Source organism: Psittacula echo (genome assembly GCF_963264785.1).
Source record: "Psittacula echo genome assembly, chromosome: 2".
Taxonomy (NCBI): domain Eukaryota; kingdom Metazoa; phylum Chordata; class Aves; order Psittaciformes; family Psittacidae; genus Psittacula; species Psittacula echo.
The window spans coordinates 16,566,570-16,710,748 of record NC_137737.1 but is presented as its reverse complement, the minus strand read 5'-3'; the positions used below and the strand labels follow the sequence as shown (position 1 = coordinate 16,710,748).

General features: G+C 41.8%; 4 protein-coding genes across 42 annotated transcripts in view; 1 reads left to right on the top strand and 3 right to left on the bottom strand.

Moving 5' to 3' along the window:
* Nucleotides 1-18,171, bottom strand: part of SNX10 (sorting nexin 10) — a 20,976-nt gene extending 2,805 nt beyond the window's left edge. Inside the window, exons 1-5 of the mRNA XM_080610330.1 lie at nt 18,119-18,171; nt 12,072-12,158; nt 9,472-9,572; nt 8,678-8,776; nt 331-546 (exon numbers count right to left, since the gene is read on the bottom strand). Coding sequence (XP_080466456.1) covers nt 331-546; nt 8,678-8,776; nt 9,472-9,572; nt 12,072-12,158; nt 18,119-18,142 — 527 coding nt within the window. The 5' untranslated portion in view covers nt 18,143-18,171. The remainder of the gene's footprint in view (nt 1-330; nt 547-8,677; nt 8,777-9,471; nt 9,573-12,071; nt 12,159-18,118) is intronic.
* Nucleotides 18,172-55,088: 36,917 nt separating this feature from the next.
* CBX3 (chromobox 3) lies at nt 55,089-70,735 on the bottom strand. 12 transcript variants are annotated; one of them, XM_080639383.1, is made up of 6 exons: nt 70,600-70,691; nt 66,740-66,790; nt 62,744-62,886; nt 61,169-61,334; nt 59,710-59,804; nt 55,089-58,178 (listed from the first exon to the last, which is right to left on the bottom strand). In XM_080639383.1, exons 2-6 carry the CDS (start codon nt 66,761-66,763, stop codon nt 58,052-58,054), a joined length of 555 nt encoding a protein of 184 aa, XP_080495509.1. In that variant the 5' UTR covers nt 66,764-66,790; nt 70,600-70,691; the 3' UTR covers nt 55,089-58,051. The 12 variants fall into 12 exon arrangements, with proteins under 12 accessions (XP_080495509.1, XP_080495508.1, XP_080495506.1 ...); XM_080639382.1 differs by lacking the exon at nt 70,600-70,691 and adding an exon at nt 68,411-68,487; XM_080639380.1 differs by lacking the exons at nt 66,740-66,790; nt 70,600-70,691 and adding exons at nt 64,800-66,225; nt 68,411-68,432.
* Nucleotides 68,559-93,646, top strand: HNRNPA2B1 (heterogeneous nuclear ribonucleoprotein A2/B1). 27 transcript variants are annotated; one of them, XM_080639351.1, is made up of 15 exons: nt 68,561-68,819; nt 74,258-74,368; nt 75,313-75,459; nt 76,843-77,049; nt 77,339-77,462; nt 77,576-77,665; nt 78,200-78,262; nt 78,732-78,851; nt 79,118-79,240; nt 80,227-80,309; nt 81,627-81,757; nt 89,583-89,790; nt 90,657-90,791; nt 91,638-91,699; nt 92,913-93,646. In XM_080639351.1, exons 1-10 carry the CDS (start codon nt 68,790-68,792, stop codon nt 80,286-80,288), a joined length of 1,077 nt encoding a protein of 358 aa, XP_080495477.1. In that variant the 5' UTR covers nt 68,561-68,789; the 3' UTR covers nt 80,289-80,309; nt 81,627-81,757; nt 89,583-89,790; nt 90,657-90,791; nt 91,638-91,699; nt 92,913-93,646. The 27 variants fall into 27 exon arrangements, with proteins under 27 accessions (XP_080495480.1, XP_080495481.1, XP_080495479.1 ...); XM_080639347.1 differs by having other exon boundaries at nt 92,634-93,646; XM_080639371.1 differs by having other exon boundaries at nt 92,590-93,646.
* NFE2L3 (NFE2 like bZIP transcription factor 3) lies at nt 84,185-107,838 on the bottom strand. 2 transcript variants are annotated; one of them, XM_080639344.1, is made up of 5 exons: nt 107,601-107,838; nt 107,324-107,428; nt 93,935-94,036; nt 92,907-92,990; nt 84,185-90,518 (listed from the first exon to the last, which is right to left on the bottom strand). In XM_080639344.1, the coding sequence occupies exons 1-5, from the start codon at nt 107,673-107,675 to the stop codon at nt 89,304-89,306; spliced, it is 1,581 nt and encodes a 526-aa protein (XP_080495470.1). In that variant the 5' UTR covers nt 107,676-107,838; the 3' UTR covers nt 84,185-89,303. The 2 variants fall into 2 exon arrangements, with proteins under 2 accessions (XP_080495470.1, XP_080495471.1); XM_080639345.1 differs by lacking the exons at nt 107,324-107,428; nt 107,601-107,838 and adding an exon at nt 106,993-107,262.
* Between the last annotated feature and the right edge of the window lie 36,341 nt (nt 107,839-144,179).

The window sequence follows — 144,179 nt, the reverse complement described above, 5'->3', positions numbered from 1 at the left end:
ACAAAGAGAGACAGGAAATTTGGACTTTTAATTAGCCATTTGGAGTGCAGTTGGATATTTTTTTAGCAAGATAATTTAAACGCGAATAATTCAAGTCTGACTAAATGAAATTCACATAATCAGAATGCAGATAATTGAATTTCTACTGCATTCATTAATTCAGTGTGGAGGTGTGTGTGAAGACTTCTATGATGAGCTGTCACAGCTCAATAAAATCTCAGTCAATTAATTTTTTCATTATCTTAGTATTACATCAACAAAAAAAGTGAAGCATGCGCGTGTGTATGTATGGATATATAATCTCAGAAAGTGAGGAAATGCAGAAATCACCTCTCTGAATCAGAGTCTGTGTCGTTCTTTCCTTTTTTTCCCTCTTCATCCTCTATAGGAAAACGTCTGTTCAAAGAGGCAAACTTATGAATCGCATCAGCAACAGTGTATTTGGTCTGTCCAGAGACACAAGCCTCCATATCTTCTGGGCTTAGCTGAGTCTGTAAGAAGAGGTGAAGCCTACTGTCTGAGAGCAACAGTGCATCTTGTAGGATCCTGGAAAAAAAAGGGGGAAAAAAAAGTTCCAATATTTTTATATTCATGCCCATATACACATGTAAAGCATTCTACCAGAACAAACTGTAAACGATGGCCTGCTTTTAAGTTTTCAGATGAATCCTAAAATCAACACCAGAAGGTAACGAACATGTTAAAATTACGAGGTGTGTGTTACTTTCTTACTACGTTATTTGGAATTTTAGGTGAGTAAAAACACAAAGCTAACAGTTGGTCACATCTGCTATTAGAATAACCTCAAGGACATTTCTTCCATTTAACCATCTGTTATTACCACACAGATCAATTAATGATTTTTAGGCAGTTGGAGGCATATACTCTTACAAAAATTTGGTATCCATTTGGGAACTCTTTTTTTGTTTGTTTTGTTTAAGAGCTAAGCTTTACTAAGAATTATGTCACCAATTTCTTTGGTGGGGGAAAAGAAGCGGGTACAGAGACAGAGAACTTCATATACATGGAGTGTCAGGACTTTGAGATACCTGGAAACAGCAGAGACAACACTAGCCAAAAATCATTTACACTTTTGCCCATACGCATACATTTAAGCTAGACTGAAAATGCTAATACTGAACACTGGTTTAAATTTATTTGCAATTTTCAGGAAATCTAGGCATCATTTCAGCTACTTTTTCAAAAGTCTGTTTTAATCTTTGGTTTAGATGTATTTTAAATTAAGTCCTCACATAAATTTAGCATAAAGTATTTACTTACGTCAAGCGGGAGTAAAAATATAATACATTCCAGTAACACAAAGTTGTAGAGATATTTTTTACAAGGACTGAGAATTGAAGATAATCATAATTATTTTTGGAGGGGGGAGATGGGGAAGAGGAAAGCAACTTTTCTGCAACATTTCTCTGAAGAAAGAATTCTTTAATACACAAATCCTAGAATGATTAACAAGAGACTTCTTAATTTAATATGTACATGTAATCTTACTCATGTAATAGTCATCAGCTCCTATGACCATGCCAAAAAGTGCTCCATGGAAAATTATTAAAGTATATTTAAACAAATCAAAACTTTTATGAGTCAATATTTACTTATTTCTACCCATTTAGATTACAGTCATTACAAAAAAAGTCATTGCTATGCAGTAGGAAACGAGAGGACGTTAATGTAAGAACAAGTAAGAGCAGAAAGAAAGAAAGAAAGATTGCATTCTGTACGTACTCGGACTAAAATGGAAAGTATAACTGAGTAGTTCTTCCTCTCAAATAAGATTAATGGTGCATTTGCACTGTAATGTTTTAAAACACAAATATGTTCTGAAAACTGTTCTCTAAAGTGGCCAACATTATAATAACGTTAGTATCACACAACAGGATTTGTGGCTTCATCTAAGCCTACAAAAATCTGCCAAACCAAAGTAAGTAATAAGACATATCTAGCTGAAAATGGGCGATATTCACGAACATGCATATTTCATTTGCCTAGGTAAACACAGTCTCAACCAAATAACTCAAACTTTGACACCTTCCAATGAGGAAACGTCTGCCACAGCCCTAATGATCTACCAGGTGCATTTGAAGTTTAGTCTCAGAAGGAGCAGATTTCACTGAAGTTCAAAATGAGCACATTCCATACCTAGAGAAAGCCTTTTTAATCTGAATTAAATTCTCATAATCTTACTTTAAAATAAACATAGCAAATAGATACCTGTAAAATCAATGCACACAGTATCAATATACAGAAAAACTTCTTCATAGTCAGCAAAGCCAGCAAATGCTGCGTAAAAATGATTCAAAACCCAGAATTTACAGGGCTACACGCATTCACAGCAACAGCTTCACAAATACAGTTTGAAAAGCCATCATTCAGCGGCCACTAAAAGAGGATTTCAGCCTTGGCTCCTGATAAATGTGCATTCCAAACAAAGACAAACATTGCAACAAAAAGTAAAAAAATATCATTCCACACAGTAAATCCACATTTATCGTTTATGCAACTGCGGGAGTAAATATTCTCCTTCCTCTTTTCTTTCCTCTTAAAAGAAGAGGAAAAGTAAAGCTGGAGTTTACTGTAGGGTAACCAGAGTTACTGTTTTTCCCAGGCTTAAGAGCACAATGAGGGGATGCACATTTCTGCAATTCTAACATTTGCGTGTCTAATACCAAGTGACCCAGCAAAAAGCCAAGACATTAAAATCTGTGGATGGCATTTAGTTTCACAGATTTTCCTCTTGCCATACCTTCAAAAGTTTCCTGCCAACCAGGGCAAACACAAGTAACTAACTGTTCATGAGATTACACTACACTTACAGCTCTGTTGCTGTTTGAAATGTTATTTTATTTTCTTTATAAAATAATGGGTAATCTTTAAAATTGATTTTAGATGGTTTGAGGCATTACACCAGAGAAGTAATGAGCACTAATGTCAATGATATTGGACACAAATTCATTTTAGCTTTATTTCATGTCCAGTACAATTCTGCTAAGCCTTGAACTGCTAAAGCACTGTTATTAACTCGGCAGTAACCTAACACATGGAACAGCAAACAAAAGTGATAAGAGTACAGACTGATCAGGACCTCAAGGCTACTGTCCTTTTTCTGCAGCTATAATTCAATTTCCAATTTTACTTTACATTGGACTCATTATTTCACAGTAATTTTCTTTTCTGCTTCATAGTGCCATCTGGAGGTGAAAGGATTGAAGAGAAACCAAGGCGAAGAAATGGGAAGATGATCATAAAGCCAATCTCTCTCACACACACACACATATATATATGTATGTTCATACGGGGGAAGGGACAAAACACCCAGTGCATTTTGCAAACCATTTAAAACCACCCTGAAAGCAAAAACACAAACCGCTTTCCCCCAGTGGCACCCCTGAAGCATTTCTTTTAATTAAAATTAACGTGCCTTTCCCACCCCCTCTGAACCAACAGGTTAGATTGCTTCTTAATTGCGTTCTTCAAGCAATCAAAATGAGAAATAAATTCTCTGCTATCTGTAAGCATTATGCTTTCCTGTTCAAAATACTCCTTCAAGGGAATAACCACACGCTTGTCACCAGATGGTACTACTAGTATTAAGTGCTGGTGTAGCAGTTGCTCTCTAGGGCTTTTGCTGTCCTGGGAACTCAGTGTGTGAAGGGTTGTACATCTGAAAAAGCAGATTTGGCTCCAAGGACTTGAAGAATCGAAGTCACAAAACACCAGCTAACAAATTAAAAAGGCAGGAGGAGAGGCAGTGTCACAATACTCTGATGTCTCAGCAGAGACTGAGCGCATGCGCAGCTTTGACACAACCAGTAGCACTCCCAGTGCTTCTCCAACAGTTTTATTACAGCCGGTGTCAGTGCAAAGCTGCTGCCACAGCGATGTAAATCAGCTCTCGCTGCCGCTGCGCTAATGGAAGAGTCACGGCTCACGGTGATAATTCCTATAAACTGACTGAGCATATTTAAGAGAACAACAGACTTCCAGCGCACGCCTGGAGTGGGAACCAAAGGCTAAATCCTGCAAGTCTTGATCCCATCAGCAGTCATTACTTGTCAGAGATCTCACTCCTCTCAGCCAGATTGCTCACACGCATAATGCCTACTTACGTGATTAAGGGGGCTGCAGGATAAGGCTCTACATTTGAATTAAAGATAATAAAATCATTTTTTCTTCACAGCCACGTGAAGCCTTGTTTGTAAGCTTTCAGTAAATGCTCGGGATCTCCAGACATTTAAAGAAGAGGGACTGAAAAATGTCACTTCACAACCAGAAGAAATAATGTTATTTTTGAGGAAACGCTGGATACTATATGACTTTCTCCTTCCCCATGTTATGGCAAGGACATTTACAAAAGACAAAACATGTGTTTTGTCTTATTTGGACAAGGGCCAAAATCTGGTTTTCTTCAACATGATTTTATTAGGTATATTATACACTGTTCTGCTGGAGGAGAACAACATATGGCTGAACAGCACAACTTAATCCTAACTAAAGATTTCCTGTATCTACTGTAACCTAATACAATGACAGATGCATGCTTGCATGTGTGTGGAAGGTTAACACTCACGATTTTGTTTTCGACAAATTTACTCTACCCGTTTACATCACATCATGAGAGCACGGGGGAAAAAAGCCAGGAGCGGAGAGGCAGGGAATGACAGCCTATGCTGTGGTGCCCTCTATTGAGCATCTAGCCCCTCAGCCCCAGCAAACAAAGCCCCAGTTTCCTCTTAAAATAAGCCAACTGTGTCTTCTCCTTAATTTTTTATCAAGGAGGAAATATTACTGATAGCAAGCAACTGTGAAGCAACTGTTGGGCATTTGATAATGCATACGTTTAGGAAAAGATTATGCAACATGCACCTGCTGGGCATTACTCACTTTGCTCACCAGATAGGAAATACGAGCAAGGCTCCATTGGAAAGCTGCAGCCACCACTCACTTAAGGAGATCCCACCTGCCCTATGGCCACCGACGCTCCTGCATTAGCCCCAGCAAGCCGGCATCCATCCCCTCTGGAGCCAGTCTCCTGCTTTCCACCTCCCCAAGAGAGCACCCAGCAGAGACACCTCCAGCAGGGTCCTCTGACCCTGCACCAGCTCCTGCCCGTGGGACTGTGGTGGGTAAGGTAAGGAGGTTGAGGAGGAGCCACCCCCAGGGAATGGCTCTGCCTTAGGTAGCCAAGTTTTGGGTGGCTTGCTCACTCCAGCACCAAGCGAGCCCAACACATAGCCACCTGGAGCAGCAACACCATGGATGCCCTTCATCTCCCCTGGGTCTGAGTTACTCAAAACTCCTACTACATCTTGCACCTCATCATAAACTGCATGCTTGAACATTATTGAAGACTAACCCTTTTTCCTAAACCACGCAATTTTTTGCATCCAGCTATATTAAAAATAAAAAAAGTCAGTGATTGAACCAACTTTCATTTAACACAGTTTTTCTAATTAGTTTTCTAATAGGCAAAGCCAAATGAACTTCTGTGAAGGTAATCTAAACACCACAGTTAAACCTGTGCAGCCACAAAGGCTGGAAAGCAAAGAGGATTTTACAGAACTTAATAAGATAGTGTTTTAATTCTGACCTCTAATTTAAGAAGCAGCCTCTCCTGTGAATTTACTGACATCCTCAAAGGATGAGGATACTTACCAGGAAAAACACATAATTTTCCTTATTCTTACAAAGTAATTCATAATTGAAGAGGGGCTAGCTGACTTCCGTTAATGCAAATGGCCTCTTGAAATATTAAATTATGCCCAGACAAGAAGTGAGCTTTACAGCTCTTCATCACTCAGAGATAATAACCTGCGAGACAAGGTCTTACCCTGCATTTGTGCAGTAAAGCCAAGTCAAAATGGGATACCTGTTTCCAGATTTCACCAAAACTCTAGAGCTTTGCTTTAGTTTCCAGCTGTTGGCCCAAATCTCACACTACTGTGCTCAGGTCAGAGACGCTTTACAAAGGCTCCGTCTAAGTATGCACCTTGCCCGGTGCTAACTTGTTCTGGAGTGACACATGAAGGAGGACAAGAGCCATCCACATGTAGGCAATACGGAGGTGCTCCCAGGGCCAGAAGACACATACCAGAGAGCCTCCAGCCACTTGATCCTTAGTCATCAGGTATGTGGCTCCTTTCTGCCTGGACAGACACTGCGGCAACCTGCTCACGCAGCAACGGGCACAGGGCACAAACTGAGACTGTGAAAGATCTAAACTACGTTTCAGAGAGAGCTTGGATCCTGGTAACCTCATAAGGCACTGAGTGCAAAGAGGAGCTCGGTTCCTGCATCACACGTGGCCTTTGCAAAATGTTACCTGCAAAACTCTCCCTCGACAGGTCCACATAAGGTCAAATGCCCCATCCCTGGCAGTGTTCAAGGCCAGGTTGGATGGGGCTTGGAGCAACCTGCTCTAGTGGAAGGTGTCCCTGCCCATGGCAGGGGGTTGGAGCTGGATGAGCTTTAAGGTACCTTCCAACCCAAACCATTCTGTGAATCCCATTTCTTCCCACTGCCATAAAGAAACACCAGCAGGGCTTTGAGCTTCTGCACAGTGACTGCCATCATTGCTGAGGTGCTTTGCAGTTCTGAGTTACATCACTCCATGCAATTACTTTCTGGATCCCTTTTCATCCCCTTTCTAATATACCAGGGAGATTCCCCTGGCATTGCCACACTACAAAACACGCAGCATCCAGACCTGGAGCTTTAGTAAAGTCAAGTGTGTGTGTGTATGTTTATGCATATACTTTTTATATATATAATTACACACACATTTGTTAACTATCCCACAAATTCAATTTCAGAGAAAGAAATCATGAACTTTGCTCCAGACTCATAAAAAGCAGGATAAAAAATCATCATGGCAGCCTAGCTGAGCCAGTGAAAAGATGCCTTCTGCATGCAGCAGCAGCACAGAGGTGCCAGCCAGCAGAGGGCAATGGTACAGCACACAAGGTGCCAAGCCAATCCATCACAACACAATCCCTGAAAATTGCTTCCAACTATTCCCCAAGGCCAAGAGAAAGGTGACACCTTTCTAAACAACATCCAAGTTCAAATACTTAAATCATCACCTTACGACAGCGATGTCTCTTTTCTCACTCCTAGACTAATAGCAGCAAGATAAGACACTCCACATCCTGCCATTTTCTGCTGGCACTACCCATTTAAGCTACAGGTATCCAAAATCGGAGGGTGAGAATGTGTTTTAAGAGTATCTACCTCTCTGGTTTGCCTTTTGAAGCACAGACAGCAGTCGTAAATACTTTTTATGCTGAAATACCCAGTTACCAGATCGGCCTCTTTGCCCTTTTAAAATGAGTGATTTTGGAAGGGCACTACTCCATGGGGCAGCACAGCTGAGCTAGGACTGCTCAGGGACCAAGGCTACCACACCCTTTGCATGACCATTAGTATTATTGCCTCTGGAAGCACAGTCACTCTGTTTCACCATCCTTCTTTCCCGAGCTGCAGAAAAAACCTCTGATGCTTTTTTGCCTTCCCTTCCCTGATTCACATGCTTTCAACCAGTATTTATTGGCTATCCTTTTGGCCACAGATCCTATATAACTGTATACGGAATGTTACTCCTGCAGCAGTTAGTTCTCCTTGTCTTCAGATATTAAGCCTAACAAATATACCTCAGGACCAATGATTTGTTGTCTGTTAGGGAAGCTTATAATTAGAATACACTGACTAGAAAAACAGTGGGTCTAATATTCCTCTACCCACTGACTACAAGGCTTAAAGCCTGTTTAAATGATTTGCTTTTTTCCTTTGCTTGTGCAGTTCCAATTCACAGAGACACTGACACTGAAGGCAGGTGAATAGTCTCTATTTGCAGTGGTTTAGCATGCCCTTGCCCCGAGCAGTGACTAAAGAGCACCTGCAAATGGATGCACAATTCCTGCCCCAGCAGCTGTGAGCAGCCTCCTCTCACACCAACAGTGCCAGGGTACCACAAGAATGGCAGAGGAAGCACAAAATTACACCAGCGGGGTCTCTGCCACTGCAGAAGGTGAAGTGGTTACAGCAGTGGGACTGTGGGATGCAGAACTGAGACTCATACAGCACTCCCTTGTAACACAGGTCAAGCTCTAGCTAAGTCTGATGAATGATTTTATACACATTGCAGCTGTACTGAAAATGATCGCAGCTGCTAGAGCTTGCTTATGTTAGTGGGGTTGGTAAACAAAGTAACTGGCATTATAGGAAATACCTGTGTTAGGAGATCTGGCTACAGAACTCTCACAGGCTCCCAGGGGCTTAGCTCACAAAGACTGATTCTCCACAGACATGAAGAGAAGTCTGTTTCTTTGTATGAGACTATCTAGCTCCTTCTTGAAAGCTAGAAATAGACGCCACAGTGAAAGACCTCCCAACCTTAGTACACAACTGCGGAGTGACTTAAATACAAAACTATTATTTATAGCTACCACAATGGAACACAATAGAAGAACCTCAGCTGAAGTTTCCTCTCAGCCAATAGAGCTGAATTCACGTGTATGAAATAATGACTGTGCAAATAAAATCAATTATGTAGCATGTACAGATGACCACACGGTGGCTCTCAAGTACCAGAGATGAGCTATATTAAACCAGACATTGATGACATCATAGAAATGCCAACATCTCCAGGATAGGCTGTACTTACTTTTCCAGGAATTCCTGCAGACCCTGCCGGCGATGGTCCACGTGATGAGGATTATTCATATTGAAAAAGGGAGTCTTAGATGGCAGGTCAGGTAGCTGTCTTTATAAACAAGAAGCAAATACACAGTTTAAACCAAATCTGAATCAGCGGAGGAAAATGCAATAAGCAAATGCCAACCCTGAGCATGTGCAAATCATGGCTCATGTTCCAGAAGCTCATGAAATCAAATCTGGGAACACAAGACTGAGAAACCGGAGGGCTTCTCACACACTTCAAAGGGAAAAGGAAATGAATCTGATTTTTCTGGTCCGGTTGTTAAGACTGCATGCATATCTGGCTGGGTCTTTTATGGTCCTTGCAGAACCTAAGTGCACCTCGAAAGAGAGGATACACATACAGTTATGCTAGGTTGCTATTTCTGCTACCCGTGCATAGCAAAAGAAAATGCAGATCAAATCTGTTACAAATTGGAGGGGGTCACACCAAATGGAGGCTATCACTAAAAACCACATTCAAATCCAGGTTGGATGGTGCTTTGAGCCTCCTGGTCTGGTGGAAGGTGTCCATGCCCATGGCAGGAGGGTTGGAACTGGGTGATCTTTAAGGTCCCTTCCAACCCAAACCATTCTGGGTTTAAAACAGAGAAAATGCCTTACACACAATACACTTCTGCAGTAAGAAACACTGGACACCTTCTAGCTCCGATTCCTGTAATTCTCAGAATTACGAGGAAACAATCCTCCCCCCTTCTATAACGGACATATTATTCATTAACCATATATCGAGCTGCTTACATAAGCACTGCATTGCTCTGAAGCCTCTGCCGAAGCCAAACAAACTCTCGAAAGCGCCGTCTGACACAGGATGTTTTCCTCGTGAAGCACATACTGTTTGTCTGTTGAGAAATCAAAAACCTTTTTAATTTGTAAATCAGCTTAAGCTAAAGTGCAGGCATGGCATTAAAAACACACACGAGATGCTAATCCCCGAGATACCAAAGGACAGCTTGACATTAATTCAGTTTAGGTTAAAGACTGTGCTTCACCTCGGGCAGGACCGGTGACAGTTTCTACTGCTTCTCAGGGAAAAATATTTCATTGCGTGCTTTCTTTTCAAAAGCAAGAGATCTGGGTTACGGTACAACTTGCAATAACAGGAAATAAGATCTCTATCTATTCTAATTATAATCCTACAAACAGCTAGCTACATAGAGTTCTTCCATTGTGCAATCTACTTAAATCAAATCAAAGAAACCAATGTGACTGCTCTCTGCAAGCAGGAGCATTTGGATTTTTTCCCGCAGATCACTATTAATCCACTAAGGAAAAAAAAGCTAATTCATCAAAAGAGAAACAGTTCATGGAAATTAAATGCTTGTGCCAAATTGTCCTGTGGAACGTACATTTAGATGAAACCCCACCTGCCAGACAGGACTCCATTATAAATCTGCCTGCAGTCCAACCCACCCTCAATCACCTTCCAGGGGCCACAACTCCTAGACAGCCACATGATGCAGACTGTAGAAGGCCCGGAGATGCCAGCTTTCCAGTATAGATGAGTATCTGGGATACTTCATAGTTTAACAACCCACATGTTACAAGAGCTGGGCAGAAGCTCAGCAACCCAGCTGGCCTAAGATCTGAGAGACCCAAGATTTTGAATGCATGGAGAAGCCTGGAGATGGCAGGACTAACCTAGAGACTCGGTCTCTGAAAGCACTTGGCATTGTGCTGGTAGGAAGCTGAGTGGATGCTTTTCAGTCTCAGAGATCCCCAGTGCTGAATCATACAACACTGTGCGAGTTTTGGCTGGGGTAGAGTTAAGTTTCTTCATAGTAGCTAGGATGAGGCTATGGTTTGAATTTGTGCAGGAAACAGTGTTTGGTAACACAGGGATGTTTTAGTTATTGCTGAGCAGTGCTCACATAGGATCGAGGGCTTTTCTGCTTCTCACTCCACTCCACCAGAGAGTAGGCTGGGGGTGCACAAGAAGCTGGGAGGAGACACAGCCAGGATCAAAGGGATATTCCATACCATATGACATCATGCTCAGCAATAAACTATAGGGAAGGTTGGCTGGTGGGCCACTGCCTAAGGACCAGCTGGGCATCGGTCAGTTGGTAGTAAGCAGTTGCTTTCATTTGCATCACTTGTCTCTCTTTTCAGTTTTATTTCTGTGTTATTTTCCTTCTCACATTTTTATTATTATTTTATTTCAATTATTAAACTGTTCTTATCTCAACCCACAAGTTCTGTCACCCTCCTAATTCTCCTCCCTCATCCTGCTGGGGCAGGGGGAGTGGGAAAGCAGCTGTGGTGGTGCTTAGGTGCTGGATGGGGTTAAACCACAACACACTGAGTTTAAATGACACCACTGCAGCTTAGCAGCCCCTGAGAAAGCCATAATATACTTCTAGTAAGAGGCACCAATACCTCTGAAACAGTAACAAGGCACCCATCCCACCAAATCTACAGAATTCCTATTTACCAGAAGTCAAACTGCTTTGGAACCAGTACTAAACCACATCGCAAGACTTAAGAGTTCTGCCACACAGGAGAAAAGTAAGATGGGCATTGAATAAGCCACCACTTGACTGCTTGCTGTCATTATGCTGAATGTTGAACTCTCCCACACAAGAAAGAAATGCTGTTGGTGTTGTGCCAAGCATTAACTATGTAACTCAGTGCTCTCAAATCCCTCACCTGATAGCAGACACACTTCATAATTTTTCTTTTTATTTTTTTTTTTTTACACATTGCATTTAAAATCTCTGGATCTAGATTTAGAAAACGAGGATAACTCCTTCTGCACATCATTCACCAAAGAAGAATAATCAACAAAACAACACAGTACAGAGGATAGATTTAAAACACACAAGAACCATAATTCTAAGTGCATTCCCATTACCAAATGGTGGACTACAAGGATAAACCCAAATGTAGTTACTTGACATATCCAAGCACCTTTAAACTAGCATAACATGAATATCAAGGCACACTGAAAACAACCCTATTGCAGCAACCAAGTAACTTGGCAAAAAGAACTGAGGATAATTTAAAGCACAAATAACCAGATAACTACTTGAAAATAAAGTCTTTCTCCCATGAATACCTGAACAACAAGCTAAGAATAGTCTCTGTTGCAAGGCATTGCGGACTGCACATGTGAACACAATAGTAGGTTCAACTCCCAGCTCTGCCAGACTTGCTGCATGGCCTTTGGCCAACCCACCTTACCTGTTCCACTGTGTCTCAGTTGTTAAAAGGACAATAATATCCTCCAGCCTCCCAGAACTGGTATAAAGAGATTCCATTAATTCCCCAAAGAGAACCCTGGCTTGGGCGGAAGCAGCAATAAGAGCCCAAGGAATCTGTGCTGACATTTTTGTACTTACATGAATGAATATCTCATAGTCTATGTAAGAATGCCATGAGTCTTCTTTGTGCGTCCTGGGGTCTCGCACCAAGACAGTTACAAATTCCTGCAAGTGCATAATAAAAATCAAGCAATTAATTTCTGAAGACAAAGGCAGCCTGAAAGACTCTCGATCCCTCTGCTCTTCCACAAACTGCTGTGCTCAGATTAAAAGCTGAACTGCTGCTTTATTGAATCTTGCAACCCTATAAAAGGAGAAGCAAAAAGCAGTGAATCATCTGAGCTACACCACATGACTGGGAAATTCTTCGCCAAATTTCTGTCTTAAGAGGAATATTTCAGATTAAGTAATACTGTGAACAGTCAGACATGTTTCATGCATGGCAGATGTGGTGGTCTCAGTAGCTACAAACCAAAAACCTTACGTTCAAAGTCACACATGTATGAAAGAACCAGGCAGGTATTTTTAGGATTTTCCCACCCTTGCAATCAGTGTTCACAAAAAATGTGCTACAACCTGCTCATATACCCAATATCACATATAACATTTTATTCGCTCCTTTTCTTTTTTTTTGGCATTTTATCTTTATTTATCAATTATTTATATCCATTGCTTTCAGGGATATGAGGTAACTGCTCAGTATCTCCACGAGGAGCTGAAGAAGTGCCTTTTTCTACACCCCAAATGACTTACTCCAGCCCAGTGGAAAAGGATGTACCACTATTAACTGCCCCAGACACAGATTTCACACAGGGATTCAAGATTTCAAGCTCAGTGTCCCAGATGATGTGTGGAAGGGGATGAATCTTTCCCCTCTGCTGCATATACTTCCTGATACACCAGGAACTTAAGCCATGGAGTAGAACCGAGGATGCAGGACCTGGACACTTCTCTCCCAGTCTACCCATCAACCTGCCCAAGAAAGCAACACAGCTGCACTGCAGATGAGAACTCCTCATTTTGGGAGGTCAATGATATAGAGTATTTGTTGTAGAAGTTGTCATATCTAGTCAATTGCCTTGTAATTCCTACATTTACACAGTAAGTTAGAGGGATCCCAAAGGAGTGAGATAGACCTGTGGGCATTACTGTAATGTAACCAAGCACCACTAATAGGAATTGGAAAAGGCTGAAGAATTAAATGCTTCAGAGACTCCTCAGCTAACGATCATGTGAAAACTTGTACTGTATTAAAAAACGAAACCAAAAAGCCTACTAAATCTGTACGTTTATACTAAGATAGAAAAGGTTTCTTTAAAATACAAAGGTTGAAAGTATGCCTAACTACCTGCTGGTTACTGAGCAAATGAACAGACTGCCATTCTCCAGTTGCATAAACAAGCTATTCACCCACACAGAACTAAGCCAACCACTTAATGACTCAGTTAAAGAAAAGCATATAATTTTAAGCTGTCGATACATTCCTCCCCGAGAGAAAGGCACTGCACAAGATCTTCAGGTACAGGAATCGACTGTGGGAGGAATGACAGTGTCTCTGGTAAATAACATGCTTTTTAGTACATCTTTGTATAAATCAAGAAATCTTGAACTAGAAGGCTCTGAAAACGTGTCTCTCCATGTCCAAACTGCGGATGTCAAATCAACCTTTCCCTCTTCAGCCAAGTCTTCTCCCCCACTGCACACTTCAGTGTGCCACCAGCAGCAACCTTCCATGGACTGACAGGAGAACAACGACAACCTTGAAAGGAAAAGATGTACTTTTTCCTGAGCGGTCACTGAACTCTGTGCATGGCAGAGACGTGTTCACATCCTGGATTAAATAATCTATCGCTCTGATTTCCAGGCAGAACTGCTGCAGGGATGGGGAGCCTGCGGCCTGATGGCTGGATACAGCACCTGGTTTTATATCACTTAGCTCAGCTCCTAGTCGAAGGAGCATTTTCTGCATTACTGCTGGATACCCTCTCGGTGTGTGTCATGAGCACCTCACCAAAGAAAGCCCACCTGAACAGCTCCCATCACCTCTGCTGCTTTTTTCCTTACTGAAAAGTGCTAGAGGCCTGATTCTCCTCTGGAGCTTTTTAACCCCTGCCAACATGGCACAAGAGGAACAAATGAACAGAGCTGTAATCACGTCTACCAGCTAAGGATCATGCCTTTAGTTTTACAAAAGTGCTAGTGGGAACCATGAGGAAGTTATTCCCCCTCCTGAGCAGATCCTGAGCAATATGCTGAACACAGGAGAGGAAGCCATTTGTTGGTTGTTGTTTTTTCTGCTTGCCTCCCTGTCTATCATATTTATCACACATACATAGGCATGACATACTTTCAGACCCACTGTAACATCTTTTAGTATCTGTAGTCTCACATTCTCCCAAGTTTTTGTCTTCCCCAGCCTCCTACTTCCCCATGTCCCACTCTTCACCAGAGCTGCAACTACTTCCAAACATACTTTCTTTTCTTTCCTGCACACTAAATGCATCAGTCCTGCGAGTGGAAGAAGAGGAATTATGCCAGGAAGCTTCAAATGGGGCACTGCTCTCTCCTGCAACTACTGCAGCCCAGAAGTCACATCTGCAGGTAGCCTAATCATAAACCAACTTCAGTCCTCTTCCTTTTATCTACCGCCATACTGACTCCTCATTGCTTTTCCTTTTGTTCAAGTTCCCCAAATCACTTCATTTCCAAGTAACCTCCTATAACCCTCTCCTTTGCACAGAATCAAAATAATCTTAGAAGTAAAATGCTTCTTTCAACCTCTGTTACACCAAAGTATTATGGTTAAAAGTTGCTATTGGATGGTCAGCTACAGGTTACCTTGCAAATCATTCCAGACCAGATGATACACACAAAAAACTCTACATTTTTCATTTCCAGTTAAATGGTCACCAGTTTCAATACTGAGGAAGTCAAGCACCCTTCAGACTCTACTTAGAGAGGAAAAGGTAGCTGCTGTACACACTATGGCAGGCAGGTGTCCCGGCAGCATATCACTGAGCCAAGAGTCAAAGCGACTCGTGGTACAGCAGAGCACCTCAGCAAACTGCATTCCTCATGCACAGCCATCATCAGCTCCAGTTTGAAACACCAGGATTTCAGCAGCAGACTGGGTAGTTCTCTCCCTCCCACCTCCTTTATTTACCAGAGAATACTGACGCTGAGTTCAGAATGAAGCAAGATAAACATTAAGCAATTAAAAAACAAACCCAAAAATGTACAGCCTTTCTCAAGACCTATGGTTACTTCCTCTAATAAATATCTCGAATCCAGGAAGAATTAATCCCAATTCCCGTTACAGTTTCTCTGCTCTGAAACAGTGGCATTGCACACATAGACTATGCCTCTTCTTTTAACCTTTTAAAGCCTTCTCCAGGATATAAGACCCCACTGGGACAACAGTACTGATTTAATCAAAGGAGCCCCAAGTGCCCAGTATAGACGCAGATACACTGCCAGAAAAGGTGTTTATGCCTCCCCATCCCTGTAAAAATAAGCTTGTGAAAGCCAATGTTACATATAAGCTGTTAGGGTCCAAACAGAGCTAGGTGGCAGATTGTTGTTCTATGCTCAGTGCATCCAGTGTTCACTGGTCAGTGACACCAGATTACAGCAGTTTTAGGTCATAAGTGCCTCTCTCCCCATTTTGCCTTAAAAACTAGGATACTCTCAATAGGCATGTCTATCTTCAAGTAATGCTCCACTCACCTAGAGGAGGTGAGACTGACCTCTTCCTCCCACAGTCCACATGAAGACTAACTTAATCTTTTGTCACAAGGCCACATTGCAGTGTAGCTGTACAACTTAGGAAGCAAAGCCCGAAGATAGCCAAGGCTCCAGGGACTTTTTATTTCATCAGCTGCAGTCCTTTCCAAGGTGTCATCTTCCCCCACCCAGTTTTGCATGGTTTTTCCAGAGTTACAGATCTAGCTATTTTGCCACATTATTTATACTTCCCATTTTGGGGATTTGGGGGTTTGGAGGTGGTTTTGTTTTGTTTTTTGAGGGGCACAATACCTGCATGCCTGTCATGCATTCAAGAATGATACATGTTGTATAATGATTAACCAAACAATTCTCTCAAAACCAGAACATACTGCTGACAGTTCAGTGTCCAAGCTTGGTAGTAGAGGCCTATTGTACTGGACACAACACAGGTTCAACATAGATCTACCGGAAAAAGCAGTATCTCCATTTATTCCTTCCTCCTGGAAACTGGAAGATAAGTGTAACATGTTCATAAGCAAAACACTTCCTATCCAAACTTCTAGTGCAATAGCTTTGATATGAATCCCAGCAGCCACGCTGGCCCAAACATGCTCATGAAGAACTTCAAATCTGCCCCAAAAGTAGTAGTAACTTCTACAGAAAGTAGTTGTAACTACTTAACAAGCATGAATCAGCAGAGCAGCTTCTCTGGCTGGATGGGCCTTTTAATACCTGGCTAAACCAGCCAGTTCAGACATGGCACTTGTGACATTTTCATACCCTGTCCTAAAGGCTTGGAGCAGTCCAAGTAGTTGGGTCACACGTAAATGACAAAACAGCCAAAGTGACCCCCAAGCCTGGTTTACACCTAACTCCCTTATGGCTACAGCCCTGTGCAAAGAACACGAGTGCTGACAGCAGAGGAAAAGGGCAGCACTGAGGTCATGCAGAGGGAAGCACTGAAAACTGAAATGTTCCCATTTCGATTTGCCTCAAAAGGAGGACAAGGCTGAGAAACCTGGGCTTGTTTAGCCTGGAGAAGGGACAGCTCTGGGAGACCTTACAGCAACCTTCCAATGACTAAAGGGGGCCTACAAGAAATCTGGAGCGGAACTTTTCACAAGGGCATGTAGGGACAGGACAACGAGGAATGCCTGTAACTGACAGAGGGGAGATACTATGAAAACATTCTTTATTATAATGGTGGTGAGACACTGGCACAGGGTGCCCAGATAAGTTGTGGTTGCCCCATTCCTGGCAGTGTTCAAGGCCAGGTTGGACGGGGCTTGGAGAAACCTGCTCTACTGTAGTGTCCCTGCCCACAGCAGGGGTGTAGGAAATAGGTGATCTTTAAGGTCCCAACTGAAGCCATTCAACCATTCTAAGAATACACCATAAAAGCAGCTGAAGCAAACAGAAGAAGACGACTTTATCTTTCCGCCAGCACCTCCTTCTCCTCTTGGAAATAGAATCATAGAACAGTTAGAGTTGGCACAATGCAAGGGATTGCTCAGAGACAAGAATAAGCCAGAAGCTATACTACATAGAATTTAACCATAAACCCTGTGCTTCTGAGAAGTCTATTTATAACATTTTCCTATTAGGAAAACAGGAAATCTGACATGGAAATTATCTATTCTTAATGGGGGGGGGGGGGGGGGGTGGAATTTACCACAAGGAGGAGGGGTAAAAATAATCTCACACTGGATGATTATTCGCATCAATCATTCCAGCTGCATTTTAATTCAAATCCCTGTGCTCAGGACCATATCAGGTGATAACCCCATGCTCCATGGTGCCACGGTTACACATATGATTAGTCAATAACCCCCAAGGAGTCATTTTCCACAAAGCTTCTGAGAAAAACAGAGCTTCTCATCAGGCTGCCTATTACCAAAAGGATCAACCACAAAGAACATGGGGCTTTTCATGCTGGGAATGTTGGCATCTTCACACATGCTGAGTAGTGAGTCTGCTATGACTGGGACAAAATAATTTGTTGCAACTTTTAATGCTCATTGGGACTGAGCAAAAGCGAATGTGAAAGTGTGATCCTTGTGGTCCATGCATCTGGTAATCAGAGTTCAGACCCAGCTCCAAACATTATGTCCTACAAGACTGATGGAGAGAATAGCAAAATCCAAATTCTTCACCCCTGTCTCAGTACCCGACTCTCTTCAGCAGAGTCACTTACTTGCCTTATCTCTGACCCAGTGAATATTTGATTCTTCCATCAACAGAAGGAGCTGTCACTGCACCACTCCAGAACATTCTGTACCCTTGCAATTAAAGGCGCAAAGAATGCAACCAATCTTTCCTGGTTCATGTGAACCTTAATGAAATTCAATCCACCACCACCAACCTAGAATCCTTTTTATTAAAGCTTAGACGTGACTTACTTGTTTTTCGTGTTTTGGTGTCATCTTCACTGGTTTGTATTAAAATATGTATCTGGAAAAAAGAATTCAACAGACATGAGATTGGCATTCAGTGGTTATTTGGAGGTCATTAGTACTTTTACCAGACATTAGTAAAGAGCAGAAAGTGGCGCACATACCGTGAAAACATGTTTGCATTAATTGCATCTAAGAGTTCCTTCATTAAAAATACCCCATTTTAGAAGCACTGGGTTAGTCCCCTTCTGAGACTATCTGTCATACACGAAAACCCAGTGATGCCTGTCCGTCTCTGGGAGGTCAGTGCTGCTTCTCATTGCTCTGAGAGCTGCCCTGGGGCTCAGCTTGCACCAGCCTCCCAAGAGCTCTGCACAGCCAGCATCCCCAGTGCACAGACACAGCCCAGGCAGCGCCGCCTGTGCCTTGTTCCCAGGCACAGATCTGTGTGACTGTGGTCCAAGGTCCAGAGACACTGGAACATCTGAGTCAGCAGAATCAAGAGCCCCTCTCAACCGTTTCTCTGAAACGGAGATAAGTAGAGAGACAAACTGTTTGGATCCTGCAGGCTAGCTAAAAGTCAGGCTACATTTCATGGTGTATGTGGTTTTCAAACCTCAGCGTAGGGAAGTGCATAGTCAGGACAAATAAAAAAATCCCATTAACTTATGTTTTAAGTCTCCTCTTTCACTGGAAATCCCAATAAGCTTTTAACTACCTCTGCAGTCCTGCAAACCAGCCAGTTTGCTCTGGACAGGTACTCACATAGGAGGAGCAGGACAGCTTTATTCACTTGCTAGCTCACATACACACTGCCTGCCTAAAAACAACTGCCATGCGAAAGATCTGCAGTTTGCCTTTCCCCTTTACTTCTCCCACATGCCATCCAGCCACTGCCAGCTAACACCTACCTGAGCTATAAACACACCCCATTGCCTCCTCAGCTGTTAAAAGTTAGCCTCCTCCTCCTAAACCGAGAGCACCCACACAGGATCCCTCCTTCACCCCAGGAGCACAACTCCCTACACTGGTGCCATGGTAAGCATGGAGGCCACGCGAGCAAGAGACACTGAGCAAAATCCTCCCAGCCATCGGCCCAGGCAGGTGCCTTGCACTGGAAAACGTGAATCTGCAGCTTTCTTAGGCTGCTGCCAGATGGCTGCAAACCGTTCACATGTGACCAGGCAAGACTCACAGCTATGTTTTTGGAGGTGGTTTGCTAAGGCTTAGCAATACACAGCTTGGAGCCTCTCTTGTTCTTACACAACCATGTATCTAGGTCAAACCCAGCCGAGGACTCCTGGACACCCAACCCCTGCCCAATGCCTCTTACAAATGCCTAGCTTTCAAATTACAACTTCCCCTATTTTAATAAAGCAGAGCACAAAGATAAGCACACGTATATCAATTGGACCAGGAAATTATTTTGGAACAAACACATCTTTGTCAGATTTCTCTAGGAGCAGTTATATAAAAATAGGATGCTCTATCTCCAAATAGAAACGTCCATACACAGCACTGCACATCCTAACGAGTGCCATCAGTACGGTTCCCATCTTCATAAAGCCACCATTTCATTTCTGTAACTGGGATGGCACTGATAAAAGCACACATGAATAGCAAAAAACCCACACTCCTATTAAATTGTCTTTTTTAGTTTACTCACTGCATTTATGCATAACTGGGGTGCAGTTGTAAACTGATACAGTTTTGGTTTGGGGTTTCCTTTTCTGCTGTAGTTGAATGTGTTGTGATGGTGGTTTTTTAAACGGCAATTCAGTGTATTTTTTCCAGTTATATACCTTTATTAGATTGTGCAGGCTCGTTCTCTCCTGCCTCTTAGCTGATTTAAGTAAGAAATTATGCAAGCCCAAAATACTTCATTCCTGACACTGTCAGTGAATGACAGGGCTGAAATAACACATTTCATCTTGTCGTCTGTTTTTCTAATGAACAAACTATATGCTAGTGCAGGTCAGAAAGAACAGTTTAAGCTCCAAACAGCCACCACAATTTTAAATATTTAATGACTAACATGAATATTTCAGCACCAACAACCTTCCCAAAATAACTGAAATACATCATTTTTTCATCAAATAATTTGAAAGGAAATAAAAAGGAAACACAAGCCCACCAAAGCTGCCTTTTCCATGGATTCCAGCAAGTTCAAGATTGTTCCAGTCATGCTGCAGTCACTCGAAAACATACTGAATGCGGTATTCTGTCTGGTAGCAAGGCATGCATTTTGGGACTTTGAACACATGTAGAAACCAGAAAAGCAGAACAGTTCAACTGTCTGCTTAAGAAGATGCCTGTTTATCTTTAGAAAAGCCCTACCCAAAACACCGGTGATGGAGAGAAGCTGCCTTCCGAAGAGAAACAGAAGGCTGCTTTTTACTGGTAAGAAAAATAAACCACTAACAGAAATGAACCAGTGCTGGAAAACAGAATCAAAACAGGCAGTGGTAGATCTGTAGCTTTGATAAAACACTTTCTGCTGTGACTGAGGGAAAACCTCGTTGCTCTGAGTAAGTTTTTGTTCTGCTTCTGATCTATTATCAGCCTGAAGATGACTTTTATTATTATTAGTTGCATATACTTAATATAACACCAGCTGCAGTATAGATTTTTGATGGTTCTTAATTGCATAATGAAGAAAACTGCCAGGGAACAGCTCCACAACTGCCAACAATCACCACCCAAATGCAAAAAGATTACATAGGATGACTTGCCATGCCTCCTGTAGCCTAAGAACTAAAAAATCGGGGGGGGGGAAGCCAAATACAAGTACTGCAGGTTTTATAATAGATGAACTGCAGTGTTCTTTGTAAGGATAACAGATAAATACTACTATTATATTTTATTTCATATTTTAGATTTTATTTTGTATTTTAAAATCCAAATTAAAACAGATCATTTAATATTACTAGGGGAATACCCCTTTATCATGTAAATGGATTGCTCTTAATAGAGGAAGTAACTTCACCCCTACCTTCTCAAACTGGAAGATGAAAACTGAAGCAATACCTCAAACAAATCCATGACAACTTACCATAGGAACAGCACAAACAATGAGAGTCACTTCATTAGTAGCTGTGTTTAGTTGCACTGAAATTTCATTGTTTCACTGATTGCTGGGCAGTGGCCTGTGAAATGTTCTTGTCTGCTCTGGGACTGCTCACTGATTCCATGTGGCCAGTGTTTTCCCTCAAGCAATAAATGTCGATCTCAGGCTCACGAATTATCCATCCACCTACCTTTGGTTATTTCTAAACATATAACTAAAGGACCACCCTCAAGTTTTAATGTGGAAGAGTGACGTATTTTTAGACTGTGGTGATGATTGAAAGTCCTATCCAGTCACAAAGCCCTCAGCTGCACTTTCAAGGTTGTTCCCATCATCAGTATCAAATGAAGCTTTCATTCAGAGCTTTGATGTGACCAAGACAGAGAGAGATCACAACTAAATCTCTAAATACTTAAAGAGCTTTCCTGAATTTTACATTTTGCTTACCTTGGCACTTGTAAAAGAAGAATTTTAACCTACAGCCTGCAGAAAACTATACATAGGTAGCATACATTTATACATATAAAATGAACCATTCTGTGACGCCAAACTGACCACATCATAACGTCACCCGGCACATACAGGAATTGGGTACACTGCCATCACAGAAGTACTGCTCTTGTTGATGAGGAAAAAAAAAAAAAGTCCTATTCAAATGCTGTTTCCCAAGCAGGGACTTCCAGTCAATCCAGAGTAACTCAGCCTCAGTGTAAGAGGATGCCTTGTACTTCATCTGGTCCAGTTTAATACCTGGGGTCAACCCAAGTGTGCTTATCCAAGGAGTAATGAAATGAGTTCCTTTCTGTCCCTCACTGTCCATGAACAGGATGGTGAGGACTAACTCTAGGCTGCACAGGTCACAGAGCATCCTCCCTTCTTTCATCTACCCAGCTGGTTATCTGCCTTGCCTTCGCTCAGCAAATCGCCATCAGGGTCTGCTCATCAGAAGCGGAAAGAATATGAAAGACATCAGCATTTTCATCTAAACTCAGCACAGCATTCATGTGTCTGCAGACGGCTGAGTGAAGGCCACACAATAAAGTACCCCTTGAGCAAATCCATTTCACTTTCCAGGCTGAAGGTACTGGTTTCATCAGTGTTACATTACGGTAGCACCAGAATCACTTTGCTGCCGAGCAGGAAACAAGCACGCTGTCTAAATTGCTTTTAAGAGCTTTCCAAACCTCGGACAGATTTCACACACCTTTCGTCCAACCGGAAGGCTCCTTAGAAACACACTGCCAAAAATCATGCTCTTGTGGCTGCACTTGACATTCTGACTTCCAGCCACTGCTGCCAAGATGTTCAGTTAACTACTCTTTCCTTACAGGATTTCACTGCATTTGGTTGCCAAATGCTTGTTTATGGCCACCAGGTATCAGACAGCTCCTTTTTAAACACTACATTACAATTTTTCCTCACTCAACCATTCATTCCCTGGCACTGCAATCTTCCTGCCCATTGAGACCTGGTTTATCAAAGAATGTATTGGGTTTATTTAAAAAAAACGAAACAAAAAAAAAAACAAAAAAAAAAACAAAAAACAAAATCAAAGAAATTTTCATTCATTTCAGAGGAGCCTCAGAATCAAAGAGTTAATCAAACACACAAATTCCCTCCTGCCCTACTAAATAAATACATTACATGGATTACAGTGTCAGGTGTGCGTCACAAATTTCCAATTACAGTGCTATGATACCATGTTCTGAATTTCCTCAAGTTAATACCGTACTGTTGGACAGCAGTATGACTCACACACCAAGCCTGTCTGAAACCTCCAAAAGCCTAAAGATGAACAAGGAAGAAGTACTAAGAAATCTGTTCACAGTAGGAGAGAGCATTAGATGTTTCTTCACTTTCCTCTTTTCCCTTTTTTCTTTTCAGTCTCAAATTGCAGACATATGCTCAACCAAAAGTATTTCTGCAGTTTCAGTGCACGTTGGTTCTAACGCAAGAAAACGTTGGTTTTCTTGCCTTAGGAAATACCAACAGTATTTTCTATACAAACAGTGGTAGTTTGGGCTTTTGGGCAATGCCTAGAGAATGGTAACTGTGGGTCAAAACACTGAAGGAACAGTAAATGGCAATTATTTATTACTCGGGCCTGATGCTTGCCATAGCTTCTGCAGATAACCTGGGGACCACTCAAAACTCTCCTGCAGCTCTGGCTCCTGTGTTCTCCAGGCAGCCAGTCAAGCTGGTCTGCCACGTGAGCCTGCCTGTGCTACTCTTCCCAAATATTAAGGTGAACAATAAATAGCTTAAACTACACAAAATTATTTTGTAGCGTAAATAAATGCAGGTTTTGTTGCTAGGGCATTTTCAGAAGGCCAACAAAGACATGAGGCAGTCTTTAAAGGGAAGTACTGGTGAACTCCAAGGTAAAGTCCCCGTAAGCCTGCTTGCTCCAGAGAACTCGAGCTAGGAGAAACTGATTTCAGAAGCAGCAGCAACCCTGGCAATCTTGCAAATTTGATCATCTTTCAACTACAGCCATACTCAACATGTGAAATACTGGATAGGCACTAGAGTTTTTACTGATACTTAACACAAATAGGGCATACCATTGGCAGTAAAATTACCTTTGAAAACGAAGGGAAAGTAGCAAGTAATTTCCAGGCTAAAACCACTTGCTTACATAATACCTGAGTACTTTCCAAACCAAAGCTCTGCTCTGTTACAGAAGCGACAAGTGAAGATGTACATGTTGTGCACATACAAACCATAAACAGATCTTGCTGGATACACCAATGAGAACCAGCAAAATAAAATCACACAGATAACCCACCCTGAGATATTTTTACATGATGCCAGTTACACAGTATCTCAGACAGCTTTTAGTTTTACAAACTGGATTACAAACCAAACAGCAGAGATTTGTAAATAGAGACTAAAGTATCAGCATTTCAGAACGCTGACTAAAATCCCAAGACAAATCTTAAATGCTGCTTCTGAAAGAGGGCTTATGTTCAAAGAAGGTATGTTTTATGTTCTTAAAAAAAAAAAAAATCACGTTTCTTACAGGAGTTAAATATTTCATTGCATTCTATCTCTCTGTAATAACTGACTTTTACTTATCACAGGAAAAGAAGGGCTGATGGAAGCTCTACCTTTGCTGCTGAGTAAGCAGTGCAGAAGTCAAGAGATGTTGTGCAATCTTACTGCAACATTTCTTTCTCGGTCTCTCAAGTGCAGAGGCTGTCGTCACCTGACCCTTTCGTGACTCACCCCCTGCAGCATCTTGAATCTCTTGTGCTGGAAATTTCTCCTGTTTTGCTCATTTCAAACTCTTTTAACTTACGATATGATTTTTCTCTGCTGCTTCCATTGCTGTTACTTAGCACTACGCATTTTAGCTTGATTTTCTTCTTGCTGCAGATTTCCTTTATTCTACCAAAACAGCTACTTTTTGACATGCCACCTGGTCCCAGCATCCACACAGGAAGCGTGGGTGCTTGGCCTTGTCCCCAGAGCGGAAAGTCAAGCAAAAGCGATCGTCTTGGTCATAACCACAGAATTAGAAGCCCCAGTCTCATGAGGTGCATCTGGGGAGATGGCTGGGAAGGACCAAGCACAGATAGAGCCAAAAATAAAATTAATAGTTAACATCCTGAGACTGATCGATCTTAAGCAGTCTCTATAATGCAGCTCAAAACAGTGGGGAAGAACAGGAAATACTGCCATCAATAGAGCATGCTAACCAAGCATTTTGATCAACTGTTCAAACAGTTGTGTTTCTTGGGTCTTTTAAGCTGATCAGGCTCATAACGGATCATTACAAGAGCCTAGCTGGATTAGACGTCCAGTGTCTCACACATGGCAATTCACTCTTCAGTCTCTTTGAGGAATGTATCAGATGCCCCATCATTACTGTAAAACTTCACCTGTGTTGCATCTGTATAGCTGCATCCATACATTGCACTAGTTTATGAGCTGGATCTATCAGCAGTTAAATTAACCATTCAAGAATGTATTAACAGTGTACTCCAACAGGCAGCTTGCTTGTTCAACAGGCCTTGCTCTCTTTCTAAACTGGCTTGTGCCATTGGATGAAAACAGTATTTCTGAAGTAAATAGTGTTACTCATTGCTCAAGCAGACAGTTCTGAGGCACAAACAACATTTAGAATCACAGAATAGTTAGGGTTGGAAAGGACCTTAAGATCATCAAGTTCCAACCCCCCTGCCATGGGCAGGGACACCTCACACTAAACCATGTCACCCAAGGCCCTGTCCAACCTGGCCTTGAACACCGCCAAGGATGGAGCATTCACAACCTCCCTGGGCAACCCATTCCAGTGCCTCACCACCCTAACAGTAAAGAATTTCTTCCTTATATCCAATCTAAAATTCCCCTGTTTAAGTTTGAACCCGTTACCCCTTGTCCTGTCACTACAGTCCCTGATGAAGAGTCCATCCCCAGCATCCTTGTAGGCCCCCTTCAGATACTGGAAGGCTGCTATTTGGCCAGAGGAACTTTTCGTAAGACTGACCAATAAGAAAGCCAGGCTGAAAAATCAGTTATTTATTATCCATCAGTTATTTATTATCCATATCTTTGGATTCTCATTTCTTTTATGCCTACTAAATGTTAAGGTGTGATTTTGGTTACTTTCACCCCAATTACAGACCCCACTGCTACACCATGACTTCACGAGACTGGCATCAGCCCTTGGCCAACTCTAAGCACAGGAGGCAAATTTCCGGTACATAAAGCTCTTTTCAGAAAAGCAGCACTTGGGTTTGACTGCTCTACCATCACAGCCAAGTCACAGGAGTCCCTTGGCCAGCCTGGAACCAACACTGACTCAAAGTCATGCTGCAAGGGCAGCAAAGGCAGAAAATTTCATGTCTGCAGGACAAATATGGCCCACAGCTTGCTTTGACAGTACCTAAACCCACATGGTAATTTTCCAACAATTAATTTAAGTAGACCACTAAGTGGTCTGAAGGGCTTTTTCTGCCTTTGGCAAGAGAAAAACTTCCCACTCACAGAGCAGGTGCTGCCTAAATGAGCAGAATGCACAGATTTAAATTAATTTTAAACCTGGTCAGTTCAGACTGTATTATAAGCCTACGTGAAAACAATGGTCTGATATGAAACTGGTTTGTGTTGTTTAAGTAAAGCTTATTCCAGGTTCACTTAAATGTATTTACTTCACACCAAAAAAAATTAGTACAATCCAATCTTAGAACAACTGTCACTTTACATAATCACACCTTTAGCTATACCAGTTGAAATCTACACATTATGTAGGGCATATTCAAATCCTACACGCAAATCCGCAGCAAATGTCTATTACACTGCTGATGGGACCTGCCAACCACCAAGAGATCTTCTCCAGCTCTACCATTTTGCAGAATCACAATGATGCTGTGAGGACAACAGCTTCTCAGTCCAGAGCTAACAGGCATCTCAGACCAAAACCACAAGCAAGGTAACTCAACAAAGTGAATAGCCTGGATGAGGTGGGAGCTGAAGGCACCACTTACCGCACATCCTTCACAGCTGGAAGCCTATAGAGGAAAGCCTCACTGCAGGTACCCAGGCTAACTGGTCACTGCCAGTAACTTTTCTGCAGTACTGATGCAACTGGGTCACTAAGGCCAGTGGAAATGGAAATAACCGTTACTGACGACATACTGTTCTTTATAGGCAAGTTTCAAATCCTGCAGCACTTTATATACAGGCAAGTGCTTTACCTACCTTGAAAACACCCTGTAAGGATAATGACCCTTGATAACGTCTGTTTTACTGATCTAGCAGAAAAACAGGAAGGAGAATGGTTGTCATCTAGCCTAAAAACAACACAACTTCTGCAACTCTAAGAGCCAGCTATTAACTGGCTGCTGAAAACCAGAATTTCATCTGTACTAAAGAGAGAACAAGGCTATTAAAAGAATGAAAGTTACCCAGTTTAGCTGCTTATGGGCAAAAGACAGCAATCCTTAGAGCTTATCTTTGCTAGAAATCCAGTGAACAGGTAATCATATACACCAAAGCCAATTATCATTTTCCACACTGCCAACAGACTTGTATTTCAGGCAAGTCAGTTACCACCCAAGGTCAGATTGATAGAAGCTTTAGTCATCCTCAGGTGGTCAAAATAATTCTGCAGTGCTCAGAAACACACTAGTGCTTGTTGCTGTCACAGTCTAAGAGCATAGGCAAGACAGTGCTGAAAGCAGAGATGGGGTCTTCTATGAGAGACTAGAAATACACTTGAAAGTATCTCAGGGGCTGTGTGCCTCAAAGCCATATTTTTTCAAGCAGATGCATTACTCTAAGCAAAGATATTCAATGCGCAAAACTTGCCGTGGACAAGAGTTCTGTGGTTCTGGGGAGCCTGGGGAATATGGAAGAATCACTTTTGAAAGAAAATCATTGCTTATGCACATAAGCTGCAGTAAAGCATATTAATATTTTTCAAATCTTATATTTTAATTCATAGCAAAGAGGAAGGCAAAATTTGTCTGTGGACTGAAGCCTAAAGACTACCTTTATGTTTTATTAAAGATAGTCCACAGTACTCCAAAAATACTCTTTATAGTTATCCTGCATGAGTTACAAGGTTTGGTGCATGTACTGAAGGCTACTTTTCCTGAGAAAGTCAAGATACTTTGTTTGCAAGCTGGCCTGAACTATTAACACCTATTTACCAGGGTTTGCATTAAACCCCTGTGATTCAGCTGTGAAAAGCTCACCAGAAAGACCTCAGCTGGGAGAGGATCCTGCATCCCCCTACTCTAAGATTCAGCCTTGGAGTACACCCCAGTGTAGACACCCTTTTCCTGGCCACCAGGTCAAACAGATCCTCCTTCCAAATGTACCTATGATGAGAGAAATAGCAGACTTTTTATAACAGCAAGTAGTGATAGGACAATGGGTTATGGCTTTAAACTGACAGAGAGTAGATTTAGATTAGATACCGGGAACAAGTTCTTTACTGTGAGGGTGATGAGACACTGGCACAGGTTGCCCAGGAAAGCTGTGGCTGCCCCATCCCTGGCAGTGTTCAAGGCCAGCTTGGACGGGGCTTTGAGGAACCTCCCTCAAAGTGAAGCATCCTTTCCTGTGGCAGTGGGCTGGAACTAGATGATCTTTAAGGTCCCTTCCAAGCCAAACCATTCTATGATTCTATCCAACAACCAATTTTCATTATGACCTGACAGACGTAGTTAACACTGTAATTTATAACACTGTAGTTGTATATTCTTGGGGGGCAGACCAACTGATGTTACAGCCATTAAACACCAGTGTCATTATTTCACATGTCTGAAGTCATGTGAGGGTATCTTTGAGCTACGTTTCTCCATGCCATGGGAGACAAGGCTATTACATTTAGCTGCTCTCAAAGCAAGCATGACTGCAATGACACTACATGCCAATGCAACTATTTATACATGCACATGCCTGGCACACCATAGGCTCTGGCATTATCAGAATGCTCTCCAGCACCCGAGACTCACAGCTATTTCCCTTTTCTCCCTGTAACCAACACTCCCCTTACTGCCTCACCTTTTTCTGCCTTATCAGTAGAAATTCATTTCTCCTGGGAAGAGGCATGCTGCTCTTGGGAAAACAAAGCCTTCCCCTCTGGGAAGACAGCTGAAGATCTCATTAAAACCAGCACCAAAGTTATGACTAATTTGAAACCACACATCACCATTATGCAATTAAAATTATGAGGCCATTAGGAGGCACAAAGTTATAACTCAGTGACTATTGCTCTACACAGAAACAAGGTAGGTGAGCAGTTAAGGCTTCCCTGAGGGAAAGTAGGGGCAGGAACTTGAACCTGAAGGATGTGTTGCAGCACACACACAGAGGTCACAGTATATGACTAATTGTAAAGTCCATAGTAAAAGAGATGTCTTGCTACAGGAATAAAACATCCATTTTGCTTTGAAGAGTACTTTACCTATGAGTGAGTATATCCTCCTAGACAAGTCTGGTAAAGAAAGGGAGAGGAAGAAGTAATTTTCTTAAGCCACAAATCCTTTAAATGCCAGGAACCAAGAACTCCTTCATACCACAAAAAGCAGGCATGTAAAGTAAACTGCGTTCTCTTTTTATGCACAAGAGCTACCAAAGAGAAACTCCGTAGTAACAAAATCATTGTTGGTTTATTTGTTCTCAAACAAATGGAACTCATCAGTATGTATCCTACTGAACTTTGCTGGAGCAAAGAGAAACTCCTCCATTCAAGCCAATCAAGTCCTTCCCTCCTTTTGGAGCAGGCTCACAGGGCAATGCAGAGTTGTAAAGGCTTTTGCAAGGTTCAAGTCTATTAAAGAATTTGTCTGCCACACTGGGAGACATTTTGAGATAACTTGTGTCCAGATGTCAGTGAGATAATGTGCAATGCTGGTGTATGGACACCCTTGAGCAATACCTGCACAGCACCAGCCCCAACACAGACCCTGTTTTACTTCAGGCTATCACAAAACAAGAGAAAACAAGCAAAAAGGTAGGTTGCATCTTCCTTATGTGACTGTCCCATAACTACTGAAGGAGTGAGTGCAGTGAGGAGCAAATATAGGGCCAACAGAGAAGCTGGCAGACAGCACGAGCTACTGATTCCTTTAGCACATGTTCTGCGGAGAACATGCACAGCAAAGTCTGAAAGGAAACTGGTTTCTGGGACCAGAAGCCCTGAAGGCATTTAAGAATTGTGTGAAGACATATCGTTAATTAAACCTCACAAAGAGAAATACTATTTTGAAGTTCTCCAAGTTGAAAGAGGATCACTGGAGGAACATGGTGGGAAATGCAAGACCATCTGTGACTACATGACTGGATTATGTTCTGTTAAATCTCCCAATTATCCCTTTGCTCTGCAGAAATCTGGACAAGCAGGATCCAAATAGCTAAACGTAAGTGTTCAGTGTCTTTGTGGATGCTCACAAGGTGTTCTACTTAATCTTCAGCTGCTGCCCAGGAACAGGGTGCAATCAATTGTAGGTCATGTGTCAGGATGCCAGACTCATATAGATGTCTTGAATCCTCTCAGACAGTCCCCCTTGAAAGAAACTGGTCACCCATATCTGGGCAACTGACTCATGCTGAAGCTGATGGATATGGCCCGGGTAGCACCTTGGCACCACAGGCAGTATGGTGGGATCACTCAGGAGACCCTTCTCCATCTGCAGCGTCTCCACCATGAGCGTGGGTCTTTTTATTTTTGCTCCCCTGTTCTTCAGTGCCTATATACACACAAAACGTGAACATTTCTTTAACCGTATTAATTAATCAAAGGTTTTTTTGTTCGATTGATTTTGTTGGGGTTTCCCCCCGGCCAAGGTGGGGAAAAAGAATGCTTATAAATGGTGTTTCTAGTCTTAAGTACTGCGCACAGATTTAGCAAGGAATGCAACAAAGATCCAGAGCCAAATACTACGCACCATACTTGTGCATGTAGTTCTCTGCAGTCATGTAGCAGGATTTGTTTCTCTATCCCAAAAGCTACCCTGCCAAGAAGTCAGGAAATTCCTGTAGGACACATAGCCATGCTTTCCTCTTAGTGCTTTTAGTATGAGAGGAAGAAAAAAGTTGCTGACTTTTTTTTCTGAGATAATAAAAAGATGTAAAATGTTTAAAAAGAAGAAAGAAAAATCACAATAGCCTAAATTAACCAGATCTCTTTTACTTCTCTGCTTACAGAAGCCAAAAGTTTATGCATGCTATGTAGCACATGCACGGAAGTAAGATCCACATGATACATTGCAGAGATATGATACATCAAATTTGTCACCTGCCCTATCTTACCTACCTAATCCCAGGAAGTAAGGAACACCTCCAGAACATCTGCTGAGCAAATGTTCACAACCTTTTTACTTTGAGATTCATTGTAGTGGTTTGTGTGTGTTTTGTGGGGTTCTTTTTTGTTTTGTTCCAGTTGTTTGTAGTTTTTGTTATTGTTTTGGTTTGTTTGTTTTAAATCAGCCTTTCAGAGAAACGTTTCCTTCTTTCACATGGAGAAATAACAAAACCCCATAAAGAGAAGGTTACGGTAGCCCAAAATGATGGCAATTAGGAAAAGCATCAAGCAAAAATTGACTAAAATGGGGTTACAAGACAGACTCAGCCCTCTGTGGTCAGAGAGGCCCAACTTCTGTATTGATACCTTCAACAGCATCTTATACCCCACAGGATCGGAGGACCAGCAGAAGGGAGCACCACAGTGAAGTAAGCGCATCTGGTATCAGGAGGTGCAGACCCACAGGCTAACTGCAGTGTTGCTATAATGGCAGAGGCAACAAGCAGCCAGGGGAAGGAAGCAAGGAAGCAAGCATCAAGGAAAGGTGCTCTAGAGTTGCTCAACTAGGAATAGGATGCAAGAATCTTTAAAATTATGACTGCCACAACCCTTTCTGGGCAGAAAAGAGCTGTTCTGTAAGAGACCCATGTGCAGCAGCAATGTGAGTCCTAAAAATCTCTGGGAATGTAGCCTTCACCCTTGTGATGTTCTGGTCCTCATCTGTTCACCTTGCATCAGTCACATCACCAGTCCTGCCTAGATGGTGACACACCGCCAAGAAGTCACGTCACGTGTTTACCAACTGCTGGCTTGATTTAATGCTACACCTCCTCTTATGCCTGAGAATTACTCAGTTTGACCCAAATCCCCAGTGGTTTTTGCTTTGTATAACACTGTGCTTGGGAGTGGAAATCCCGTCTTGGAGTGTGGAACACAGCAGCTCAGTGGTTATGTCTGACCTGTACACTGTGTCCATGCTAAAAGCATCACAGTAGGGTGGACAAGTGATGATCACAGAACTAGCTTACGCAGGTACACCAGGGCTGTCTAAAGGTGCTGCCTTGAAAATAGCTGTTCTTCAGGAGTTAATGCAGGAAAGCATAGCTGAAAACTACTTGTAAGTGTATTGGAAGGTGAAAAAGAGATGCCTTAAAGAGGAAAGGCAATGTTTACCCAGCTCTGCCTGCAAGGCAGGGAACAAGGGAAAAACAGAAAACAAAGTCTGCTGGGATACAACCCAGGCAGTATTTCATGAAACACAGTAACATGGTGAAATTATGCTACTCCAGCTTTCTGCTGGGTTATCCCCAACTGACCATACCATAAACATTCCTGACTGATTGTACCATTCAGAAAAGCAACCCAACCCCAAAACCAACACATCATTCAATAAATCACTATCTTATTCAAATACAAAAACCTTTGCCGCAGATTCCATCACAAAATAGCTAATTCTAAGAAAGAGTATCTGCAAGCTGCCAACTGCTGTTTTGCAGTGGTACAGAAGCACAAATCCTTAATTCCAGAAGCTCAGCTGATAGCAGTTAACAGCAGCTAAACTATAGAGACATAAATGAAGCAGGAACCACGACACCAATACAAATTATTATGAATTTTCCACTTGTAATAACACTTGGAGGTACTTTATTAAACAACTATTTCTGCCTATGTTCACAAATAGCATCTTGTTTTCTATCTATTTCATAAGTTCACTCGGACCACATACTGCCTTTTGCCTATACTTGCACTGCTCCTACCATGCAGCACAAGTAATGAGGCTTCTAGTGCAACTGTCTTCTAATTACACTATAGCACTGGAGAGATAATGTTGTTAGTACCTTAGTAGTAATATTTCCAGAACATTTTTCTCCTTAAAAAAAAAAATACTTAAGTATCATTATTTTGCAATTAAAATTCTAAATCATAATAACCTACAATAAAGGTAATACTTACAAGCATTTATATTAACACAAGCATTGTGTACCAATGCAAGATCTTTAAACTGAAATGCATTAAAAGGTAATTACTTCTTGGATTCAACATAAAATACAGACAATAAACAAGAGACTTCTGGATTTCAAGTCAAGCATAATAAATAATATCCTAGGCTGAAGTAGGCATAAATACTCTTTCCATCTTCTACACAAAGAAAACATTTTTCTAAAGGAAGTCCAGTTTTGTGGCATGCAGTAAAGCTCTGCCTTGCATTACTTTTAGTTTCAGTTTTCCCTAGCACACATAGGAAGACCGTCCTCTTTGCTTAAGCTATTTCCTGTCACTGTAAGCAGCAGAGTGGGCAATGAAAACTGAAGCTGCTTTTTCCCTTGGGCAACAGGTGATGTTGGCATGTGCCCAGATGGGAGTCTAAATGCACCTGAGTGGGCCAGACCCTGACTCTCAGTGCCTTGGCTCCACACCTCTGCCTGCCTTCGCCTTTTCACCACTGCTAGCAGAATTAAGCAATATTTACCTAAAATTGCCACATCCTCAAAGGAGCTGTGAGAACGCCCAAGCCCATTGTGCTGATCTGGTGGCGACTGTGTGTCTCTATGGGGCTACTCCAGTAAGAGGGGGCAAGACAAGAAGGAAACACAGGCGCTTAAAGGAAAAGCGCAGGCAGCTGCCCAAGTGCCTCCCTCGCTGCCTAACCCCAGTGCACGGCCCAGGGAAAAACCAGCAACTCAGTTCCTGAAGCTTCCTTTGGTTTATCAATCAGCTTCCATTGTGTGCTGTGTTTGCATAGGCTTTCTTCATAGGTACCTAAATATGCTCAAACTGCTTAACTTAAACAGCACACAGAATTTTAAAGCAATAGTAAGGCAGCCTCCTGACTAATGAAAAGGTACAACCAATATGATGTACTTAATACAAAATCATGTCATTATATATGTTATATACAGTAATATGCATTGTAATATAATGTATATACACAATAACAATGTATTTATGTAACAATATAGTGTATATACACAGGATAATGAATACACATACTATGATGTATATTCGTGCTCAGCTTTTGCACATTCATAAAAAGAAGTAGCTAAAGGTGATGGTCTCGCTTTATCAAAACAGAAAATGTTGGTTCAAAACAAGATAAAGAACTATTTAAGCCGAAGTTTATGACTGCATGGTGTTAATGATTACTAAGAGCAGCCATTTACACAGCCGTGAATCACAGCCGAGTCCTCTATGACTAATCAGGGAAATAAACACATTTCAAGAGCCTGGGGGGAACCAGCCCTACCGCAGCCGGCGGCTATTGAGATAGCTCCCTCAGTCTAGACCCGGGCTTTCCAAGCCGCCGCCTAAACCACAGGTTATTGAAAGAGCCCAGCCAGCGCCCCACCGGCACCGGGAGCCCGGGTGACCGGAGGCTCTGCACCCACCCCGCCGCCGTTCTTAGCTGCGGACACACGCGCAGAGCCCAAGCGACCCAGCACCACTGGAGGGTCTGACAATCCCAGCCACTGGCACCCTAACCCCGCCCGCCGCCACTTCCCAACTCACCGCCGCCACCGCCGCCGCGGACAGAGCCAGCGCTACCGCTCTCTCTGCTGCCCATAGGCCGGGAGGAGGTGCGTCACCGCTAGGGGGCGGGGCAAAGGAGCGTGGTCCCGCCCACCCTATCGCTGAGCGCGCCGCGTCCGCGGGGGACTCGGCAGCGGCTGGAGCTGGGAGAGGGGAGGTGATGAGGATGTAGACGGATCGGGATCGGGATCCCGGCCCGGCCCTTCGCGCGGTGTGCCGAGTTGGTTTCCGTGTGACTGTTTAATTTTGTAGTCCTGCGTTTTCCAACTGCTTTCGGGAACCCAGAGGTGCAAAGAGTAGCTTTCCTTCCCCGCAAAAAAGTTATATTTAGGAGCCTTTCAGTTAAGTGGGAAAAGGGGGGAAAAAAAGAGAAGTTACAATTGATGAATCCAATTAATTAATTATTTTTTAAAGGTGAATTAAATCTCTACCAAAAAAAAAAAAAAAGAAAAAAGAAAAAAAATTAATATTTACGAATCCAATTAATTTAGTTTTAAAAGGTGAAGGAAATCTCTCAAATAGAAATTAAGATTGCTAAATCCAATTAATTATTTTTTAAGGTGATTTATATCTCTTTCAAAAAAAAAGAAATTAAGATTGATAAATCAAATTAATTAATATATATATATATTTAGGTGAATGAAAGCTCTCTGAAGGTTTATTTCAGCTTTACTTGATGTCTCAGGAAATCCAAACACCGGTGTTTTTGTTTCCTTGCTAGTTTTGGTGGGGTTTTTTTGTTCAGAAAACTGATGTTGCAAATTCAGTTCTGTTGCCAGCTGTGAATTTGCATAAAGGAAATTCTTGTGCATTTTCGGTGAAGTTCTCGTGCTATTTCTATCCAGCTTTTTTCACACCAGCAGCATTGGTTCCTGACGTGATGTCTGAGAATGCATTTGCATAGAGGTTTGCTGTGACCCCTTCTGGGGGTGCAGCTGTAGTGCTGATATGAATGATGGGGCCGGCTGCTGGCTTTGGCTGCCCTGCTGGTCTGAGAGCACTTGTTTCTCTGTGCTGAGAACTTGCCTCTCAATGCTGTGATAAACTGATTGCACTTCAGGGAGTCATTCAGTCCACGTAAGGTATTTTCTCTGTATTTCAGCCAAAATACAGGGGGAACTTTATTCCCTGACAGCGCTCTCTGAAGATTTCTACTAAAATAAATCATTAATCTGCTATCTTGACATCGATGTGACGTATTTCAGATTAAATCTGCTGCAGTTGCGGTCGTCCCTTTACTCAGACGGGTAGACTTAAATAAAGTCCTGGTTCTGCTGCCACACATTTATAACCCCTCAACTATTTCATGAGACTGGAACAAAGCTCTGCATCCAGAAAACGCTACAGGACTATCCAGATCCTGACTGCTTATGAGAATATTCAGATTAAATGGAAGATTCTTAAATTTGCAAGGTACACTTCTTTGAACTAAAGGACTAGAATTAAAGAACAAACCCACATAGTGCCTTATGGACACAAAATAAAAAGAAACATGTTTTTAAGACTGCCTGTAATTTCCTTTCTGTAGCTAAAGAGGGAAGGAGATCATGCAGCATTAGGCTGCAGTGGGATTCTTAAGCATTACTCTTAGGAAGCATCAATAAATAATGACAGGAGTTGTCAGTGATTGCAGTTTGTCCTGGGTTCAGCAGCAGCAGTCATTTTTTCTCCTTCTTAGCTGGTGCAGTACTGTGTTTTTGACTTTCGGCCTGGGGACAGTGCTGATAACACCAATGTTTTTAGTTACTGCTCAGTAATGTTTACTCTGACCAAGGACTTTGTGAGTCTCATGCTCTGCCAGGGAGGAGGGAAAGCCGGGAGGAAGCAGGGACAGGACGCCTGACCCAAACTAGCCAAAGAGGTATTCCATACCACAGCACGTCATGCCCGGGGATGTAACTGGGAGCTACCCGGAAGGGCTGGGTTCACTGCTGGGTGGGGGCGAGATATCGGTGAGGTGTTGTATTCTCTTCCCTTGTTATTTCCCTTATCATTATTATTATTGGTGGCAGCAGTAGTGATTTGTGTTATACCTTAGTTACTGGACTGTTCTTATCTCAACCCGTGGGAGTTGCATTCTTTCGATTCTCCTCTCCATCCCTCCAGGAGTGGGGGGAAGAAAGGGCGGGGGGGGGTGTGGGTAGACTGCATGGTTCTAATTTACAGCCTGGGCTTAAACCACGACACAGTTTTAAAAGATGCTCAGTGCTTTCATGTTGCAGAAGGTGTAAGGATTAAGAAAAGAGTGAGAAGAAGAAAGGAAGAAAGACTGCAAATATTTCCCCTCACTGTTTTTTGTTCTGTGGTATAAAACAATTGTCTCTCAGCCACGTTTTCACGTCGTATTTGGCAAGTGGTTTCTTTGTAGCTTGATTTCAATAAAGCACAGAAATGACGCATTTGCCAATGTCTTTCTAATAGTTTTTATCCTTTTTTCACATACGTATAACAATAAGGAGCTGAACATATTTAAATACTCCTACCTACAAGCAGGATGTTACCTCAAGCAGCTTGGTTGGATGTTCTGATATCTAAAATTACTTGTCTTTGGTTTGTCCATTTATGAAAGCATGGCTAAGGGAAGAGGTTTGGTTAGAACATGCAAGTTGTCAGTACACTGGGCATTTTACTGCTGTGAATTTAGTGGCTTTGAGCTTTATTTTGCAAGCGCTGTGCTCCCATGTTCAGTATCATCTGCTAAATTTGCAGTCCCAAAGGTGGCTGGCTTGGAAAAACAAAGTCTGCCCAAGCAAAACTGGGTCAGACTGGGGGAGAAAGAGGATTATTTGGATTTACGTGTAATATGAAAAAGACTGTTTATTTTGTTTGAAGCTTTTTTTACCTGTAATTCCAGTTTTCTGTATTATATTAGATCTGAAGACAAACTAAAACGGAAGGCCTCAGTGCTTCTAAATTTAAGAAGAAAATGATCAATTGAGAAGAAAAGGGTTAATAATAAAATCCCTACACCATCTTTTCAACTGAAGCAGAAGCCAAATGCCTTATTAAAAACTTAAAAACACCAAAAAGAGCTATGATCCATTGCAACACACTCAATATTGAAGAAAGTTGTCTGGCCAGACTGCAAGACTTCATATGATGATCTTCAGTAAAAATAAGCAAGGATGAAACTAACAGGAATGTTTTTAAAGGGGCTCCTCCTTTGCATGTTAGATACAAGCAAAGGAATGCAGACTTTCTTTTTTCCCCTCTTTGTTGTTCCTGCCTTTATTTCTAGGTGATTTTTGCTTTGTTTAGTTTTGTTTCTCTAAGTCGGATTTAATAATGTAGTCACTATGTTTATTTGCACGGATCCACCAGGCTGACAAATTAAAATCAGCATCCAGGGCAAAAGCTAGAGTAAACAAAATACATAGCGTTCAAATTTGGCTTGATATTTTTGGCTGTTTCAGGGAAGGTAAGAGTAGTGTAAAGCAGTGGTTGACTGGAGGAGCCTCAGACGCTGGCTTTCTTTCTGCAGTTTCTTACTGTTTGTGTGCTGATTTATTGCGAAATACTGTCCTTCAAGGGGATTCCAGCTGAGTGTTTATTTCCGTATCTTCCAGCTTCCCTTCCTATTTCTGGCCTTTTGTAATGGGACTGAAGGCACAAAGGCCAAGGAGCTGGCTGCCCTATTTTCCCTGCCTCCACTAGGGACTTACTTGTCCCTCAACTCTCTGTAGTCAAAGCAGATACAAACATCTCCTTAAGACAACTCAGGTTATCTAGGGTTTAATTTGTCCTCTGAAAACACCCGTATCTCCAGTGTCCAGAAAGGCAGCAAAAGACAGTTCTGTACTTCAAGTGAGAGGTGTGTAGGTCAGACCCACTGTAAAATGATAGGTTTAGCTGTGAGCTGGCATTTGGTTAGCACAGAAAATGTGCATGTCATATGAAAGGCAGTGTATATGTGAACTACTATCTACTCCTTGCCATTGTCCTGTTGCATTCATAAGAAGAGGTGGAATAAGAAAAGGCTTGTGATATTCTCAGTTCAAATACTCCATTAGTAAATACCTTACCTGTATTTCTCTTCTGTTTTTCCTTTTTGTGAGAAGAAACCGATGATAAATTCGCATGTGCCATTTATTCCACGCCTGTAAAAAGAACCATGGAACCATTAGGCATTCTTTATAGGGAACCCTGCTTTAAGTACATATGTATGTCCAAATGAGCGTCTGTTTCCTTTGGCAGATTACCCCACAGTTCTCACCACATTCCTGAGGCTTCAGGACCTTTCCTCTTCTGCTGACGATATCGTGAGCCTGAGGGGCAGATGGATCTGACCCAATGAGCTGACTTCTGCCATTGACTTCTAGACAGTGTCTGTGCAATGACTTCCTAAGGTAACTTTTTGCTGTCCTTGAGCAGAAGGAAGTCTGAGTATCATTGATGAGAACCAGGGTGGGGACAATAATTAATTTCTTTGAAAGACATCTGGATTTATATGTTTTATCTGAGGTGAGCATGGATAGGAGGGGCTGATCTGGTGGTGAATATTGAGACGCTGCAGCAAGGTGGCTACCAATGGAGTCAGAAGATCAAAAGCCGCAGAGATGTAATTAGGAGAAGCAGGTTTGGAAAGACAAAGGTTTGCAGGGTATGGCATTACTGACAGTGGTCATGTTACCGGGGAAGGGACTCTGTTTCCTAACAGCTGGAGAGCATGTGCTTGCTCTAATTACACGCTGAACAAACACTTCCCATCTGTACTTTGACAGCAAAAGGTTATGGCTCACGCCCGTGCCTATGATGTGACAGCTGAACACGATACACTGCATCAGCTGAGTTTCACTGGCTGCTGTTGGTTCCTGTAAATGCCATATTGTACAATCTCATTTAGCAGAAAAAAAGAAAGGTTTAAGATAAATGCTATTGCCTTGCTTTCCCAGTGCTCTGAAATTGCGCCTGTGAGTGGCTCCCATCAGGCCAAGGAACAATGGGAGCTTGTTCCCTTTCAGGGCTTCTCCTGCCATTACCCCACCTTGGCCCTGTGGCCTGATTGCATGCAGAGTTTGTGCTGGTATAGGTGCCATTTAGGAGGGGCATCTTTTACCAGAACAAATATGTTGGTACAATTCTTAGTACTAATTAAAGCTATCTTACATTATTATAATTTACTCTCTTTCTTAGCACAGGCATAAGCTTATCTATACACCTTCCCAATGCCAATTTAATGAACTCTTTGACAAGGCTTTACTATTTCAGACACACCCGCATAGTTAGAATGGTACTACTGTCATGTCATGGTACAACTCCTTTATGCAGGCAACCTTTATATAGCATTTAAAAAGTCAATGGCTGTCACTTTTAATTATATCAATACCTTATCGCTGCAAATAGATTTTAGAAGTACGGGTGGATGGAATCTGGATGGCCTGTTAAACAGAGGAGACAGGCAAGAAAACCATCTGCTGTTCAGCATCCCCTCTTGACATTAGTTCTTTCAGCAGTGAGTGAAGTGAATCAGGTACCTGCTGCTGTCTGGAACACTGGGCAGGCTTTGCCCTCCCCGTTGCCCATGTATTCTGTCACTTTTAAATGAGTGTATATATTACCTTAAAGGCATTACAGTGAAGAAATGCTAGGTTTTTTCAGACCTATTCTAAACTCTACATGGAACAAGCAGTTATGTCTGTGTAATTTTTGAACTGTCAATATAAATTGCATCATATGCACAAGTATATTTGAAACAGCTTCTTGATTGTCTTATAAACATCTGCGAGGCTATTTATGAGACACGTAGGGCGTGATTGTTGCTAGACTATTGTTGCTTCTTTGCAGTTGGCAGCCTGGACTTTGCAAGTCTGCATGTGTGAATTGTGATAATAGCTCAGCACCACAACAGCAGCTTCTGGCTAACTATTACCTCATCATGAAGCCATGCAGTCTATTGTTCCGTTTCCTTGATTTCATCCATTTCCAATGAAGGAGTAGTGCACTTTGGATTGATCTATATAAGGTGGTTACTGTGAAACAATCTGAACTCTGGGATTCAGAGCTCAGAAGCTATGGTAGTTCCTCAAGTAGATGCTTTTATTTTCCATGATGGATGCCTTTCTTTGCTTTTACACAGCTCAATTCTCATGTGTATTAAGCTAAACCACACAAATGCGTACTTACTGCAAAAAAGTATTCACTCAAGGAGCTGTTGCAGATCAGATACTCAGCAGTAGCTGTTCTGAGCTCTTTCCTGTGTAAAGTCCTATATCATTACCTTTTCTGCCCTTAGTGACTTCATGTGAGGTTTATTCATTATATTACGTGGCAAAAAAAAGCTGACACCAAGGATGATCTGAAGCTTGTTACTTAATTAGACATGTTTTCAGGCATTTAAGTGACTCTTTGGTTTCCCCTTGTGGCTTGATTCCCTCCTTCTGACTCCCAAACTCTAAACCATCTGTGGTTTTGTTTTAATTACCTTGTAATCACTAGTGTTGGATACTCATGTAACTTCTACAAGGGGAAGAGTGATAAGAATTTCTTAGTTGATTTTTCATAAAACTCATTGATCTGACATTAGGATTTCTTGGTATACCAATATTCCTAGGCAGGTTTGTAAGATCTCCTGTCTTAGCTCAGTCTGCGACATGGGACTCTACCATGTGCTTGCTGTGACTTCAAATAAGTATTTCCATGTGGTACTGTGCAGCACTCACTTCATTAGCAGTTAAGCAAGAAACAAAAAACCTTTTTGCAAAAATTCATTTATTTACTCAGGTTTTGTTTTACTAAAAGAAAATAAAATTAAATAATAAAGCTTCTTGTGCATTGTGCATCAAGAGCATGACAGCTGGGCTTGCTGGTGCAGTTATCCTGGTTATACTCTGATTACAGATACGTTGTGTAGTATCCAGAATTGAGATTTCAAGGGAGAATATAAGCACCTCACCCTTACCTGTAGCTCTCACCTGCCTTTTTAGAGTGTGTTGTCTTTCATATCTGGAAGAGTCCAGGCCTTGATATACTGGACCAGTCTCAGCAACTACAGAATTAATTTCTCACTAAGTAGAGGAAAGAGGCATGCAAATTTTGGGTGAGAGCCTGATGAGTTGTCTTAATAATAAGATATGACTGGGTCGTACCAAATAACAAAAAAAAGAATACAAGAAACCAAATAGATTAAGTTGGTTCCTTTTTTGTGCTTATTCAAAACAGATGCAAGCAGTGAGCAGTCCGTAGCAGCTAAAATTGAGCAGCTTCAGATGGCAAGTTATAAGTAAATAAGAAAGAGCAGGCGGCCTTCAATTGTTTGGGCTTTGTAGAATCACAAAATCATAGAATTGGTTGGGTTGGAAGAGACCTTAAAGCTTATCCAGTTCCAAACCTATGCCGGGCAAGGACACCTTCCAATACACCAGGTCGCTCAAAGCCCTGCCCAACCTGGCTTTGAACACTGACAAGGAAGTTCTCAACTAACAGAGAATATTTCTTAAGTTTGTAACTCTGTCTTTGAAATTACTCCAGTTTTGGTGGCTTTATGTACATACATTGTCCTCTACCAGTTCACACCCTAGTATTGCCTTAAATTTCAGGTTCTCCTTTGCAAAGCACTGCCTATCAAATCAAATCAAACTGCCTCTTTTTCAAAATACACCATCTCTTCTTTTGAGAGAAGATAATATTCATCATGAAAAGGAGTGAGGGACTAGGAATCAAGCCTGTGACGGCATCACTGTTGTAGGTTTCTTACAGCTGTGTAAAGAAAAGCGAAACGCTCCATGTCTGTTCATTCCATGTAACATGCCCAGCACACACTATAAATCATTCTATCTGTATGGGTAAATAATCTCATTTATTTGCATTGCTTTTCTTCAGCTGCTCTGCTGCATCCTCAGCCTTGCATCAGCAGGTCAGCTCTGTGAGTCTAGTCCAGCATTTACTGACGTTGTTGTTAACAGAACAGGAACATTTCAGTAGGTGCTGCTTCAACGGCTATTTTAGTACAACTTTCTTGGAAAGACAGTGATTTTTCAATGCATAATCTTTCAATCGGTATGAAATATTTGCATCCTGCAGAGGCAACATTTCCAACTGGTAAGAAAGTTTTCCAAATCTATGTTTACTAGCATTTGCTGCGGTTCTGTTGCTGTTGCACATATGCACAGCAAGTATACTGTGCACATTGCTATGCACATCTGCAATCATCCACATCTGCTCCCTACTGCTACTCCACAGGTGTCCAGGATGAAGTTAAACAGCTTCTGACTCCTGCCCAAACGTTCAGTAGAACCATTTGGAAGCCAAGGAAACAAGTATTAAGTTGTGTGACTAGCAGCCATGAAATCACAGGCATGACTGTTCCAAAATCAGCTTGAGAAGCTGCTCCTTTTCGTCAGAACTATTGGCAGGTTAAGAGAGTCCTTTACAATATCTTTGGTAAGGGATTTTAATATTCTAATTAATGTTGTCTTACATATGTGAGAGACTGATCTGAAATCAGACTCCACTGTCCATTGTCTCAAAGATTGGTCTGAGAAGCTGACATGGAAATCCACCTATCTTTTGTCTCAGAGATGGGTGGGAGGAGTTGAGATAAGACTCCAATATCCATTGCCTGGGAGAAGGTTGTGAGGAGCTGAACTGGGACTCCACCATCCATTGCCTGAGGGATGAATGACAAAGAGCTGATAAGACTCTGCCATAGGATAAGGAAGAGATCAAAGTCTCTTTGTTCAAACCTTGAACCATATTTAAGCTGTTAATATTGAAGACTTACATTACTACATTTATTCCGCAGGACCTCTTCCCTCTGAATTAATACAACATCCGCCTAACAGAGCCAGGCACTAATCTTCGTGCCAGCAGCTCTGACTGCTGATCTACTGGCAGCAAATAGGTTAGTCACTAGAAAGCAATGAGCACAATTAGATTCCTGAAAGAGATGTCAATACCTGGAACCATTTCAAGGGAAGCTGCCATTCACCTCTGAAATTCTTTGTCCACTGCTTGCCATTCTGTTCTTGGGACTAGCTTACCTAGAGCATCACAGGGAGTCAGCTTTACATAAAAAGCTGCTTTCACAATCCCTCTTCTCCAATGCTGTCCATTTTATGTCACAGTGGCCAGGCTGGTGGCATCTCCCAACTCTTCCAAGTCATCCACCAAGATGAAGGCAAGTACACCTGAAGAACTATACAGTATTAGTGTTTTTCAGAAAGATGGTGCACGGTGCTTTGGAAATAGCACCTAGAATTTTAGCAGGAAATTCTTCATGGATCCCCAACATGGAAAAATGGAACATTGTTAGTTTGACCCTAATCAGTTGTATTATGGTAGGTTGTAAACTGCATCCTGTGGGGCAGTCAAAAGGCATAATCATTGCAGCACAGAACATCAGCTGTGAATTCTCTGCAGTTCTGTGGGTAAACCCAAACATCACCCCACAGGCATCAGTGCCTTTCTGGAAGGGGAGGAACATAATGCAGCAATATGCTGTTAAAACATGAGAGCCTGGAGTCTCTTTAGCCACAAAACTCTTGGAAGAGCCAACAGGAGGATGGCATGAGGATGGCTGACTTCCTGCAAGGCCAAGACGCTGCTCACACCATGCACAACCAGGCATGCTGCTCAGGGATCTCCTGTGGCTCCCCGTGGTTTTCTCCTCAGCCACCAGTGTGGGTACAGCCACTCCACCTGCTGCGGGCCGACAAGGCTGGGTGCAGGCAGCTACATGACTCCCAGACTGGAGTGCCATCTACTGAATCTCTGCCACCATTGCCTATGGCAATTTGGTTAGGGTTTTGTAGATTTAGCCACAGCATTTGAAATACAAGCAGCTAGCTACATATGAGATAATTTAATTGTGTGTTATATATAGCAACATGGCAAAACACTTAAAGTTACCAACTGTATCTTCAACCACCCCTGAAGGAGTAAAACCAGCAGTAAATCAACTACTCATTCAGAAGAAGATAGTTTCAACTAGTTTTTTTCTAAGTTGAAGGGATAGCATATAGTTGAAGGGATAGCATACATCACATAGCAGTGATGTGCAGAACACTGGCAGGCATGGCACCTGTGGGCCTGCGGCCATGAGGAGAAACATCAGCCAGATGCATTTCTTAGAAATCAACCATTCTGTGACTTCTCAAAGTCAAGAAACATTCACCAATAGCATCCAAAACTTTAGACTAATCAGCTATAACATATGGAATAAAACAGAATAATCAGGAATACTGCACAATAAAAGCCTCCTTCAACAATTGCAGAATGTCTGTGACAATGAGGTGAGATGCTGTTTCTCCCCAAATCTCTGATTTTACTGCCTAAAAAGGATTATTTATGGCTTAGTACTAGACTTGGAGTATTAAGTTTAAAGCTTCAACATAGAAAGTGATTGTTTTTCTTGCACTGCTGAAAAAATTCTCTTTTCTGGTTTCACAGGTATGTGTCTGTTTATGTCAATAAACCAAATAAATGGAAACTGAAAACCCAAACTGCAACTCTACTCATATAAGCCAAAACAGATTACTTCATAAAAGTACTATTTCTTAGTTATGCAAAGAGGTTTCCTTTATGTAACTGTGATTTCACCAATAGACACTTTTCTGAAATATGAGGACTTGAAGCTTACCTACAGGATTTTTGGTTTCAGGTCAATTGTATGAAATGATGGCAAACAATCCACTGAATACATCATCCCAAATTACAGTGCAGTGACCCGTGGGGTCTGGTAGAATCATCAGTCCTCACTTAGTTCATTATAACATGCCCTTCGCTGTGGAAATGTAAAACTGACATGCAACTCAATGTGATCCTCAGGCACAGACAACATGGACAGGGAAAGTCCTATTTAGCTAATGAGAGCTCCTTCTGTGATAAGGTCACCAGCTTACTGAGTGAAGGGATGATGGTGGATATAGTTTTTCCAGGTTTCAGTGAGGCATTTGCTGCTGTCCCTCATGATGTCCTGCTGGACACATTGTTCAGCTATGAAATGAACAGATACAAGGTGCACTGAGTGAAGAACTGGCTGAATGGCAGGGCTCAGAAGGTTGTAGCAAGCGGAATTACATCTGTCTGGCAACTGGTCACTGGTGGTCTTACTTGGGGATCAATTCTAGTGCCAGTTCTGTTCAATCTTCTTATCAATGATCTGGATGCAGGAGTTGAATGCATCATTGCTGAGTTTGCTGAAGATGCTAAACTGAGAGGTGCTGTTGACTCTCTTGAGGGACAAGAGGTCATGTGGAGGAATCTAGGTAGACTGGAGCATTGGGCAGTAAGCAATGGCATGAAACTGAACAAGAGCAGTTCCTGAATCCTGCACTCAGGATGGAGGAGTGCCAGCCACAAGTGTAAATTGGGAGCGGGGTGGCTGGAGAGCAGCCATGCAGAAAGGGGTCTGGAGGTGCTGGTTGGCTGCAGGCTCAGTGCAAGTCAGCAATGTGCCCTGGCAGCCAAGAGGGCAAACCGCATCCTGGGGTGCATCACACACAGCATGACCTGCCAGTCGGAAGAGGTGATTGTCCTGCTGTAAGCAGCACTGGTGCAGGCTCACCTTGAGCACTGGGTGCATTTCTAGACCCCACCATCTAAGAAGAACAGGAAGGTCCTTGAATGCATCCAGGAGGGCAACAAAGCTGGTGAGAGGGCTGGAAGGCATGTCCTGTGAGGAGCGGCTGAGGACACCAGGTTTGTCTAGTTCAGAGAGAAGGAGGCTGAGGGCTGACCTCATTGCTCTCCACAGCTCTTCCCAAGGAGGGGAAATGGAGAGAGAGGTGCTGATCTCTTCTCGCTGGTATCCATTGGTAGGACACACAGGAACGGTTCAGAGCTGCACCCAGCGAGGTTTAGAGTAGACAGCAGGAAGCATTTCTTTACCCAGAAGGTGGCTAAAAACTGGAACAGGCTTCCCAGAGAGGTCACCGGTGCCCTGTGCCCATCAGTGTTTCAGAGGCATTTGGACAACACCCTCAATAACATCCTTTAACTTTTGGCCAGCCCCGAAGAGGTCGAGCAGTTGCACTTGGTGATTGTTGCAGGTCTCTTCCAAGTTCCAATCTTTTTCTCCCTACTTCCTTCTTTCCCTAACAGTACATGCTGAGGAAATACCAGAGGACATTTCTTCCCAGCCCTGCACTAGTGGAAGGGATTGAACAGGTGGCATGTCCCATCATAGGCGTTGGCTCTGTCACTTTGTGGAAAGGAGGCCTGTGCCTTCTGATGGGGGTGAGAGAGATTTCGATTGTCCCTGGATCATTTGAGCACCTGAAGAGATTTGCAAAAACCAACTGGTTTTGTGAACTGGTTTTTGAAACTCTTCTATGCTCATCCAGTTTAGTTGGGTTTCCAGAGGGTAGCAAAAGACCACATCTCTGACCTCAGTGAGGCTCCAAGATTGAGCCCTCAGCCTGAAGCAGGGTGTGCTCCTGAAGCCAGCGATTGCAAATCTTCTTTAAGTGGGCAATAGCTGCTCTTTTCCTTCTGATTTCCCCCCACTCCCAACCCCACCCTTCCCCCAAATGCTGGTTTTTAAAAATGCCTGAGTTGTTTCTTTTGGAGAAACAGAATCAAACACAAGAGCCTGAGAACAGCAGCGCTCCATCGGGAGTCCCTCTGGCCCAATACTCTCTCTGCAGTGGCACCCCATGCAAGTCTGAAGGAGAGTATATGAGGAGCGCAGGTCTACTTCTGTCAGGGTCCAGAGGGTGCTCATAGGCATCAGTGCCCGGGACCGGCCTGCCTTGGGGCCTGCACTGCAGATAGCCCCTCAGACCTAGGTCACAGCTTTTCATGCAGAACTATATGCATAACATGTCATAACTCCTCTGTTCTGTTCTGTTCTATCCCATCCCATTCCATCCCATTCCATCCCATCCCATCCCAACGCATCCCATCCCATCCCATCCCATCCCATCCCATCCCATCCCATCCCATCCTATCCCATCCCATTCCGTTTCATCCCATCACACTCCATTCCATTCCGGCACAAATCAGACACAAATCAGGTTACAGGAGGAAACAGTATTTTCTTTATTTATAAATAGAGTTCTTTTATCTTAGTTTTGGTTACCTTAGACTTTAGTTTACCATAGATTTTAGCTTTGCTTAGACTTTAGATTACCTTAGAATTTAGGTTACCTTAGACTTTCAGTTACCTTAGGCTTTAGCTTAGCTTAAAATTCAGCTTAGCTTAGAACTTCATTTACCATAGGCTTTAGCATAGCTTAGACTTTAGCTTAGCTTGGACTTGAGGTTACCTTAGACTTTAGGTTACCTTAGACTTTAGCTTAGCTAAGACTTTAGCTTAGCTAAGACTTTAGCTTAGCTTAGACTTTAGGTTACCTTAGATTTTAGCTTAGCTTAAGCTTTAGCTTAGCTTAGATTTGCAGTTACCATAGACTTGAGCTTACCTTAGACTTTAGCTTAGCTTAGACTTCAGGTTACCTTAGACTCTAGCTTAGCTTAGATTTGCAGTTACCATAGACTTGAGCATAGCTTAGACTTTAGCTTAGTTAGATTTTAGGTTACCTTAGACTTTAGCTTAGCTTCGACTTTGGGTTACCTTAGACTTTAGCTTAGGCCTTTGCTCAGCTTAGACTTTCGGTTACCTTGGACTTTAGCTTAGCTTAGACTTCAGCTTAGCTTTGACTTTAGCTTAGCTTTGACGTTAGTTTATCTTCGTCTTTAGCTTTGCTGAGACTTCAGGTTACCTTACACTTTCGGTTACCTTAGACTTTAGCTTTGATTAGACATTAGCTTACCTTAGACTTTAGGTTACCTTAGACTTTAGGTTACCTTACACTTTTGGTTACCATAGACTTTAGGTTGCCTTAGACTCTAGGTTGCCTTAGACTCTATCTTAGCTTTGACTTTAGCTTAGCTTAGACTTTATCTTAGCTTAGAGTTTAGGTTACCTTTAGACTAGCTTAGCTTGCACTTTAGATTACTTTAGACTTTATCTTAGGTTAGACTTTCTGTTACCTTTGACTTTATGTTACCTTAGACTTTAGTTTAGCTTAGATTTTAGCTTTGCTTAGACTTTAGATTACCTTAAAATTCAGATTACCTTAGACTTTAGGTTACCTTAAAATTCAGATTACCTTAGACTTTAGGTTACCTTAGACTTTATCTTAGCTTAGACTTTAGGTTAACTTAGACTTTATCTTAGCTTTAACTTTCAGTTACGTCAGACTTTGGCTTAGCTTTGACTTTAGGTTGGTCAGATTTTAGTTTTGCTTAGACTTTAGGTTACCTTTGACTTTAGGTTACCTTAGAATTTAGCTTAACTCAGACGTTAGGTTACCTTACACTTTTGGTTACCATAGACTTTAGGTTGCCTTAGACTCTAGGTTGCCTTAGACTCTATCTTAGCTTTGACTTTAGCTCAGCTTAGACTTTATCTTAGCTTAGAGTTTAGGTTATCTTAGGCTCCAGCATAGCTTACACTTTAGGTTACTTTAGACTTTATCTTTGCTTAGACTTTTGGTTACCTTAGACTTTAGTTTAGCTTAGACTTTAGCTTTGCTTAGACTTTAGGTGACCTTGGACTCCAGCTTAGCTTAGACTTCAGGTCACCTTAGACTTTAGCTTACCTTAGATTTTAGGTTACCATAGACTTTAGCTTAGCTTAGACTTTAGCTTTGCTGAAGCTTTAGGTTACCTTAGACTTTAGCTTTGCTGAAGCTTTAGGTTACCTTAGACTTTAGCTTTGCTTAAGCTTTAGGTTACCTTAGACTTTAGCTTTGCTTAAGCTTTAGGTTACCATAGACTTTAGCTTTGCTTCGACTTTAGGTTACCTTAGACTCTAGCTTAATTTAAATTTTGGTTACCTTAGACTTTAGCTTGGCTTAGACTTTAGGTTACCTTAGACTTTAGCTTAGCTTAAGCTTTAGCTTAGCTTAGACTTTAGCTTAGTTTAGATTTTAGGTTACCTTTGACTTTAGCTTAGCTTAAGCTTTAGCTTAGCTTAGACTTTAGCTTAGTTTAGATTTTAGGTTACCTTTGACTTTAGCTTAGCTTAAGCTTTAGATTACCTTAGACTTTAGTTGAGCTTAGAGTTTAGTTTAGCTTAGACTTTACGTTACCTTATGCTTTAGCTTAGCTTAGATTTTAGCTTAACTTAGGCTTTGAGTTTCCTTAGACTTTAGCTTAGCTTAGACTTTACGTTACCTAAAGCTTTAGCTTAGCTTAGACTTTAGCTTAACTTAGAGTTTGGGTTACCTTATACTTTAGCTTAGCTTGGAGTTTACATTACCTTAGGCTTTAGCTTGCACTTTAGCTTTGCTTACACGTTAGCTTAGCTTAGACTTTAGGTTACCTTAGAGTTCAGCTAATTTAGAGTTTAGGTTACCTTAGACTTTAGCATACCTTAGACTTTATCTTAGCTTACACTTCAGGTTACCTTAGAGTTTAATTTAGCTTAGACTTTAGGTTACCTTAGAGTTTAGCTTAGCATAGACTTTGGGTTGCATTATTCTTTAGCTTAGCTTAGGCTTGAACTTAGCTTAGACTTTAGGTTACCTTAGACTTTTGTTTAGCTTAGACTTTGGGCTACCTTAGGCTTTAGCTTAGCTGAGACTTTAACTTAGCTTATAGTTGAGGTTACCTTAGACTTCAGCTTAGCTTAGACTGTAGGTTACATTACACTTTGGATTACCTGAGACTCTAGCTTAGTTTAGAATTTAGCTTAGCTTAAGACTTTAGTTTAGGTCAGACTTTTATTACCTTAGACTTTAGGTTAGCTTAGACTTTTGTTTACTTAGACTTTAGCTTAGACTTTAGGATACCTTAAACTTTATCTTAGATCAGACTTTAGGTTACTTTAGACTTTACCTTAGCTTAGAATTTAGGTTACCTTAGACTTTAGCTTACACCTTAGTTTATCTTAGAGTTTAGCTTAGCGTAGACTGTAGGTTGCCTTACACTTTCGGTTACCTTAGGCTTTAGCTTAGTTTAGAATTCAGCTTAGCTTAGACTTCCATTTACCCCTGACTTTAGCATAGCTTAGACTTTGGCTTAGCTTAGTCTTTCAGTTGCCTTAGACTTTTTGTTACCTTAGACTTTTGTTTAGCTTAGACTTTAGCTTTGCTTAGACTTTAGGTTACGTTAGAATTTAGGTTACCTTTGACTCTAGCTTAGCTTAGACTTTCATTTACCTTAGAGTTTAGGTTACCTTACAGTTTCGATTACCTTAGAGTTTAATTTAGCTTAGACTTAGATTACCTCAGATTAGATTACCCAGGGACACTTGCTAGTCCTGCCTGGGGTCAAAAAAGCCTTCCCCCCCCAGCTGCAGGACACCAGGGGCCACCTTCATGGTGCATGAGCACCAGGCGATAACGCAGAGCACCAGGACCAGAGGAGCCCTGACAAATGGTCCTGCTCAGTGCTCAGAGGAAGGCAAAAAACCCCCGGGGACCGGTGCCAATCTGCCCCGGGGGAAAATTCCTTCCTGACCCCATTGCTGGCGATCGGCTACTCCCTGAGCACGTGAGCAAGACCTGCTCCCGGTCCACGGCCTGGTTATGCCTCTAAGGGGACAAGGGGACACTGGCACTGCCTTTTCTGCCTCCACCTGCAGCCACCGCAGCGGCTTTCAAGAGCAGCAAAGTGCCGCTGGCCTGATCTAGCCTGGGAGCAAGAACCCTTCCAGTGCCTGGCACCGGAGCTCCAAAGCACTGGGGGAGGGCGCCGGACTTATACTGCCCCGGAGCATTGTGATGCTGCGTTGGCGGGTGCTGGCACTGTGACACGGGGGAGACGGGGCCCCCACAGCCCTGCCCACCGCAGCCCTGCCGCTGCTGCCGCTTTGCCCAGCGTGCCTTGGAGAAAGGCCTTTGGGCTGCTGGCCCTGAGGCAGTGCCTGTGCCCAGGAAGCCCAGGGGGAGGGTCCTGCCCATGGCGGGCACACACCGGGCACCGCTGCGGGGTGTCCCTGTAACTGCATCGGTGTGTTCAGACTGCTTCAATAAAGGCTTTTATACCACGCGCAGTCCTTTGAGAGTGGCGATCTCAGAGGTGCAAGAACGGGGTTTTGGTTCCCTCTGCATGAACTTTGCCGACGCGTAGAGAGCAGACACGATTTCCTCACCATTCCTTGTCAATGCACCGCGTGGCGTTTGCTGCTGCGCTGCTGCTGGTGAGGTGAAGAACTTCAGGAATCTCTTCTGCCTTTGTTACACAGGGTGCTTAGATATTTGCTTGTGTTTAGTGACATTCATGTGTCCAGTTTGGGGGTTCACCTGTGGTATTACTACTGGAATGCAGCACTCCCCTGCCTGCTGCCTAATTGCATGTTCTCGATAGCTCAATAAAGTGGTTACAGAAACACATCGCATGCTTGGTAAAGGGAAGCTCTGATGAGTTTTGCTCTGCTGGGCACAGGATTGGTGTCCTTCGGCACAGGCTGGCATGTCCATTCATGTGCCCCAATGTCAGCCCTTTACCCATGGTCCTTTACAGAAAGAGCAGTCTTGTCTTGGTTCAGCAGTAGCAGTCATTTTTTCTCCTTCTTAGTAGCTGTTGCAGCGCTGTGTTTTTACTTTCGGCCTGGGAACAGAGCTGGTAACACTGATGTTTAGTCTAACCAAGGACTTTGTGAGTCTCATGTTCTGCCAGGGAGGAGAGGAAGCCGAGAGGAAGCAGGGACAGGACACCTGACCCAAACTAGCCAAAGAGGTATTTCACAACACAGCGCGTCATGTCCAGGATGTAACAGTTACCCAGAAGGGCTGGATCACTGCAGGGTGGGGGCGAGATATCGGTCGATGGGTGGTGAGGTGTTGTATTCTCTTCCCTTGTTATTTCCTTTATCATTATTATTGGTGGCAGCAGTAGTGATTTGTGTTATACCTTAGTTACTGGACTGTTCTTATCTCAACTCGTGGGAGTTGCATTCTTTCGATTCTCCTCCCTGTCCCTCCAGGAGTGGGGGGAAGAAAAGGTGGGGGGGAAGTAGACTGCATGGTTCTAATTTACAGCCTGGGCTTAAACCACAGCAAGTCTTCACATCCTGGAACACCCCAGGACCTGCTAATCATTCTGTCACTGTCATAGTTGCACATGCGTGCTCCTGTGATACTGCTCTTCCCTATTCTTTTCCCTTCAGGTAGAAACACTGTGAGAAACAATTTCAGAAGTTATGCCTGAAAAGCAATTGTCCTGTATAAAAAATGCTCATGCAGAGCATCAGTTTCCTTCAATATGCCTGTTATGTCTGTAACCAGCTGCCTCTATATATGTCATCACAGCAGCCAGCCGAGTATGAGCCAGCAGTGTTTTAGTCTGGAGAAAAGGAGGCTGAGGGCACACTTCTCACTCTTGACAACTACCTGAAAGGAGGTTGTAGTGAGGTGGGTGTCAGTCTCTTTTCCCAAGAAATAAGCAATAGGATGAGAGGAAATGGCCTCAAGCTGTGCCAGGGGAGGTTTAGACTGGATATTGGGAAAAATTTCTTTACCAAAAGGGTTGTCAAGCATTGGAACAGGCTGTCCAGGGATGAGGTTGAGTATCATCCCTGGAAGGTATTTAAAAGATGTGTAGATGTGGTGCTTATGGAAGTGCTTTAGTGGTAGACTTGGCAGTGCTGGTTAACGGTTGGACCCTTAAGAGTCATTTCCAACCTAAAGGACTCTGATTTATTGTGTCTTTAACAAGCCTTCTCTTTACACAGATCTTCCTAGTGACACCTTGTCACTAGTGATCCTGCTTATAAAAAGTCAGGCAACAAGGCCCAGTGTGCGTTTTGACAAAGATTCTGAAGCAATAATACATAGATTTCAAATGGGAACTCTGTGCAGAGCAGTGCACCTGAATAAGAAAACTATTTTGGGGAAGAAGGAATCAGATGGAGAAGCCAATGATGCCTGTGCTGGTGTAGGAAATCTGCAGGATGTGCGCATTCAGCCAAGGAACAAACCAAACCCTGCCATCAAATACCATATCCAGAAGGGCCATCTTTTCACCAGATTAAAATCATTTTGCAGGCACTGCAATGAATGGAAGTACTTGAGCATTTACTAAAACCATTATCAAGTAAGAAAATACATCACAAAAGGTTATTTTTTTCTCGAACACCATGCCATTAACACCAGCATCTTTAGACGTAAGAATACGAGCTCCCATCTGGCAGGTACCATCTGGAGCCCTGGGAATCATATCCAATTCTCACCACCTTAATAAATCCCATGGCAGTTTACAAGGGGAAAAAAAAGCACTGTTCCTGCTTGCATGGGGCTGAACCAATTGAAAGGCCTAAGTCTCTCTCTGGAACAAGTGCTCCAATTTTGCTTGGTATAATTTGGTGGGGTTTTTTACTGGGGGGAGGTTATTATTTCATTTTATTAAATTATCTATCATTTATTTGCAATGAGAGCCCAGAGTGCTTACATCAGAGTTCCTGAAAGGTTTTTGCAATATGGAAGTTTTCCATTTGAACATCCAAAGGATCTGATGTTACCCAAGCTGATGGCTGCGATTGTCCCACTAGGAAGGAGCAGCAGTGAAGCTCTTTCCAGGTCCTGCTGACATGATGATACTACCAAACACTTTCACACCCTTCTCAAGTGTTGTCACAACTAAAAGCCCAAAGAACAGCAAAACACTATGGGGCAGAAACTGCCTGTGAACAGCACACATCTGAGGCAGATAAACCCCACAACCGTGAGTCAGCACATTTGGTCTGCAAAACAAAGGACAACTTGCTCTAGTGAAGACTAGTTTCACAAATCTACAGCGAAAAATGTGGCTCCAGTTGACCCTGCAATGTCTTGGTGCAGGAACCAGAGCCACATTTCCATCATATTGCACTTCAGCTTGTAAAGTGCAGCAAGTCTGTGCTTGTAAGCTTCTCTTTTTGGGGGAGGCACCTCAGAAACAGATTTGAAGGCATCTGGCTTGGCTGGTAGTCCAAGTTTAGAGGCCTCTGTCAGCAGAGTAGATGTGTCTTACTTAACACAGGCAGTTTAAATTCAAAGCTTGAATAAAAGGTGGCATTTTGATAAGAAGTTCCAAAGAGAAAGCGAAGGACACCAATGGCAAGGAAAATTATGAGGATGTTGGAGAATGCTCTTAGAACAGGAAAGGAGGACATCTTCTACAGTGCAGGAGCCCAATTCAGGCAAGTAACTGAGCTTAATAATTTGCAGTTGAAGGAAAAATGTACTTTCAGTTACGTGTGAAATGATGGCAACGTATGTCAAATCCTAAATGTGTTATGATCTGTTGTGAAGGAACTGTCCAACAGTTTTAAAAAAACTGGACCATAAATCTAGAATTACTACAAAGCACAGAGATGTTTGTGCTGAACTGATAATACTCACTTGCAATACTGATAACCTCTTTTTTTCAGTTACTAAGAATGTAAGTTTTATTCTATTTAACAGCACTTGCTCTTTAATTTGCAATTAATTCAATACTAATGATCAAATTACGAGTTTTATTCTTCCCCTCACAAAGAAGAGCTAGGCTGTGAGAGGATGAATTTTGCATTACCTAGCACTACCTGGTTATGTTTTCTCATAAAAACAGGGTGAGAAGCAGTACTGGAGCAGGCACAACTGGTTTGGGGTTTTTTGGGACAGCAGCATCAACAGAGAGTGATCATGAAATGACAGCTTGAAACCAATTTGTTTTTGTGTAAGAAAGGACCAGAAACCGCTGCACAAGTCACTAACTACAGAAGATACCTCATTTATTTAATCAGTTAATTTTAAATTAATAACATTTGTTAACTTCTTGCATATGTATGCAGCACATTCAGCATAATCTTACAGAACTTGTAACTTTAAAGTGTTGCATTTCATTACTATCAAAATGCAGTTTGACACAAAGTGAAGAAGACAAAAAAGGAAACAAATAACAGTCAGCATTTCTAGCATCATAGTGTAAAAATCTGGAATTGTAATTAATTGTCTAACAAGCTGTAAAATTAAACGTGAATACAGTGCATTTTTACAGAGAGCCAGAGGGAAGAACCTATATAATGTAAAAACTGTATCTTGTTGCAATTCTATATTTTAAGGGTTACAAATCGAGGATCAACCTTTCAAGAAAAACCTCTATGTCTACCACTTACAATAACTGATAATTTAAATCAACCGATTCACCTCTATCACTTCAAATCAGCAACTTCATATAAACTTGATATCCACACTTAAATCAAAAAAGTATAGAAACTGCAAAGGTGATAAAATGCAAACTGAGAATAACAGTTTTAAGACTCCTTAAAAAGCACTTCATAGTGGAAGCAGCAAGCAGGAAAAAAACAAGCTGCTTTGCAATTCTTGTTTAGCCAGTGTATTTCTCAAGCTACTGGGTATAAACCAAGGATTTCAGAATCCTATGTACTAGGTGCATCAATATTCCTATTATAGGCCTGAAAGAACTAAACCTTAACTCTGCAAATGATTTAACACATATATTGGGGTAGTCTAAGGAACAGGCTAAGCTCTGAAATTAGCATTACCTGATACAAGTGAATCCCCACACTAACTGGAATATGAGATTTTTCCTAGAGCCACAAACAGCAACTGAATTCTGCCCAAACCCAGTAATAATAAAAATGATGACAAGACAAAGCAGTTACCACAAAAAAAGGTAACTTAGCATCAGTTTAGCCACTGCAGTGTTCAACTGTAATTGTTTTACAGTGACTTACTTTGATTCACAATGTAAATACTTTTTAAACTATGTGAGGACAGTTATAGTAATGATTTGTTAAACAGTATTGAAAGAACATCAAGCACAGACTAAATTCCTTCATTCACTCCTCAGGAGGGTTTCCAGGAACCCCCATCTTTTACCCTTTTAAGGAAACATAGCTGGGCAAACTTAACTGTCTCACCTAGGACTCTGCAAGTCCAGAGGGCCACAAAGATGATCAGAGGGCTGGAACACCTCTCCTGTGAAGACAGGATGAGAGTTGGGCTTGGAAGATCTTACAGCAGCCTTCCAAGTGCCTAAAAGCAGCCTACAATAAAGCTGGAGAGGCTTTTTACAAGGGCATGTTGGGATAGGACATGGGGAAATGGCTTTAAACTGAAAGAGGGGAGGTTTAGATTGGATATAGGAAGACATTCTTTACTAGGAGGCTGGCGAGACAGTGGCACAGGTTGCCCAGAGCAGCTCTGGCTGCCCCATCCCTGGCAGTGTTCAAGGCCAGGTTGGACAGGGTTTTGAGCAACCTGGTCTAGCGGAAGGTGTCAGGGGGGTTGGAACTGGGTGAGCTTTAAGGTTTTCCAACCCAAACCATTCTGATTCTGTGACGTTGACAATAGCATATTACACTATGTTTTTTTTAGTCAAAACTTTAGATTAAGGGGAATTCTGAAACAAGCTTGGCCATTGACATATGGAGAGGCACAACTCAAGACAAACTATACTACTGCAGTCAAAAAACAAAAAGAAGGTGTTTTAAATGAAAACAAGTGATGAGAGGAATGGCAGCTGGATAAAGAATGGAAAAGGACAACTTTCTTCCCTTCTGAGTTCCCCACCCTTTATTTTTGCCTTCCTGAAGGCATTCTCCAAGCAGCTGATTATAGAACTCATTTTAAAATTCAATCTGAAATAGAAACAAAGCCTTTTGTTTAAAGTATATGACTTAAGTAACTTCATTAAAATATTCCCTTTTAAAGACAGAGCTATGCAAGTATTCTTCAGACTATCGCCTGAAGAATAATTCCATCAAAACCACTGCTAGTTACACTATAGCCTAGTATGAACACTGAAATTAAAGCAAAGGCAATACTGTTAACACGTTAAATATTTCCCAGTATACCTGCACAGGCCACTCAGGCTTATGGACCAACAGCCATAACTAAGCAGTATGTTTGCTATCTGTGACTCAAACACGTACCCAAAGCACATTCACTTCACAAGCCCTTCCTGACTGAAAAAACCCCTATGCCTCAGGCATTATTCACTGAAAAAATACAAAGAACCAAAGCCTGGTATTTGTCTGGTATTGTGACTACAGAGTAGCAACAGGGCAATATTCATGAATCAATGTACCCCCCAAAAAAAAACAATTTACAGTTAAATATATTACAAATTGAGAGCTTAACATATCAAAAGTTCAGAAATATCATACCGCTTCAAAAGAGTCACAGCCTATCAGTATAAAGGAAGAATATAAAACTATTTTATTGACCACTGTTCACCAGTATTTACAATAAAGTAAACAATATACAGTCTGATAACATTCAAATTACTACAAAGTTAGTTTCCACCTGGTCTTCTTGAGACCAGGTGATCCCAAATACTAAAAAGAATGATTCTACAGTTTTAAAGGGCTAGTTTGGGTAAAGGAGATACATGCACATCAATAGTATAGAAGACTACAAAAACATCTGTGAGTTTGTTTAAACATTCATTATGATTCTTTAATAACTATGGAAGTTTATGAATGTTTTATAAAAGCTTTTACCTAATATGGAGGAAGAAGTAGTATCAAATGCTCTCTCGTGATAAATGAAACAAGTTGCAGAATGCTTTTATTTACTTGCTGTTGATGCAAAACGTACTACTTCAAAAAAATATCAAATTCGATTCTTGTTAGAATGTATGTTTCTCACATTGCTAATAAATCAAATTTCCGGGTTTAATATTCATATATATAAAAAAGCAATGCAACTAATTATTGTGCTTCATCTTCTGGGCATGAATGCCAAGTTAGTCGCTCTTCATAAAAAGCGATTACGATCTGAGGACACTTCACGTTAGCTTCTTTGGCCAGCACCAGATCTGCCTCATCAGAGTCTTTCCTGATGTAGAAGAGAGTGGGATTTAAGAAAATGCATAATCGTAAGTCAGTAAATACAGCAGCTTTTGATAGGTCATAAGTTCTGAAAAGAATGTCAGTTTTCAGTATACCTTCAGTATACCAAGAATTTCCATGCTAATGGTAAGGTTTCATAGCTGCATCTTCCTTCCCTTCCCGTATTTTTTTCTGTTTTATAGGAAAACGCTATTCAAAGTGAACCATTTATACAGTTACCAATTGCAGTATATAATGAAACAACAACTTTGATGATTTTTTCTTTTAAAGTATAATCACAACTTCATAGTAAGACTTTTAAAAATCACTAGCATCAGTTTTAAGATGGGGCATTTGCATTCAAATTCTATTTACTCTTTATGCAAGTCACTTCCTGTACTTCACACTGCTTTTCTTGATGCTGTCTTGGGATAATAAACTTTCCAGTCTGACGTGCTTCAGAGTCCATTTTGAAGTGTATGTTGCCTTCACAAGTCAGTTTTGTGCAAACGTATTTATATCTATGTTTGTTGCCTACTATCAACTACGAAAAACTAATAAACTGCAACTGAACTAAATCCTTCTGTTTCATTTTGCCAATTATCACTGCAGAAACCCAAACTGTCATAATCCGTATTTTGCATCACTTCTGAGTTTCACATATAATTTAGGGAGAATGTAAAAAGACAGAAGGGAGACAGAATCTTCCAAAGAACTAATCTTCAGCAGTCTGGGCACATCACATGGCAAGTAATTTCTCTGGAGACCACTCAGTTTGACTCCATTCAGAAAATTCTGCCCTTCTCAAAGGCTGTGGAAAGCTATTGTTGTTCTCATTCCACCACCATATGACATCTAACCCCCAGTAAATGTCAATTCAATCTCTTGTATTCTCAATACTGGAAAAACAGTGCTGACTTTCTTCTACTTGTTTTACAAGGCAGGAAGCCCTTCTGTCAACACTGTAGCTAGTGAAGCTGGTCTTGACCTACCCTCCCAACACCACAAACTCCACCCCATCGCTTTCCCCTATTTCTAGCCCATAACAATAAACCTCTCCTCCATATTGTTTATTCTTCATCTCATCCTCAGCTTCCTCCACTAGCTGCTTCCAGTTCCACATAGTTGCATACAGAACAGCTGGCACTACAGCCAGTTAAACGGTTGGCTATGCAGCACCTGGCTCCTGCTTAGTGGAATGCGTAAAGCTGGATTCCTCCCTGCCATTCACTCAGCAAAACCATTACCAAGATCCAGCTTTTCCATACAAATGCTAGTTTTTCCATATTTTATCAGGATTTACCTTTTAAATTTCAACTTCCATAAAACTGAACCAACAGAAACTAAAGTTATTTTGGATTTTGAAGGAAGAGTGATTAAGTACTAACTGATTATAGGAAGCCTTGTTTTTCTAAGAATACAAGGACAGTAAGCAGACCACCAGTTCCTGTCTTACTCCTGAAATGAAGTTGCCCGATTCGCCTAAGTGCAACTGCCTGCCCTCTCTTATTATGGAGAACTGTGGATCTAAGACTTACCATTTCATGAGGAACATAAGCTCTCCACTGCTATCTGTAGCCCCAATTATCCGCTCAGGATCAAGACCCCTTGCAAATCCTCTTGGTTTATCAACCTATCGAGTAAGTTAGAACATCAGTATTTTGTTCGAGACGAAATTCTACTTGGGCATTAGTGCTAAATACACACATTCATTTACATACATATGTGTGTGTACCAGAAAAAAAAAAATAGCCTTGCATAATTATAAAAGCTGTAATTACATATTATTGTCTGAAGATTACATCTATTTTTTCAATGACCTTCATGCCAAGCCATCCAGATATAGAGTAGTAACGAAGGACTTTAGAGAAATTTATCTAGCATTTATTTCTGAAAACTCAATAGATGAAACAATTGGTCTAAAACCATTATAGTAGATAAAAAACCCAAGCATGGCCTGTAAAAGCAACAAAAGAGGCAAAGCAGAAATGCACTCCTGGAAGAGGGAAAACCACATCATTTTCAACAAAACAACAGGCTTGTGATGGCTTAAGCCAACTGTGAAACTGCACCCTTGGGGAATATCTCTATTTTTCTTGGCTGACTGAGATCACATCAGTGGCAAGAAATATCATGACTATTTCCTGTATTAGTTCCTCTAGGTTCACAATATCCTTTTTGAGACAGTGATCACTGCTGTACCAGGTAAAGCCACGCAACTGACTTTATACAGAAACTAAAATACTCTTTGTATTATTAATAAACTATTCCTTCTGACGCCTTCAAACCTTTTTGACAGCAATCACACATCCAACAGCTGTCTTCAGTAAACTACTGACACTGCCAACCAGTTTTGTTTCAAATTGCTAGTTTACAGAGAAAAACATGAACTATTGAACACATTACTGTATTTGCATTCTTTTGTACTTGTCAGCACTAAATTTGTCATGCTGCTTGTTCATTTAAAGTGTAGGAGAAAGCAAGACCTTTAAGAAAAGGTAGGCTTTCTTCACTTCCCTTTCTACTTCCTCTTATCATGTCTGGTCCTAATCTAAGTAACTGCCTGATCTTCACATTTTGCCATCCTGCCACTCCCCTATTCAAAATCATACGCTAAATATGAAAGCAAAACCAGAACTTAATCTTTGTTCCATTTATGAACCTTTTGCTCTAATAAAAATGACCACTTAATATCATTCATTAATAACTTTTTAACCAGTCTTACTTTCAATTATTCAGGAAGCATCATGGGACAACACAAGAACTTTTAGTGATCATGTCAATCAATCATCTTTTATTCATCTTTTGGACAGTCTCATTAACAACCAAGAATGATTACTCTTTTCAAACCACAGTTCCAGATGTGAGATTTTTACAGTTTTAAACCCATGTTTGGTCTCATTCTCAAAATGATAATGGGATTTTTTGGGGGGTGGTGGTGGGGCAGTAGTGAAGAGACACAGAAAAAAAAAACTTAGCACATGAACATATACTTACAGCATCACGCTTTTTCTTTGATTTACTATCATCAGACTCACTATCTGACAAGGATTTTCTTTTGGCACCATCTGTTTTTTCTTTACCAGCTTTCTGAGAGTTCAGAAAAGCTTCGATTAGCTCTGGACAATCTAAGTTTTCTTCAGGTTCCCATGTGTTGTCAGCACTGAAACATATACACAGTTATGTAAAACTATGGAAAGGAATAAAACTAGCCAAATCGCTCATCACCTTAAGCAAGTTAATTCATTTTTTCTTTATGTAAGGCAAGTTTTTTAAACCTAAGAATGCTTATCTTGCCATCTTTTATAACTTTCACGTACTAAATTTGATGAAAGAAACTAGTATGCTCTGCTACTGTTGACAAATTATGTTCTTAAAACTGGAGACACAGAACAAGCGGGTCTCTTAGCTCCTATAATCCAGTGGGATCATAGGAGTTAAAACAAGCAATACCCACCCACCAAAACTTACCTGTTCATTTAAACTGACTCCTTTCCCTGGTTCCTCTAAAGACTGTCCATGCAAACAAGCTATATGATAAGAGCACTAAGACTTACAGAGAACAGAATGTATACAACACTCACCACAAACAGTGTACGTATGTCTAAGCTTCTATCATGAAAAATACACTAAAAAGCTCTCTCTGAGCACTGAGCTCAGCTGTACTTAGAACTATCTTCCTCCTTCAGTTGACTACAGGAGAGAACAAAGGTTCCATGTCCAGAGATGGACAGTGCAAATATTTCAGTGAGTGTGGATTTTGTTAACTAAAATTTTAAGAAGTGCATGAATGTTCCCTACAACAACTAAGCACCTCTTCAGAAGTCCTCATGCACAAGTACTGCCACAGTGCTACTGCACAAGCAGGATGCTTACAAATTATTTTCAGTTACTAAACTGTATTTTTTAAGTAAGATCCTCAAATACTAAACACATTGTGTTTTGCATTTCTGCTCTTACCACTACACAAATTTCACATGCTAGAAGGCAGGATATTGCAATGTGATCGCTCTGGGAGGTATACAACAATAATACCACTGCATATAACTACTTGTGTTCAAATGATAGGTGCATCACCTTTATTTCACATAGTAAAGCAGCCTGCCAGAAAGTGTCATGGGAGGGATGGAGGAGGCACAGCTATGTGCCTTCTTTAACAATCAATTTTTAAGTTCACTTAAAAAGGCTTTCCTGTGCTTCTGTAAGCCCTGTGAAAGCGACTCAAAATGCCTAATGAATGCAACTATGCCACAGAATTCCTTACGCAAATTCACCTAATTTGAGAGTAGTTTGGAAAAATGAATAATAAACTGCTTCAAATTCATCACTTCAGAACTGACTACAGTCTTAATCCCTGCAAAGATTCCTACTTGGAAGTAACATTCATTCTACTACATATGTAATAACTGTCAGTCTAACTTAGCTGCCCCACTTGAACATGCATTTACGGACATCCTTTGCTTGTTCTTTAAAATGTATCACCATCATCCAATCCCCCCTTCACATAGTTATTTCAAATAAATGGTTAATATTTAGCATTCTATCAGAAAAAAATAACAGGTAATGCCTTACTCTGTAAATCCTTTCCACTTCAAGTAGTATTCCACCTTTCCATTTACAACACGTCTGTCCAGGACTTTTTCCACAACGAATTCCTCAGGCTCTGCCTCTTCAACTTTTTTACCTTTGCCATTCTGTTTCTTTCCCATTTTGTGCTACAAAAGAAATTCAGAATGACATTATTCTTTCTTTTGCTTTACACAGTTACTTCACTGGCCAAATCCAACTTTGCTCACTAAACAGCAAAGAATCATGTACTTATTCACACTAAAGCCAGAAGCTCAGACTCCTTTTACGTTAGTGCATGTGGTCAGGTAACCTGAGCAAGACATGTTAATGTTTTGGGTTTTTTTCAGTTGCTTAATGAGATACCCAACACCGGTTTTATAAAGGTGAAATATTTTTGTCCATACACAGTGCCTCTACTCCCCTTATAAATTTCAGTATAAAAAATTCTCAGTGCTACATGCTCAAAAATTTATAAAGCTTCTAAAAGTTAACTCTATGCCTGTGAAAAGACAGAGGGCAAGAAACAGCATAAGACAGAAGTAGTAGGGGAACTGTGGAAATGCGTAAGACAGGGAAAAAAAAAAAGGAAAAGCTGATGGGAGCAAAGTTTATGATGTATAACTAGAATAAGCAAAATACTCAACAATAACCCATCACTGTTGAACAGGATGCATGCTAGGAGCATTACATTACTGCAGTCCCTTCTCATTCTCAGCCACGCACCTATGCAACTTACATTCAAACAGATGTCACAAAGGTGCAAAAATTTAAGACACCTACACTTAAGTACAGCACTAAACATGTAAATGAAATTTTGCTAACTTAAGCGACTTTATAAGCGTTTTAAGTTTACATTTGATACTTCAAATAATATTCTTAAAGTTCTTAAAATAAATATTACATCCACATCATCCTCAAGGCATTCCCAGTTTAATAAGGCACAATTAAATAGTAATAGAAGGACACATTTAAGAATTTCCTTTTTTGCAATCTTAAAAAGTTTGGATCAAGCCTATCATGTTGTTGTACCACATTGCTGGAGCACTAGCAGACCAAAATGAACTTGCTTGCCATTTTGGACTGCACCTTATAAAGAAATTGTTAAAGTGGCAGCCATAAACTAATGGGAGCAGTATTAAGCTCCTAAAACATATACTTGTGCAGCACCCTAAATCAAAGTGGACAGAACTAATTCCTCACTAATGCACTTCCTATAGAACAGAAAACAGACAAGCAAAAAAATCGCAGAGCACGTCTATTTGCATGATGGCCTTTCTCTAATCCTCTCTAGAGTGAAAGCGAGTTGGTTTGAGAATACTGCGAAGCAATTTTGAAACTCAGGTTTTTACACTTTGTAGGAATTTGTCTCAATGTGGTGAAAGGTGAAAGGTAAAAAAAAAAAAAAGTACATTAGACAAAAACCTGTTCTTTTTATAAACTGAAGATTTAAGGCCAATTCTTTCTTTTCAAAGCCATGTCTTTGTGCCCTTATTTTTCATAACTGATTTCCGCCCCACTCCCCAAAACAGCTTTACTCTGGTTAGCAGAAATTGAAGGTGTAAACAACAAAGAGGAGGAAAAGTTTCAAATTTCTCTTTCAAACAGCAAGTTTCTGTATATGGTTATATCTCATGCAACATTTGTTTTGATCGGAAGCATAGAAGAGAGATTATCTAAAACAGAGCATGTATTTCCAATTAAGATTTTAACTGCCTGCATATCCCAGGTGTATTTTGACCACAGCATTCATGTCTGAAAAGTGTCAACTTAAGCACACTGGCTTTTTTTGCCTCCACAGGAAAAAGAATGTAAGACTGATATTGAAAGAAAATTAAAACATGGAGATGTCCAACGCTTCTATGAAGGTAGCTTCTTTCCAGAAACGGAAGTGTGAAAAAGAGAAACAGGCAGAAATGAGGAAAACACATGAACAAAACAAAAACAAACAAAAAAACAAAAAAAAAAAAAAAAAAAAAGAGAGAGAAATAAGCAGAGAGAAAAATAAAGAAAAACCAAACAAGACAGACTCACTATACCATAGTAATAACATTATAATTACTGGTGATGAGGCAAGCAGGCTACAAGTGGGGAATATCTCCATCTGTGTTCTCCGTTGCACTAAAATTCTTTGATTCAATGGAAGATTGTTTTCTGGTACGCTTTTCGGCTTCACTAATTCTTGTCACTTAAAGATAAATGTTTTGGATTTCTGTATCAAAGCAACATTATTTTTTTTTTTTACTTTCTAAGACTTAAGTATCTAGAGAGTCTTCCACAGAAGAAAATGCATGTCATGGGGATCTGTATTTTTTTCTTGAAGTGCAGTAAGAAGTAACAAAACTGAGAGCATGTTGCTTTTTGTTTTAAATATTTAAGAGATTCAATTAGCTCTTGTGTACATCAGCACTGCTTTCCGAACTCTTGAGCCTTTCCAACCTATTAAAGTAACACTTGATTGCAGAGCCTGCAGAAATACTGAACATTTGTTAAAAACCTGTACATTCTGAGATTATACAAGCCAATGTAAAATCTCGCTGATAATGACTGAAGTGGCCACTAGACCCCTGAAGCTTCCTTCTCTAGAGTCATATGTAAGCTGTAACTTGAGCATTTGACCACTGAATGGATCCTCTAAGGCCCATTTCCCTTCCTGCATTCCAAAGTCACATATGAGGGTTGTAGGTGTGTGGCTAATCACTTTCTTTAAGGGGCATGATTAAAACATTGATGTGACACTGTGGTGAAGGGTTTTAACACAGAGAAAGTTACAAAATAGGAATTACAGTTCCAGAGCTATGCTATCCCTTAATACATTTAGGTTTTGCATGCAAATACATAATGAAGCAGAATTAGTTACAGTTCCCATGGGAACCATAACTGCCTTTCCTGACCTGTGCAGCAAAATTCTTCTGTAAACATCAAAAGATTAAAAATACTGCATTCACAGATTCTTTCCTTTCCCTGAGGCACCCCCTCCCCAGCCTGGCTAACTCTTTCTCTTCCTTGAATTAGGGAAAACTGGGCAACCAATTACTAACAGGAAGTTCAGACACTGACCTTGGTGAAATCTTTTAAAATAGTTTCTTATTGTGCAGTATAAAGGAAGCACTCCATTGCACTTTTAAGCCAGGAGTTAATACAAGTTTTTAATGTATCTCTACTTGGGTCAACCAGTAACCATTTCAGTAAATTTAAGTATAGGCCTTTTGAGAGCACTATGAATCAGTTGTTCTGCTATCCAAATTTTGAATTGTACATGTGTATTTCAGCTTACTTCCCCACCTCAACCTCAGATGCATCTCACACTATACTTTTTCAGTTCTGTCTCTCATAAAACGATATAATTATTAGTTGAATGGCAACCAGCAACCAACTGCCCTTAGAAGTCCGTATTTTAATGTCAAGCAAAGCTTTACAGGACTTGAGATCCATGAATGCATCATTAAAACGGTCCAGGAGGGGTTGACATCTGATAATCTCTGCTCCTATGAAATTCAAAGAAACTGTTATTTGTTAAAAATCATTTCAAAAGGCATCTTAACTACGCCACATCATTTCCCAATAATGTTATTTTTCATCTGTAGAGACTGCCTTTTTCAGGCAATTAATTTTCCCCAAGTACACTGGGAGAAATTAAATGAATACATGATTTGGATATTATTTTTTACATATATGATGAATTACATGGTGTGCTGAAAGGAATCTAAAAAAAAAAAAAAAATAAAAAAAAATCCTTAGTGTTCTCTATTGTAGAGCAGATGAAACAGTGCAGTCCTTTAATATTTTTTCCCAACAAGTCTCTTTAGAAATGGGAGATTTATTAAAGCCAAAGACAATGTCCTTTCTAGTCGCCTTACTTTCTGGATCTGAAATTTTGGTCAGAACAATGCTGGGGAGGGGAGATGTGGATGTATCTTTTAAATGGAGATGCCAAGTTATAAGTCTGAAGAAAAATATGTTGATTAAATCCTTACATACTTTAGGTGTGCATGAACTTACCAATGTAGTTTTATTGGAGGCCATTTTTATTGCAGACTTGCAGAGCTTTTACTAGAAAAATGCATGACAATTAAAAGGAAGTTTACGTTACTCAAAGAAAGGCATCCCAATACAAGCATGGTCCTTGTTCCAACCCCCATGTAATCACTGCATACAACGTTTCTAATAAAGATTGAATCCAGAACAAAAAGTAGGTTACCACTTCATCTGGCATAACCCAGTAATGCACCATTATGCTAGCCAGGATAAACGATATGACAAAGTGGTATATACGGTTAAAAAAAGGGGGTTTTCCCCCAAGGCCTTCTAAGGCACAGAGATGTTTCAAGGGAAAAGGGGGAGGACCATCAGGGATGCCTATTTCCTTAAACCCAATGAAACAGGAGTTAAGATTCTAGCAGTTAATTGAGATATACCTAGGTATATACTAGGTATATTTCTGGTGGGGAGCAGCTACATATCTGTGTTGTAATAATGATTTACCCATTACTCTTACATAGTAGTAAATTCTTACAAACATCAAATATTTATCTTAAGGCAACTATAACGTTGCCTTCTGATTCTCAAGCTTGCAAGAATCAAGGTCCTAGAGCAATGTTAACTCAGCTAAGCTGTACATACTACATATTTAACCTACAGAAATGATGCTGAACAGAATCCATCCCCTTTTCCATGTCATTTCTCATACTGGCCACCTCCTCAGGCATGTACTGTCCCCGCCCCACTGCAAACTATAGAACTGTTAGAATTCCCCATATTCCCGGGCAAGGCAAAAGAAGAGTCCTGCAAGGCCAGGAAACCTCCCGGATTCAGCAATCCTCCCCCAATTCTCCCCTGACACGGGAGGTGGATTTTGGCAGCCCCATAGGCGGTGGGGAACGTGAAGGGAGCGAAGGGCAGAGGCCAGGGCCCCAGTGCAGAGGGGCTTTGCCTTGTCCCCGTTCGAAGGCAGGAAAAAGGGGAAAAAACCCAACAATAACAACACCTCCTCCCCCCCCCCCCCCAAAATGCCACCCCCCATAGAACACAGGCAGCCCTGCGGAGGAGGCGGGCGCACGTGAGGCAGGCGGGGACGCGACGGGCGCGCTAAAAGGGCTGCCCCGGGCGGCGCAGGGCTGATCCGCCGCCATACGGCGAAGGCCGGGAGAACGGGCCCGCCGCGCCCCCGCCACCAGGGCCCCTTTCCACACCGCCTCCCCCACCCCGCCACGTTTCCCCCGGGCCCGGCGCACGCCGCCACCTCCCGGAGCGGGGCCGCCCGACCGCGGGGGCCGCCCCTCGACGGTGGCGGGCTGGCTTTGTCTCCCGAGCGTGTCCGCCACCGCGCGGGTGCCGCTGCCCCCGCCCCCCGGCGCAACCCTCCTTCCCAGCGGTAAAGCCCGCTAGCCCCTGGGCCCTTCCTCCCTTCTCTCCGGTGCGGGCCGGCAACCGCCGGGGACGCGGACCCCCCAGCAGCACTGCTCCGCCCGTTACCCCCCGCCGCCAAGGAAGCGGCAGTGTACTAACGGGGTGGGGAGGGAGGCGGGAGGGCTGTGCCCGCATAGATCCGCGGCGGCCCACAGGCGAGGCCTTGGGGCGCAGAAGGAAGGGGAGCCGAGGATGGGGAAAGAAGAGGGGGATAGGAGGCGGCTGCAGCGAGAGAAAGAGGGAGAGAAAGAGAAGGATACAGACTTCAATGGTGCCCAGCCGTTCACGTCTGCCGTCTCCTCCTCGCTCTCGCCCTGCGCGCACTGAGCAGCGGCGGCAACAGCGACATCTGAGGGGGGTTGAGGCGGGGGGTGGGGGGAGGGAGGAAGGGAGGGAGGGAAGGAGTGAGGGAGGGGGTGGGGAGCGGCGGGGCGGCGGCGCAGCGCAGGGCGGGCGCGGCGGGTGGCGGGGCTGGGCTGGCCGAGCACTGCGCGCCGGCGGCTGACGGGGCAGAGCGCACGACGCCGCCTACGCGCGAGCTGCAACCTCCTACCGTCGTCGCCGCCAGCACAGGAGGGGGGCCAAGACGTCTCTCCAACGGGGGGCTAGCTCAGGACCGCGTCAGGCGTCCAAAAGAAGGAAAATGCCTCGCGGCGACAGAGAAAGCGACTGGGTGAGGCGGCGGGCGGGGGGAACGGGCCCGCGGCGACCGGTAACTGCAGCCGCCATGATGGCCGCCGCCATGAGGGCGCGTTGGGCCTGAGCGGGCGCCGCCCGCAGCAGAGCGAGGCCCTCAGTCAGGGCGGGAGGGTGGCCCCGGCGCGCTCTGGGAGCTGGGAGGGTGGGCAGGGAGTGCTAGGGTGGGTTTGAAGCTCGTTTGAGGCGCAGACGAGGGGGGCGTTTGGAGCTCGGCCATTTCCCACGTTGCGGCGGGGAGGCCTAGTCATTAGCGAGGGGCAGGGAAGTGGGCTCGGAAAGCACTGCGGGGTGGAGGAGAGCTCAGAAAACTCTTCGTTAGTGGGGAAAGGGGTCGGCTGGTGAGGCCTCGCTGCGGGTGCGGAGGATCCGTGCTGGCTTTCCCGGGAGCTGAGGGGGGAGGGGGAGAAGAGGGGGCGGGAAGAAAGGGGTAGCTCCAGCGCCATTTCCCTGGTGCGTGGGGCGGCAGCACTCACCCTTTGTCGCGGTGCGTGCGGGGCCGCCGAAGAGAGAAAAAAGGGAGGGAGAAGGGAGGGAGAAAGGAAGGAAGAACGGAGTGCCGAAGCGGGCGGCGCGCCCGGCGTCGGCGGTGCGGGTAGAGCGGAGCAAGCTACGGCGAAGTCTGGCTGCCGGGCCCCGGCTGTGTGTCGGCGCTGGCGCCGAAATCTGGATAGTTATCACTTCCTCCTGCCCGGGCGGAGGGGGAAGGAGCCAGGCCGGCAGCCACCGGGGGAGATCACGGGGGTGCGCTCCGCTCTGCGCCCGGCTGATTCCTGCCATCACCACAGGTGGCTAAGGGGGGGGGGGGGGGGGGCAATACGAAGCCGTCTTCGGCTAGTTATAACCCCTCGCTTCGAGGTTGGAGCTTTTGGGGCCGTTCGGCAATTTCCGGAAAGAAAAAAAAAAAGCGACACGGTGCCAGTCGCGATCGGGGTCGCTTCGGCACGTATTGCGAGTCTCTTCCGTTGCCGGAAATTGCCGAACGGGCTGGAGAGCCGAGGACTTGGCTGCGTCTGATTCTCCGGAAATTGCCGAGCAGGCTCCGGCAGCTGCTCAGTCATCTTCGGCAAGTTCCGGAAATTGCCGAAGGGAGTCGAGTGAGCTTCCATTGTCGTTTCGGCTTTTTCCGGCGGCTGTCGAAACGGATAAGCTCGACGACGACGGCTCCTTCGGCTCATTTCGGAGACAGCCATTACTAGCAGAGTTGATGAGTTTTTATTACGTGATAAAAAGACGTAGGGGCGTTACACAGAACTGCTGCCCCTCTGGAGATATTTAAGCTCCAGATTCAAGCTTTTTAGTTTTTTATTTTTTTTTTAAACTCAAACCTCGGACGCGAGACCTGGTTGGAGAAGGAGGGCGCTAGCATTACGTGGAGCTTAATTTCAAATTACGTAACAGTTAGGGTAGCCATTACTGACCGGTTGTACGGTACTCTGAAGCAGGAATACGTAAACCATGAAGAATGTGGTACGTAAAAAAGGGATAAATCCAGAGGTTGCTCTTAAGAAGGGTGGCACGCTTGGTTTTGAGTTCGGAGTGATTTTTTTGGGGGGCCTGGGTGTTAAAAGCGGGATAATCCTTGTCAGCACAAGTTGGGCTGCCGGTCGGTGCGCCGCGGGTAGTGGGCTGCATGATTTTCCGCAGAGGTAGCGTTAAGCGGGGAGGAAGATTCTGGAAGCGGAGGTTGGGGCTAGTACGCAGCGGAGAGAGGAGGCGGTAGCCCCTGGGGCGAGTTTTTAAACCGCTTAACGTACCCGTTAGCCGATGTGCCGGTGAGGTGCCGCTGGAGGAGGGGGGCGCAGCTCAATGGAGGTAAGTCAGTGCGCGATCCGGGGGTCGCCTTTGCTCTGCGAGGAGCTGGCCTGCCGGGGTGGCGCTGCTACTAATGGCGGTGGCGAAGGGGAGGGGTAAAATGGCGGCGTCGAGGTTCGCCGGTGCGTCAGGCTGTGAGAATGGCTCCGGTGCCGGGAAAGGTAGGCAGGCAGGGCAGGCAGCTGCGGTCGTGTCGTGTAGCGGGGGCGAAAAGAGCCCTTTTCCTGGTTCTGTGCGTGTTAGATGCACGCTAGAAGCGGCTCGCAGCGCTTGGTTGCCGTTCAGCTCGAGTTTGTTCCGGGTGGCCTTTTGTGTTTGCTTTGGGGTGGGTTGGTTTGTTTGTGGTCGGCTTTTTGTTTGTTTTATCAATTGGGCTTGATCTTTCCAAAAGTTGTTAACTTTGCGCCGCATCTCTATCCCTGGAGGCGGCGGCGGCGGCTGTTGTTGGGCGCCATTTTCCCCTCCTAGCTGCGGGGCCCTGTTCTCCTGGTCTCCGCCACATGGCGGAGCCGGCACGGTCACCACTTCGCTCGTGATAACGATAGGCGGGGGAAGGGAGGGAACCAGGACGCCACATCGCTAAGCCCTGCAGAACGTATTGCTGCTGACGGAGCGCTTAGAGTGGAATCTATACAGAAACGGAGAAAGACGGGACTAATAAACCCAGCTTTACTTTGGCAGGCCTCACCATAGTAATTCAGACATCCCACTCGCTTGTCTTTGTTAACCATTTTTGTTACTTGATTTCTTAACTCTGCAAGAAGTCTGTGGTCAGCTTGGAGTATTTGTGCACACCTTTTTTTTGCTCTGATGGTGATTTTCCAGTAAAGGTTGCATATTTTTCAGCCCTTTCAAGTGTTGCTTTAAGCCTGCGAAGGAAGGCCTGAAATATGCACTAATGAAGACCCTACAGAGTTCATAAAGATTTTTTTCTCGCATTCTGTGCCTGCCACAGTGTACTATGTAAATCTTGAAAGAGACTTTTTTTACAGCTTTTACGTCGTGGGCTTTGGTGAGGGTGGGATTGTAGGGGGTGTGTGGGGGGAATGTTTTTACCAAATAAGGGTTTTCAACAGAATTCTGAAGAGGACTGAAGTTACAATATCTGTTGTGCATTTTACAGCTTCAGCATAAATACCAGATGGTCGGAGCTCTCTGGACCCTAGTGGGAGGTTAATGCTTAGATTAACCAGAGCTTCTTAAAACTGATACATTTAAGATGCATAGTCTCTCCACATCCAGAGGCTGTGTGTGTATCAGTAGAACAACGTGTTTGTAATATTTTCACACAGTGGTTTTAGTTGAAGAACTGGTAGTGTGAATTTGGTTATTGCCGTGTCCTGATGTGTGGTGTCTAGATGTTCTGGGTAGGACATGTACTGCATAATATTTAATCCATGGTAGATTGCTGTTACTAATAATTTGTATGTCTATAAAGTGTGTTGTTATCCTGTTTAATGTTTATTAGTAATGTGTAGTATGTGTTTGTCCTTTTAAAAACAAATGCGGTTGCTTCAGCCAGTAGATACCATTCTTTCCTTGAGTTTCATTTACATGTTTATAACTGTTTTCAAAGGTCAACCTAATGCTTAACTGGACAAATTCTACCTGCCTACTTACTTGCTTGATTGGCAAAATTTTTAAGAATATAAACATGCATTTATTAGACACACAAAAATTATATAGGAAAAAGTGTCTTTTGTAGGCTTACGTAGCAAGTAGTCCCTAATAATTTTCAAGCAGCAGATACAAAATAATTTAAAGGGAGGATTTTTTTTTTTGCAGTATTGTTGGTTAAAATTATTTTTCTGCTAGCCTACTCAAATTATAAATGGTAGTATAACTTGCTGCATGGGACTTTATAGTCCAAGTCTGGCTTGCAACATCCTTTACTCCTTTTAAGAGATGAGGTGAAGGAAACTTGACATAACATGGGTTTGCTGCTTTTAAACTCTCATGTCTAATTTTGCCTGTATGTATGGGGTGGGGAATGACAGTACTAGCTGCTTCTGTGCTGCTTTACTGCATCAAACAGCAGATTTCAAATGTTTTTAGGAGACTTTAAATATCATTCTCAAATACACTATTTACTTTGGGTGGAAAAAAAGTTTTATTTTTCTAACAGTTTACTTCTGTGTCACACTGCAGCATTTCAAGCTAGTAATAGCATGATGTGTTTGAGCAAAACCTTATTCAGTGTTAGGTACAGTAATTGTCTTTGTGTTACATGCATCTAGAACCAGGCCTGCCCTGGACAACTTCAGAAAACATTTCGGTCCATGCACTGATTTGCTTCGTACTTTTTGAAGCATTTGTGCACTGAACTATTCAGTTTATTTTCCAGATCTCATGGTTTGCCATTGGTTATCGTGTTTCCTTTTTACATTTATCTTAATGTTCAGGTCATGTTGTGTTTGTTAGTTACAGCTGACTATGCAGTGCATAGGTTGTTTGAAATACAGCCACCGCCCTAAAGAAGACACGAAACCAAACCCAAGCAGGTTTTCTTGACTTAAAATTAGTTAACAGCATAAAGCTGAAGTAATCATTGCATTTCCATTATCTTGTCCTTAGCAGGATAATTCTTTCAAACAACATTCTGAAATCTTAGATTTTGTGTGAGGGAATGCCTTTTAGTGCACTTTCTTTAATTGCTGCTATTTGACATGTGAAATTGAAAAATGTATGTTGTGTGGAGAACTGCAGTTACAATGCCTCCTTAGTACAAAAAGTTAGTAGTAATAGTATTTTGAATTGGTAGAGGATGGAAGGTTGTACTTCCTGCTTTAATATAACACCACATACAGAGTAGTAAATACAATACCTTAGTATTTGTCTTGGGTTTTTTAATGACATACTTGTCATGACAGCCAAAGTTTCTGCTGAACAAATGCAGGGATAATAATTATGAAAGGTAATAGAGTCTTACTAAAGGCATCATTTATATTACTGGACATATATGCAGATATATATTACATCCCTATTTTAAAGGGAATCCGCTTAGTTTTGGTACTAATGCTGTTGAGGATGTATAGGTTTACCATTAATTCCATTGGTACAAGATCCCAGGTTAATTTTACAGATGCTCCAGCTTTCATTGGTTTTAAGAATTGAGATGTTTGATTTCAGAACACCTTATTTTTAATGCCCTGGGTAAGTAGCATGAATGGTATTCATGTACAACAACTTGAGCCAGAATGTTGGGGGTTTTTATAGATACCATCTGGAATAGAATTGGACAGTATGAATGACTTCGTGTTATCTGTAATGAGAACTTTTGATTTCGTTTTTCTTTCCTTTAAAAAGCATCTCCTAAAGATCTTTGATAGGAATATTCTGGAAGTCTTCAATTATGTCTCCTTGTTCTGATATTTCAAGGGAGAGATGGAAAGAATACGTTACTAAAATCTGTTAAAAGTGGACCCATATTATTGAATAATTGCTTAATTTCTTGGATAATGGTAGAACACTTAAAGAACCATGCCTGGTTTTGAAAAATGGCGTGATGAGGGTTTTTGACACGATGTATCTTAGTGTCTTAATTATGCTGGTGCAGAGGGCGTGTTGATAATTACATTAATGTAATCTTCTTTTCTGTAGAGGGAAAAGGAGCAGTTCCGTAAACTGTTCATTGGCGGCTTAAGCTTTGAAACAACAGAGGAAAGCTTGAGGAGTTACTACGAGCAATGGGGAAAGCTTACAGACTGTGTGGTAAGCAAACTAGTGCATACTAGTGCATAAAGCTGATAGAGAATGTTTAGAAATTGTAAAAGTAGGGATTTTTTTTCCTGGGTAGCTTAATGAAAATATGGAAATGAAATTTCTTAACGTGTACAGTAGATTGATTGTAAAGAATCCAGTCTGTTGAAGCTGTGCTCAGACTTTCCTTTGCGAACTCCAGGGAAATTTCACAATCTGTTTCCTGTTAAATCTCTCAGATTGTCTCTAACCACTGACTTCAGCAGTTTAACATTAACTTGGGTGTCATTGGTTGAAGTGCATTAGGAAGTGCTTACACAGAACTATTACATCTGTGTGATTGGTAACCTTTGGCATAAAGCTGATACTGTAAACAGCCTCAGCAGAGCTGGAAAAGGGTGTCTTTATGTATGATGTTTTCATAGAATCATTTAGGTTGGAAAAAACCCCCTTAAGATCCTTAGTCCAGCTGTTAACCTATCACTGCCAAGTCCACCCTTAAACCATGTCCCAAAGGACCACATCTATTTGTCTTTTAAATACCTCTAGAGACTGTGACTCTTGCAGAAGTTCCTCTACTGTATTTGTTTTGGGGACAGTAAATACATCATAAAGTCTGCAGTCTTCAGAAATCTTAAAGAAATTGTGTTTGGTTTTTTTTGAGAAAACAAATATAAATGAATGTGACTTGATAGAGGAGCATTTCGGAGATACAGGTAGTCACGGAGGACAGTAGTGGTTTGAATTTCAGTGATGCCAAGCAGTGCCATTCATGTACGTTCAGCATGTACGTTCAGCATGTGCTTTGAGCATAGCCTGCTGCTTTATTATAATTGTTTTGAAATCAATTAGAGGAACATTAAGTTAACATAAATTAAGTTTACGTGTTTTCTCTAAATATCGTTAGTCTTTAAGCTTAACATTGAACCCAGGACAAATGTGTTGATTGGTTTTAGGTAATGAGGGATCCTGCAAGCAAAAGATCAAGGGGGTTTGGTTTTGTAACATTCTCCTCCATGGCTGAAGTTGATGCAGCCATGGCTGCAAGACCTCACACAATTGATGGAAGGGTGGTTGAGCCTAAGAGAGCTGTGGCTAGAGAGGTAAGTGTGACTTTGAAAGCAGATAGTTTTCATGCTTTGAAAAAGGAATATCTGTTTCAGTGGGACAGTTACGCTTTGTTCTTGTTTGAAATTGCCTGGGTTTAAATTCTCTAGTTAAAAGACATAGTTGAGGCACCAGTTCTCACATTTTTGGTCTGTTAAATGACACTATTACATAAATGTTTATTATTACAATGAATTACTAAGTTAATCTGGTTGTAGAATTGTGTATGCAAGGGATGCAACTGGGGTCTCAAAGGATTGTTAGTGAAAAAATGTTGAATGCCTGTGGTTATGCAAATTCCAAACTAATTGTTCTCTGAAATGGTTAGTGTTACTAAACCTCAAATTAATAAACTTCCATCAGTCACTTCTGACTCTTCCAATATTTTGGGTATTTCTAAAAGGTATGTAACCCAAAGTAGCTAAAAGTAGAGCATGTATTAGGGAACTTCTTTCTTCAGTGGTGGTGTACAAAATCGCCTTAGGACTATCCCAGTTTTAGCCACAGGCATATTGATTTTTAAAACTTCAGGGTACAAATTAGGTGTGTGCATAGGAGTGCAGTGAACCTGCAAACTTCTCCGCCAGGTTACTGTGGCACAGAGGTACTTGAGAAAGTGTAGATTCTAGATTACTTCTGCTTACCATGTTGTGGGAGCTCTGAGAGTGTCGACCAATTCAGGGTTGGACCCAGGTGTTTAATACATTTAGACTGATGAACTGGAATTGAATAAGCTGTCCAAGAGGTCAAGGGAAGTGGAAATAACAACCACGGGTAGCCAGTGGTTTAGCTTTACTAGTTTTCTTTCTGTTCCCTGCAGAATGCAGGGTTGGTTAGCGTTTGGAAGAGGGCAGTTAAAGCAGTATACATGCGTACTGTTCATACACACAAAGCTATTGCTAAGCTGTAGGAACAAGACAACTAGTGCAGCAGCTTGGATATCATGCTCAAATGGTAAAAGTAGTCTGTGAGTGTGAGGAATTGCTTCATATTTTGAATAAGGGTTAAAATGCACAGCTGTGGGTTCACCGAGGTTGAGGGACCTTTGCTGTGAATACCAGTGAAATGTGGGTTTCACTGCTGTTGGGTGAAGAGTGGAGGAAGCTGACACATCTTTATATGTTTAAAGGCTTTTTACTGATTTTCATGTATTTTACAGCACTTCCCAGTGCTTTTAAGGCTTTGACATAAAGGTGTGGGAGGAAAAACCTCAAAATCTCCCCATGTTACTTCCTTCTCAGAAGGCTTCCCAAGCAGGGTTGCAGGGATACACACTGTAAGGGGCTACCTCAGTGCTGGAGGGGGGAATCTTAGTTTATCAGTATTCCATTCCTGGAATCCTGGCAAAATAGTGATTTATGAAATTGTTTTTCTAACAGGAATCTGGAAAACCTGGTGCTCATGTTACTGTGAAAAAACTGTTCGTTGGTGGTATTAAAGAGGACACTGAAGAGCACCACCTTCGTGACTACTTCGAGGAATACGGAAAAATTGACACTATTGAAATCATTACTGACAGACAGTCTGGTAAAAAGAGAGGGTTTGGATTTGTTACGTTTGATGACCATGATCCGGTTGATAAAATTGTGTGTAAGTAAGCTTCATTTCACTCATTCGATAGTATTAATCCTTGCAGTCATGGCAATGGTTTAAGCTAAACTTTAATTAGTAAGTACTGGCTTCTTTGCTTAAAAAGTGGTATGGGGTTTTGTTTGCCTTTTTTTGGTTTTTTTTTGTGGTGTTTTTTTCCTTTGTTGGTTTGGGGGCTTTTGTTTTTAATTACCTGGAATATGTATGGATTAATTTGGAAATAGCTTAACTTTTGGGAGCCTGATATTCTTGTTTGTTGCTGCATTGGTACTTAAATGCTGATAGTATCTATTTGATGTGCTTACAGTGCAGAAGTATCACACCATCAATGGCCATAATGCAGAAGTAAGGAAAGCTCTCTCTAGACAGGAAATGCAGGAAGTTCAAAATTCTAGGAGTGGGAGAGGAGGTTTGTACAAGTAATGGTTAATGGTTTGTGGTTGTGTTTGTGTTCACTTTTTGTTTGTGGTATTTGTGTTTACTTTCCATGATCTCACTGCTTACAAATCTTAAAACTTACAGGGAACTTCGGTTTTAGTGATGCACGTGGAGGTGGTGGAAACTTTGGTCCAGGGCCTGGCAGCAATTTCAGAGGGGGAGCCGGTAAGACAGGCATGTTTGTAGCACTTTTTTTTTTTTCCTTATTTATACTGTCTTCTCAGTTCTGGGTAATTTTCTAAGCTACTGTGGTTTAGTTTAAATGTAGCTGTAGCAGTTGGAGAAGTTTTGAGAAAAATGACTTAACAGACCTCTTCTGGAGTATGTAGATTGATTACGTGGATATTAAGTAAATTTTATTTTTTTTTCTTCTTTTTTTAAGATTTTATTAGAAGACAAAATTAAACATAGTAATTCCGCATGGAATTCTGAGATTTCATTGCTGCAATTCTATGCAGCACTTGCCTTACCTTTACAGCGGAAGGGCCATGTCCAAAATTAAAACTTAGGTACCTTATGAATGCAAGAGAATGGAAGGTGTAAAGCAGCAATTGGGTGTGTTATTTAACATCCGTTCTTCTAAATTCACGTGTGTGTATGTATGCTTGATAATCTCTGAGGTTTTGTCCTTAAGGTCATAGGGGTTTGAGAATTTAGTTAGTTTGCTACAGTTGAATTTAAATACTTCCCGGGTTTTTTTCCCAACAGATGGATATGGAAGTGGCCGTGGATTTGGTGATGGATATAATGGATATGGTGGAGGACCTGGAGGTTAGTTTACGGTGGTGGTGGTTGTTTTCGTATCGGAAATATTTTTACATAACATTTGTATAAATTGTGTATTAATTGACAAGGCCATTTTGTTGGCTTTCAGTAAGCACACTCAGCTGTTGGCTCATGGTAAGCTTTTATATGGCAAATTGTATGGTTATTTCTTGGACAACTGTACCCTTTTGTTTAGAACAGTAGTGTTTCTTAAATTTCCTGGGAAAAGTCAGGCTTTTAATTAAGCCTTTTAATTGAAGCTTTTAGACAATCTTGACCGGTGGGTTTTGGTTGCAATTCAATTAGGGTAAGATTTGGTATATGCCTTTAAAAATAGTGTTTGTAGGAATTTGTTTATAGAATTCCTACTCTTTCTTCCCCTGTAGATGTCTAAACAAAAATATCCTCTTGATTCTGTATAATTTGGTGCCCTTCTATACTGAAAAGTTTATTTTAAAGGATTATATTGTCATAGGTGGCAACTTTGGTGGCAGTCCTGGTTATGGAGGAGGAAGAGGAGGATACGGTGGAGGAGGACCTGGATATGGCAACCAGGGTGGGGGCTATGGAGGTGGTTATGACAACTATGGAGGAGGTATTGGCTTGAAATGACCTAACATCTCAGTTGTAAATTAGTGCAATTCATTTGAGGTGGGTGGTGGGTGAGTAGGGGGAGTAAATGTTTCAGGAAATTTGTTTTCTGAATAGTATGAAGTTGTGAAAAAGCAGGTCATTGCATATATACTAGTGACATGTGTGATTTTGTTCTTTAATTTAAAATGCTAATGATGAGATAACTTTGAGTGCCATATGTGGTTTAGCTTACTTAGATTTTTCTACACTTCTGTCTTGATAACGCAGGCAATTATGGAAGTGGAAACTATAATGATTTTGGAAACTACAACCAACAACCTTCAAACTATGGTCCAATGAAAAGTGGAAATTTTGGTGGAAGCAGGAACATGGGGGGACCATATGGTGGAGGTATTTTATATGTCCTAACCTGTCCTGGAACCAGAGTGGGTGGGTTTTTTGGTCTTTTTGGGGAGGTTGAAGGGAAGATTCAAGGGGTAACTGTTTTGAAGAGGGTAGAAGGAAGAAATTCTTTACGGTGAGGGTGGTGAGACACTGTAAGAGGTTACCCAGAGAAGTGGGTGCCCCATCCCTGGAGGTATTTAAGGGCAGGTTGACTGGGCATTGAGCAGCCTGATGTAGTGTGGAAGGTGTCTCTGCCCATGGTGGGCAGGGGTTGGAACTAGATGGTCTTTAAGGTCCCTTCCAACCCAAACCATTCTAGGACTCTTAAGATTGGTACGTAGAAATAGGATAACTTCTACAAGAGATGGAGTGCAGTACTTATTGTAGCAAGTTGGCTATGGTTTCTTGACACTGTGACAAGCTTGTCGGGAAAAATTATTATGACTATTTTTTTGAAAGATAAATGACAAGGTAATAGCTTTTTCCAGAATTCAGTGAAATGTTTTGCAGTTTCCAGTCTGTAAAGATTTTAGCAAAGTTTCATGTTCTTTGCTATCAGTTCATAATACTTGTAAGAAGCCTAGTTAATGTCTACTAAACTTTCTGGGATTTTTCCTCCCCCTGCCAGCATCACTTCTTCTGACACCTTCTGCTTTTGGTGTCTAAATGTTATTTAGTATGGCACAAAGCTTGTGAAACAGAAACTGAAACACAAAGCCTATTTTTGCAGGGTGTTAGCATGCAAATAATGTCAGCCCTCACAGTCTCAACACAGTATACTGCACCAAATTACATGTGGTGCTGTTGAATCTTCCAAGAGTTTTTGTGGCAGGTATTGGAGGCTATTTAGAGGAAGACAGCAAAACTTGGAAACTGTTGTTGTATATGCTGTCTCTGGGAAATAAAGTGATGTTAATCTTCGTGCAGAAGCGAAAGCATTCCTAAATGTAAATGATGTAACTGTCCTGTTTCTTGTTTTTCTGCAATTGCAGGAAACTATGGTCCCGGGGGCAGTGGAGGAAGTGGTGGATATGGAGGGAGGAGCCGTTACTGAATTTCTGCAAGCATGCCATGGGTAAGTATGTTTCTAAGTGTTAAAATTGCAGTGATTCTTGAGAGTAGCTACAGGAGTTAAAAGCTTTTTAGGATCATATTATCTTTCCTTTAAAAAATGGTTAGATGAATAATTTCATAACCTATTTTTTTACTCTTTACTTCTGTTGAAACAGGCTTCACTGTATAAATAGGAGAGGATGAGAGCCCAGAGGTAACAGAACAGCTTCAGGTTATCGAAATAACATTGTTAAGGAAACACTTATCTCAGTCATGCATAAATATGCAGTGGTATGACAGAAGACACCAGAGCAGATGCAGAGAGCCATTTTGTGAATGGATTTGGATTATTTAATAACATTACCTTACTGTGGAGGAAGGATTGTAAAAATGCCTTTGAGACAGTTTCTTAGCTTTTTAATTGTTGTTTCTTTCTAGTGGTCTTTGTAAGTGTAGAAGCATTCCTTTGATAATGTTAAATTTGTAAGTTTCAGGTGACATGTGAAACCTTTTTTAAGATTTTTCTCAAAGTTTTGAAAAGCTATTAGCCAGGATCATGGTGTAATAAGACATAACGTTTTCCTTTTAAAATTTAAGTGCGTGTGTAGAGTTAAGAAGCTGTTGTACATTTATGATTTAATAAAATAATTCTAAAGGAAATATTGTGTAATTTTAGATTTTTTTTTTAAATATTGTAAAATAAGGCAAGGAGTGGGTAGTATAAGGTCCCACAATATAAAGCTATTGTTGTACATGTAAAATTAAATGTTGGTCAGAAAAAAAGTATGTTGTCTGTAAATGATCAGGTTTAAAGTATCTAGATAACTTAAGGGATATCTCTGCAAGGAGAAACACCTTTTTAGATCTTTTAGATGCTGCTTCTTCAATGGCAAGGAAAGGAAATATCCCCAGCGAGGTACTCTTCCAGGGACACAGGTCTAGTACAAGAGAACTCTTGAAAACGTCACTAAGTTCAGCCAGTCTTAAAAAGCTGTGCTGTATTTCTGCAAAGTTTTAAACTACAGTAGTTTATAAGGATGCCAACGAAGGCTGAGGGTGTAGAGCAAAATAGTTCTAAGCTTCAGTTAAACTTCTTTAGGTAAGATCTTATTTACTTTTCCTTTCTTAATGTTCCCAAATTGAGAAACTAATATTGTATTACAGTATGTTCTTTCAGTATAGTGATTATTGTTACATAGTTTAACATAGCAATGAATTGAGTTAACAATTACCAATTGAAAAGAAATTTGTGAATCCTGTTTTCTTGTATTAAATTTTTTACAAACAAATTTTTGTTAATTTCAGCTACTTAACATATTTTTTTCCTACTGGAATCTAGCTATGATATGAACCCTGGACAAGCATAGACTGCTGCCACTGTACACTGCTACAGTTGAACAAATGAGACCTGCAAGTGTCCATTAGTAAAGCTTTGCAAGGGTTCCATCCCTGGTGTTGATAGTTAAAATGGTAGGTCACAAGTTAATTAAATCGTACAACTTTATTTTTGCATCCTGCAACGTTTTATTTTTTCTTGGGAGTCTATGCATTATGGTGCTTGCCAGGTAATACAGTGATGGTAGTTCTGCTGTTGAAAATTAACTGTGTTGTTATGTCTCTTTGTCTACTGAAATCTATTTTGTATAACACGTTTCATCCTGAAGGTTCCCAAGTAACTGTAGACTGTTTACGTGTAAGGAAAAAAATTGCACCACAGAATACATCTGCCTCTGTGAAGGAATGTGTCGTCCATTCTTTTAACAACTGCATAAGCAGTTCTTTAGGAGGGGAAGTGAAAACTTCAAATGAAACCGCAGGTGGTATTTCATAAGTGTATAATTGTGTAAATTCGGAATTGGCTAGAATGTTGAGGTTTCCACCATTTTTTATAGTTCTTGCAGCTAATAAACCTTAGTGCCAAATTCAGTCAGCCTTAATCTCACTGCATTGAGTGTCTGCACCTCAAATTAATGAAAATTCACCAATAACAAGTTACTCGGAGTAAGGGTGGCATACTCGACTATGTTTGGGTTTTACATAAAAGTCAACAAAACCCACCCCAAAAGGCAACCAAAAAAATGCCATAATTTCCAAGTTCCATTGCCTTTAAAAGGCTTTCTACTGAGGAACGTGGACAAAGCTAATAAAAAAAGTCCTGTTCCTTTGTGTTAGACACACCAGTGAACTGCTTATACTTTTAAAAAACAAAAGGCTGAAGTTTCCCTACTGGTAATTTGGTTTAGACATATGTGATAAACATCTTCAGATACACTTTTTTTTTCTTTGGCAGGAAGGTGCCATGCTGCAGGTAACTAATGAAGAAGTGGTCAACCACAGAAACGCTTCAAGAAATAAGAAATTCTGTACCATCAGAAAATAGTTGTTTTTGCTGCCTTCATTAAAAATCTAGAGGTTAAATGAGTACTGATAAAAGATCACAATTAGTACAGCTCCCTGTAATGGCTGGGTTTTTTAAATTACAGTCATAATGTCTTGTAAACCTTTCAAATAAAATTCAGATTTGGTAGGAGAAACAAATCACTAATGTTAAAACAGCAAACGTTCTGTGAGTAGAAAGTTTAACAACATACTTTTATAACTTTCATAGCTTTAAAATAAAGTATTTTTTATACCAAAATAGTTCTAGTGTAATGCTTAATAATACCTAGTGTTTGTCTAACATTAAATAATGTTTATGTGCAGCCTTTAGACCCTTCCATGATTTGTAACATTCCATTTTGAGATGGATTTAAAACAAAATCAGCTTGGCAAGTGTATTCACAGAACTTGTATCTCTGACCATAGCCATCTGTTCTCTGTTGAGAGAAACAGTGCTACAAATTAAAAACACTGATCTTTTTGCTCATGGACACAACTGCTTTAAAATAGCGTTTTGGCTGTGTTTTATATCACTTTCTAAAAGTACTTTCTTCTTTCATGTTAATGGAACTAACAAGACAGTTTGTCAAAATATGATAGGACAATGATAGCCTTATCCTTTTCACCTGTAAAGAGCTTTTAGTATCAGAAGGTTGAATGGAATGTAGAGTTCCTGCTGTACAAAAACTGTATTACTGAGAGCTGCATCTTGGGGGGGGGGGGGGTCACGAATGAAAAATTACTCTTCTCAACCTCCCCCCCCCCAAAAAAAAAAAACCAACAAAAAAAGACATCCCCCCAAAAAACACTCACCAAACCAAACTCCCAAGTGTGAGCTTGGGAAAGCTTCAGTTGGGAATGTATTTGAGGGAAGGCATCTTCAGTCTGTACTATTTTAACCTGTTAACATACATGGTTTATTGTAAACCTGAAATCTATGTGGTTAACTTCAGCAGAATCATAACATCTTTAACCTTATTTTATAGAATTCAAAATACCTTTTAAGGATTCACATGTGGTTTTTTTCTGTTCCTTAAATTGCACTTTGTGAAATATTTGCATAGGTAACCAGTGGGCTGCAGCGGAAGCAGGAAGTGAAGGTGCACAAAATCTGCTTTACTTTTCTTCTTTCCAACAGAACGAGTTGACCACATAATAAGGAACTTGCGTTCTTTCGTGTAATTTAGATTTAGCTGATGGAAGTTTTTCTTTACAGTTGCCAGGTCCACCTTCATACAGCGTTAAAAAATAAAAAATAATGGTTCAAAGGGGAATAATGTTTTTTTCTTTCTGTTTGTGATATTAAACTCTTTCAGTAGTTTTGCAGCAAGGTGTAGAATTTACTTTTAAGTATGTTCCTTTTTCTATAATGAGGATGGGTGTTTTAATTGTGACCTTACTGGTGACAGGGGAAGGAAGCATATAGGGGACGGCAGTATGTGAAAACTCGGTTACTGGGTATCTCAAGTTTTGAAAGCTTATACTGTTGCACTTTCATGACATTTCTTTCGTGGTATGTTCTTAAGTATGTGACAAACACAGTGTTTGCTGATTAGTTCACTGAGAGAAGTCGCCATTTTGAGTCAGCCTGATAGAGAAAGCTAGCAACTTAATAAAAACAACTGTGTGTGGTCAATTACTGGTCTTTAAATTTAAAATAAATAGGCTTTTGTCACCCATATTGAGTTAATTTTCAAAGTAAGGGTAACACTGCTGGTCAATATGCTTACTAAGAACTAAAGATCAGGTTGGTACTGGGCCCAGCTTACCTCTGGCAAATACTTTCTGCAGTAAACTGAGGGAAGGATGTGAAAAAACGTAACTTGTTGGTAACCTGCATGAGGAAAGAAAAAATCCCAAAAGCTAAAGCGTGTGACTTGGAATTTATAAAGTGATGGTATACGGAGGTCTGTACTACGGTTCTGGCTACTTTGACTTCGTGTTCTCTGTTACTTACAAGGAAAGTTAAATTTTATTCAGGTCTGTTTGCTTCAGGTGCTGAAGAGTGTTTAGGGAACTAGCAAAATTTCGTCAAAGAATCGACCATTGTGAAATTAGCAGAAACTGAACTTTGTCACATGTGGGGAAGAAGATTTCATACTTTTTTTTTTTTTATTTATAATAAATGTGCACATTATCTGAGAAATGCTATCAAATACGACTGGGAAAGAAAAAACAGATACAAATTTTGAAGGAGCTGTCAGTTGAGTTTTGGCAGCTTTGAGCACATTTGTGAAAGGGATGATTTGCTTAGGACATGATGGAACAGGACATTCCTTGTACCTTCGTCGTTTCAGTTCGTTTTCAAGTGATAGTGGTGGAGGTGACATCCCATAGAGGTGCTGTTACTTTTTTTTCCTCCTGAAGATGCTAGGTTCTCGTTTATACTGGCAGGAATGCCTGAGAGTGTAACATGGAAGGGTTTTCTTGAGTAATGTTGATGAAGTACTGTCCTTTTTAACAGTACTGTCTTCGCTTGGGAGCACAAGTTTGTGTTGTCAAGAGTAAATGGCAGTTAACCAAGAATGGTTTGTCAGCAGTAAAAGTAAACTGTTTAAGTGGCTGTGTGACTTGTCTGAGGGGAGTATGTTACGAACATACTAGGTTTCGGGACCATGTAGTTTACAAACAGTGGGCCGGTGCTGCTGCATTGCATGAGCAAGGTGTCTGGACAAATCCTAGAAAACTAGTGTTCCCCCTAAGTTCTCACCAATCCATCTCTTCTCGCTATCCCCCAGCTTCCTCTTGTTCTGATCTTTTCATGGTCCTTTTGGGGGCATTCTTGAATGAAGACTGATGTTTGGTGCATTTGTTGGAGTTACCTAAGATGGCTGCATTTCCATCTCTATTTAGTTTATTTAATAAATATTTTTTCACTAGAATCTGGTGCTGAGTGTCACTTCATTTATAGGCCTCTACCTCACTCCTGTTAGAACCATGCTTTTAACTCCCGTAAGATAAAAATGTAGTTGGTGTATTTTGGGACAAATACTGAACTCTGAAAACAGGCAAACTAATCTTGAAGTTGTTTTGCCCTTCAAAGTTTGTTACTGCAGTTACGAAAGCTAGATTGTAAGCCTTGAGCAGGACAGTGTGAGCTTGTAAAATGTGGTTTTCTGTAAAAAGCCAAGTCTGTTGAATAAAACCAAAATGCAAAGCTGAGGCTGCACTTCAGTGCAGTGCTGTTAGTGGTCATTCAAAGTATGTGGCATGTTCTAACGTTATGGCATGTCTCTTCCATGAGGGCTTACTGGTGATATGCCTGAATGTGAGTGTTCTGCCTGATGTGTTGTTACAAGTGGTGCTTGGGGTATTGGATTCTAATAAAGGGTGGTTGATCTGTGTTCAGTTTTGATGAATGCTTCTGTAAAAAGGTATGGATCTAAGCAGCTAGCAGCTGATGCTGCTCTGTTGTGATGTGTGTTGCAGTACTGGGGAAGGTAATCCATGTGTTGTGATTCTCCCACTACCCATGTTGTTTGTACTTAGTCTGACTTTTTTCTAACCTTTGGGGATAAGGTCTTTTCGTTATTCCACAACCAACCAGTTCACCTCTTGTGTTATGTACTATTTAAGAGTTTTACCATGGGAACAATACTACAGTGAGAACACCGACATTGGTATTTCCAGGTTTTGTTGCTGTATTAACAGCTAAATCTACAATCCCCTGCTTTGCAGTTTTATAGTGGTATAACAAGTTCTGTAAAAAAAGGTTTTCATTGTTCCTGCTTCAGAGCGATGGGTATTTTTTTCATGTTAGTATCTAGTAAAGTAGGATATGGTCCTAACAGCTTTTTCACTAGACACTGGTTCCAGGGTGTGATACCACATCCTGTCTTATACAACATGGTTCCTGGTTTGGACATGGGATTTTGGTTTCTTGAAGGTTACGATCTTGACACTGAATTAGTGCAGATAAACTTCAGTGGGGGGGATTCCATCTCTTAAAACCATTTCAGTTTTAAGTTTTTTTTAACAGTGCTGGCTTGAATAGCTCTCTTGACTCCCGTGCAGTGTCTCCTTTTTGTATACAGGTTGAAAATACAGCATAAAGCCATTGTATGAAGTATATTAAAAAGGAGCCTTTTGTAGTGGAAGGAAAGCCAGAAATTATCAACAGGTTTTAGGTGAAACAATGGCAGTTGTTGATTGAAAAAGCATGACCTTGTTCTGAATTCTGCTTACAGTTTTGTGTCCAGGGAGGTAGCCAAAGGTTTGAGAAAATGTGATGGTGCATCTAGGCCTACAGCTCAGTGCCTGTGTCATCAGTGCTGTTGCAACTCTCAGTCTGCAAAATTAGCTCACCTGAGACATATTGTAGGGGTATAGTGGCTAGTTGAGTTCTCAGAAGTTGAGATTCATGCATAAACTTTTTAAATTGAGTGGTTCAACAGTGATGAGAGTGGAATGAGCTGAGGGCAGTTCATGGTACCTGCACATCGCCCATGGAAAGTAATGGGATGGGGTTGAGGCAATGGGATTCATGTCTTTATATGAGTCATCTGGAGCATGCTGGTTGCTTGTTAGGATTGTGGTTTGAAGGAGTTGCAGTGTGCTTCCTTGTTTTCAGCATGTGCCAATGTTCAACCGTTTAACTGTTACCGAGTTGGGTGTAGGCTTTTCTTTTTAATCCCTTCCCGTATAGGACTCTAGAAACTTGTGTATTGCAAGGTCCTAAACCAGAACATACTTGGGCATCTGGTTCTGTTAGTTATGGGCCCAACCTGTTATCTGTCAGATTTTGTGCACATGGGTCATGAACTAGACTTAAAGACCTTAAACATAGTTTTACCCTCTGGATCTAGAAAAAAGTTCACAATTCATCATACAGATCTGCTACCTGTTACATGTTTTGGTTGATGTTCATCTACTAGTGGTGTGATAAATTCCTTGTCGATACCAGCTAGGATAGATAAGCTTCACACCAATGCTTTAACCAGTAACAAAATTTCAGGGTCTCACTAATGAAAGTTTCTGCTGTGAATTTACCCTATCAGTTTGTGGTGGTGGCAAACCTGATAAATAAAAGAACAGATACATTTGTCTAAAGAAATATTTTAATATAAAATGCAGAGCAAAATGTACAAAGTGGCTGATTCATTATCGATGATCAATAGTGCATTTTGCGCTGGAGGCAGTGCTCCCTTTTTAGAAAGTACCACTTGATGCTACTGGTTACTGTAAACAAACAACATGATTGATATGCTAATGGCATAGTTTATTTCTTTAAAAGGTATAATTTGGCATTTAAGCTTGTGTGTATGCGTAGGTTTTCTGTGTTTGGTGCAGTGTTTTGTTGTACTTGACCATGAAGTTGCTATGTTGTCATCATAGCATGACCAATGAGGGTTTTTCTAGTATACCAGGTTTATGGGTTTTGTTTATAAGAAGATACAAAAAGTATTTGTTGCTATCCAGTTGTTAGTAATTAAAAAATCTTACTAATATACCTCAACATTCCTTCTTTATCATTCATTACTTGCCTTTTAGGCCATATTTGTAGACCCTTTTCAGGTTGTAAAATAGAAAAGGGTAAGCTGTTGAATAATTGTGAGTGAATAAAATGCCTTTTTCATAGTGCAAATAAGTATTAAACCCAAAAGCTCTTCTGTTCATTCAAAGTCACTACTGGAGTGTAACCTCATCACAAGTACAGAAAAATAGTTGTTTGGTTCAATTTAATTTACTTTAAAGATTCAGGGGGAAACTAAAAAATATATATATATATATATATATATATAAAAATCTAAAAAATCCATTACATTAAAGATACTTAAAAAATACCAGTTTTAAAAAGCTAAAAATAAAAACTTCAGTATTTCTCCTAGAGGGAGGTATTCAAATAGGGGTAGGAAAGTACGTGAGTAAATATATCATGGACTAGGAAACAGAACAGGAACTCATTCACCATCACTCATTTTCACTGAAGAAGGTAGACATTGTTTCAGTTGCAGAGGCTGAAGGTAAGGCAATAGTGAATCAGATAATTTTCAGAATCTTTGCATATTGACCTTGTGAGTTGTAAAATTAATTGGTACATTGTGTTTGCCTGGAGCTATGGTGGTGAAAGTAGTGAGGAAAAACACAACAGCCTCCTGGGCCTCTTTCCTCAAAGGAAAACTAGGAAAGCAGAACCGTTCTGAACAAGTGCAAAGCACAGAGTATCTCTTAGGAATACATAAGTTCACAGTGAATTTTAAGATGAACTTGAGCTACAGTTTTTCTTTCAGTGCTAACAAAGAATAATAAAGTAAGGTCACTTTGAACTATTAACTAAGAAGAATCAAGTACACTACCCTAAATCATGTTTTTCTTCCATGTGTAACTTTGAACTAAAGCTGGGTTTTTTCCCCCACTGATGTTCTGCCCAGAAACTATATTCCTAGTTTTATATAGGTCTGTATAACTACATTTACACTGATGGCCTAGCTCCTTCAATTTAATTCAAACTAAACAGATTTCCTCATATAGACGCATCAGCTGGTAGACATTCTAACAGGTCACTGTTGCCAGACCCTTGAGCGTTGTCTTGCTCCTTAAATGTAGTTTTTTCTGTTTGTACTGCTGTAGTCACTGACTTGCAGCCGTCACACTAATATCCTTATCACTCTTTCAGGAAAAATAAAACCTGTCATCTTTAGCCATCTTTTTGTTTCTGCTCTTTTTCATTATCGTGTTTCTGCTCAGATTTAACCAGTTGTTTGGGTATTACAAAAACACTGCCATCACTACTGCAATGAATGACATATTGGCATGGGTTAAAAGGTCTACCCTGGTCATCCTTCAATTTACTGAAGATGTCACGGTACAAGTTGTTTAACTTCTGCTTCATCTGGCTGATTGATCTGCTACACTGAGAGTGCTCCTTTTTAAGGCTCTCCTTTTGTGTTTGAAGATTACACACATCTTCTTCCAGGTGAAGAATTGCATTCATTTTGCGTTTACGACAATTTTGGGCAGCGACCTTGTTCTTTCCTCTCCGTCTGATGTCACGAAGAAGTGATACCTGAGTATCTGTCAGATGGTTCTTTGTGATCATGGCGTTGAAAGTGTCTACAGGCATGCTCACAATTTCATCAACTGAAAATGGTAGTCTCAGAGCTTTTGCACGATACTCATCACTGGTAAGTTTTGTATCAGTAGAATTATAGCACCTATCCTTTACTTCATTGGGTTTCTTCATCCACATCTGTTGATGATGCACTGGAGCGGGTGCTGCTTGACTTGGCAGCTGATTATAAGTGTAGTTATGAAGAAACTGCTGAAGTGTGGTTTCTCTAGAACACTCTGCATCAGCTGGATATTCCACATGGCCATAATTAGCATGTTCTTGGCAATGGCCTCCAACAGTCCCTAACCCAAGCAAGGAAGCAGATTTCACACCATTACTGTACTCAACAGCACCTTCACTGCTGACTGAGTAAGAGACGGTGCTGTGACTTGGATTCAAATACAGTCCCAAATCTGAGCCAGGTTCTTCAAGTTGCTGAGAAACTTCTATAGTATTAAAGCCATTCTCCAAAGCCAAAGACATGAGTTTAATTTCATCAAAATTGCCATCATGGGCCATTAGGTTTCTAATGTCAGCAGCTGAAAGCAACGCTGTCAAATTTGACCCATGAAGTGACTCTGGATTTGTGATATTATAACTTGACTGAGAAAAAGACTCTTGCCTTTGTAAATGTCTTGTTTCTGAACTTGTTTGAGTGGAGTAGTCTGTTCTTAGTAGCATGGCATCGTGAGGATTGAAACAGTGGTGAAGTGTCTGGGTCAAATTTATATTGTGGTGTGAGGATGATGGGTCTCGACCTCTGTTAGAAGTAGCAACTTGTATATCTTCCAGTAAACTCACCTAAAAGATGATGGAGGGGAAAACCACAATCTTTTATAAAATGAATGCCTCTACACCCTGCACCTACAGTCTTGAACAACTTGGTTTTTAATATTCCACTATTTGACTCTCTTAAAGTAAAAATTTTTTATGTTAAAGTCTTCTTTTAGCTATCCTGAATACTGCTTCCCATTTCTACAAAGTGTAACCTGTGTTAGCATGTGACAGCTGGAAGGGTGCAGAAGAAAACTGGCTGAAGGGATGGGAGAACTCATGAAGGACAGTGTGGGACTGGTGAGTGTTGAGAAGTAGAAATGGGACTGCTGCTAAGTGTTCATCAAACTACAGCCTATGCGCTGTATCAGGTCTGGGCTAAGAAAAAGTCCTGGGAGGAGCAGTCCTGACCCTTTCCTGGTAGTGGTATTGATGATCATCATATTCCAGGGTGAGCTGGTTCAAGGTGCTAAACTGTTAGAAGATGAACCCTGTAAAGAAGATAAATAGCTCACCTGTGGGACTTGACTTAGCCAGTGAGAATAATGGTGTAAGAAAAGAGAGGGGTAGGGCAGGAATGTTAAGATCATGTTGTCACAGTGTCACTGCTTTTCTTTCACAGTTCATAAAGCTTTTGAGGCTGTGAGCTGCCACATTTGACTTAGCCCCTTCTTAACTGAGGCATACTGTGTCTACATTTCAAGTCAACTCCTTTACTAAGCAATTTGGAGGAAATGTGTGTGTGTTGTCCCCAGATCACACCTTATGTAGGTGTCTTTTGACTTTACATTACTACTCAATTTTTCTTTACAAAAATAAAGCTTCTGTATGTTCTCTCAGACCTGAGGTCCAGATGATAAATGAGTGCTGCAGTAGCATTAAGACCTACCTTCTGTGGGCCTGGGTTATGGTTGCTGAGTCCTAGAAGTACAAAGCCACTACCCAAGATTATGTCAGGGCACTTGCTGACAAGCAGAGTAGTCATAAAATAGACAGATGATACAAAAACCCTAAAGAATGTAAATACATCAAGTAGGAAGTGTATGATAGGATTCCTCCATAGCTGAGCATCCCTACTGTGGTGCAGGAAAGGACTTTTCTGACTGCTATTCATTGAACAGACAAAGTGAAAAGCACTTTCCACAGGGAAGGAATGATGTACCATGAAGACCAGAACATCTCAAGTTCTCTGTTTACTGGGAGCTCAGGTAACAGAAGAAAGTCTTGTCTTATTCCTCCGAGGGAGTTACCTTGTACTAGGCCACCAGTAGTCTGTGAGATTGAGCTGGTATTTTCAATTAAGCCCTTGAAAGTAAATGAATATTCTTAGCAAGCTTAACTATAGAAAAAATATCCCACACTGCAAAGACTTGCTACCTGGAAGAAACAAGCAATCCCTTGCCAACGGATAGGTTGTCACAAGATGGCGGTGCATTAATAGTCTTAAGATAAAATATACAACCAAAATTTACAGCTACACAAAGGCTACAGCCAAATTCCTTTCAAATTATGAAAACAGATAAAACTAAACTGATATACTTCTGAAACTTGTTAGTGTGCAATCCAGTACCAAAGCTGAACAGAGGAGGAGGCTAATTTATGGGCTAGGAGGCACTATCCAACCTAGAGGTTCCCCCAAACAAGGTGTTCTAAAGGTAAGCACGAACTTAACATGGAATACACTAATGACACTGTAAGGCTCCTACAATGGGAAGCATATGTAAGGTGCCCTTGGAGTACTGCGAGAAAGGCATGTAGGGAGTGGCTTTATGGTTAATGGTTGCAGCTATGAGCTGTGGGAGAGGAGGGAGACTCCAATTAAGATAACAACTGGGTTTTGTGAAAATGGGAACCCAGGGTGCAAACAATAGTATCAGAAGCCCAGACGGTAAAGAAAACAAAATGGGTTTACTCCTAATGCTGACTGACCTGATCTGCAGCGAAGATGGATCTGTTCTTGAGAGTAGAATCCTTGTAAGCACGCGACCCAATATTTATGACAATTGTAATCTTTCACCACAAATGTTTAATAGCTGCTAGTGCTTAATAACTCAGTGTTGCTCTACTGAGTTGCTGTATCAATATGAATTGGGATTAGGTTTCAGAAGAGGAATTATTAGTTCTACTAATTATGCTGTCCAGCGGCTCCATCCAACTTTGAGCACCATGTCACAGCAAAGGCAGGACCTTGCAGTTTTCATATCCCAAACAAGTTACTGAGGAAAATTTTTCAAGCAGAGCCAATGACAGCTGCTGCAAAGGGTGTCTTTAATGTCTTCAGGTAAGTTTAATTATGTTGATTTGCTGATACATTCCCTGGGGTGGGAGATTACTGGATAAAAGAGAGTAAGTCATTATCCAGTAATCACTAACTGTATTCCAATCTATTAGCAATACATGTGCTTTCTCATTTACCTCTAGCATGTTTTCCATCTGCGATGACAGAAGCTGTAAATAGCTGTCTAAGGAGAGAAGGGAATCTACATGGTTGTGGTTGCTCTGTGAGAGAAGAAACAAACACTTCATGAAGCACAGTTATTTTACATAAAAGGAGATAAAAATCCAAGTCTGTGAGGAAATAGAACACAGCTCTGTAAAACACTGCTGCTGGCCCCTGCCATCAAGTCTTTGTCCTGATGGGAGATACATAATGTTGCTAGAGCAAGCAGAATAACTCCATGGCAGGGGCACCCGTACTCTGCCCCACAACAGCAGAACTGGGCTTCCCTCCTCTTCAAGGCTGCACTTACCCACCACTGTGGAAAAATCAAGTGTTTTTTCAAAGCCTATCTGCCCGGGCAGCGGTGAACAGAGGGGCTGGCAAGAAACCTGGATCCAATGTTCTCAGCTCTTACAATGTCTCAAGAAGACTGAATGGTCTTTTCATTGCAGCTCTCAGAGAGAACAAAACCCAAAGTGCAGATGTTTCTGTTTAACATTATTATTTCTCTGCCTTGTAATTACAATACACGTTAAGATCTGAACAATCCATTTTCCCAAATGTAATTCTACATCTGAGCATCAATCTGTACATGAATGGTGAAAACAGTATAATTTAGCATCCACATCTCTAGTGTTTGTAGGCCCCCAAAAAAATCCTTGCCCACAAATGTACCATCTTCATGATGGAGAAAATAAAACCAAATTGACAAATGGTTTGTTGCAAGTGATTTTTGTAAAATGTAGAACGTTTCAACTACATAAACTGCACTGGGGAGGAGGGAAGGGTAGTTTTTGAAAAGCTGTACAGGGGCATCATACAGAAAGTGTTGTCTGAAGTCATTGCTCCTTTCCTACCCTTGCAAGGGACACTCCAAACGAAAAGAGGAACTCCTTTCAAAACCATGCACTCTGTTTCACTACTCTATCTCAGTAACAAGACATAAATCCTCCCTCACTTCCTCCTCACACTTTTCCCTTCTTCCATTTTTTTCATCATTTACTTGATTTATGTCTTCTTCGTCCTTTTGCAGTTGCAGCTGACCATCTCCTTGGTGTGGACAGCAGTCATCCAAAGCTTCCTGGCATGCTTTCAGGTCAACATCCTGAAGACACAAATAAAACACAGTTCTATGAAGCAGGATGCTGTCAAAATTAATCTTTAAAATTCACTATTTGCACAGCTACAGCATTTCAAATGAAATACACACGGCACCATTCATGTGGAAGAACTGACTCTGTGCAGATTCTGGGGGCAAAACGAGACAAACGGCAGTTCAGGAGCATAGTCACTGCCTTTCTTTCAGTGCCGAGGCACTGAACCCATCTGCGGTATAAATGGACATTCATAAACACTGGAAACAAATTCTTCTCAAACAGACACATGATGATGTGATTTCATTGAAAGTTTGGGCTGTCGGTGTCTTTTGGATGTCATTAAAAATGTATCCAAGCCAATGTAGCCAAGGGTCTCACATTTGCAATCATGACCATTCACTGTAGTGTGTACCAAAGGGAATGTATCATCTCTGCTGAATGGGCTTAACAATGCTGCACTGTATGGCTTTGAAGATCAGTCTATCTACTACTACCATTTCTTCTTCCAGCAGATGATGTTAAAATATGCTCATGCCTGCTCACACCGATTGCTACTGCAGTAAGTTATCCACTCTTTAAAAAAACCTGTTTCCCCCACTGCCAGGGCAGTTTCTGAAGGAGCATGGCCCTGTGACCAGCTTTTCACAACAGTGGTGGTACAAGTTCAGTGCATGTAAGATTGTTCACAGCACCCATTTCTACGTATGGGATCATTTCAGTGAAACACTCTATATGGAAATCAGGTAACAATCACAGACTTTCCCCTTAATTTCTCAGTTTGGGCTTTCAGCAAAAATGCCCTGGATGATGCTGTTAAAGATTTACTCTTGACATTACACTTCCCAACACCTTGTTACTCTTTCCCAGTGATGAAAAGCAGCTGAAAAATACTGCTCAGCAGCAAAATGCTTCTTCCCATGCCCATGCATCATTTGGGATTGACTGCTAGGCTACTTCTAAGGAAAGAATAGGAGGGGTACCTCCCACAGAATCAGACATATCATGGTTTTGAATAAGATATTTCTTTAAAGATAGCTTAATTTTGCAGTCTGAATACACATCTGATGACAAAAGGGATTACGTATATATACTGCTTACTCAGTACTGTGCTGCCACTTTTAGTGTTTCTGTCTTGTTGCTTAGTTTGCATTAACGGTAGCAGAAGAAACAGTAGTTGACTTATAGTAATACCACTGCAGGCCCAAGAGCTAGATCAGGACCACATGTGGTTGGTCTCTGTACAGAGAAAAAAATTGACTTTTGCTGATTGTAGAAGACTTAATATCACCAAACCCGTTTATTTCAGCAGCTTTTCCACTACTACCACTGGAGGGTGTGGAAGTTCACACCTCCCACAGCAGGCTGTTTCCAGGTAAACTGCAACCTTACCTGAAAACAACCTTCAATTTGTGTTTGGAAGGATCTCTGTGCAAGCACAAGGCAGAGCATTTACACTAAAGCTCCCTCAAAAATATAGTAAAAAAATAAAAGGTATCTCAAATTCTAGTCTTGCTTCTGCCATTTACCAGTTTCAGTTGGATGACAGAATGTGATCTGAGGCTATGTCTGATTTACCAATTTATTCACCAGCCTCGTAGGCTAAAGAGATGAGCTCTAACTGTGTAGCATTTGCCCCCTCCCTAAGGTACAACTTATCACAGGTCAACTATCAGCTTCAGTTTATCAGTCTTCGGAATATGAAAAATAGTAATCTGTATTAACTCTGCTCCTTAAGGTGGTCCAAGAATCAATGTGGAGGTGAGAGGAAGTATGATTCTGTGGGTGGCCTGGTGTACACTTCATTGGAAGGATGCTGGCAGGTTTCCAGAGTTTCTTACTACATTAAAAATAGAGCCTTCAGTTTCCAATTAAGTACAATGATCTCAGCATTAATTGAATGCACACACATCAAATTATCCCTCAGCATATCTCCTTTTGCTTCCCACACCCACATATTATTTGTTGTCCATAAATGAACATGTAGGGAGCAGAACCTCTAATGATATTCAAGTATGAATAGATCTACCATGATGCATTGAATGGGTGAACAAGACCCCTCTCTAGGAGCAGCAGAAAGCATAAGCAAGCTGTTTTCAGCTATTGATCAGTGTGCAGTTAGCAAACAGGGCTACAGTCACATAGCCACATGTGTACAGAAATATCTGAACTAGCTCTGGAGTAACAGAAACGTCTTGCCGCAGCAGAACAGAGCAGACAGGGTGGTTTGCCTGGGTGTACAGACAGCATCAAGGAGCAGGAGGTACCTGCCCCAGGAAAGCTTTTCACTGCTCTCAGACTCTGAGTTATCTCTACAAATACCCCAGTGATGACTACCATTATTTGCAGAAGGACAAGTTTGTGCTGATTTGTGTTTGTGTATCCTGCTCACATGCTGTGTTCTAATCCTCTGTATCACATTCTCCTTATTTTAGTTGTCAAGCTTTAAATTGCTCCATTACTGTCATTAACCTTTGAGACGCTTCTCTGCAAACTTGTGTCCCTTTCTCCTCTACTAACTGCACTTCTCTGTAGAACTGGCCCTTTCCTTGCTGCTACCTGAAAAGATGCAGCACACACCTGGTGATCTTTGCCATAGATTGACTAATTAAGCACCATTTCCAGGAAATTGTCCCACACCAGCAGAAGTTAGGCAAAAGAAATGCAACTTCTTGTAATATAACCAGTAGTTTCACTTTACTACTTTGTAGGATTAAATACAATTAATAATTAATTATAATAGTGCAGACCTGTTACCATATAGCTCTAAGGCTACTGATGTTGCTGTTTGCCTGTTTACTTAAAACATGTGATGATAATTAATCTTACCAATTGATACCTACTTAATTTCAGCTAAAAAGCAAAATGTTTCTTGCTGCTTCTCTATATTCATAATGAGCCCTAGAATATCCTGAAAACACAGGAACAGAAGAATACTTCATTGTTTGAAATGCAGCCAGGGTTTAGGAAGCATGGAGAGTGGAATGGCAGATGGAAACACCAAATAGCAAAGTAACTTTTATGTTATATATGGCTAGGAAAAAAAAAAATCACACTAAACTATGCTAACTAAGCAATGCAATTGAATAAATCAAATGATACATAACTGTGACTCCAAATGTGGCACATGCCAAATGCCTATGACACATCTACTCTAAATCTTAGTAATACCATCTGGGCTGCAACCAAATGCACGCTGTTATAGGCACTCCACTTGTTGCAGTGAGTTGTTAGCATCTCTCTAACCACATGCATTTCGGAAATGAAAGTGCTAGGGCTTTACATAGCATGGCTCACCTACGTCAGCTATCAGAAAACGCACACACTCTGCGCACTCTACATGTTCAGCATAAACACAGAATTAACACCAACTTACTCCCCAAATGGAGGCAGAGATAGCTATAAGTTGAAGGCACAGACACAAATAGTTTTGCTGCTAATTTCAATGAAGACATCAGTTTTCATGCTGAAGACAGCTTAACATCCCCTTCAAAATGAACTTTTAGAACCGCTTCTAAAACATAAAACAAACAGTTTTACACTCCATCCATTTAGTCCTGTACGGCTGTTTTGCACCAGAAACTGATTTCATCCTAAAGGATACAACATCTCTCACACTGAATATGATGAAATTTATTAGATTTAGTCAGTCACTCTCTCAGATTAAGTACAGTTTAAAAAAAGCCTCTGCTGTCCCAAGATGCTTTCTATTGTGGTCAGTGAACTACATGACATTGGAGTTCTGTAAGAGACTCTCTTCTTTCATTCTCTCTCTCTTCACCTTTACCCAGGCTAGATTGGTACTATATCCTCATTGGTATGACACAGTCACCACTGAATAAACATAAAAATATGAAGGGACCCCGTTTTCTGATAAACCTTTGTCCACACATTAATTCCAGATATCTTCCTTTTGAGCCCTCCAGGGCAAACTTACTTTCTCAGTTATCCAGCTCCCAACTTTCTCAAGCTATCATCTTCACTGCAACTCAAAATGCCTGCCAACTCACACCTCTGAATAGGGAGCGCTGTTAAAATCCACAGTCTGTTACTTTGGCTTCTTTGGGATTTGAGTATCTTCACCTTCCCTCTGCCGCTGTGTGTAATTCCTCTTCTATTTTTCACTTTTACCACACTCTAATTGTTTCTTCTTTATGCCTGATACCACTCATCTCCTCTCACATACAATTCCCACGCACACCCTACACCAGGAACACCTTCCCCCCTTCTCCAGGGAGCAGGAAAATGCAGGTGGAGGTCAGCCACACATCACCGATTCCCTCTACACCCTTCCTGGCCACTTGTTTGACTTTGCTTTTTCAAACCCCTGTGCCTCCTGCAGCACACCATAACAAAAACTGAAATCAGTCTTTCAGGACAAAAAATACCTCAAATGTCTGAGGCTCCTCTCTTACCCCACCTCTCTCTGAAACACCACGTGGTCCTTCTCACACCTTCTTCTTTAACCTAGCTGAATTCTGGCTAGTGGGCAAGAGCCAGCCACGAGCAGGGACCCGAACCAGTTACCTATTTGCAGGTGTCCCTCCACAGCAATATTGCCACGTCCTTTACTCAATGAGTTCAAAAGAAAAAAGAAAGAATAACTTGAAGTATGTTCTGTAAGCTAAGCACACAGCTTCAGTGGGACTGCTCTCACACGGACTAGAGAAAAGCCTTCAGGAAAAAGCCTACCTGGTTTTTACATACCTTCGCTTTACCAAACTTCTGACACTCACAAAGAATCTGTAACTCAAACTATTCTCACTCTGTGTAAGTACTTCAAAAGGTACCAAAAGTCCAGGATTCACCCTCTCTAGTGCTTTGATACTGTGAAACCCTAACAGTGTTCAAAGAACTGTACATGTACGAGGTTTTACATAACCTGACCCAAACTGCTTTTCTAAACACGAACACAGACTACGGTGCGAACAATACAAATTATCCAGTGTTCTTCACTGTTCACATCCAGCATCTTCTTCCTTAACTTCTGTAATTCACAAACATCCCTGATGTTATGCTGTTAATTATTAATTAGAGCAGGTGTTCTTTAATCGAGCACAGGAATTCAGCTCTTTGAAGGGCTTCAAAATCTTTTGTAATGTCTATAATGCATCCAGATATAACAAACCTACTTGGGCCTTCCTTCTCTGTCCCACACCAGATTTTGGGAAGTGAGAACTGTAAGATTCAGGCCACAGGTAAAAAAACTGAAGAGCTACATAGTTAATTCCTGCTAATTTAAATAATTCCCCATATATATTCCACAAAAGATAAAGAATCCACCCAACTTTTATACTCCCTTTCTTCAGAAGTCTATGTATATATGCACACACATATATGAGTGCACAGAAATAGCGATATCCAGACAGAAAGAGAAAAGAAAACCCCTAAATCAAGTAGGGCAGCTCAGAACTCTGGCAAGATCTTTTGCTAAGACATTGCTGTCCTGCAAACTTGAGACTCCCTCTGTATCTGTGAGTACTATTGCCTTATACACAGGACTGATGCAACATCTTGAGGCCTCCCATTTCCCCACACAGTTTCTTTGGTGCTTTGGAAAATGTGTCGTGTTCATTGTGCATGTGGACTTCCGGCCAAACATAACAGATTTTAAAAGTGTTGGGACAGGGTTATGGGGAGAAGCCTAAGTAAAATGCAGTTGACAGAGTTTGGACTACATCCCAGGTTCTGCGCCGGTGGGATGGATTCTCTTTTCCCTGCCAATATAAGACCTATATCCAGTGTCAGCTGCATGTTTGGGGTTTTTTTTTTCAGTTTAGGTTTTGGTTGTTTTGGAGGGTTTTCTTACTTTTTCTGTGCTTAAAACTCCAAAATTTACACAATCACACAGTGTCTTGGTCTGGGGCAGTCTGCAAATGGTAGGACCTCAATCAGCTTTCTTTACTACAGAAATGATTCCATTTCCTTGCATGAACTGATGCATGTTTTCCCAGCTATTCAAAGCAAAAGTTTTTTGCCTTTTTTCCCTCTAAAGATATAACTCATGGTACCCAGGCAGGTACCAGGAACCTGAGTCTCAATCTTACACATCCGTGAGAATCAAACCTACAAGCTTTGATTCTGTAGCTGCCCCAGACCAGAACAGCACAAAGGCACTAAACTAATACACTCAGCCATAGGAGCACATCTTCTATCAATCATCTGCTACAACCTTCTGTAGGTAATGCAGGACAGTGAAATACAGATAAGATTCATAATAAAAACCTCTTAACACGTGATCTCTCCTGTGGTATGAACACTTCTTGTCCCTGGTCCTGTGTCATGGTTTAAGCCCAGCTGGCAACAAGAACCATGTAGCAGCTTGCTTACTCTCACCCATTCCTCCCCCCACTCCCAGAGGGATGGGGAGGAGAATGGAAAGAATGTAACTCCCACGGGTTGAGATAAGAACACTCCAGTAACTAAGGTATAACACAAACCATTACTGCTACCACCAATAATAATAATGATAAGGGAAATAACAAGGGAAGAGAATACAACCGCTCACCACCCACAGACCGATACCCAGCCAGACCCAAGCAGTGATCTAGCCCTTCCGGGTAACTGCCGCCAGTTTATATAGTGGGCATGACGTGCTGTGGTATGGAATACCTCTTTAGCTAGTTTGGGTCAGGTGTCCTGTCCCTGCTTCCTCCCGGCTTCCCCTCCTCCCTGGCAAAGCATAAGACTCAGAAAAGTCCTTGGTCAGAGTAAACATTACTGAGCACCAACTAAAACCATCGGTGTTATCAGCGCTGTTCCCAGGCTGAAAGTCAAAACCACAGCATTGCAGCAGCTACTAAGAAGAAAAATCAAATCCCCTTGAGGTACACATCGAAATTCCCCATCTTCCCACATTACCCACCAAGTATATCCAGGTCCCTGAGCAAAAGCAATCCCATGAGTGGGTTTGCCTTTAGCTGAAGCAGGAATAACCCAGACTGTCTTCCCCAGCAAATTCTTTATGTGCATCACAGGAACTTTCTCCCCTTCTACAGGACGTAAAAGTTCTGACTGGGCTGGGCCAGCCCTGTTGGCAGATCCTCTGGTGTTGACCAACCAGTGGCCTTTGGTAAGTGCGTATCCCAATGCTTGAAAGTTCCCCCACCCATTGCTCTCAGTGTAGTTTTTAACAGCCCATTGTACCGTTCGATTTTCCCAGAGGCTGGTGCATGGTAGGGGATGTGATATACCCACTCAATGCCATGCTCTTTGGCCCAAGTGTCTATAAGGTTATTCCGGAAATGAGTCCCATTGTCTGACTCAGTTCTCTCTGGGGTGCCATGTCGCCACAAAATCTGTTCCTCAAGGCCCAGGATAGTGTTTCGGGCAGTAGCGTGGGGCACAGCGTATGTTTCCAGCCATCCGGTGGTTGCTTCCACCATGGTAAGCACATGGCGCTTGCCTTGGCGGGTTGGTGGGAGTGTGATATAATCAATCTGCCAGGACTCCCCATATTTGTACTTCAGCCATCGTCCTCCATACCAAAGAGGCTTTAACCGCTTGGCTTGTTTAATTGCAGCACATGTTTCACACTCATGAATAACCTGGGCAATAGTGTCCATTGTTAAGTCCACCCCTTGATCACGAGCCCATCTGTATGTTGCATTTCTGCCCTGATGGCCTGACGTGTCATGGGCCCACTGGGTTAGAAATAATTCACCCTTATGTTGCCAAACTATGTCCATCTGAGCCACTTCAATCTCAGCGGCTTTATCCACTTGTTGGTTGTTTTGGCGTTCTTCAGTGGCCTGACTCTTGGGTACATTAGAATCTGCATGGCGTACCTTTACCACAAGGTTCTGCACCTGGGCAGCGATATCTTGCCACAGTGCAGCAAGATGGGTTTGACCATCTTGAGGGTAAAACACAGATGGGTTTAACTCTGTGTTGCCAGTTACTCTGCTTCCATTGCTGCAACCACCCCCACAGGGCGTTTGCCACCATCCATGAGTCAGCATAAAGTACTGGCCACTTTTCTCATTCAGCAATGTCCAGGGCCAGCTGGATGGCTTTCACCTCCCCAAACAGACTCGATTCACCCTCTCCTTCAGCAGTTTCTGTAACTCGTTGTAGGGGACTCCATGCAGCTGCTTTCCATCTCTGACACTTCCAAAGCACTGGAGGGACTCACTGGACTAGATACTTGCCCATATTATCCCACCCACCCTGCCACTCATGGCTGTCCAGCCTCAGGGAAAATCTCTTGGTGGTCCTCCTATATTGTTGTCTAACCCTAGACAAGACCCGAGCTAGACCCTCTTAGCTTCCATGATTGGACAATATCAAGTGTTCTCAGGGTGGTCATGCCGTAGGCAAAACATAGAGAGCATATGCAGCAACTTTTAAGGGCATTGAAAAGGTATTCAGGATCTTTAACTCTTCCAGAATCTAGTCCCACTCTAAATAGTCTGGTGGGGGAACAGGGGGTGTGAGGGAATATCTCCTTCATAGGTTGACCACCCGAGGAGGAAAGAAAAAAGATGTGTAACTGCTAAACACTTCTATTATATACCTCCCAAAGTATAGAGGTGGTGACCACACCGGGAACGCAAGCCAGATCAGTTTCATGATCAATGAGTCTATTGTATTACAAGTCATTACCATAAAGTACAGTGAAACAAGAAACTTAGCCCAGGCCCCTCAGCCGATAAACACTAACACAGTAAATACTGGCTGTAAGTAAGGTATGACATGCTGAAACTCCAAGATCAAGAGCAACAACTTTGATAGCCAATAAATCAGCATTGTGACGAGTGACTATTAATCTGGAACAATGAATGCTTATCACAAATACGATTAGACACACTCCGGTCAGATCCGTCATTATCTCAACCCTTCGTGCCCCACACTGAGCGCCACAAAGATCTGTTGTGGTTTAAGCCCAGCCAGCAACCCAGAACCACGCAGCCGCTCTCTCACTCTCTCCCCTTCCTCCTCCCACTCCCAGAGGGATGGGGAGGAGAATGGAAAGAATGTAACTCCCACGGGTTGAGATAAGAACAGTTTAATAACTAAGGTATGACACAAATCACTACTGCTACCACCAATAATAATAATGATAAGGGAAATAACAAGGGAAGAGAATACAACACCTCACCAACTGCCAACTGATACCCAGCCTGACCCGCAGTGATCTAGCCCTTCCAGGTAACTGCCCCCAGTTTATATACTGGGCATGACGTGCTGTGATATGGAATACCTCTTTGGCTAGTTTGGGTCAGGTGTCCTGTCTCTACTTTCTTCTGACTTCCCTTCCTCCCTGGCAGAGCATGAGAAAGTCCTTGGTCAGAGTAAACATTACTGAGCAACAACTAAAAACATCGGTGTTATCAGCCTGAAAGTCTGTTCCAGGTGTTCCCAGGCTGAAAGTCAAAACCACAGCACAGCACCAGCTACTAAGAAGGAGAAAAATGACTGCTACTGCTGAACCCAGGACAGTTACTCCTGAACCCTGTTACACACATCCATCCAATAAAATGGGTAACAAGACTCTGAGATCTTATGATTGTTTTCTTCATTAAAATGTGTATTTCAGAAGAAATATATTTTGCTATTGTTATTTGTAAGGCAACAAAATATTGTGGCATTTACTTTCCATCAGCAAATTTACATTTGATTACAGAAAGAGATTGAATGAAATAGCTTGCTGAGAATATATTGTACATCTGCTGTTGGTAATCATAGTTACTGTATGTACTGTATATATATACTGTATGTACTGTATATATATAATACTCTATGTATTAGGATCTTGGCCATGGGGCAAGGTGACCTTCTTTAACAATAAGGAATTCATAAGTGAAAACCAGGTCCTGGTCCTGTTTGAAAGATCAAAGGAGAACATCCAGGATTGCTTGTACTGGGGATAAGTTATTTGACAGCTTGGCAAAATGACCATTAAATTAACCAACTCGGCAGTGAAACTAACTGTCAAAGTGTCCCAAAGTGAACTGCCTTCATTACAACATTAAAAATCATACCTATGGGTCAAAAAGACCCTGGCCCAGGTGAAGACCCCTCCCCTGAGCACGCATAGTGGTTAGAAGGAATGACACTGCAAATAGTGTATGTAGATTGCAAGCAATCGTTGTATCTGTACCACCTTCTAACTTTTGTGTACAAATGGAACAAGAAAACTGGCGTTGATGTGCTTGATTTGTGAAACAGTCCAGCAAGCACCCAGGCCTGAATAAACACATCTCTGGTGAGCATGTGGAATTGGTTTACTGCATGCTGAGACAAGGAGGCACAAAAGCACAAAATGTAATCAGTTCTAAGTAATGTTAAGTTTGATGGCTTTGTAATGGAAAATAACTGAGGTGCTTGAAGGTAGTTGACATAGTTTTAGGTCCTTAGGACCTTAGTACAAAAAGTGTAAGAAAAACAAAATAGAAAAACAGGACCTGGGGATGGGGAGTATCCAGGACTAGCAGATGTCCAGAATGGGAGCAGTTAAACTAACTGATATGTAGAAGGACATGATGATTGCTATGTCTGTGATGTTAATTAAGCTGGTGCTTGACAGCGTTCCAGAAGTTATGAAGATTGTTGGAAGAAGTAAACGACCCTCAAAGACCACCATCACATTTGTATGTGTATGCATGCCGGAAACTTTCTGCAAAATGATATAATTCATGTGTAGCCTCATGAATGTGTATGTGTGCCCAGTGGCTATATAAGGACAGCTTGTGTAGCAATACGGTGATACATGTTAGGAGCTTTCCCTCTTGTCTCTCGGGGCCACAAAAAGAATACCTGCTTGTCAACTTGAAACTTTGTTGGCAAGTTTGTTCCTGGAGTTTTCTCCGAATCAATGCCAAGCACGAATCTGCTTTTTGAACAACAGGAACACAGTGAATATAAAAGGTTAGGGCTGATCCCTGTCTGCCAAGCAGCAATCAGAAAGTAGGAACCCACTTGTTCGCTTTACTCATCATCAAAGACAAAGTGCTCAGGCTGTCCTAACACTGCAGCACATCTCATCTTAGTGCAAAACAGAGAAATAGGCCAGGCAACCCCGTACAGCTGAGCACGCTCCAACAGCGTGCTTCAGCCCCTGAATTAATTCTTTTTCATGTGCAGTTGTCTCCCAGAGTGGTTTTAAATACCAGCACCCTAAGGACGAGGATCAACAGCTCACATTGCGTTGCCAGTGATGTTCTCAGCAGGGACTGGAGCCCAGTGAATAAAATTAATCCGGGGTGGCTGAACCCAGCTGCTAATTTTTCAGAACACCACACAATACCGAGCACAACAAAACAATCACTTTCATCTGTTTACACAAACTCCTCGGCCTGATCTAGCGTGGATAAGAGAAACGCTAAAAATAGCTCAGGTCTATTTTTGCAAAAGGCAAAATGAAGGTTATAAATCAGTTAATACACTTTGAAATCCATTACACTGCTACAATAACATTTTGACAGCACAAGTAGGCTTATTCAAACCTACAGACATCACCTTTAAAACAAAGATCAACTTTTCCCTCCGTGTTTCATGTTATGGACCTGTCTTCAGGTCCAAAAGAAGCTTGGTGGAAGGGACATGGTGGTTTTCACATTTACATTTTAGGTCAAGAACTGAACACTGTCTTATCTTGCTCCAATCATCCTTCCACTTAAGTAAAATGTGCTTAAGAGAGAGGCCCAGACCTACTCTAGCAAAGAAATTAATCATCATCTCTCCACAGAAAGGAGTGATCTCTTACAGTTAGGGTGTTGCAACTCGTTTTGCAACTACTTCACAAAAATAACCAAGCTAACATAGGAGGAAATAGGAGAAAAAGAGGAAAAAAAAGAAAACTGACTATGTGAGACAAATACAACAATTATCAGTTGGTGCTGATTCATTAACTCATAATAAGAACCAGCTATTCATAATGGCTCAAAACCAGCTTGAAAACTGTTGGTAGTTCAACTTGGTATTTCAAAATGTACTGAACATCAAAGCCACAAAACCACCATCTACCATACCTCCTGTATCCGCACAGCGTATCACAACTCTCAGACCATAAACCACTCGAGGAAAAACGAAACTCTATGCCCACTAGCGACTTAACTCAGAGGAGCAGCCCCTGCAGCTGAGTGGCTTGGCTAATCTCCGAGTTACAGGCGTACACAGCTCTTCCGCAGGATGGGGGTCCGGGCGGCTGCACACAGGCAGTAAGGACCGCATGTTGCATGACCGAAATAGGGAAGTCAGCCCTCACTGCTGGGCACTTGTTGCCTGGGTCTGTTGTTCAAGATACCGCGCTGAGAACAGAGACAGAAACAACGAGGCTGGAGACTAGCCCTGGCACAGTAAGACTTCTAAGAGGTAAGAAATGCTCCTGACAAGTGTAGTTACCTGAATACAACATACACATGCCCTTCCCAACGTGAGGGGTGCCGTTCGGCTCCTCGTCACGATGCACTGTTGAGAAGCTGCATTTCTGCCGCCGCATGACATTCTCGAGCTACCTGTGTGCCCGCATGAAGTAAACTGAACGACTCCGAAGGAAACACCAAGCAGAAGCGCCAGTGCTGGCCCTGCGGTCCGGCAGCCCTGCCTTGAGGAGCTGGGGCAATGCCTGTGCCCAGGCCAGGGCAGCTCCGAAGGACTGACCCCGCTTCGGTGCTTGCAGAGCCGCCACCAGCCGCTCTCCTCACAGAAGGCCGCACGGCAGTACTGTGCAACCTGCCGCTGGGTTGGCTTTGCCCTCCGCTGCCTGTGACCCCCTCCCGGGACGGGCGCCCACCGCGGGAGCGGGCAGCGCTCGGGTCAGCCCCGCACGCTTCTGGCTGTGTCCCTCCTCTCTTGTTTGTGGCGGTGGGTCTCAGAAAAGCGTCCCCGCAGCTTGCCACCCATCTTCACTGACCGCCCCGGGGACGCGCACGCACCCCGCTCTGCCGGGCTGGCGGGGAAGACCCAGCGTCCGCCGCTGCCGGTATCCGCACCCCCGGGGCCGCCCCGCCGCTGCTTCCCTTACCTGCGCCATGGGCCAGCCGACTCCGCCTAAGGCCGCCGCCGCTCCATCCTCCAGCCTCGGCGGGGCTGGGGGCGGCTCCCCCGGGCGGGGCTGGCACCCGCTGGGGCAGGTCCGGCTGCCAGCGCAGCGCGGGCAGGCGCCGGGCGGCAGTGAGCGGCGATGGCCCGGCGGCAGCACCGCCCATCGCCGATGAGGGTGCGGGTGGGGGGGCACGACACTGACCGGGCACTAACCCGTCTCGCTGCCACCGCACCGGCCCTTCACCCAGGGGGAGGCGGCGGGACGGGGAGGCGGGAGGGAGACGCGGACACCCGGCGCACCCGCGCCCCACCTGTGTCCTGGGGAGCTTCTTGAGTGTCCGAGGCGAGAAGTAGCCTTCAGCGGCTGCAGCGAGCTGAAGATACAGGTCGAGTAGGAAAGTACGGGAGCGGGGAGGCTGGGGAGGGAACAGAGTAGTGTGAAAATGCAAGGACGTTTTTCTCTACCTGCCTCTGGTAGGGAACTTTCTTCCCCCTCCCGGTTCTTAGAATCATGAAATAAAATAAAATAAAATAAAATAAAATAAAATAAAATAAAATAAAATAAATACCGGTACAGTTTTTACTTACAATCAACCTGGTGTCTAAATATCTATTCAATGCCTTTGCTTTTGCACCTATGAAGCTGCATTTTCCACAACACATCTACTTAGCACTACCTGAACTTGCTCTCTCATGCTAGAGAGAGCATCTTTTCTGGCAGGTTTTTTTCTCTCTGCCCTCTGAAAAAGCCTTTTATCACCTCTCATCACTTCTGCTTATCTGGGTGTTTCAGACTTGTTTTGGCATTTACAAGGGATAAGGCTGTTTGGGCAGACCCTGAAAGTGTCATCTCTTGGATGATAACTCTGTGTGCAATGAGTGCAGTTTCTCATTTCTCTGTTATCATGTATGACATTTCCCTTATGTGTCTAGTGTGATACTATGCAATGAATGTGTTACTATACTCCTAGCGTTTTCCTGCACTTTGTTTCTTGAATTCCAATAAAATAATATTTTTCTGTCAAAAATCCAAATGAATGGTAAATAGTCTTCCATTGCCAGCTCTTTTTACCATGCTGGGGTAAGATCTCTGGCTTTTTAAGTGGAAGTAGAACTGAAAGCAATAATTTTGATTTTGCTGTTGCAGAAATAAGTTAACAGTGTCTTAAGCTAACTACATTTACACATTATGATTCAAGGCACAAATGCCATGACAACATCCAGCACAAGTCCTTACATTCTGCAATATTCTTTGGTGTCAATCCTTTTCCAGTTTATTTTTTGTTGTTATTGCAGCACAATCAGAATCTTTGCACATAACTTTAAGCTTATAGTTCAAGTCTTCTAATGATAACAAAATATATGACAGTTGAATATGGCCCATAGAGTTTCTTGCAAGCGATGGAGAAGGAGCGTATATTTTGAATGCTGTGGGAGAAGACCTTTGGGGATGTTTGGACACATCTCAGGACTAGAAATCAGTGTTATGTTACCTTTAACTCTGCAGTGATGATGCCCAGTGCATCTCCTGTGCTACCTGAAGCACAGCTGTTATATTACAGCAGAGGGGATTCTCCTTCCTGGCCAAGGGCTGGGCTTGCAGCTTCACACATTCGACTCCTCTTCTTGGTCACTGTAGGCCACTACAACAACGTACATTAAACAGGCCCATTTAATCCCTTAGTTTTTAACTTTAACAAGATGGAAGCTCTGTGCTGTTGCATTTGCTTTTGGCTGATAGGTTTTCATCTGAACTGAGTTCGTGGTCCTTAAAGACCCTTTGCAGTGCACATGGGTTGCTAGAGAGGGACTGAAACCTCTCTCAGGCTTGCTCAGCTACCTTAAATTAGAGATAATCTTCCCTCAGAAGAGATTTTATGGTGTTAGATTTAGGGATGCTGTTCGGGTCTGGATCCCAGTATTCAGGTTTTCAAAATCCTCCCCTAAAGCTATGAGGGATAAGGGTGTGCTCAGTTAGCAGTGTCCAGCAGAAAAGGAGTTGGTGTCAGGGAGCTTGTGTGCCCTCTCCCAGCCAGTGCTGTGGCTGATTTGCATGTCAGACACTGTCTGCCTGCAGTCAGCCCCTCATCCTGATCTGCAAAGTCAGTATTGTTGCAGATTATCTTAAGTTTTACTGAATCTTTCTATATTTTGTGTTTGTGAAACAGTTAGCTATAGGAATATCTTGATTTAAGATGTTAACCTTTATGTTAGTGTTATATTAGCGTTTATTAATCAATGATGTATATGGGTTGCTGTGCTGCTGGAAATCTGACACTGTGTTGCTTGAAGTCCCTATTCGCTGGATCATGCTAGCTTTAGTCCTTACTCTCTAGACCACAATCAGAGCACCTAGGGTCTATTGTATATAGGATGAGGCATTTGACAAGCTGGCAAGATAGATACCTAGCCAGCCAACTTGGCAACAAAACTTACTTTTAAGGTGTCCTGAAGTGAACTGTCTTCATTATAATATTAAAAAACACACCCATAAGGCAAGAAGACCCTTGCCCAGGTGAAGACCCTTCCTCAATGCTCAAGTGTAGTAACAGAAGAGAATGACACAGCATATATTATAATGATATGCAAATTACTAACCAGTCATTGTGACTGGGAGTGTACTAACTTGTAATTTTTGTGTATAAATGCAACGATGAACTTGGCATGGAGTCTGCTTGATTAGTGGAAATACCACCTAACACCCAGTGCTGCAACGAAGAAGTGCTTGCTTATCTGCTTTGTGTAGATGCTTTGTTCCCCGGGCTAACAGTATTGTTACTGGGCATATTTACTAATAAATCAATGCAAAGACCACTACATGGATGATATTGTAGTGTGAATGCTTCTTTTAGCATGAACCCCTTAAACAAGAGGTCTCCACAAACCTCTTAAGTTCAGGACAACAGCAAACATGACAGTTTATACCAGTTTGCCCAGCTCTGGCAGCTCATTGATTGGGGAAAGAGACAACTGACTTCCCTAGGTCTGACTAAGAGCTTGATCTGAGTCTGTGGAAAAAAGTTACGATGTAAAAATGAAGGTCTCCTCCTTTCTTACCTCAATTTGCAATGCAGTAACTTCTCAGAGTTCCTCACAAGTAACTCAATTGGAAAGATGACTTGGTCCCTATGGCATATGGTCCCCCCCCTTCTCCACCCAAGGAAAAACTGGGCATGCAGCCTGGGTCAGCACCACAGTGTTTTTACCAGACTCCTGGTCTGAATTCCTAGGCAACAAAGAGTGCATATCAGTGTACTGAGCGGCAGGTGAGCTTAGTTTACTTCTCAGGTGGTTTCAGCTCCTGAATGCATCCATAGTCATTTTGCCAGAGAAGTCTCTCAATAGTGTCAAGTACTCTGCTAGTCTTACATTCAGTGAATCTAGTGAATAGCTGTTTGGTTTTTTCTTATTGCTGAATTCTGACAACAATTTGTTTTGTTTAATAGCACATCAGCAAAATTTCTTGCATGTGACACTTCATGCATCATTTCTGATTATTTCCATTTATAAAACTACTTCTTGTGAAACATAATTTTAATCAAGGTAAGCAGAGAAGCATTAACATCAGGTTTAATAAATATGTTACTCAGTTACTTGGTATTGATTCTGCCATGTTAGATGGGTGCACTGCTCCTCAGCATGCCTTTGTGCTTCATGCCAGTATTAAAAAGAAGGGACAAGCTCTTTAGCACCAGGGAGTTTATGGTGGAGGCCAAGTGATGGAGTAGAAATCCTTGCAGTAGCTGATGCAAGGGTTAAGTTTGGACCCTTATTTGGAGCAGGCAGGTATTGTCAGTCACAAACAGGTGGATGTCAAGAATTTGACACTTAGTTTTAGACTAATCATTTTCCTCTGTTACTGCCTGTCTGATTTCTCACCATCCCATTAGTTTGTCACCCTGACTGTGACCAAGTAGTAACATTTTTATTACTTTCCTAACAGATGCCCCTGTTCTAATTTTACGTTCGTACTTCTTGCAGCGTAAGACATCCTACAACTGGTACTGGTTTCGAACACTCTCTTGCGAATCCTTCTATGCATAAGGGGCTTCGGTTATCAGTCCTAGCAGTGCTAGCTATAAAACAAATAAATAAAAAGAAAAAAATCTCCTTTGTTAATTTTGGTCAAATTTTTGCTGTGTGCTTTGAAAAAACCAAATTCATTAAAGGTGTTTGTGGGGGCAGAAAGGAGAAAAGAGAATGAGTCTGCAGTGGCCAGACCTGGCATATTCTGAATCAAATGACATGAGCTGAGCACACATCTGGGAGCCATTTTTCTGCACATCACACTTTTATCACATGGCTCAAAACAGCTCTCCTTTATGTCAGACACAGATACTCTACCAATGAAATCACAGCATAAATACCTGGATGGATCATGTATCTTAGTAAGCTCTTACTACAAATCCTTTGGCAGGACTCTGAAATAGCTGCATTAGTGCTGCCGAGGCCAGAATTTATAGAGCTGGACACAGATCATATGAGAGCAGCTCATTAAATCCTCCTAAGAAGGTCTGTACTGCTTACACGCTTTCATGTTTTGTCTCCCAGAACATCCCCTTACAAAGGATATATACAGATATATATATACTCAGTGAGGGGAAGTCAATTATGTCTCAACACAGAAAGATCTTGTGTTCAAGATATTGAGAAGTTAAAAAGCTTTGTCCCCTGGCTATTGAGCCACACATTCACAGATTCAACTAGCTAAGTGTGCAACAAGAAGTGATGTGAAGCTGCAATTTGCTTCCTTTTTTGCAGCCTGTGTCCTGCATTCATCCTGAAAACTTAACCAAGCTGCCAAGTCTCCTCCAAACCCTTGCCCAAACTGCCCACCTCTTGCTTGCACAGCAGGCTCCCACAGAAAAGTGATGGTCCTGGGTTTTCTCTTTTAACCCATACCCTTGCCCACCTACCTCATGGATTTCTTTCCACCACCTGGAGAAAAGAAAACAAATGTCAACTCCTTTAAAACCAGAAAGGTCTCACTCTCTCCTTGACACACAGTTCAAAACATAGCAGACCCCCAAAGTCCATCATTGCCTTCCGTAAGGTGTGCCTGGATAGGATTCAGCTCCCTCTCCATCCTCCACAAGAAGGTCATTTGCTCTCTCCCAGTAGCCTTAGCTCAGGAAAATCCACCACTTGCTCTTCTGTGGGCACCTTTTCATTACAGCAGTAGATCTCAGTACAAGGACAGCTGGTAGTGACCCTGCACAGACGGGTGTTAGGCACCTACATGGTTTTTCAAAGTCTGTGCCTTAATGCTTTCTTCCCTCTTCAGACAGTAGCTTGGGGACCAGCTGAGGCCATAGCTCAGCAGGAGCTCCTCCTACCAGCAGTCACAACGGCATATGCCAGAAGGCACACACATACAGAGGCACACTCAGAGCACAGGGCTAGGGGGAATAACAGTTGTGACCTTAGAAACACTTGCCTTCTTCCTGGAGAGGGTGATAAATGAAAAGTGATTGATCCTTCCATATATATGAAGAAAGAACCCAACACCCAAAGCCAAAAGACAACAGCAAAAAGCCCAGCAGGAACACCAGCTGAGAGCCAACGAAAAGGAGATTAGAAAAAAGACCCAGCAGGAAGTTCTCTGAACAGTGTCAAGCAGAGCAAAATATATTGAAATGCAGAAAATAAAATAGTTTGATAGAGGTGGCAGGAAGGTTGGTTTTATTTGGGAATCAGGAAGAGGAAGGGAAGAGGACAAAAGCCTTTGCTTACTACAGCCGATTAGCACTTATCGGTAGGAAGGACTAAATTACCATTTGCTTTTTAGTTGAAGCTGTCACTTCCACTGTAGCGGCATCTGTGGGATCCAAGGCGACAAAATGTGATGTGATAAGAGGTCCTGACTTTTCGGAGGCAGTCAATACCTTGATAATCCTGATAGCCTGAAGCACTGTGCTACTGTTGGCCACTAACTAACAAAGCACAGGAAAACAGGAAAGACAGAATACTTGCTTCTTCCAAGATGTGTTTGCTGTACATCTAAAACCTAGGAAGAAACAAATCTGTCTTATATGTGGTTTCTTTTTCCTTATTGACACAGTGGTATGCCAGGAACAATTTGTCACTGAGACTGTAGTAACTGAGGATGGAAAGGCAAGGTAGTGCAAGGTGAAAGGGGAGAATGCATTGTATTTTGCAGTTGCAGCATTCAGGAAGATAGCATCCAGCCAGCAATAGAGTTCACAGCTAAATGTCAAATATGTTTTGAGTCAGGTGGATCTGCTGGAACACAAAGAGTTCAGAGAAGTAGCTCTGAAACTTACCTTGGTCTTAAATGATTTAGCAATTTCAGGAGTTTAACTTAGGCCAGAGATTTCAACTGGAATGCATGAGTTTCTCTTCAGTGGATGCCTATGCCAGGTCAAAAGATTGATTCTCAGGCATTTAAAAGTCCACACCTGTCAGAAAATATTTTGTTACACCTGGAAAAAAAGATTTTAGTTCAGAGGTTTCCTACTCAGGCTGCATTGATGTTATTGCAGTTGCCTGAGCAATTTCTGAAACTCACTTCAGTGCCTATTCATGCTTATGATTTTTCATAACTGTATCTTTAAAACATTTTAAAGGTTCCTAGATGTGTTTCTGTCTCTTTTTCCTTTTTGATGTCTTAAATCTGTATGATTCATGGATCTCGTGCTAAATTGCTATGGTCCAACAATGATCTGTACCCAACCTATCTGTCTTTGGGATTATTCCAGAGAAAGGGTGGAAAAGGTAGAAAATGTCGTATCTAGATTAGTACAACAGCTGCCACCTTTGCAATGGCTGGATCTTCACCTTGATTAGACCAAACATATAGTGAAGATGCATGTGTATCATACTGCCTTTTCTCTTGGAAGCTGGTTGTATACAGAAGCATTACTAATGCTGTGTTTACCTCAACACCATGCGGGTAACATCTCTTTTCTTCTGTTTTGTGGGTGTCATCAGTGTCTGTTCTTCTCCCATGGCATCCTTTATGGTTGGGATGAGTTACACAAAATAATTCACCATTGCCAGATTGAAAACCTTTTGCAAAACATCCTCTGCACCAGTTCCTCCAAACGCTGAGCATGTTGGAAGGCACCAACCAATAAAAAGCTAAAATCCATTATATCTGCTAGGGTCCTGCAGCTTGTATTTGTTTTAAAATCCTAAATATGGTTGCTGCTGCTAAAATGCCAACAAGGATGATAACAGTAACAAAACCAATAATATTCTAAGAGCCTATAAAGCACAAAGGGTCTGCTAGTGACAGTGGCTGCTACCTGCATTTATGTGCAAATGCTCTGTTGGCTGAATCCCTCTCTTCTGTCTTGGTGTGTATTGAACCCACAGAATTAATGGAGTAGGAGTTATTCCTGATTACAAAATTAATTTTTAATCCCGTAATTAAATCAGCACCATGACGATCTTAAGCACATCTAAAAATCCTTCTCCTTCTCTAAAGACTTTAAAGAAATGTTAATGAAAACTTGACACCATTTTGAACACAGACCTTTTTTTTTGTCACCTTTAGGGGGTGTTTTTAAATGTCTGAACAGCACAGCTCTTCACAGGAAGCAGTGAAAAAAGAAACTGTCCCTCATGGGTCCGTGGAGTAGAGACGCCTGCTGTGTAACCCACTGAGATGCTGCTGGCTCTACAGCATCACCAATGTTCATGGCCTAAAGGAGCTGACAGAGCAGGAGATGTGAATTGCTGCCAGTTCATGTCCCTCACATCACTTTGTTCAGGACTGAATGAGATCTGTCAGTCTTTTTCAGTAATAGGGTCTCATGCCAAGATAAGGACCTGATCTCACTTCTCGCCTCCCAGTGTCAAATGCAGACCCGTTTGATGAAAGAGTTCATTTAATAATGGCTCTTTCTTCTCTGCTATGTTTGCTTCTTGAGTCATTCAGATGATACCAGTAGGTTCTTGACTCCATTTTAAATAATACATATGTTCTTTTAAACACATGTATTACGTTTAAAATACATCTCCTCTTAGATGAGGAGAAAGGAGTGAGATGCTATCTCCTTAAATCACAGTCCTGGGTAATTACAGCAAAGTTAAGCACTGAAGGCCAAAAATCACAGACTATTCAACTGATGTAGCTAAAAAACAATATTCCTTAAGACTCAGAGTGTTACAGTGTCATCTTCATAATAAAAAAGTATTCTTTTTCTGGCAGGACAGCATCCAGCTAGGTTAATGACACTTTTTATTCCGTTGTCCCTGATGCAGTGCGTGGATTTCTGCCCCACAAGAGCCCAGTTACTCCCTGCATTTTGGTGTGTGTACATTGGCTTTCTGCCCCTAAACTTTGATGGGAAAGCATCACAAAACTAACCAGTAAAAACATTGCTGCCTTACTCAAGGTGAAATGCCTGACTCAGGAAGAAGGGAGTTGTGGTTACTGCCTGTCTGCAACTTACTTTAAGTTTCTGCAACCTGAAATATAGGATGAATTTCTAGATGGAATGAAAACAATCAGTAATTCCACAATATCGCATCTGCATTGTGCTGCAGTGCAGGACCAAATGTACACTCTACTTCTTCAGCGTTGTGCTGCTCCAGATATGTGAAGCAGATGGCAAAGTGGAGGGAATCATGCAGAATATGTATGTTATAACAGCCCTCTTCTATTTGGGCACAAGTGTGACTTCTTACTGCCCTGCACACTTCCGTCCACCAGCATCTCCTTCAGGTGATCCATGAGTAAACCAGCTACTCTATATTGGAAAGCAGACTGGTGGCTGAAGTCCTGTGAAGGGAAACTATGCATCTGGAATCAATTTTTTTTCCTATTTCCTAACCTGCTTCATGTGGCTTTAATGCATCTCAATATCTGGGCTATTGCCTTCAACATAGTACTGGCCAAAGCTGCATTTGCTGACCTGGCCTCTAACAGATTGTTTTCTCAGCAGTCAACAACCAGCTGTCTGTTCAAAGAAGAAATTTCTCCCACTCTGTTTGTGTATTAACCTTTTGGTTACCATATTCTTTATTTTCCAAATGTTTGTTTCTGAACATCATGAACACCACGTAAACACTGAAGAAATTGGGGGATTTTGAAGAGGAAAAGGAGGAACCATAGCTATGGAATGGGAAAGAGTAAGCATGACAGGGAAACAGTCCTGAAACATCATGTAGCTAAGGAGGTGTATTTGGTCTGTATTTGTCACTGACATAGCTGGCTGTTGTTTATCTTTCATATTCATCATGACATAATCTTTCATGACATCATTCACTAGAGTGATACAGAGCTGTTGGCTGAAGCACACATTCACAGTCATGTTTACCAGAAATACTGGGATTACACGCATAGCCAACTATTTCTGAAATAGTCCAAGTGGCTCTTCAGTGCTTCAACAAGTTATTTTCTTTCCACAAGGTCTTTGTCTTCCATGACAGCTCTTTTTACCATCTCATGCAATGTATTGCTTTCTACAACTCTAAAATATTTGAAGACATTGTTTGTGACATGAACCAAAATTCAGACTTCCTAGGTGAATGGTGAAAAGAAAAATCTTAGGTTTAGTTGTAACAGATGATACCAACCACCATATTTGTGGTACTCTGCTACCAGCACCACAGGGCTTAACTTTATTGTTGGTAGACAGCTCTGTCTTCTCTTATTCATTCTGGGTGCCCAGTATTTCTAAAACCCCTTAGTTCTAGAAGAACATTCAATGACACCAAACATACTACAGGCTATGGTGCATATTCTCTGAACCCCTAACAGGAAAGGAAGCCACATGCCATTGTGCCTTGTCTAGCTGCAGTAACCAAATGGGGACCAAAACACTCCAGTGGGCATCAAGTTCATTATTTGCATTGCTTTTTTCTTTAGACTTTTCAATCTGCTCCACAGCAACCCCTTTCTTTAGCAACTGCATACTTCTGGGTTTGCCTGGACTACAAAGACCTGTAACTCCTTGACACTTTTTCCAGTATTATTCTCATTTTCTTGGCAAACCTGTAAAAGGAAATTAGGAAAAGGCTATGAAGAAATCAGAGTTGCGCTGTGACTCAGTGGAAGCAAGATGCCTGGTTCCAGTAATCTGTTCTGACAAACTAGAATTTATTTTAATAATGAGATTATTCAAGATGGATAATGAGGTTATTTCAGGAAGACCTGCCACTTGTTTAGAACCCAGGCAATCGAGAAAATCCAACGTACTGTTGCCAAGTCCAAACCCAACCTTTAATTTTATGCCTCAGTTTTTATATTTGGAATTAACTGATGCGCATTTTCGCAAGAATGATTACATTCAGATAATAGCTATTAGCATGGAGATTTCTAGCTAAGGCCCAACTCTGAGGTCAGACATCAAATGTGTGTTTTCCATGCAGGATGACTAAGCATCTAAATTGATTGCATTGGCCATTACCTGTAATTTTGTGTCTGCAACTCAAACTAAGGAGCTTTCCATCCTCATTTCAAAATTTGGTTCACACCACTCATTTATTAGAACCTTCTTTTTTGAGTACTCAGCTGCACACAATGACACAACAACCTAAGGCTAGACAAGCATGACCCGTTGAGGACACCAGAATAGTACATCAAAGAAAGCGACCTGTAGATGACTGGTCAATAAATCTGCTTGACAATTTAATTGGTATAATTGATAAAATCCATATAACTACCAGGGAGGAAATTAAATTACTTTATACAAATCAGATTGAGATTTAGATTAAAATTTTCTGGATCAATTCGGTTTCTGCAAATTACATTACGGAAGACCCCCTGGTTTAGAACACATTTATTAAGCTTTCTCATAAAAAGTGTATTAATTCATGTAGAATGGCGTAGCCCAGTATCCCTATACACACTGCGTGTATATGTCCCATGTGGGCTTCAGATCTCCACATCTGTATGCAAAAAAATGCCACAATAACCACAAGTAGTATTGCTGGTTTATTCTGACGTGATCAGATAGCACCTTGGGAGACACAAGAGGTTGTAGCAGAGTATTATACTCTGACACAAGGCATGTTAAAGCACTGTCCACCTGTATTACTCATGGAAGACTTACTGTATTAATGGTGAGTTTTAGGACTTTACCCAGTCCTGAACTAAAGATGACTGGAACTGCTGAAGGGAGGTCTGTGGGTTGTGTTATACAGGTAGAGAGACTAAATAATTATATCAGCTTTTCCAGCTGTAAAACCCATGAAAAGAAGTGAATTTCTTTTGCTCTTTAAGCCTGATGAAGAGCAAAAGAAGAGCTTATTCTTGCTGGTATGTAATAGGAGAGTGGAAGGATTTTTGCTGATCCTGTTTTTCTGTGATGATGTGTCTGGACCTTCTCAGGTCTGGAAGGAGAGACACAACTGCTTCTGACAAGTCTCAGAAATCAGTAGCATTTCTGAAATGAGAGAGTTTAATGGAAGAAAATCAGTAATCCTGGCATGCAGCCTTGGAAGTGCTTGAACACACATCTGTAGGAAAGCAGAGACTCAGAGGAAACCTGAGCTCTTAAATGAGAGGGGTAGACAAAGCACAGCCTGCTTACAGGAGATGGTACTGCAGTTCCTGAGAGGGGAAGATGCTTTTCGTGGGAACACAACACTATCTACCAACTGTCAAGGAAAGGAAGGGTCAGAGGCCTGCTGTTTGTGTTTACATGACCGCATACCAGCTGTACAGTAATACTGTAATAAAAGCTGTTTGGGAAATCATTGTTATGCTGGTGCTGTTTATCAGCTTGCTTCCAATATTGCATTACAGAAATTACATATTTCATATAATCCAGTCTGTCTCTTACTTAACCATCCCACTCTATATATAAATCTTTAAAATGGACAGGTATATAAATCACATGCATTTTTCATTTACTGTTTATTCTGAGCCAGGCAGTTCTTACTTAAATTGCCATATGAATAAATCTAATAATCCTTATTCACTTACATCATCTCAAACTTTAAATCTAGTTCTGACTGAGGTCATAAGTGAAATCAGTATTAAGGGCAAAACTAGCAGCTGTAACAACTATAATAGCCCACCAAATTATGTTAACGGGCTGAAACAACATTAAAAATGAGAAAGAATTGAATTACATTATTAAAGCATGCTATGCTGAATCAGGCAAACATTTAGCCTAACCAGAGATCCTGAATGTGCATGTGCTGAGTTCATCATCACACCAGTCCATATGCCCTGGACAAATGAGGAGCGAAGACACTTCCCCAAATGTGTCTATTTGTAAACTGCATTTGTATATGGTATTATACAGATTATTTATTTTATGCAATAGGTAAATTTTAAGCAACTGTTCTCACAGCTAGAGCCAGAAATACACTTCTTGGTCTGGAACGGGCAGATTTGCTGTCTTTTATCAGGTGTGATTCTGATTCTTTTAATCAGAATACAGGAGATCTCATGGAAAAGCCATCAAAATTATTCCTCCCTCTTCCTGAAAAAAGCAAATTCCATTTTGCTGTTAAAGAAAATGATAGAAGGACTGATTCAAGCACTCCATCTGTCTAAGAAACAACGTAGAATTCATGTGAAAATTCACACACAAAAGGAAGGGAAAGATTTCTTTGGTGGTACAAGAAACAGTGATATGGCACAGAGGAGGGTCTGAAGACCTTCATCATTACTTCCAAGAGGTAGTGGATTTCAGAGGTTTTGCTCATAACAATTGCCTGAGTGTCACAGCTCTTGCCTCTATAAGAAGCTTCCTATGGCAGGGTCTGCAAGAAAGTGTTCCTCTGGAGCTCAGACAGAAGAAAGGTCTACTTCACATTCTCACAGCTGTTTTTAATAATAAGTGGACTTTCAGCTATTGTTATTTAGTGTTTGGATAGCTGCAGCCTACAAACAGGAATTACATCATTCATTACATCTACTTATTTCCATCACTGACGGAAAGACCATAAGGAGCAGGACAGGATCCTTCCTCTGCTGAGCCCTTCCAGCTTCTGGCATTGCACAGCACAGGGTCTTCCCTTGCCAGAGGCTGCATCTGGGCCATCATGTTTATCAGATGTCCCTGGGTCTATTTCCTATGAATTCATCAAACTCCCATTTGAACCCATTTGCACTTTAGATGTCCACAATGTCCCCAGATGATGCCTGGGGCAATCTGCTGCCTGATAATTTTATTAATTGTCTCTTATATCATATGATCTGTGTTATGAGAAACGGTAAAATACCCACATTCTTTGTTTGCTTTTGTCGTGATGGCCATACTCCTACAGAACTTTCTCAGTCCAAACCTTCAAGTAAATGGATCCACGCTTCTGCCTGTTTCCACACTTTCTGGCTGTTTCTGCAGTAGTATAATGATGCTGTTTCCCAGTTGATTTCCAAGACACTGTAACATCTTATTTACCATTTTGTTCGGGAACAAAAGCCTGCCATCACACAGGCTCTGCTATACTGGGCTCTATACAAATGTAATAAATAACATATATGACAGACTGTGCCCCATGGTGGTCCTTGTATAGGCTTATAAGGAATAAGAGACTTTGAGAGAAACAACCCAGAAGGTTGCAAACTGCCATCAGGTGGCTGCAGAAATAAGTATCTTGGGATACACGCAAACCTAAAGTATTTGGCAGTAGACGTGACCACTTTCTATGTGCCTTTACTGGTCAGGTTACACTCCACTGGTAATGGATGTGGTGACTACGAAGAAGAGAGTGGGAGGATTTTTACATGACTGAGTTGCAGTTTCAGTGTAGCCAAGGTACACAGGACAAGCTGAGGACAGCAGAGGGAAAGAGAATCAGGCTTTTCTCTAACTTAATGCAAGAGAGTCCCTGATCTTAACTTCTAATGGACTGCACACACGTCCCCCTCAAAATGCATCACCCTGTGAGCATCTTGTTTGAATTTGTTAGATGCTCAGTGTTTCCTGAGCAATGGCTAAGCAGCACACTGGGCTATAGCATTGTTTACAAGCCAAGTGCAAGGTCCTACACCTGGGTTGGAGCAATCCCAGGCACAGCTACAGGTTGGGCAGAGAAGAGATTCAGAGCAGCCCTGCAGAGAAGGACTTGGGGGTGTTGGTCGATGAGAAAATGAACATGAGCTGGCTTCAGTGTGCGCTCGCAGCCCAGAAAGCCAACTGTATCCTGGGCTGCATCAAGAGCAGCGTGACCAGCAGGTCGAAGGAGGTGATCCTGCCCCTCTGCTCTCGTGAGACCTCACTTGGAGTATTGTGTGCAGTTCTGGTGTCCTCAACATAAGAAGGACATGGAACTGTTGGAACAAGTCCAGAGGAGGGCCACGAGGATGATCAGGGGACTGGAGCACCTCCCGTATGGAGACAGGCTGAGAAAGTTGGGGCTGTTCAGCCTGGAGAAGAGAAGGCTGCGTGGAGACCTCATAGCAGCCTTCCAGTATCTGAGGGGGGCCTACAAGGATGCTGGGGAGGGACTATTCATCAGGGACTGTAGTGACAGGACAAGGGGTAACGGGTTCAAACTTAAACAGGGGAAGTTTAGATTGGATATAAGGAAGAAATTCTTTACTGAGAAGGTGGTGAGGCACTGGGATGGGTTGCCCGGGGAGGTTGTGAATGCTCCATCCCTGGTGGTGTTCAAGGCCAGGTTGGACAGGGCCTTGGGTGACATGGTTTAGTGTGAGGTGTCCCTGCCCATGGCAGCGGGGTTGGAACTAGATGATCTTAAGGTCCTTTCCTTTTCATATTCTATGATTCTATGATTTGCCATGTTGCTGGTTTGGGAATATTTGTGTGAGGGCTACATTTCTCAGCAGTCTGTTTGGCATTCATGAGCCAGAGAAGCAGGAGGAGTGCTGGTGGGATAGTTAGGAGGGCCCCAGGCTTAGCATTGCCCAGGACAAGGAGGGAAGAAGCAAAGCCCCAGCTCCCCAGCCTCTCTTGGCACCAGCCATATCAGCTTTGCTGGAGCTGAGGCCAGGCCTGAGCATCCTCTAGCCAGCCTTTACTTCGGTAGATTTCCTCAATTCTGTGCAGTTCCTTAGGACAAACCCAGCTCAGTTTGCCTTTATGCATCCTTTCGTCATAGTAATGGCTTTTCCAGAAACAGGCTAACTGGTTCTTGACCTAAACAAGAACTGCTGCAAATGGTTGCTGTTATTTTTCCTCCCTGTAATTCAGAAAATTCAGCAAGCAAACATTCACACACACATAAACAAGGCCAGGATAATGCACTGGCATTTTGCCAGATGCAATTACTTTTTATTCTTTGCAAAACAAAATAGTACAATAAAATTTCATAGTCATTGTGCAGTGATGACCAGGGCGCCATGGGGGCTGAGAGCGCCGTGGGGTATGGGATCCTGAGCGCTCCGCTGGGGCGGCAGGGGAGGACCCTGCAGGCAGAACCTGCCCCACCACCCCAGCCAGGGAGCAGCACAGCTCGGGACAGCCCCAGCCCTGGGCATAGGCACCCCCTGGGGACAGCAGGGAGACCCCAGGACAGGGATCAGCACTGGCCCAGCACTGCGGGGAGCTCGGGCAATGCAGCAGAACCCAGAGTTCAAACCATAGACGACACCTCAGTGCTGCCCACTGCAGGATGTGATACCCGGCACTGTATCTTGTAAAATAGTTAATTTTGAGTAATATCGCCCTTTCTGCTGCTGCCCAATACCATATTTTTACTGGGAGACAGGTCATCTGACATCTTTCAGCAACCGTGACTGAAGTTACAATTATCAGAGCATGGAGTGGTGAGATCTGGTATCTAGCACAACATCTTCCAGCAAGTAGGAAATAGTAACTTTTCGATTAGGAAAAGCAAGATATTTGGTAAGCTTCTACCTTAATTCAGCATTAAATACTTGCCATGAGTTTGTTTATTTCAGCCATAACTGTATTTTCTTACATTTTAAATACATTTTTACAGATTAGAGATGAAGGACCTGCAAACACTTCCTGCTAAATCCCTGTGAAGAGCACCAGGTCCTCCTAAATTTTAAACGTACCTGATGAGCAGGACCACATCTGTGTGTTCCAACAAGATAAAGCGAACATCTGCTGTTCTCTATCAGATGGGACATAGCTGGCTTCACAAGCAATTCATGGCAACCTCAAAGAAAATCATATTAGGCCTTTGTGCTTTCATTATCTCTCATATGACTTTAATATTTTCTGTGACTTTGCATATGCAAACAACTGTCAAAAATAAATTAGACATGTTTGAGCTGCTGCTTTTCACTGCAGGAGATCTCTGAGCAATTAATCAACAGAGGTCTTCATGATCCTCCTACGTCACCTGCCTATTCTTTCAGTATGTTCAATACTTACGCATCCAAAGATGCTACTCTGGGGATGTCAGATCCTGTTTGCAGCTTTAAAACATTGAACCTATTCTGAGCTGGTCCTGCCCCTTCAGAATGTGTGCTGGTTTTGGCTGGGATAGAGTTAATTTTTCCCACGGTAGCTAGTGTGGGGCTGGGGGTTGACCTCTCCTTTTCTTCTAGCTGCCAGAGGGAAAATAATAACTTAGAGACTGCTGGGAGTTGCAGTCCTAGATTGCGCCAGCTTTTACAGAAGAATCTGGCAAAGATCCCTGCTGGATGCAGTTTATACAGAGCTTTCTCTACATATGGAGCCTTTGAGGAAGTCTGAAGTGCTAACTCCTGTCCCAGAATGCTGAGAAGTCTCCTCTCTCCTTCTCCCACAGGCAGCAAAACCTAGATGCAAGCATCCCTTTTGCACCATGCCCCAGGAGTGATGTCCTCTCTCTTCTATTTCTTACTCACTTAACCCATAATCCTAGAACCAGGATCCACTCTGATTAGGGATCTTGCCTTTCCCCCCCTGCTCCAAGCAGCCATGGGGATTTCAGGTCTAAAGTTTCTTGACAGAGCTGTGTCATGCACTGTTATCCACTTGGCACCCTGAGCCTGAAAGCGTCTCCATAGTTGATGTTTTGTCAGGGAACTGTAAGGACTGCCTTTTTTTCCATTTTAGTAACAGCAGGGTGCTTTCATTTAATGATCTGCTTGGTTAAAACAACCAGTCTGAGCAGCCATGAATTTCAGACCTTTTTCCACTTAAAATGTTTCATCTCCTATCTCTTGGAGAGCACCTTCATGACCATCACGCAGGCAGAAAGAAACTACAGGATTATGGGAGACCCAGACGCTGTCACCTGGTGGTAGGGGCGCTCAGCAGAGAGGAAGGATTAATCCATGACCACCGTGGGAGCTGTGCCGGTTGTGCTGCCTGGAGGCACAGCTTCACCCAGAGAAGCTGGGTGAACAAACCACCCATCCCAGCCCATAGCCTGCTACACTTCTGGCTATAAAAGATGGGTAATTGAAACTCTTCGGCCAAGAAGGGAAATCTTTGGTTATTTAGGCTGTGTTCTAAAGAGGGTTGAAAGCTCCTGCTCTCACTCAGCCTTGTCCCTACATGTCCATGTACATGGATGAGCTGGGTCAGATTTGGAAGCTTTTGGCTGCCTGTAAGCATGCAAGCTGGGGCTCCAGCCCACACTGTCCAGGCATCTCTGGCACTGCTGGAGGAGGACACAGGCAAGTCAGGAATCCCCAGAGCTCAGCTGCATGATTTTTTGGGGCCAAGTTTTGGCCTCTGCTGCCTACCCCTTGCTTAAGCCATCTCTGGGATCTGGATGTTGAGGCTTAGATAAGGACCCCAAATGGAAGACATCTAAAGTCAGAAGGGATTTGGAAAATCTCAGCCCTATTAAGGCTGTGCCCTGAGTACGAGCACAGCCCAGGAGCATGCAAGGAGGGGGTTTGGAGTGGTGAGGATCTCTATCCCTGCCCAGGCAAGTTACATGCAACATCCCTGGCTCACCTGTATTTTCTGTCTTTGGAACTTGTAAAGGGGCGAATGGGTCAAATTCATCGTTGAGATGACACATAAAAATGATTTAATGCATTGTATTTCAACTCAAACCGATATACATCTGTTCTTGAAGGTACGAGGGATCTGGGGCATTTTTCAAGTTTCTTCTAGCACAGGAATTCACACTCAGCACAAAGAGGGAAATGATGCACTGCGCTGTATAACATCTATGTCTTAGTGTCAGTGATTAACTTTCTGTAAGCTCTGACATGCTTCTGCATTAATAGGAACAAACGAAATCATAGAACAGTTAAGCACAATTACTTAAGGCACCATGTGGTACAATTTCAAAATCAAATGTCTGTTACTCCATTTTTATTTACAAATACATACAGAAACTCCTGTCGAGGTAATGCCTTAATAGTCTGCCAGTAAAAAAAAAACCCAGCTTTGGTGGACAGGTTTACAGGGCAAGATCTATGACTGTAATTTCTGAGCTTTTTTCTTGCATTAAAGAGGATGCACTGGATTTGAGTTTCTCTCAAATAAAACACTGGAAAATCCCCTCTGGAAGAAGTTGCTAATATTTTTGAATTGGCACACTGGATCATGCTCTGTACCTTTGAAACAGTGTCTAGCTGTACCTGCCAATCTTCCCTGTCAGGAGATAAGGAACACTGTTCTGTGCTATACGAACTGCCAACAAAAAAGGGAAAATTAACAGTTGATGTGCCTTGATTCTGTCAGACTAAAAACTGCCTCCCTTCTGCATCCTGCCTGCTCCTGCACTCAAATGCTTAACATACTTTTGGGAGCTGTATAAATAAATAATGCTCTTATTTGATGGTAGTGTTCCAGAAAGAGTCATTTGTAAAGAGGAGTGGCTTCGTGAAGATAAGTCATAATCTCCTGTTCCACGATTGCTGTCATGGGTATAATCTATAGTACAAACTACTTGAGACAGGGATTAGCTTTGGAATTTAGGTTACTACAGTGTCTAGACCAAAACATTAGGTCTTATTTCAAATTTTACAACAATCACTATTCCTGAGCTGTCTGACTGCTGCAGTTCTTGATCAGCACTGGTAGATAGAAGTGTAATACAAATCTATACAATCCATTACAAAATTACTGGCTACAAAATTAGCCAGTATTATTTATTGGTGAGTTATTGTTGTTCAGAGAAACGGCACTATTCTAAGTATCAGCAGAAGCTAAATAAAGGAATTTACATTATTTTTACTGAAAAGGAGGTGAAGCAGGAGAGCTGGAAAAGGTGAATTTTGGAAGGGCAGGGATGAATGTAATTAGAGCACATCAAAAATTAAACAAACTACCACACCCAGCATGAAAGTTAGCACCAGTGTTTTGTAAACACAAGTGGGCTCCAATCATCACATATTCTTCAAATGGAAGAGCTAATGGACTTCTTTCACTGTGTGTAGGTCTTTTCTTACCTGAAACTGTGCAGTGTTCAGAATTAGAAGACTTTTTCAGCATAAATTAAATCATCAGAGCCCATATGCATTTGACAACAGTCTGAACTTGATACACACAAGGGTTTGCATCACAGGTACCGTAGACCAATTCCTTTTCTCTCTTGTTCCTCTGTTCATCATGTACTTCACCCCATCCTTGGTTCACTTTCTTTTACATGTTGGATTCAAGTAAATCCCTGTCTTTTCAAAGCTGCCTTGTTCTTTGCCTCCCTACATTTCTGCACACAAGGAAAAGTCTTTCTGCTAGTGCCAGGTGTCCTAACTGTCTCCAGTCCACTCCACTGTCCTCTGGCATAATTTCGGACAGGTCTATTCAGGAAATTTCTTGGGTCTTTAGCACTGTAGTAGGTTTGTTTCTTGTCTTTTTGATCTTTTTTTGTCAAAAAGGTTCCGTATGTATGTGTAAATACATATTTATATTTAAAGCTGCTTGTTCATCACTTGCTGAAATGATGTATTCATGAAGAAAAGATTATCTTTTGCCAGCACATACTTTGTATTGGTGCAAATTACATTTGCAAACCCCTTTTCATAGGCATGATGCATAGCCCTCATCTAATTCTCTCCTAATGCTTTCTTTGTTTTTCCATCTCTCCTTGAGTCCTATGTACTCTTAAGCAACATTTTGCACTTGGATCAGCCACCCCTTAATTAAGATAATTCCTTCTTTGCTTTCAAAACTCACTTCTTTCCACTTAGACTTCGCTCAGCGTGCCCTCCGGCTCTATCTGCAACCCACCTCTTCACTTGATCTTTTTGTTCTCATCCTCTGTATTTGGACTAAATTATCTTCTTCTTGGGGCAGGGATCTTGCTTTCTACGCCTTATGAAGGGATGTTTTCATGTCCGGGAGTGCAGAACTGGGAGAACACAAGCCAAGAAGAAAATGTTTCCAAAATCTATTCTGAAATTTCATCTCTAATTTTGCTCTTGGATAGGCAAAATGAAACCACCATTTAAAATTTACCAATGTAATCTCCAGAAGCAAAAACCCCCTTGAGCTCAGCAATTAGAAAATGGAAGATAGCTTTCCATAAAAGTGCTATGATTTGCAAAGATCTAGATACAGGAATGAATAGCTAATTCACACATATTATCATTTAAGAGCCAGATCTACTGAACACACCCCTGGCTTGAAAGAAATCTAAGAATAGGAGGCACGTCAATTACTGTAACCTTAAATTATGCATACCTTTCAAAATCTTCTATCAGTGTCTTAGCTTTTTTTCTTCATAGGTGGCTTCTGCACATCTTCCACAAAGCAAAATAAAATATTGGTTTCTTCCAATAAATGTTGTGCCTGAGGGGCTGCTATTTGTTACTAGAAATTAATTAATTTAAGGGATCAGCCATTGTCATGCACACCTAAAATGGGTTTTTGGTCCATCAGCTCTTGCATCTTGCTTCAGAAGGGATCAGCATGTAGGGGAAAATGCTCTGCTTCTCTTCCCCAGAAGGGAATCAATTATTCAAAAAACATTAATGTAGAAGGCACCAGAGAAAAACTTTTTCCTTCAGTAACCTAAAGAAAACCTCTCACATCTGATTGCATCAGAAAGATGCAGATTCAGGATGATCTTGGTTTTCTGTTGAGAACCCTAAAATAACTGCATCTGTTAGCTGCAAAGGTAATCACTATACAAACATATGCGTATGCAGTGAGAGAAAAAAAGAATATATCACCATCTTTTCATGGCTTATACAGTAAAAGGTGGGGGTAGCTCACTTGCATGATAAAGGAGGCAGAGCCTTAAGGCATAGATTTTGAGGAGAATGATTATTCTTGAAGTTAAGCAGGTATATAGATTATCCTTAATGCAAGGCCTGATGCACACAGCTGCATTTGAGGGAAATTGGAGCTGCTGACCCTTGTTTACGTGGAGAAGTACTATTTCTTTAACTTTCCTAGTACCGTGGCAAGGCCGCCCCTCATGGGATTCAGCTCAGTGAGTGCAGAGGTTCTCATGGCTGAAATCTTTGTCCTGGAAAAACAGTATCATAATGTTAAATTTTAAAGCCTGACTGCACAGATCACAGGTTGAAAACCTCTTTCCAGAGCTTCTCAAAGTGTTCTGTCACTCCTGGAGGAGGCTCATCGTTGATATTTCCTTTGCTAATGCTGTAAATCCTTTCTTTTCACCTGCAGCCTTATGACCTGAATTGAACATGAAACCGGTCAAGCTCAAATATGCTTTTAAGCTTAGTAACTAAGGTAGGTAAAAGTGCAAGAATAAGATTGTCCCCATCAGGCCTAGCTTTTGGCTCTATAGCTTCACCACCAAATACTTCCCTATAAATGGGTGAGGTTCAAGACTTCTCTGTCCTGCTCCACCATGGGTCAGAGCCACTGTTCCACCACACCCTGCCAGGAATAAGGCTATGCCACATACTATGTTTTTGTTAACCCACCATTATTCATGGGTACTGACAACATATCATCTGCCAGCATATCCATATTCCTTAAAATGATCGTGACAGAAACATGGCAGAAAGGAAAGACATAAGTCTCCAAATCCCATTTTTTTTGTCTGGAAATTCTGTTGTTGCTGCTTTCTGCAGGAATTTACATCACTTTTTGGGGAGCAGATAAGAGTCTGATTGCAACTATTTTACTTGCATATTCTAATCAAGTAAATGAAAGTGCTTAACATCTCTTTTTGGAACATTTGTGCATGTGATTCTCCATGTGCAGGTACAATAGCAGAAAGTATCAGATTCATGGTCCCAAATACAAACCCCGCTTTGCAAAAAAAACCACACTCCAGAAGAGGGAACCAAATCTCATGGTAACTGATTGACTCAGAGTCTGTTATAACACTGCTGCCAGATAAGGCTATCTATTAAATATTAGTCTAGCAATGTTTTTTTTGGAATACGATCTTCATAATGCAGGACTTGAATGATAAATTTGTCTTCTGGAGTCTCTGAACAGATGGATTTTATGTGCCAATACTGAACCAGTGACATCTGAACGCATCCTGAGGCACCCAGTTCTCCTGGCAGGCTCTGAAGAACTGCAATCAGTAAGTCTGATGTTTCTTTTTGAGGTGTACATCTTGAAAAATATTTTAATGCCATAATCAGTCATTAAGAAATACAGAGCTGCAATTGGCCACCCAATCTATGCGATGCCCTATTTCTTTGTTACGGGAAGATCTCTTACCCGCACATTTTTCAGCACAACCGGATACCCTCAAAACTGTTGAGACAAATGTCCTAAAAAATCCAGTTTGAGACAAGTCTTGAGGTACCAGGTTTTTGCTTTGGAGATCTAATACAGCATTTCAGGAGGCAGATCAAATCTGCTTATATAAGCTAAAACAGCTCCCCTCAACTCTTGCACTCACCTGTGGTTATGTTCTAATTAGAGCTTTGGATAATGAATAATTTATCCAAGATCTTTCATACCTTTTGTTTGTGAATTGTCTACCATGAGCTCACACTTTTCTTGAAAGTATTTCTTATTGGAAATTAAACCTCGAGCCTCATCGGTTTCCACTTTTCACCAGTTTCAACCTTGTCTGTGTCCTGTTTTTCTTTCCCTTTTTTTCTTTTTTTCTCTCTGGATTCTATAGAATATGATCTATATGTACCACTAAACACCACTGTACATGCTACATACCACCTCATTGTATTCAGACTCTGTTCTTGCTATTTTTTGCCCCTAAACATGTGGAGTCATTCAGACCCAGGCAAAACAGATGTCAACCGCTATCAGCTCAGAATGGGAATGCTTCTTTTGTACTCAGTTTGTACACATCAATACGTATGTAGGTGCAAGGAAATAAAAAATAAAAACCCCAAACCCAAACCAATCTGTTGTGGTTTACCTTATTCTTCCACATTTAGCTGCCATGGTACTGTAATGATTTTGCTGTAAAGCTACATTTTTTGCTTTATATTTTTCTTCTTTCATCATATCATTCTTTCTCTCTAGTTCTCGAAATTTTCCTTTGTTTTCAGCACAAATCTACCATTTCTGTAAAGCCACGTATTTGCCTGGTAAGGAAAGAATAGCAGTGACAGCTCAGCAATAGCAGTAGTTCATTTATATTTCTTTCAGATGCAGAAATGTCAGTCTATATATCACTGAACTCTAGTATTGTGACAGTTTGAGGTTCAACAGTTTATAGTTGCCACAGAGAATGGTTTGTCTTGGAAGGAACTTCAAGATCATCCAGTTCCAATCCTCCTGCCATGGACAGGGACACCTTCCACTGGATCAGTTTGCTCCAAGCTCCATCCAACTTGACCTTGAACACTTCCTTCCATTTCTGTACCCAGCCTTTTCCACCTTTCTGAGACCTGTCGAGATACTGTAACCCCCATGAATGTCACATCTTTCACCAATTCACAGAAAGTCCCATCCAACGGCAATGGTGGATATAGGATTTGGATCCAATGATTTTTATCACTTGGCACAGGCTCAAGCTCAACCTGTCCTGATTATACAGGCTTTCAGGTAGGCTGTATGCTTGGAAGCTTTGTTCTTCTCTGCTAACCCGGAATAAATCTCTTAATTGCAGGCTTGGACTCTGCAGAATGCCAGAGATGCCAGCACGATCATATGCATGTGGAGAGGAAATGGGCATGCTGCTCTCCCTAGCAGAAACTAAATATGCCTAGAAAACACGATTTAGGCTTTGGACACTTAACATCTTGGTCTACCATAAACAGAACGCTGGAAATCTCTCCTGTGCCCTTACATTTTCTTAGCATCAGTGTGGCATTGAGAAAAGATTACCCCTTGGGTTTTATGGCTCCTACGGATCCCGCTAGGATCCTGCAAACTCTTGTTACTTCTTCTAGAAATAGCTGGAAAGCTCTACAGAACATGAGAGACCAGAGTGAAACATGATTATGTTTCCTTTTCAAGGAGAGTTGTTTCTTCAAGTAACAGATGATTGAAATCAAGAAACGAAGTTGGAAGGAAACATCATAAAATAATGTTTTAAATACATAACATAAAAACATAAAATAGTTTAAAAAGAGAGGAAAGAGGCAGATTTTAGATGAATTTCAAAGTGTTGTTTACGGTTCAGAGCAGAACAGAGTGGTTTTAGCACCAATGTCATTCCAGGGAGGCTTAGAGAGGCCGTACGTGATGTGTAAGCAGAGGAACGGAGGGAGCTCTGTGCTGCCGCAGGCTCCCCTCTGGACAAACCACCCTTGTTTCTAATACAGGAGAAAACAGCAAATGAATTGCAGGCAAGATACATAATATCGTTAAACTGTAAAAAGGCAAGAGCAAAACAGAAGTGACAAGCTGGGATCCCACAAAATGTTCCACTATCTGATCTGTAGCAGCACTACAAATGCAACACTGAAGTTTCCTGCATCAAGCACTAAGAAGTTTTGGTGTTCCAGCTGGTGAGTTTCTTTACACTGCTTTGCAAGGGAAACTAAAATGTACAAAGCAAAACCCTGAAAAATCTGTCTGTTCACAAAGTAAGTATCTTAAATGCTGATGGCTTTATTGCTGTACAGCAGGTGGGGAAGCCCTAGGAGAGATGACTTGCAAAAAACAGAGTGTTTGTTCCGTTTTCTGTTCCTTTATTACAACCCTCATTGAAAAACTAAATGATTCTCAAAAATATGTTTCTCTGCTTTCTGTATTAGTATTCCATCTAACTTGTGACTTCTCCTACCTCACTTCCAGGTATCTGCCTTGCATACATTAAAAGGCATCTGTGTACTCTTCGCCCCCCCTGCAATCTTGAAAATCAGGACCACTTTAAATAATGTTTTGTGAATTATTTATAAACAAATAGCATTATTTAGTTGCTGGTGTCACTAGAGTGCTTGTAGGTTTAATCAAGCATTAAAATACAGCTACGTGCTTCAGAGCATGTAAATCCACTGGCTTCTTATCTCGGGGTCTAACTCTGGAGACAAAAATAATCCTGAAACACTTGTGTGAAGTATAGGTATGCAAAGCTTTGTTTCCTGTATGGCAGAGGAACCAAAACCATTGAAGCCTCTTACTTCTAGCTTCAATGACTGTGTTGCATACCTAGCTTCACTCCAAGCTGGTTTGTCTAGTTTTCTGGGGGATGTGAGAACTGCCTAAAGGGCACTGGTTTCTTGGCAAAGCCATGAGCTACTTCTTTATGATAAGAAACAAGGTAATACCTAGAACCCAAGTCCACCTATTTTTGTGATTCTAACTTAATGTGCCCTACACTGACCAAAGTCCTACCAGGTAAAAACAGCTTATGGGGGGTCCTAAAGCCAAACACTGGCCCTGTTGGGTTAATCTTTTGTAAGCATAGGATAACTACCCTGGCTTTACCAGAGTTTGCCCTCACAAAATCAGCTGGTTACAGGTTAGCAGAGAAGTGCTAACTGTCCGGGTAAGCCATCTGCTTGAGTAGAAAAGCTGCACTATAAAATGCTGCCAGTGGGAACACCCTGCCTAGGTCTGCTGCAATGCCTCCTGTGTGGGGCAGGAAGACCTCAAACACTACTTCTCCATTTCATTCCTGAAATCCAGTCACCCCCAAGCTTTGACTGCTCCAGCATACAAGCTGCAATGGGATGTTCAATCACTGCAATACAAATGTGTGTCACCTCAATGCAGTCACTGTCCTCTAGGCTGACACCCCAACCTTGAGAGGAGCATAGCAGACTCACTTGAAATGATGGGGTTTCCAGGAAAGTCTGGATATTTGGGCACAACCTGTGCTGCACCAGAGGTTTTCAGGGATGCACCCACTTGCTCTGCAACTGGAGCACAGGAGCAGGAAATGAGACGGGTGCGTGCGCTCTAGAGGGCACACACCTGCAGATAGCTTGCCCATCTCGGAACACTGAAAACAGAGTGTGACATCTGCAGTCCATTTTTATAGTCATTGACACTTCCCTTCTCACCAGACATCCCTGTGGGTGGTGGGGGGAGCCCCATAGCACCATGAGGTGAGAAACACAACCCTTGGCCAACCCTCCCCTTCAGCATGGCCATTGCTGATGTGGGGCCACCGAGGCCAAGAGGGTCCCTTGGAGGCAGATGCTGTGAGTGATGGAGTGAGGACAGCAGCTGTAGTCATGATTTCTCTCAGTTTGGCAGAGCTGAGTACTGCAGGTGGCTGGTCAACTTACACAGTGCCTTGTATTCACAGTCTCTGGCATGTCTTGCTTCTTGGTGTAAGGATGCTGTGCATGATGTGCCAGATCCCTGCTGTGGAAATGACAATGTTGCTTGAATCTTGTGAACCCTTCAAAAGCCATCACCTCAGCCTCTTCCTGGTCCCTCCCTGGCTGAAGAAGATGTGAGCAGGAGGTGAAGGCAAGGAAAAGAGCAAAGTGTGACCAGACTAGGGCATCGGCTGTGTAACTCAAATTTGACAGCAATAACTAGCCTGGCTAGTGGATAGGAGCATCCATCAGGAAGATACAGTGTCTAAATCTATTTTAAGTCTAAAATCCACCTTGGCAACAGACAGCTCCAGTTTGATGTTCAACTCTACCAATACCCAGTTTCACTTTTGGGCTGTAAGCTGTTTGGGATGGGCTTAAGCCAGTCAGTCAGTCCTCAGTCAGTGTGGACACTAATGTCAAAAGGCTAGTCTTCATTTAATTGATGGATTTAACTGTCTACCAGATGAATGAGGGCAGAAATATAGCTTAAACGTACTGTTTCACCTGCTCTCTCCACTGAACATTTCAGGAACCTCCACCCTTGGTACTCGATTTAGGCACCTGAGGGAGGCAGCTCCATAGATTTAGTCTGCTGTGCTGGATCAGGCACATTCACAGCACTGTAACCCGGTGATGATTCTCTAGCACTAATAAATGAACAATAATCTGGCATTGCTTTAAAGTGTGCAGCAGTGATAAACATTTGTTTTGTTATAGACAGCATTTAAGACAGCAGCGCTATTCATGTCGGAGTATAATTAAGTGGTCTGTGAAGATGTAGTCATAAACATAGGATGATTCCCACATTGCTTTAGGCTGGCAGGCTTTTAAAAGTCTCTTGGGCCAAATTCTTTACTTCTTTGCACCTTGTATCATCAATTCTGCCAGAGGAAAAATCAATCTGATCAGAGCAGTCAGAATGGAATCTGAACTTTTCCAATGGAAAAGATTACTTAGTACGGTGAGAAGTGATGAGGAGGCTTCACTGCACCGCCTTTAGTCCTTCCCCAACTTACTTCTTTATCAGTTTACATCTTTCCTTACTGTTTGTTCAAGAATTACTTGTTAATGGGCTTATTAACCACTGAGCCACCCTCTATATGTCTTAGTTATAAGTGGGTATTTGTGGCAGACTGGCAAAAAGGAAAAGTTTTTAGACACCCCTGAAAACAACAGCATGTCTCTGAATTTGATTATTACTCTTCTTATTATGAGTGCATTCTGCATTCTCACCCTGTCATTATTTTCCCAGTTCAGATATTTGGAAAGTAATACAGACCATTATTGAAAACAGTGGTTTGAAAAACTGTAATAAATTAACTAGTAACAAATAGCATACCTTTCGTCTGTGTATTACTTGTTTAAAGCCAATATGAAGGTGAACTTGGTGCAAACAGCTATTTTTTTAGGGATTCGAAGATTTCTGCACCAGTGAGCTGGGGTTGTCAATCCAGGTTTTACTGTAGTTGGTAGGAGCCAGCAGCCTCTTTCATAGACATAAAGATGGAGCGGACCCTAATCACTGGGATTTTTACTGCCTACTTCACTGCTATGAGAAGATATCTGTTTACCATGACATAGCAAATTACTTCAGCACAAGCTTAACTGAAAGCATGTGAGTATTCCCAATTAAATTAGTAGGTCTTTAGCATGTTATGGAGCACCTACTAGGAATGTAAAACATTGTTCCCAAAACTGAGCATTTTCTTTGCAGAATCTAAGCTTTAATCAATGTTTAATTATAGAGACTTATATTTCAGACAGTTTATAGATAAAATACCACTATATGGATGACTGTTTCACAACAGACATTTAAGTGAGTGCGCAGAGGGAACACATCATACTGCATAAGGCAACCCACGTTTGTAATTAAAAACATGTTTTGTGGAGCTTGTACTTAAATGAAACATAAGAGAAAATTGCTCCAGGAAACTAAAATATGCAAGGACGCATAGCAAGCGTTTGTGGTGGCCTCAGTTGTATGAAACGTAATAAAGCTATATAATGCATCCATATGGTTTAAATAAATGTAAGAATGTGTTCTGAGTTAACGAAACATGCTTAGCAGAGAGCCATTCCTTCTTCTGCCGTGAACCTGGGAGGTAGTGTCACCTCACGCTCCAGCCAAGTGAGCAAGGCCCCTCTTCTGAGGACATGTCTCAGTGTTTCCAGATGTGGAGCTGTGCAGTCAAGGCTACTGTGGTTTATTTCCTATTCTGGTCACTGACTTGCTCTGAGGGAGCGTGCATGGACAAACTCTTCCTGAGCACCAAGTCATGTGGAAGCCTAAATCTGGGTCTGCATGTGGCACAGTGGTTTGCACCCAAAATCAGCAGGGTCACTGGGGAAACTAATACAGGGAGGCTCTGTTCCCTGGATGTACGGAGAGTACATAGGTGGTGTCAGACCTGAGGTTCTACAAAGTTGAGCCCAAGCCTGAGCACTGCCATGAACGTAGTAGGGACCCAACCTTTCCAACAGAAAGTTAGCACATGAACAGGCTGAATGCACGTGGAAATTTCAGCTTGAGTTCCAGTCTGTTTATATGAAATCATTTTTCATATGTAAGAGAAATAGATCAGACTGGTTTGAGCTGCTGGCCACGCAAGCTCCCTGTTCCAGCTGTGTGAAAGGGGCCCCCAGACACTGCGGAGGATTCCTTTGGCATAGGGCACCATTCCCCATAGAGCTCTCATGCTTTAGCAAAGCGAGGTCAGGAGAAGGGGAGAGGGAGGGATTGGGCATGACTCAAAACAACTGTTACTGCTACAGTTGGACAGTGCAAGATTACCACGGCAATGAGGATTTGTGAAAAAATCCCCAGATTTGTAGTTGCAGCTGGTCCTGGAAGCAAGTCATGAGCTGCATCCACACTGTTTGGGCAGCTGAGGGATGGATCCAGGCAGACTGCTGGGGTTTTAAACCTCCACAGTGGTACCCGCTGGGTGACTGCTGCAATCACAGCTGGAGCCACGGTAGAGACTTTGGTAAGTTCTGCATTATCCTTGTCTTTTTAAGAACAAAAGCAATTAACACAAAGCAGCAGCCCCTTACATTCTGCTTTCTAATAAACACATAATAATCTCCCATATACCAGAGCAGTACTAGAGCTAATAAAAATTTAAATGTTTATAAACATATAAAAACCCCGGCAAGTTATTGACCTCAGCTTTTCGAGATCTTTTAAATGTGTCAAAAGCATCATACTACGTAGCTCATGAACAATCTTAACCACCTCTGACTCAACCCTGCCTCAGGGTGGAAAACTGCTCGATGCAAGGCAGGAAGGAGGCATTTTGAAATTCATTGCCAATTTCCTACCAAGGAGACCTTCAGGTGAATCAGATAAGGGCCTGACTGTACCCCTTAAAACCAGACCCTCCATGTGCATTCAATTGTTTTGTGTGAATGTAGTGATTAAGAACTGAATCAAACTCCTCTCCCAAGCAACTTACTTTACCATTTTGGGGTCTAAGAGGGGTGGTCAGAGAAATGTCTGTGGGTTGTGGAGAAGGATGAAAGCAGTGTAACATTTTCTGTTCATGTATTATTTGTTTCTGCTCCATAAACTACTGCTTGATAGTATCTTCAACCTGTTCTCCTGATGGATGAGATAGGATCACCCAAGCAGGGAGCAGAGGCAGTATTATAGGATCTTTGTAATTATGGGCAAAATCAGCTTAGTAGGAATTGCGTGTGCAACACACACACATGCACATACACACAGCAAAGAGGACTGAGCATTCTTAATTGATTAAGAAGCAAAGACTCAAGTTACTACCCTCATGAACAAAAAAATGTCAACTATGTTTGGGTAATTAATATATCTGGTGAAACTGCAAACTAAGTGCAGCTGTTGTGCAAGCACAATAAGCAGAAAATTTGTGTTTAATTGCTCACTCAGCTATATTGGTACTGAAAAACAAATGCTGTTCACTGTGCTGATGTGAAATGGAAACTTCTACAGTAAATTCAATTTCATCAACAAGATTTTTCTGAGGAACCTTCACCTATCAAATTCCAGCTTAGCATTTTTTGTCTGTCTTTTCTTTTGAAGAAAATGGGGGGTTTGAATACATAAACATAAAACAGGATTGGATTTAGGACATTACAGTAGGCCCTGACACATTTAGTTGCCTTAGGGGAAGTCAGAATTGCTTAAAACATGAACTCCTGCACCAAGCAGAGTGTTTAGCAGCCACAGCCAGAGGAATGCGCTGTATTAACATTAAGCGATATTTATTTCTGAAACAGTTTATGCTTTAAAGGACAGTTTCTGATAGACATTGCTCTTGATGCATGAAGATTAGAGAAAACACATGGTTTTTCTCTTTTTTTTTCACATAGCAGTATGATATATGAGCAAGTAAATAAAGACATTTCTACAGGAATAGAAAACGTATCTCAGCTCAGAACCACACAAAATCTTGTGAGCGGATTTTTTTCCTAATAAAAACTACATGATGAATGTATGGAATTCAGAGAATGTATTTATGTTGGAAGCTCTTGAGGTCTTGTTCTTGTGTTTCTCTGGAAAGCCTACAGCATACTTCTCTTTTGGTGTTACAGGATAGGACAGGTAGTGGGAAGCATTTATGAAACCAGAGGTGAGAGGACCTTGAGGCGCTGAAGACTGCAATTTATTACCACCTGTGGAGTTCCACAGATAAAGTGGATCCTCCTCTACACCTCTACATGGACAAACCAAACACATAGCACCAGGGAAAGAGTTCAGAGAAAGCAATTTCGGGGGAGGGAGGCAGAATTTTATATCCATCACACTCCAGAGGATAAAAAAAAAAAGAGACATAAAACTCCTGCAATTTTATTACTAGAGGTTTTATCGGCTGCCCTCTAGTGAGACCATTCAGTGACACACTCCTTAACCCTGGTGTAGCAGTTCGCTGTGCAGGAGTCAAGATGCTGTGTTTAACCTCTTTATCTTGGTCTATAGTATTCAAATCGTTGTTCCTGAGCAGTAGTGATTCAGCACTGGAAACATGTGGAGGCAGGAAAGAGAAGGTGCGAGGGAGAAATATCCTGGGAATTTATCAGCATTGTCATGATGGCAGCTAAAGGGTGAATTTCTCATTAAAAAAAGGGCCAACAGCATGTTGTAGGTTTTCACGGTTATTTTACATCCTAAATATCAAGGATGGAGGATTCCTAGTTGTTATTCATGAAAGATCATCTTACCCAAGTGTTTTAAAGTCTGGTTTAGCTAGCTAAATGGGATAAGCATTATAGGTCACCATTTCTTACAGTCTGTCTTGAACATAAATATGTTCTTTCTTCACTTCAGATACCTCAAGCCCCTATGAAACTGCCATATTCCCAGAGCCCTTGCAGTCACATCTTCCAGCACACTTTGACTTTTCTAGGTAATCCTTACCTAGCAAAACCTGTGTTTAACGTGTAGTTCAGGAGTCCCTTTGCTCGAACCTGGAGCTGGTTAGACCTATGCCAGTAAAGGAGGTCTGTAAACTCAGAGAGCAGAGCATTACTGCTTCCATGCCTGGACATGCTGCTAGTGTGTTTGGTTTAGCTCATGTTTGATTTTGGAAACAGAGAATTTTATCAGGTTGGGACACATGAAAGAGGCTTGATAACTCTGGGAACTTAGACAAAGGCTCTTTCTTTTGAGCTGCTTTCTGTTTCTATGAGACACATTTTCATTCAAGAACATAATTTTCCAGCACCCCCCCCCGTGCAGAACCCACACCCGTAAAGGATGCACATCCTGTTAATTTATTTCTTTCCAGTACTAACCTTTTCCCCCTCACAGCTCCTTGCTCAAGCAGTATTCACACAGAAGGGTTTGAGTGTCTGTGACAGTTGTGTGTGAAGTGCACATACTACAAAAAGGGTCTGCATCAGCACAGACATGTTCTAAGTTAGTGTTGGAAGAATGGATCAAAACTGTATGATCAGAAAGCTGGACAAAGTCATTTCCTCATCATATTTGACAATGGATGCACAGTAAGAAAATACTATTTTATAGCATTTTTTACTTTGTTTGCAATAATCACAGTTTGGCACATCCCCTCTACCACAGCAGGCAAAACACAATTAAATGGTGTCAGTTGTAAGGGAAAAATAATGATTTTTTTCTTCCATAAATCACAAACCCCAAGTCTTTGCAGTCTTGTAATCCAAGCTCTTGCTTACATCGCTTTATCTTATGAAGGTGATAAAGAAAACATAACATGCTCTACTTTATTATAAATTCTAATTTTATAGGCATAAAAAATGCAGACTTGCAAAGCTTGTGTTCATGCTCATGTGTCCACATACTTAAGTGGCAGCAGATGTTCAATGATCAATAAAACTCAATTTATGTACATTATTCTGAAACATCCTTGATCATACATACAGGCTGGGAATGTCCAGTCACTCTGAGTAGGAATGGTAACAATAGACTACAAAGTTACAAAACTGAATGCTATTCTGGGAAGTTTTATTTCAACTGTAGAAGAAAAACATTTACTGTTTTTCATTGAGGCTGCTGTGACAGAACCCACAATTTAGAACCTAAACTGTAGATTTATGGCAACAAGTGGCTAAAATTAACTTCAGCATTGTTAGGCATGGTTGACTGAAAAGGATCTTGTTTATTATGGTAAACTAAATGTCCCCAGAGGTTATAGGTTTTATAACAAGGGGCCCCTGAATTGTGGTGTTTGCATTAATAATGATAAACAAATACACATTTATTGGGGGGCAATCACTGATTTACACAAGGATCATAGGAAAGCAGGTGATCATAGAAAGATCACAGAAGATCATAGAAAGAGAGGTGTGCTTGATTTCAGGACTGGCTCTCCAAGCTCACTATACAGAAGCAAAAAGTGGGAGTCTAAGATGCCGCATATCAGCTCAAATCCACCTCAACAAAGTATGACTGGAAGAACAAACTTCTGAAACCAGGTGTCTGTCGGATGCCATAGAAGATGGCTTAACAAAATTTTAAAAGTGGAGCAAGAAGGACCACTTTTCTGCACTTCACAAGCTAAATAAGAAAAGATGAAACCCTCAAGCAGAAGCAGCAACATAGGAAAAGTGACATATTGTCTTGTATTTTCCTGTCCTTCCACCGTGTTTTGTCCACAGAAATAGCACACCCAGCAGAGTTAGACACCGGCAAAATGAGTCCAGCCCATTTCCCCATAGCTGTAGAGCTACCTCACTGCTGTGACTACAACTTTTGTCTTTCCTGACCTCTGCACTTTGCTCCCTGCCTTAGCTATGAAAGGGGCATTTGATCAGTCAGGGGTTTTAACTGTGTATACACAGTTGCCAGACTCCTGTTCCTTCAGCATGCAAAGCTATGAGGTTGTTGCTGCCCATCCCCTTCCAGCACGGACATTATACAACCCCGTTCCACTGCGTCAGTGAAGAATTTGCATTCAGGAGAAACAGGTTAGGCCGGCCACTTCCCAACTGTGAGCTCCTATAAGAACAACCGTGTATAGTTACAACCCCTAGGTAATTTTTCAAAATTACTTCTTTCTGTAAGTTTCAAATAGTTTTTACAAATATAATCTCAAATTATTCCCTCTTTTGCTGCAACCCTTCCCTTTCATTGGCAGCTGCAGTTTAAATGAAAATAAAAAATCCAGCCTGCAGAATTAGCCTGTCTTTGAATCTTTGCAACTGCCTTACATGGTGGAGAAACTAGCCCGGTAATTATTTTGCTTTGCTACTTAAAGCTGTTTTTCTAGGTACAACAGGGCTTTTGTTATTCTTGATTAAGACTAAATCTACGAGAGCATAGCCATGAAATTTTCAGCTGTAAATTTTCTTAGTGTAAGTCTCCTTTGAAACACGAGGAATTGTGGAGCTCAGAGATGCTTTTGTTCTCACCGTGATGTTTATTTTCGTCGTACAGCCTTCTGAAAGGGTGTATGTTGTAATTTTTTGGTTAAATCATTCATGTACAGGCAATGTCCATGGGCAGTTCTACACAATACCTGTCAACAAATTCATTACTGATTGTGAAAAGAATTTTCTGCCAACACATTTTTTTTCTGGCTTATCCAGTTACAGCCCCTCTTTCATTCCAAAAGTGTTCTTGATTCAGAATTCATTAACTCGGTGGGCACCTTGCTACTAACTACACTAGGCTTGGAATTGGGTCCTTACCACTTCTGCGCACTGAGACAGTACTGTTAGAAGTTTTTTTAATCATATAGCGATGTACTGTTCAGATATTTGTACTTAACCCACCTGCCACAGATTCCCTTTCTCATGAGGCTGTACTGTAATTTTTTCTATATAATTCTCCTGCCAAACAGTCTCCTGAGGCTCCACACATTAGCACATTGATAAGGGTTTTCACACTGAAATGAAAACCACATCCTTTCCCAAAAGCACTGGCATATATTCCTGCTGGAGCAGTCTGAAGTGGGTACACATGAATGTCATACTGCCCTCGAGACGGTGACCTTGTTTCACAGAAATGCACAATAGGAAGTTAGCATTTTGAGAGAAGACCCAGAGTGAACCCCCTCATTTCTCTGCAGAGAAGATCTTGCTGCTGGTTCAGCAGGCAGCCCTCTTCCCATTGCATTGCTACTGAACCAGCACCCCAAAATGAGATGAGGCATGTTTCAAGTCATGCCATCTACAACTTGTTGCTGTTAAATGTCTCCTTACGTCACATTGCCATTTACTGAACTGCTCCAACCACTGCGTGTGTGTTTGTGTGTGTTATTTGTATTCATTTAATAAGCATGCACAAATAATGAAAATTACAAAGTGCCTTTCCATAAGATACTTGTTACAGCAAACATATAACCTTGACACAATTTCTTATTATTTAACAGCTCTTATTAAAACAAACTTAGTTGTACACTTGACAGGACTTGATCATGGTTAACTTCAAGAATTGTGTATCTCATCTTTTCACATACATAGCATTCACTTGTTAAACTGAGCACAAGTTCTGTACATAAATCATGGTGAGAACCCAGCCAGAAAAGATAGGACAGAGTGCAGTAAAGAAATATGATTTTCATCTTAGTAATAAATTTTTAGGTGCTCCGAGATACATCTAGAAAGCTGTGGTTAGGATGTAAAGATTTTGCCTGAATTTCTGGAAGGTGTGCTTCTCTGTATGTTTTGCCAAATCCACACATTTTGCTATTGATCTGTACAGAGTAGTGCACTTGAAACAGGCTTTTTCATTGAGCAGCATCCCCAGAACACCACCAACATCTGCATGTAGATTTGTGTCCACAGGACACAGAGGTTGTGCTCCTCTCACTGCCCCTCAGCTCCAGGTCTATGTAGCCCTGCGTCAGAGCTGGCACCGTGTGCCTCCTCGGGCTCTGCGGGACCTTCTTGTGTAAATAATTGCAGATAGTTGATAAATGGGTACTTTGTATTGTGCCAGCAGCAGGGTTTTGTTAGCACTTCCTTTGATCGTTTCATAAGGAAACTGCTGTTATTTACCTAGGAGGTAGTCACTGTAATATAGTCATTTACTAAGCTGGAACATAAATCTTCAAGCTGCATTGCCTCTGAACTGTGTCTGGAAGAAGAAGTTACACTGTGGAGAGATATGCCATCTGCAAAGCATTTTCTAAAAAACTCCAAAGAGTAAGGGACTCTCATCCGAAAATGCTTTTATTTGAGAAATCAATGTGTGCTCCTTTTGATCCTGAACTGCCTTCGGCAGAAACATTTGAGCTTCCTCCTTGGAAAAATCCTTCTTCTTTTACACAGCTGTCTGGTGTTTTGGTGGTGAAATTCATTCTATGCTCTGGCAAAACTTCTAGTGATAAGGGGAAGAAAGAGTGTAAGCCTCAAAGGCAAAAAAGACAGAGGTCTTTCTTTCCAGATACAATAAAGTCCATAAATCCTCCCAATTTCTCCTGATAAAGATGGTTTAAGGCCCCAGAATGGTGCTGCTGGCGCTCACGCAGGCACTGAACACAATCCCATGAGCTGTGTATGGAGTGAGGCAGAGGTGACCTGATTTCACTTTGGTGCCCCTTGTTGCTGAGGTGCCTTTTCCCCGTGTTCTGCAGGTCTGGCTGTGGTAGTGGGGACAGCCCGATTAGCAGATTTGCTGTTTCACTGGTCCTTAACTGGATCTCTTAGTTGCAAAGACAGTATTCTAGTATCACCAGAAGTCCCTAGTATATACTCAGCTTTGTTCACAGTTAGCTCTTTATGCAAACTGACAGAAATGTGGCTTGGGACTTCAGTATCTTTCCTCAGCATCTTTACCCTGATCAATTGGCTCCTGTGCACAAAAATTCCTTATTGGACTCCAAGCAGCTCCACATGATGTGGTATCTACATCCTGCTTCTTTAAATTGTCCAAGTTCCTTCAAAATTGTCCAAGCTTCCTATGAAATACCAGAAGCAGGTGACCTCACTGCTCTTAGGTATCTTTATCATCTCATCATGGTGTTGTAATGCCACAGAACTGGCTCTGCAACTCACTGGGCTCTCTACTGGACCAGTGCAGCTCATGAAACTTGCAGAGAGCTGTGAACAGCTTTCTGATGCTTTTAGTTTTCTCCTGACCTCCTGAGTTGAGCAGGACTACGGAGGAGTCTGCTGGATGCCAGAGCAGGCACAAGGTAAGCTGACATGGAAACTGGAGTCAGCGGCAGAACTGAGAATAGGGATCACGATCTTCTTTCTCTTTTGGCACTAGCCGCAATCAGATTTGATGAACTCGTGTTGTGTGTCTTCACACTAAGATAATCATATGGAGAAATATAAGTACCTCTGGACAGTGACCAGGATCCTAGATGTTAGACTTAGATGAG

Bases quoted from the DNA above. Each gene is read 5' to 3' on its own strand.
- CBX3 (XM_080639380.1), bottom strand. From the start codon at position 64,841: ATGGAGATATTCCCCACTTGTAGCCTGCTTGCCTCATCACCA. The intron at 62,887-64,799 runs GTAATTATAATG...TTTCTTTTGTAG, and splicing joins GCCTGCTTGCCTCATCACCA to CACAAAATGGGAAAGAAACA. The intron at 59,805-61,168 runs GTAAGTATATGT...CTTACTCGATAG, and splicing joins CAAAGAAAAAGCGTGATGCT to GTTGATAAACCAAGAGGATT.
- HNRNPA2B1 (XM_080639350.1), top strand. From the start codon at position 68,790: ATGCCTCGCGGCGACAGAGAAAGCGACTGG. The intron at 77,050-77,338 runs GTGTGTAAGTAA...AAATGCTGATAG, and splicing joins ATGATCCGGTTGATAAAATT to TATCTATTTGATGTGCTTAC. The intron at 78,852-79,117 runs GTATTGGCTTGA...TTGATAACGCAG, and splicing joins TTATGACAACTATGGAGGAG to GCAATTATGGAAGTGGAAAC.
- NFE2L3 (XM_080639344.1), bottom strand. From the start codon at position 107,675: ATGTGTTGTGGAAAATGCAGCTTCATAGGTGCAAAAGCAAAGGCATTG. The intron at 94,037-107,323 runs GTGGGGCGCGGG...TTGTGTCTTCAG, and splicing joins AGAAGCTCCCCAGGACACAG to GATGTTGACCTGAAAGCATG. The intron at 90,519-92,906 runs GTAAATGAGAAA...ATCATCTTTTAG, and splicing joins AGATGGAAAACATGCTAGAG to GTGAGTTTACTGGAAGATAT.